Source organism: Bos taurus, chromosome X (assembly GCF_002263795.3).
Source record: "Bos taurus isolate L1 Dominette 01449 registration number 42190680 breed Hereford chromosome X, ARS-UCD2.0, whole genome shotgun sequence".
Lineage (NCBI taxonomy): Eukaryota > Metazoa > Chordata > Mammalia > Artiodactyla > Bovidae > Bos > Bos taurus.
This window is the reverse complement of record NC_037357.1, coordinates 98,235,632-98,379,810: the sequence shown is the minus strand read 5'-3', so window position 1 is coordinate 98,379,810 and position 144,179 is coordinate 98,235,632. Positions and strand designations below refer to the sequence as shown.

At 38.6% G+C, this 144,179-nt stretch overlaps 2 long non-coding RNA genes across 2 annotated transcripts; one reads left to right on the top strand and one right to left on the bottom strand.

The window, feature by feature from the left end:
* Positions 1 to 56,152: 56,152 nt before the first annotated feature.
* LOC132344330 (uncharacterized) lies at positions 56,153 to 131,586 on the bottom strand. The gene is made up of 3 exons (XR_009493586.1): positions 129,937 to 131,586; positions 61,682 to 61,750; positions 56,153 to 58,598 (listed from the first exon to the last, which is right to left on the bottom strand). It is a non-coding gene; the product is annotated as an uncharacterized lncRNA (long non-coding RNA).
* LOC112445108 (uncharacterized) lies at positions 58,740 to 79,939 on the top strand. The gene is made up of 5 exons (XR_009493585.1): positions 58,740 to 59,141; positions 70,361 to 70,434; positions 71,354 to 71,464; positions 72,931 to 72,972; positions 73,307 to 79,939. It is a non-coding gene; the product is annotated as an uncharacterized lncRNA (long non-coding RNA).
* Positions 131,587 to 144,179: the final 12,593 nt, after the last annotated feature.

Here is a 144,179-nt window from a genome sequence, read left to right as displayed (position 1 = left end):
AAAATAACAGAAAAGATCAATAAAACTAAGAGCTGGCTATTGAAAAGATAAACAAAACTGACAAATCTTTAGCTAGACTCACAAAAGAAAAAGAGAAAGCTCAGATAAATAAAATCAGAAACAAAAAAGCAAAAGTACAATGACTGCCACAGAGACACAAAAGATTATAAGAGAATATTATGAATATGCTAAAAATGGACAAATTAGAAGAAATGGATAAATTCTTAGATTCATAAATCTTCCAGGACTGAATCATGAAGAAATAGAAAGTCTGAATAGATGGAATTCTAAGGAGATTGAAACAATAACTAAAAACTTCCCAAGAAACAAGAGTTCAGGACCAGACAGCCTCACAGGTGAATTCTACCAAACATTAAGAGAAGATATAATACATATCCTTCTCAAACTTTTACAAAGAAATAAAGAGAAGGGAATGTTTTCTAGCATTTTATGAGGCTAACATTACCCTGATACCAAAATCAGAAAAGGACAACACAAAAAAAAATTATAGGGGAAAGTGATGAATATAAACACAATAATTCTCAACAATATATTAGCAAACTGAATACAACAATACATTAAAAGAACTATATACTATGATCAAGTTGGATTTATTGCAGGGGTGCAAGAATGTCTCAACTTCTGCAAATCAACTGACATAATACAACAAATTAACAAAAAAGAATTATTAAAATCATATGATCATCTCAGTAGATGCAGAAAAACTTTAAACAGAATTCAACATCCATTTATGATAAACAAAAACTCTCCAGAAAGTGGACATAAAGGGAGCATACCTCAACATAATAAAGGCCATATATGGCAAGCCCATAGCTAACATCATACTCAAAGATGAAAAACTGAAAGCATTTCCTCTAAGATCAGGAACAAGACAAGGATGCCCACTCTTGCCACTTTTTATACAATGGTATTGGAAGTCCTAGCCAGAGCAATCAGGACAGATGAGGAAATAAAAGTAATCCAAATTGGAAAGGAACAAGTAAAACTGTCACTGTTTGCAGATGACATGATACTATAAAATAGAAAATTCTAAAGATGCCACTAGAAAACTCCTAGAGTGCATCAATGAATTTAGTAAAGTTGCAGGATGAAAAATTAATATACAGAATTCTGCTTCATATCTATACAGGAACAGCATGCTATCAGAAAGAGAATTAAGAAAACAACTCCATTTACTATCACATTTAAAAGAATAAAATACCTTGGAATAAACCTACCTAAGGAGGTAAAAGACCTATTCTCAGAAAACTTTAAGACATTAATAAAATAAGTTGAAGACAATGCAAATAGATAGAAAGATATACTGTGTTCATGGAACTGGAAAAACTTATTATTGTTAAAATTATCATACTACACAAGATAGTCTAGAGATTCAATGCAATCTTTATCAAAATACCAAGGGCATCTTTCACATAACTAGAAACAATAATTTTAATATTTGTATGGAGACACAAAAAATCCTGAATAGCCAAAACAATCTTGAGAAAGAAAAGAACTGAAGGAACCATGCTCCCTGACTTCAGACTATATTACAAAGCTACAATCATCAAAACAGTGTATCACTGGCACAAAAACAGACACATAGATCAATGGAACAGAATAGAGAGCCCAGAAATAAACACAAAAGCTATGGTCAATTAATCTACAATGAAAGAAGCAAGAATATACAATGGAGAAAACACAGTCTCTTCAATAGTGGTGCTGGGGAAACTGAGCAGCCTCATGTACAAGAAAGCAATTAGAACATTTTCTCACATCACATACAAACAAATTCAAAATGGATTAAAGACCTAAATGTAAGACCAAACCTCATAAAACTCACAGAAGAAAATATAGACAAAACACTCTGACATAAATCATAGCAATAGTTTTTTGGATCTGTCCTTTAAAGCAAAGGAAATAAAAGTGAAAATAAATAAATAGGACTGAATTAATCTGAAAAGCTTTTGTACAGCAAAAGAAAGCATTAACAAAAACAAAAAGACAAGCTACTGAATGAGAGAAAATATTTGCTAATGATTGCGGCTCACAATAAACTGTGGAAAATTCTGAAAGAGATGGGAATACCAGACCACCTGACTTGCCTCTTGAGAAATTTGTATGCAGGTCAGGAAGCAACAGTTACAACTGGACATGGAACAACAGACTGGTTCCAAATAGGAAAAGGAGTATGTCAAGGCTGTATATTGTCACCCTGCTTATTTACCTTATATGCAGAGTACATCATGAGAAACGCTGGGCTGGAAGAAGAACAAATTGGAATCAAGATTGCCAGGAGAAATATCAATAACCTCAGATATGCAGATGACACCACCCATATGGCAGAAAGTGAAGAGGAACTAAAAAGCCTCTTGATGAAAGTGAAAGAGGAGAGTGAAAAAGTTGGCTTAAAGATCAACATTCAGAAAACTAAGATCATGGCATCTGGTCCCATCACTTCATGGCAAATAGATGGGGAAACAGTGGAAACAGTGGCTGACTTTATTTTCTGGGGCTCCAAAACCACTGCAGATGGTGATTGCAGCCATGAAATTAAAAGACGCTTACTTCTTGGAAGGAAAGTTATGACCAACCTAGATAGCATATGCAAAACCAGAGACATTACTTTGCCAACAAAGGTCGATCTAGTCAAGGCTATGGTTTTTCCAGTGGTCATGTATGGATGTTAGAGTTGGACTGTGAAGAAGGCTGAGCACTGAAGAATTGATGCTTTTGAACTGTGGTGTTGGAGAAGACTCTTGAGAGTCCCTTGGACTGCAAGAAGATCCAACCAGTTCATTCTAAAGGAGATAAGTCCTGGGTGTTCATTGGAAGGACTGATGCTGAAGCTGAAACTCAAATACTTTGGCCACCTGATGCAAAGAGTTGACTCATTGGAAAAGACCCTGATGCTGGGAGGGACTAGGGTCAGGAGAAGAAGGGGACGACAGAGGATGAGATGGCTGGATGGCATCACCGACTCCATGGACATGAGTTTGAGTGAACTCTGGGAGCTGGTGATGGACAGTGAGGCCTGGCATGCGACAATTCATGGGGTCACAAAGAGTTGGACATGACTGAGCGACTGAACTGAACTGAACTGAACTACCTATAAGGAGTTAATATCCAAAATATATAAACAACTCATACAATTCCATATTAAAAAACAATCTGAGTAAAGAATGAGCAGGAGATCAGAATAGACATTTTTCGAAAGAAGACATACAGATGGCCAACAGGCACATGAAAAGATGTTCAACATCATTAATCATCACAGAAATGCAAATTAAAATCACAATTAGATGTCACCTCACACCTGACAGAATGGCTGTCATCAGAAAGAACATGAATGACAATATTGGCAAGGATGTGGAGAAAAGGAACTCTTGTTCACTGTTTGTGGGACTGTAAACTGGTGCAGCCATCATGGAAAACAGTATGGAGGTTTCAAAAAACTAAAAATAGAACTACTACATGATCTGGCCATTCCATAGTATCTATCCATAAAAAAATGAAAACACTAATATGAAAAGATACATGCACACCAGTATTCATACCAGCATTATTTACAATGACAAAGGTATGAAGCAACCTAAATGTCCATCAACAGATGAATGGATAAGGAGGTAGTGTGTATACACACATGTAATGGTACACTGGTTTTCCAGATGGCTTAGTGGGAAAGAATCTGCCTGCAATGCAGAAGTTGCAGGAGACATGGGTTTGATCCCTGGGTTGGGAAGATCCTCTGGAGGAGGAAATGGCACCCAATCCAGTATTCCTGCCTGGAAAATTCCATGGACAGAGGAGCCTGGCTGGCTACAGTCCACAGAGTTGTAAAGAGTCAGATATGATTGAGCAACTGAGCATGCAAAATGGAATATTACTCAATGTAAAAAAGAATGAAGCTTTGCTATTTGCAGCAACATGGGTGGACTTGAAGGTTATTAAGTGAAATGTCGGACATAGAAAGACAACTACTGTATGCTGTCATTTACCTGTGGAATCTAAAAAATATAACAAACTAGTGAATATAACAAAGCAAAAACAGACCCACAGATACAGAGAACAAACTGGCAGTTACCAGTGGGGAGAGGGAAGGAAGGAGGGGCAAGATAGGGATAGGAGATTAAGAGGTACAAATTATTATTTATAAAAGAAGTAAGCTACAAGGATATATTGTACACCATGGGGAATATAGCCAATATTTTATAATAACCATAAATAGAGTATAACCTTTAAAAATGTAAATCAGTATTCTGTGTACTCATAAATTATATAATATACATCGAATATATCTCAATATTTTGAAAAGGCCTGGTACATAGAAGGTATGCCATAAATGTTTGCTGATTAACTGAATGAACTGATGAATGAGGTGTTCTGGCTGTGGATTCAACACATAAACATACCTTGGGAAATGAAGAATAAAAGAATTCTAGATTATAAGTGTTAGGAGATGAATTAGGGGAAGAAGGATGTGAAATGAAGTGTCAGAGATGGCAAAAAATGAGAAAATGAAGGAGAAATGGGTGCATTTAGTGGTTAATGGAGAAACTGGGTTTTAACATGTATTTCCCAGAGTGAAATTGGAATTATCTAATGTATTGGAAGATCCATCTAACTTTATTTAGTTAATTGAGTTTAATAAATAGTTATGTGTGAGGTTTTGAGTTAGTAAAGAGTTTCATTCAATGAGAATTTCATGTTAGATATCTCCTATTGTACCAAAAAAGGTCTTAAATGGCTTCAATCCACACAGTTGGAGGCTATTTATGCAGGCAATTTTATTCATGATCCTTTTGGGTACAGAATTAGAAAAACTAAATTGATTATTTCCTGAGGAAAAATTCCTGCTAAAGACATACTCAGAGTTTAAATACTAGAGATAGTGTTGGTTTGATTGGATCAATTGGTCAGTTAATCAGAAATAGCTCTTGTGTGGGCATGTGCTCTGTGAAATAAACATGAAATATCCCTGAAAGTGTGTTGTTCCACACTCTTTACAAAATAATAAAAATTCAGAAAGCTTTTCTACGAAATAATTATTTAAATTTATTCTATTTTAAAAAGTAAACATTATGCAGCATTTTGAATAAAATTTCTAAAGATACTGGTACATGATTTATTTCAAAAATAAATGTACATGTAATAAGATATTAATTAAATGGATCCTGATTATAACAACAAATTAAACTTAGGTTAAAAAGGCAAATGAGAAGAAAAAAATCTAGAACTAAGGGACTTACTTAAAGAAAACAAATAGGATTTATGCGTAACCAGTTTCCTATAGGAAGCCCAGACAAGACCAGAAAGTGCTTTGAGATATTTAGAATCAAGACAATGAAGGTATACTAAGATGTGATTCCTAAGTAATCAGAGTTCTTACTCATTCACCCTGAACTAAAAACATACCACCATAGTTTCTCACCACATGCTTCTTCTCTTTTTTTCAAATATTTTGAAGGATCGACACTTTTGAAAGCTTGATGATTTGCCTGCTTCCTCTTTTGATGCCTTCCACACCCATCTCTAGGGTCCCTGAAAACCTTCTTACCTGCTACCACATTCCTGAGTCCATTTCCCACCTTCTAGAACCAATCTTGCATCTAGAGAAAATATAAGAAGCCCAGTGTATGAGCAGTGCCTTCCCTGTGTGCCTGGCTTTGATACCCGGCTTCTTGCTTAATTGCCATTTATTTTTGCTCAAGTTCCAGAGCGGAGGTTCCTGTTTTGGTTCTTTCACTGAAATCTTGCTTGACTCCCCTTGTCCTGAAAAAATCACTCCCTTCTTAGCTTTCCATGGTATCTTTGAATCCTGATCTTATCTTATTGTTGGATCCTTATATCCGATGCCTCTTGCCTGCATTGTCCTCCATTTACTAACTGAATCCCATGATGCATGGCCTCCTCCTGGGTATTTATAGGTACTGTAAACTCTAATACATGTACCATAGTTGAATGGCAAAGAGGAGTATATACCTTAATATTTGGAGACAATCATTTCGGATGTTATTCTCAACTAAAGGTACACAATAGAATCACCTGGGGAACTTTTGGAAATATGAAGTTATTCATATTTCATATTCATAACCTAGGCTCAACCCACATTTAAGTTTAAATTATTTATATATGATTCTGATGCTACCCATAGAACAACAGGAGGCTATGCACTCCATCAAGGAGCTCCTTCCTTTCTGTTTGCTGAGATTAGATGTTACCTGATTCATGAATTGTTGAATAAAGCCAGTAAGATCTTTAAAATTTATTCAGTTGAATTTTTTTTCACAATGTTGATTTAGCATGTGATGTTTTAAATATTAAAAGAAGTAGGGAGAAAACATAAAATTGGCAAGGCTTTCAAAATTCTTCTGTCTTATGTGATTCATGCCTAAAACTAGCTTAATCAGCCATAGATGGAGTCCCTGGATATATGCTTATCTCTCCCTAGTTTAGATCAGTGGTTCTCAAACTTGAGTGGGGTTGAGAATAACCTGGAACAGTTGCTTAAATGTAGAAGTTACAATTTGGAAGGTCCATGGTCTATATGATTGAATAGTTATTCCAGGTGTTTCTGAGCAGGTGGAAGACATTTTGAGAAATGATGTGTTTGTATTAGACAAACACAGCCCTTACCTGGTAGCATTATCTGTGTGGCTAGGGGGCAGATATAATGTGTCTCATGGATTTTTATCTTTCACATCTTACCTAATTCAGGAAGAGAATCATCACATAACTCAATCACCGAGTTCGAGCTTTGTTTTGAAAATACTTGATTTCAAGAGTAAAATGAAGTTCTTTCTTTGAGACACCTTCTTTGTGGGGTATCTTCTGTGTGTTGAGGCAACCTGAAGGAACTGAAGCATTGGGACATTTGGTATTGAGGTGGGAACAGCCAGTGTACGACACCATATACTGATTATTCTTCAAGAGGAAGGAGGGAGGTGGGGTTGTTTATTGGTACAAAGTAACTGGATGCTGAGGAAGGCTGGCATTTGTGTTTGTGGGGGTTGAGACTACCTCAGACTTGGTAATTTCTCTGAGTCAGGTTCACTCTGTGGTGAAAGATGGTAGCTAACTCAACTTGTTTTCTTTTACCCACAGCTCCAGAACAAATGCCCCCAAATACAAACCCACCAAACAAATAAGGGGAGGAGACTATACAGTTCTGGTGGGTGAGGATTTGCTGGGCAGCTTGTTCTTTGCTCATGAGAAGGGAGGTGTGCACTCCAGTAACTGTGGGATGCAGCAGACTTCCTCTGTTGACACCCACAGGCTAGTAACATTTCTGTGAAAAAGAACATGATTTTGCATCTTATTCCCTTGGTGGAAATTTAGCAGACAGGAGGATTTTTTAAATCACCACATTTTTCAAGTCGGAGTTCAGCAAAGGGCCTAAGGGTTCATCTGTGACACTAGTCATTATTTGTGAGTGACAGTGGGGCACTCTTTGTGAAGGCAATGGGAGGTAACACAAAAGCAGCCCTGGGAGCTAAAGGCAGAGGGAAGGACAGGTGGAGGAAGCAGGGGGGTGTTGGGGAGAGGATGGAAGAGGAGAGGGCAATGCAGGGAGGCGCAGGGACTTCTTGTTCTCACTCTGATGTTCATAACACTGTGAGACTATTGTCCAGCAGATTGTGAATTTCAAAAGCACAGGACATTTTTATCCACAAACTCTTTGACTCAGAGTGAATTGCCTATTGAAAGGCAGAAAAAAACAATGTTCTCTCTTTTTATAATGAAGATTACAGGTCATATCCCACAGAGAGATTGTAGAGCACAGTTTGAGCTTTCTGTTTACTGCTCTATCAAGGCTTAGCAGGTATGCTTTTCCCAAAGGCCCCCACACAATCTGTGAACATGCCACATGGTGGTAATCAGAGTCTCTATTTCTTCCTCAATTATAAATGATAATAGCTAAAGTTTTCTTTGGTGAATAATTCTTTCTAGAAATGCCAAGAGCCAGTTTGTAGAGTAGTTTTAAAACGGTTCTCCCAAGATGTTCTTCTTAGCTGCAGAAATGGCAGGCATAGCAAAGGAAAGATGATCATGGGGTTCTCCTTTACTTTCATCCCAATAGCCACACAATGTCATGTGTATGTAATGGCCTTAGAGCAAATCAGTGAATTTTGAGGCCTTGACTTTTTTGTCAATACCTTGTTTCTAGGACCCTGAAGTTAGGCATTTGGAGAAACTATGGGGTCCTGTAGTCAGCTCAGCTATTAACCATCTGGGTGACCTTAGGTAAGTCACCTTATCTTCTCTAAGCCTTAATAGTCTCAATTGTCAGTGGGGCTATTACCTGTCCAATCTCATCTCAAATGGTGCTTGGGAGAGTCACATCAGAGGATGAATGTGCTACAACATTGTTAAGTTCTATACTTTCTTTTTAAGCCCTTATATCCAAAGGCATAAAAGTCAGGAGACGTGATTGGGGTAGAAAGTAACTCCTTTCACATGCCTTTTCAGACTTCTACAACCACTTGGGGTTGTTACATTGCTCTGATCACTGTTAAAACTGAGAGAGATCTAAATGTAAGACCAGAAACTATAAAACTCCTAGAGGAAAACATAGGCAGAACACACTCTGACATGAAGAATCACAGCAAAAAGAAACAAATGGGACCTAATTAAACTTAAAAGCTTTTGTGAAATGAAGGAAACTATAAGCAAGGTGAAAAGGCAGCCTTCAGAAAGGGAGAAAATAATAGCTAAGGAAGCAACTGACAAAGAATTAATCTCAAAAATATACAAGCAGCTCATGCAGCTCAATTCCAGAAAAATAAACAACCCAATCAAAAAATGGGCCAAAGAACTAAACAGACATTTCTCCAAAGAAGACATACAGATGGCTAACAAACACATGAAAAGATGCTCAACGTGACTCATTATCAGAGAAATGCAAATCAAAACCACAATGAGGTACCATCTCACCCCAGTCGGAATGGCTGCTATCAAAAAGTCTACAAACAATAAATGCTGGAGAGGGTGTGGAGAAAAGGGAACCCTCTTACACTGTTTGTGGGAATGCAAACTAGTACAGCCACTATGGAGAACAGTGTGGAGATTCCTTAAAAACCTGGAAATAGAACTGCCATACGACCCAGCAATCCCACTGTTGGGCAATACACACCGAGGAAACCATAATTGAAAGAGATACGTGTACCCCAATGATCATCACAGCACTGTTTAGCCTGGAAAATCCCATGGATGGAGGAGCCTGGTAGGCTGCAGTCCATGGGGTCGCTAAGAGTCAGACACGACTGAGCGACTTCACTTTCACTTTTCACTTTCATGCATTGGAGGAGGAAATGGCAACCCATTCCAGTGTTCTTGCCTGGAGAATCCCAGAGACGGGGAAGCCTAGTGGGCTGCCGTCTATGGAATCGCACAGAATCAGACACAACTGAAGCGACTTAGCAGCAGCAGCAGCAGGACATGGAACCAATCTAGATGTCCATTGGCAGATGAGTGAATAAGAGAGTTGTGGTACACATACACAATGGAATATTACTCAGCTATTAAAAAGAACTCATTTGAGTCAGTTCTAATGAGGTGGTTGAAACTTAGCCTATTATACAGAGTGAAGTAAGTCAGAAAGAAAAACATCAATACAATATCAGTTCAGTTCAATTCATTTCAGTCACTCAGTCGTGTCTGACTCTTTGCAACCCCATGGACCACAGCATGCCAGGCCTCCCTGTCCATCTCTAACTCCCGGAGTCCACTCAAACTCATGTCCATTGAGGTGGTGATACCATCCAACCTTTTCATCCTCTGTCATCCCCTTCTCCTCTCACCCTCAATCTTTCCCAGTATCAGGGTCTTTTCAAATGAGTCAACTCTTTGCATCAGGTGGCCAAAGTATTGGAGTTTCAGCTTCAACATCAGTCCTTCCAATGAATATTCAGGACAGATCTCATTTAGGATGGACTGGTTGGATCTCCTTGAAGTCCAAGGGACTCAAGAGTCTTCTCCAACAGCCGAGTTCAAAAGCATCAATTCTTCATTTCTCAGCTTTTTCTTTATAGTCCAACTCTCACATTCATGCATGATTACTGGAAAAACCATAGCCTTGACTAGACGGACCTTTGTTGGCAAAGAAATGTCTCTGCTTTTTAATATGCTGTCTAGGTTGGTCATTAGCCAAAGGCATAATACAGTATATTAATGCATATATATAGAATTTAGAAAGATAGTAATGACTACTCTATATACGAGACAGCAAAAGAGACACAGATATAAAGAACAGACTTTTGGACTCTGTGGAGAAGAGGGTGGGATGACTTGAGAGAATAGCATTGAAACATGTATATTACCATATGTGAAATAGATGACCAGTCCAAGTTCGATGCATGAAACAGGGCACTCAAAGCCAGTGCAGTGGGAAAACCCAGAGGGATGGGATGGGGAGGGAGGAGGGAGAGGTTTGGGATGTAGAGGGTGGGGACACATGTACACTCTTGACTGATTCATGTCAATGTATGGCAAAACCCACCACAATATTGTAAAGTAATTAGCCTACAATTAAAATAAATTAATTAATTAAAAAAAAAGAAAACTGAGATAGCCTAGGAGTTACTAAGCCAGAAAAGAATATTGCTGTCAAACACTTTCTATTTATAACTGAGGGCCCTGACACTATGTTCTCTTCAGATTGGCATGATTGGTTACAGACAGGCCAAGGCTATGTTGGGAACAGAGGGGTACAATACACACACATGTGAATATACACACAGAACTCCTGCCTCCAGAGGAGTAGGACACAGGATAGAAGATCAGGGGGAAAGGCCTGGAGGCAGAAGTCACTTTTAGCACTTGAGTGACCCATTTTCAGTTCATCTTGTGCTTCCCTCCCTTCTATCTGTGATCCAGGATTTCGAACACTGAATTTTTGTTCCCCCTGCTTAGTATTATAGAGCAACAGTGATCAAAGCTACTGCTGTCTCCTCCATTGCACACAAACTGGATAAATGTGCACTGATGTAATAGAGAAGGCAGTACTTTTTTCATTGGCCAGTCCATCATTTTTACCTTAAAGGTAAGTGCTAAAGGAACCATTTCTAAGATTAGCACACAATGCATTGCTGGGAGACAAGAATTGCTATCCTAAAAACCTAAGTATTCTTTAAATCAACAAGAAAAAGCAGTAAATAGATTTTTACCTTTCTTGTGGATACCATTCCTGTTCCTAAGATGACTTCATTAAGATATATTCAAGGGCAACCCTGGGCTTCCCTTGCGGCTCAACTGGTAAAAAATCTGCCTGCAATGCAGGAGACCTGGGTTCCATCCCTGGGTTGGGAGGATCCCCAGGAGAAGGGAAAAGCTACCCATTCTGGTATTATGGCCTGTACAATTCCATGGACTGTATAGTCCATGGGGTCTTAAAGAATCGGACATGACTAAGCATGCATGCAGCCAAAGGCAACCCTCAAGAATATGAAAGAGTTCGCAAGACCATGTACATCTGCATACAGCTAGGTGATTTTCAAGTTAGTATTTCATGATCATGCTTTTGGTTCTCTGCTTACACTTGATTCTCTTTGATTTCAAGTCATTGTGTGGAAAGAGCACTGGACTGGGAGTCAGGAGAACTCATTCTTCCCTATTTAAGTCATTTAATTTCCCTAAACCTGAGTTTCCTATCTTCCAAATGAGAGTCTTAGGCTGGATGTCTTCCAGTGTCCCATCCAACTTTAATGTTTTATGATTTTATGACTTAGAGAAGAATCAGATGAGATCAGATCAGTCGCTCAGTCGTGTCCGACTCTTTGCGACCCCATGAATCGCAGCATGCCAGGCCTCCCTGTCCATCACCAACTCCCAGAATTCACTCAGACTCATGTCCATTGAGTCAGTGATGCCATCCAGAAATCTCATCCTCTGTCCTCCCCTTCTCCTCTTGCCTCCAATCCCTCCCAGCATCAGAGCCTTTTCCAATGAGTCAGCTCTTCGCATGAGGTGGCCAAAGTACTGGAGTTTCAGCTTTAGCATTATTCCTTCCAAAGAAATCTCAGGGCTGATCTCCTTCAGAATGGACTGGTTGGATCTCCTGGCAGTCCAAGGGACTCTCAAGAGTCTTCTCCAGCACCAAAGTTCAAAAGCATCAATTCTTCGGCGCTCAGCCTTCTTCACAGTCCAACTCTCGCATCCATACATGACCACTGGAAAAACCATAGCCTTGACTAGACGGACCTTTGTTGGCAAAGTAATGTCTCTGCTTTTGAATATGCTATCTAGGTTGGTCATAACTTTCCTTCCAAGGAGTAAGCGTCTTTTAATTTCATGGCTGCAGTCACCATCTGCAGTGATTTTGGAGCCCAGAAAAATAAAGTCTGACACTGTTTCCACTGTTTGCCCATCTATTTCCCATGAAGTGATGGGACTGGATGCCATGATCTTTGTTTTCTGAATGTTGAGCTTTAAGCCAACTTTTTCATTCTCCACTTTCACCTTCATCAAAAGGCTTTTTAGTTCCTCTTCACTTTCTGCCATAAGGGTGGTGTCATCTGCATATCTGAGGTCATTGATATTTCTCCTGGCAATCTTGATTCCAGCTTGTGTTTCTTCCAGTCCAGTGTTAATCATGATGTACTCTGCATATAAGATAAATAAACAGGGTGACAATATACAGCCTTGATGTACTCCCTTTCCTATTTGGAACCAGTCTGTTGTTCCATGTCCAGTTCTAACTGTTGTTTCCTGACCTGCATACAAATTTCTCAAGAGGCAGATCAGGTGGTCTGGTATTCCCATCTCTTCCAGAATTTTCCACAGTTTATTGTGATCCACACAGTCAAAGGCTTTGGCATAGTCAATAAAGCAGAAATAGATGCTTTTCTGGAACTCTCTTGCTTTTTCCATGATCCAGCGGATGTTGGCAATTCGATCTCTGGTCCCTCTGCCTTTTCTAAAACCATCTTAAACATCAGGAAGTTCATGGATCACATATTACTGAAGCCTGGCTTGGAGAATGTTAAGCATTACCTTACTAGCATGTGAGATGAGTGCAATTGTGCAGTAGTTTGAGCATTCTTTGGCATTGCCTTTCTTTGGGATTGGAATGAAAACTGACCTTTTCCAGTCCTGTGGCCACTGCTGAGTTTTCCAGATTTGCTGGCATATTGAGTGCAGCACTTTCACAGCTTCATCTTTCAGGACCTGGAACAGCTCAACTGCAATTCCATCACTTCCACTAGCTTTGTTTGTAGTGATGCTTTCTAAGGCCCACTTGACTTCACATTCCAGGATGCCTGGCTCTAGGTCAGTGATCACACCATAGTGATTATCTGGGTCATGAAGATCTTTTTTGTATAGTTCTTCTGTGTATTCTTGCCATCTCTTCTTAGTATCTTCTGCTTCTGTTAGGTCCATGCCATTTCTGTCCTTTATCGAGCCCATCTTTGCATGAAATGTTCCCTTGGTATCTCTAATTTTCTTGAAGAGATCTCTAGTCTTTCCCATTCTGTTGTTTTCCTCTATTTCTTTGCATTGATCACTGAAGAAGGCTTTCTTATCTATTCTTGCTATTCTTTGGAACTCTGCATTCAGATGTTTATATCTTTCCTTTTCTCCTTTGCTTTTTGCTTCTCTTCTTTTCACAGCTATTTGTAGGCCTCCCCAGACGTCCATTTTGCTTTTTTGCATTTCTTTTCCATGGGGATGGTCTTGATCCCTGTCTCCTGTACAGTGTCACGAACCTCATTCCATAGCTCATCAGGCACTCTATCTATCAGATCTAGGCTCTTAAATCTATTTCTCACTTCCACTGTATAATCATAAGGGATTTTATTTAGGTCATACCTGAATGGTCTAGTGGTTTTCCCTACTTTCTTCAATTTAAGTCTGAATCTGGCAATAAGGAGTTCATGGTCTGAGCCACAGTCAGCTCCTGGTCTTGTTTTTGTTGACTGTATAGAGCTTCTCCATCTTTGGCTGCAAAGAATAGAATCAATCTGATTTCAGTGTTGACCATCTGGTGATGTCCATGTATAGAGTCTTCTCTTGTGTTGTTGGAAGAGGGTGTTTGTTATGACCAGTGCATTTTCTTGGCAAAACTCTATCAGTCTTTGCCCTGCTTCATTCCGTATTCCAAGGCCAAATTTGCCTGTTACTCCAGGTGTTTCTTGACTTCCTACTTTTGCATTCCAGTCCCCTATAATGAAAAGGACATCTTTTTTGGATGTTAGTTCTAAAAGGTCTTGTAGGTCTTCATAGAACCGTTCAACTTCAGCTTCTTCAGTGTTACTGGTTGGGGCATAGACTTGGATTACTGTGATATTGAATGGTTTGCCTTGGAAATGAACAGAGATCATTCTGTCGTTTTTGAGATTGCATCCAAGTACTGCATTTCGGACTCTTTTGTTGACCATGATGGCCACTCCATTTCTTCTGAGGGATTCCTGCCCGCAGTAGTAGATATAATGGTCATCTGAGTTAAATTCACCCATTCCAGTCCATTTCAGTTCACTGATTCCTAGAATGTCAACATTCACTCTTGCCATCTCTTGTTTGACCACTTCCAATTTGCCTTGATTCATGGACCTGACATTCCAGGTTCCTATGCAATACTGCGGTTTACAGCATCAGACCTTGCTTCTATCACCAGTCACATCCACAGCTGGGTATTCTTTTTGCTTTGGCTCCATCCCTTCATTCTTTCTGGAGTTATTTCTCCACTGATCTCTAGTAGCATATTGGGCACCTACTGACCTGGGGAGTTTCTCTTTCAGTATCCTATCGTTTTGCCTTTTCATACTGTTCATGGGGTTCTCAAGGCAAGAATACTGAAGTGGTTTGCCATTCCCTTCTCCAGTGGACCACATTCTGTCAGATCTCTCCACCATGACCCACCCATCTTGCGTTGCCCCACGGGCATGGCTTAGTTTCATTGAGTTAGACAAGGCTGTGGTCCTAGTGTGATTAGATTGACTAGTTTTCTATGAGTATAGTTTCAGTGTGTCTGCCCTCTGATGCCCTCTTGCAACACCTACCGTCTTACTTGTTTTTATCTTACCTTGGGCGTGGGGTATCTCTTCACGGCTGCTCCAGCAAAGCGCAGCCATTGCTCCTCACCTTGGACGAGGGGTATCTCCTCACCGCCGTCCTTCCTGACCTTGAACGTGGGATAGCTCCTCTAGGCCCTCCTGTGCCCGCGCTGCCACTGCATGGGGTTGGTCCTCCCCGCAGCTGCCCCTGGCCTCGGGCTTAGGGGGGTGGGGTAGCTCCTCCTGGCCACCACCCTTGACCTCGGATTCTGGGTATCTTCTCTCGGCCGCCCCCCTTACCTCGGATGTGGGGTAGCTCCTCTCGGCCGTTCCTGCGCTGTCGCAGTCTGTCACTCTCGGCCACTGCCCCTGACCTCGGACGTGGGGTAACTCCTGTTGGCCGCCGCCCTTCGGGCATGGGGTCCTCCTGGCTTCTGCCCCTGACTTCGGACGTGGGGTAGCTCCTCTCAGCAGCGCTTAGCGTCCCCGTCGCAGCCACCTACGCTTTTTTAGGTTAGCCTAAAGAAGCAAGAACTAGGAAGGAACTGAGTTCAGTCTCTTGGTCAGAAAGATCCTTTGGAAGAGAGCATGACAATCCACTCCAGTATTCTTGCCTAGAGCATCCTATGTACAGAGGTGCTTGGCAGGTTACTGTCCATAGGGTCACAAAGAGTCAGACAACTGAAGCAACTGAGCATGCATGCATGCATGGAATCTAGAAAGATGGCACAAATGAACCTGTTTGCAGGGCCAGAATAGAAATTCAGATGTAGAGAAAGGACATGTGGACACAGTGGGGCAAGGGGAAGGTAGAATGAACTGGGAGAGTAGGACTGGCATAAATACACTACTGTATGTAAAATAGATAGCTATGCTATGCTATGCTAAGTCACTTCAGTCGTGTCCGACTCTGTGTGACCCCATAGATGGCAGCCTACCAGGCTCCCCCGTCCCTGGGATTCTCCGGGCAAGAACACTGGAGTGGGTTGCCGTTTCCTAGCTAGCAGGAAGCTATTATATAACACAGGGAACCCACCCTGGTGTTCTCCGATGACCTAGATGGGTGGGATGGGGAGGTAGGAAGGAGGTTCCAGAGGGAGGGGATATATGTATACATATAGTTGATACACTTCATTGCACAGCAGAAACTAACACAACGTTGTAAAGCAGTTATACTCCAGTAATAATTTAAAGAAAACCTCCTGAGTTAATTCTTGTCAACTGATGGAATACTAAGTGTTGTCTAACAATGACTTCATGTAGGTACAAATGTCTGATAGGGTGGATGGAGAGACTATCAAAAATACTCTGGATTTTAGCAGTTTGGGACCTACCTCTCATAGGAAATAAAATAATTCTCTTCTTACTTTTGCTGTCTTCTGACCACTATTGTCAAAGGTGCATCTCCTGTGTCCTTTTTCAAGGATTAATCAAAGAAACAAAACTAGCTTCACTCTGGATTAGGCCTAGAATATAAAGTTCCATAGTTGAAATTGTGAATTGCTTTTACTGAGAGTTGACCAAGTACCTCTCCAAGAACTCACCTCCAATATTTCCAAGACCATCCCCTACATCCTTATCCACATTTCACAGGACCTTTATAAGGATCTTTGCGATTGCTCCCCTTTTGTTTGTCTCTGAATGGAGGAAGTGTTGGAGCACCATTGACTTCATTGTTCATGTCATTCCTCTGTTTTCCAGACAGATCCATAGGACAGTAATTTCTCAAGATAAAAAAATCTGATCAAATAAGCTTGGGAAGTACTGTGTCTTTTACCTATTCCAGGAGAGTCATCAATCACAGATACATATTAAGAGCACTAGAAAATTTTTAGCATAAATTGGCTTACCTTAGTTTAATTTAGAGCTTCCTAAGTTTGTTTAATATGGAAACTTTTAGAGGGCACTTTAAAAAAATTGGAACTGTAAAGGTTAGATTTTACTTAATCTCTGTTGTAAGAAATAGTTTAAAAGAAAAATCAAGCAATAATTTTGGAAATTTTTTATTTGGCATAATTGTAATGGAACTAGAAGGGCAGAGGAGGCAATAGTGAGAAAATAACTGTCAATTGAATTTGCAGATGGTCCTGAAAAAGAAGTGCTTTCAAATGCCAATGCATAGTCATACTTCTAAAGCAGAATATGATGGTTTTGTCAAGTTTTAAAAATCAGCAATTTATCAACAGATAAAAAGAACTTGCAAAGTGAGCATATTGCTGAGTCCAAGCTCTCTCGGCTCACCACACAACAGGCCAAAGAATTTGAGATGAGGTGTTGAGGCAAGGAATATGGTTTTATTCGGGAGATCTGGCTGACTGAGAAGATGGCAGACTAATGTCTCAAAATAACCATCTTATCAGGGTCTGGATAACAGGTTCTTTTATAGATCAGAGATGGGGGAGGTGAAGAAACAAAGCAGAAAGGCCATACATAAATCTTGCAAATATCTCCTAGAATGGCAAGCCTCTGGCAGGGAATGTGTTAATTTCTTCCTTCCTGCCATCTACTGGTGGACAAAGTTCTGAACAAAGGCACTTTAGAGTAACAGTCAGGCAGAGGGGCTGGATTCTCTGAAGCAGACCATTATGAATGATTACAATAACAAAAGCAACGAAGAGCGAATCCAATAAACAGTTTCAACATGGAATCAGAATTGGCTTTTCCCTGCAGCAAGCAGACGTCCAGCATGGTTCTAGATGTCCTGTGTACTGCATATCTCTATTTGCTCCTCCAGATATGTCTTTCACTCTTCCCTTGTCTCTGTCTCAGGAGACTCACATGTTTAGACCACATAGTCTTGCTTGTACTCTGATTTCTGTTAGATTTGTTCAATGGGAAGCATCAGTAGGAGATTGGAATGGTGACTTCAGTTATTTACTCTCACTATAAGCTTGTTTCAGACTTCCCTGTAGCCCAGACAGTAAAGAAACTGCCTGCAATGTAGGAGACCTGGGTTTGATCCCTGGGTAGGGAAGATCCTCTGGAGAAGGGAATATCAAGCCACTTCAGTATTCTTGCTTGGAGAATCCCATGGACAGAGGAGCCAGGTGGGCTACAGTCTGTGAGGTAACAAAGAGTCGGACACAACTGAGTAACACTACTACTACTACTACTACTAAAAGTTTGTTGAGGCTGGCTGTATCCCCTACCAAAATTCACAGCCCTCTCCACATAGCTTTTTCTGAGTCCAGGTTCTGCTAAACACATCTTCCCCTCATCCTCTCAGGCCTGGGATTGATAACAAAACTTCACTGTAACCTGCCCCTCATAATGTACTATCCATGTGAGATCCATAAACTCTAACTTCATCTTCGTAAAAGGTCCCTTTAATTAAAGTCTCCTTAAGTTACCCAATTTGAGTATGTCACCAATTTCTGCCAGAACTCTGATCAATATACTCTGAAAAATAGCTTTAAAATAAAATAATACCAGTGTATGAAACATCGGCCCTACCTTCAGGGAGCTTACAATCTTGTGCTATAAAGTTATTATAAGAGGAATATATTTTAGCACCCACAACATCCACTATATCAGCAGAGAGATATTATAGAGCAATGAGTTTTGTTTATTCTTTTTTTTGTTTGTTTACTTTAATAGCTTTACTGAGGCCTTATGGCTATGCAATTAAGTGCACTTATTTAAAATGAGGGCTTCCCTGGTAACCAAGCTGGTAAAGAATCTGCCTGCAATGCAGGAGACCCCAGTTTGATTCCTGGGTCAGGAAGATCCCCTGGAGAAGGGATAGGCTACTGACTCCAGTATTCTTGGGCTTCCCTGGTGGCTCAGATGGTAAAGAATCCGCCTGCAATGCGGGAGACCTGAGTTTGATCCCTGGGTTGGGAAGATCCCCTGGAGGAGGGCATAGCAACTCACTCCAGTATCCTTGCTTGGTGAATCCCCATAGACAGAGGAGCCGGGTGGGTTACAGTCCATGGGGTCACAAAGAGTTGGACATGACTGAGAGACTAAGTACAGCACAGCACATTTAAAATGCATCATTTGTTAAATTCCGACATATGTACACACCCATGACATGATGTGTGTGTGTGTGTGTGTGTATAGCATGCACAGGATATATATGGTATCACGTGTATGATTTTTTCTCTGTATGCATTTTGTCTTTTCATTCTCTTCAATAGTGTCTTTATCAGAGTGGGATTTTTAACTTTGATAATGTTCCAAACGTCAAATTTTTTTTCTTTTATGGATTGTTCATTTGGTGTCATATGTAAGACAACTTTCCCTAATCCAAGGTCATGATGGAGCCCTTATAAGTTTTTTTCTAGAAATTTTATAGTTTTAGGTTTTACATTTAGGTCTATGATCCACTTTGAATTAATTTTTATATGATATGAAATACAGGTTGAAGTTCTTTTTTGTTTTTGCATATGATATCCAATTATTCCAGCTTCATTTGTTGAAAAGATAATTCTTTCTCCACTGAATTGTTTTTGTACCCATGTGTGTGTGGGTCTGATTTTGGCAAGTGAAAGGACCTTGGTCCTTGTCTTATTTGAAGAAAGAATTCAGCAAGGAGACAAAGATTGAAAAGCAGACACAAAGTTTATTAGAAACACAGTAGATGTGGGAGAGCACACAAAGAAACAGTTTATTTAGGGCAGAGGTGAAAGTTACACACTTAGAGAAGAAGAGTGTGAGTTTCCTTGGGAGCAAGGAGCATATTATGGGGGCAGTTTAGGTTGTTAATATAGGGGTAATCTTCCAGAATTTAGATTAGGATGACTCCTCTTTTCCTTCCCCTAGGATTATGTCATCTATAATTCTTTATTTGGATTTATACCAGGCCCCATTTTGAATCTTTGCCATGAGCACCTAAGTGAAACCCATGGTGAGGAGTGTGTGTCAAATCTGCAATGTTAATATTATTATAATGAAATTACAATGTGATCAAGGCCATTAGAGGACCACTTGACACCCCTTCTGTGTTGAGCTGTGAAATCCTCTTGACCACAAAAATGGGGAGGCTGGGGTGGGATGCTTCATCTTTTACCCCATCATCAGCAACTTATGAATTTTTATTTGCAAGTGTTCCACAGTTTTCAGGGTCAGAGTTTGTTGCTCAGGTGCTACAAAGTTTCTGTTTTAGATGCCATTCCTTCTTGTGTCATGGCCTCCTTATGTGCAAAACAAGGAGGTGGATTTGCCTTCTGCTTAATACCTATGCATGAGGAGGCTATCCCTGGGCTCGAGCCTGTCTTTCCTGTCTCAGTTCTATTTCCTCTTCATTCTGTTCCTATTTGCATTACGAAGAAGCACAAGCTGGAATCAAGATTGCCGGGAGAAATATCAATAACCTCAGATATGCAGATGACACCACCTTTATGGCAGAAAGTGAAGAGGAACTCAAAAGCCTCTTGATTAAAGTGAAAGAGGAGAGTGAAAAAGTTGGCTTAAAGCTCAACATTCAGAAAACGAAGATCATGGCATCTGGTCCCATCACTTCATGGGAAATAGATGGGGAAACAGTGGAAACAGTATCAGACTTTATTTTTCTGGGCTCCAAAATCACTGCAGATGGTGACTGCAGCCATGAAATTAAGACACTTACTCCTTGGAAGGAAAGTTATGACCAACCTAGATAGCATATTGAAAAGCAGAGACATTACTTTGCCAACAAAGGTCCATCTAGTCAAGGCTATGGTTTTTCCAGTGGTCATGTATGGATGTGAGAGTTGGACTGTGAAGAAGGCTGAGCACCGAAGAATTGATGCTTTTGAACTGTGGTGTTGGAGAAGACTCTTGAGAGTCCCTTGGACTGCAAAGAGATCCAACCAGTCCATTCTGAAGGAGATCAGCCCTGGGATTTCATTGGAAGGAATGATGCTAAAGCTGAAACTCCAGTACTTTGGCCACCTCATGCGAAGAGTTGACTTATTGGAAAAGACTCTGATGCTGGGAGGGATTGGGGGCAGGAGGAGAAGGGGACGACAGAGGATGAGATGGCTGGATGGCATCACTGACTCGATGGACGTGAGTCTGAGTGAACTCTGGGAGTTGGTGATGGACAGGGAAGCCTGGCATGCTGCGATTCATGGGATCGCGAAGAGTCGGACACGACTGAGCGACTGAACTGAACTGAACTGACACATATACTACACTGTATTGATTACTGCAGCTTTATAATAAGTCTTGAAGTAAAATAGTACACATTTTCCAAGTTTTTTGTTCTCTTTGTAAACTTGTAGATTTTAGGTTCTTTTCATATCCACATGAAATTTAAAGTCAGATTGTCAATTTTTACAAAAAGGCTGCAGAAATTTACAGTGAGATTATATTGAATCTATGCTTTAAATAGGGAAGAATTGACATCTTAACAATATTTGGATTTCCAACCCATAAATTGACCAGCATTTGGTCCCTTTATTTAGGTCTTCTTTAATTTCTCTTATCAATATCTTATATTTTTTTATGAGTAGGTTTTTCACATCATTTGGTATATTTTTCCCAAAATATTTAATATTTTTAAGGCTGTTGTGAATGGTACTGTTTTTTATTTTAATTTTTGATTGCTTGTTCCTAGTATTGTATATCAAAGATACTTTGAATTCTGTATGTTGATCTTTTATTCTAGAATCTTGCTAAGTTCATCTACTAGGTTTAATAGACTTTTTGTAAGTTCCATAAGGTTTTCTACATATATCATCATGTTGCAAATAAAGATAGCTTTATTTCTTCTTTTCCTTTCCAATCTGGATGTTTTTATTTCTTTATCTTGCCTTTATTGTTGTGGCTAGAATATGCATTATACAGTTGAATAAAAGTGATGTAAATGGACATCCCTGTCTTGCTTCTAATCTTAAAGAGAAAGCATTAACTTTTTGACTAATAAGTACGGTGTTAGCTGTTATTTTTTTGTAGATGCTCTTCATCAGGTTGAGGAGTTTACCTTCTATTCCTAATTTGCTATTTTCTTTGATTTTTAAACATTAAGAATGGGTGTTATCTTGTGCCAAATATTTTTTCTAGGACTATTCAGGTGATCATATTCTTTTACTTTGTTAATATGATTAACTGCATTATTGCTTTTTAAAATGTTAAGCCAACTTTGCATTTCTTTGACAAACCCCATTTTGTTAATATATACCATCTATTTTTTGGATTTGATTTACTAAAATTTTGTTGTAAATTTTTGCATCTAGATTCATGAGAAATATTGTTTTGTAGTTTTCTTGTAATGACTGTCTGGTTTTGGTAACTGTATAACCAAACTGTTTAACAGTATAACTGTGGCCTTATAGAATAAGCTGGGAAGCATTACATTGTTATCAATTTTAAGAAAATGTTTGTCCGAAATTAGGATTATTTCATTTAATGTTTGGTGGAATTTACCAGTGAAACTGTCTGGGCCTGGAGTTTCCTATATGGGAAGCTTTTTAATTGTAATTTATTTAACAGATATAAGGATGGGAGAAAATAATAGCAAATGAAGCAACTGACAAAGAATTAATCTCAAAAATATACAAGCAGCTCCTGAAGCTTAATTCCAGAAAAATGAGCGACCCAATCAAAAAACGGGCTAAAGAACTAAGCTGACATTTCTCCAAAGAAGACATACAAATGGCTAACAAACACATGAAAAGATGCTCAACATCACTCATTATCAGAGAAATGCAAATCAAAACCACAATGAGGTACCATTTCACACCAGTCAGAATGGCTGCTGTCAAAAAGTCTACAAACAATAAATGCTGGAGAGGGTGTGGAGAAAAGGGAACCCTCTTACACTGTTGCTGGGAATGCAAACTAGTACAGCCACTATGGAGAACAGTGTGGAGATTACTTTAAAAACTGAAAATAGAACTGCCATATGACCCAGAAATCCCACTGCTGGCCAATACACACTGAGGAAACCAGAACTGAAAGAGACACATGTACCCCAATGTTCATTGCAGCACTGTTTAAAATAGCCAGGACATGGAAGCAACCTAGATGTCCATCAGCAGATGAATGGATAAGAAAGCAGTGGTACATATACACACTGGAATATTACTCAGCCATTAAAAAGAATACATTTGAATCAGTTCTAATGACGTAGATGAAACTGGAGCCTATTATACAGAGTGAAGTAAGCCAGAAAGAAAAACACCAATACAGTATATTAACGCATACATATGGAATTTAGAAAGATGGTAACGATGACCCTATATGCGAGACAGTGAAAGAGACACAGATATAAGGAACAGACTTTTGAACTCTGTGGGAGAAGGCGAGGGTGGGATAATTTGAGAAAATAGCACTGAAACATGTAAATTATCATATGTGAAATAGATCACCATTCCAGGTTTGATGCATGAGACAGGGTGCTCAGGGCTGATGCACTGGGATGACCCTGAGGGATGGGATGGGGAGGGATGTGGGAGGGGGGTTCAGGATGGGGAACACATGTACACCCATGGCAAATTCATGTCAATGTATGGCAAAACCACTACAATATTGCAATTAGCCTTCAATTAAAATAAATTTAAAAAAAGATATAGGGAAATTTACATTATTTCTTCTTGAGTGAGCCTTCATACTTTGTATCTTTTAAGTAGTTTTTCAATTTCATCCAAGTTGTTGAATATAATGAAATAAAATTATTATTATCTTTTTAATATCTGTAGAATATCTAGTGATATCTCCTCTTTCAGTGTGAATACTGGTAATTGTGCCTTCTCTCTCTTTTTTCTTAAACAGTTTGGCTAGAGTTTAATCAATTTTATTGATGTATTCAAGGAATTATGTTTTGGTTTCATTGATTTTTTTTCTATCATTTTTCTGTTTGCTTAATTTCCTTTCTGAGATATATATATATATATATATATATATATATATAATATATCTCCTCTAAAATATATATATACCTAAAACTCACAAGCCATGTGGCACAGTCAAATATATATATGTGGGTTGTGGATTTTAGTTCCTGGACCAGGGATGGAACCCAATTCCCCAGTCCTGAGAGTGTGGAGTCCACTGGATTCCCAGGGAATTCTCCCTCTCTGATATTTATTATTTAGTTTTTTCTGCTTAATTTTGACTTAATTTGTTCTTTTTTTCCAGTTGTTTACAGTAGACACTAGCATGACTGATTTAAGACCTTTCTTTCTTCTCTAATATTGGTGTTTAGTGCTATAAGCTTCCTCTAATTACTGCTGAATTGACATCTCACAGATTTTGATGTGTTGTGCTTTAATTTTTATTCAGTTCAAAATACTTTCTACTTTCTCTTTTAATTTCTCCTTTGACCTATGGGTTATCCAGATGTGTGTTATTCAGTTTCCAAAATTTTAGGGATTTTCCAGAGATTATTTCATTATTGATTTTAAAGGAAATTCCACTGCGGTCAGTGGACATACTTTTTACGACTTGAGTCATTTAAAATTTATTGCTTGTTTTATGGCCCAGACTATGGTCTATCTTAGTAAATATTCCATGTACAACCAAAAAGAATGTGTATTTTGCTAAATTAGATAAAGTAATCTATAAATGTAAATTAGGTCAAGATGACTGAAAGTACTGATCAAATATATTTCCTTGCTGACTTTCTATTCATTCTATCAGTTATTTGGGAGTATTTAAATCTCCAACTATGATTGTGGGTTTGCCTCTTCCTTTTTGCAATTCTATTAGTTTTTTATGTTTAACATATTTGGGTCTTTATAGCAATAATACAGTTGAGTATCACTTTTTTTATTCAGTCTGACAAACTGGTTTTTTATTGAGGTATTCTTGAGGTTTTACATGTTATCGAATCATTAATATGGTTAGATTTTATTTTATTATTTTTTTTTTTTAATTTGGCGCGCAGGCCTCTCCGCCGCACGTCCCCGCTCACCCGCGCGCCTGCAGCGCCCCACGCGCTACCACCCAATATGGTTAGATTTTAATCTGCCAACTTGTTTTCTATTTGTCCCATCTTAGTTTTGTTCCCTTGCTTCCTTTTTCTTTATCTTGTTTTGGATTGATTTTTTAAAATGATTTCATTTTATTTTCATTTTTGGCTTATTACTTATTAGTAGTTGCTTTAGGATTTAAGTTATTACATTCTGCCTTCAAATGACTTTATTCACTGCATACATATTATAAAGGCTTACAATAATGTGTTTTCATTTCTGCCCTCTTGGTCTTTGTGATATTGTTTTCATGTATTTTACTTATATATATAAGCTTCACACTCCTCTGTCATTATTTTGTTTAAATAGTCTTTTAGAAAAATGTAAATAATATTAAATATTGATCAGTTATTACTATTTCTTGTGTTATTTATTGTGTAGAACCATATTTCCATCTAGTGGCATTTTCTTTTTGCCTTAAGGACTTCCTTTAACATTTCTTGTAGTGAAAGTCTCCTGATGATGAATTCTGAATCTAAAAATTTCTTTATTGCAAAATTTTTTCAAAGATATTTTTAGCAGTTATAGAATTCCAGGCTGATAATTTTGTTTTCTTTAGTACTTTAAAGTGAAAGTGAAGTCGCTCAGTCGTGTCCAACTCTCTGCGACCCTATGGACTGTAGCCTACGAGTCTCCTCCATCCATGGGATTTTTCAGGCAAGAGTACTAGAGTGGGTTGCCATTTCTTTCTCCAGGGGATCTTCCTGACCCAGGGATCGAACCCGGGTCTCCCTCATTGTAGGCAGACGTTTTACCATCTGAGCCACCAGGGAAGTTCCAGTACTTTAAAAATATTACTCAATTTTCCTTACTTGCATTGTTTGCAACAGGAAATGTGTCATCATCTTTCTCTTTGTTCCTTTGTAGGTAATGTGCCTTTTTTCTCTGGCAGTTTTTAAGACTTTATTGCTAGTTTTGTGAAAGTTTATTATTATGTGCATTAGTATAGTTTTCTTCACACTGATGGTGTTAAGGTTTTTGCGGTTCTTAGACCTATGAGTTTATAATTTTCATCAAATTTGCAGAATTATTGGTTATTATTGCCTCAGATTTTAACCCCCTATATGCCTCTCTCCTTATACGAATCCAACTACATGTATAATAAACTGCTTTGAATTGTTCCACATATGATTCTGAGTTTATTTCCCCCCTTAATTTGATTTTTTCACTTTGGACAGTTTCTATTGCCATGTAAGTTCAGTTTCACCAATCTTTTTTTCTATTATATCTATTTTGTTATTATTCCCCTTGAATGTACTTTTCATCTCATTATAGCTGCCATATCCAGAAGCTTGTATCTTCCATATGCTTCTCTCTAGCTTTTTGGAAAAAACCCACTCCAATATTCTTGCCTGGGAAATCCCATGGACAGAGGAGCCCAGTAGGCTATAGTCCATGGGGTTGCAAAAGAGTTGGGCATGACTTAGCAACTAAACAACAACAACAGCACTATTGTTATAACTCTTTTAAATGCCCTTATCTGCTAACTCTAACATCTATGTCAGTTCTAGATTGGTTTTAATTGATTGATTTTTCTCTTCATTATAGGTCTTATTTTATGCTTATTTGCCTGCTTTGTAATATTTTTCATAGTTTATTGAGATACAATTAACTCACCATTCAATTCACCCATTTAAAGTGTTTACATCAGCAATGTTTTTAGACTGATAATTTTGATTGAATGTCAAATGTGATGAATTTTCACATTTTGGAGGTAGATAATTTTTATTCCTATATACATTATTGATACTTTTTTCCTATGATTCAGTTAAGTTAATGAAAAATAGAGCCTTTCAGGTCTTACTTTTAAGACTTTTTAGGCAGAAACAGAGTTGTATTCAGTTTAAGGCTAATTATTCCCTACTACTGATGCAATATATTTCTGTGTACCCTACCCAATACCTTGTGAATCATTAGGCTTTCCACTTTGACTCATTGTAACAGGCAAAATTCCCAGTTCTGTGTGAGCACCAGGTATTGTTTCCTGTAATCCTTTTAGACAGTTCTTTTGCCAGCAGTTTCCTGCATGAATTTGAAGACAATATCCATTTTCTTCAAAATCATTGAGTCATATATTTGTTTCTTTCAGGTAGGAAATTAATCTGGCCATTTTACTCCATTTTGGCCAGAAGCAGAAATGTGAAGTGGTTTTCAAACAACATTTTTCTGTAATTTTGGAATTTGTCATATATCACTTAAAAGATAGTATGATTTTAGGATACATGAAGCTTGTATCTACTCCAGAATATTTAACCTTGACCCAGTGTAGCACTGGGTTGAAAAATAAACTAAAAAAAAAAATCTAAAAAGCATAACTCAATTGCTTTTTAAATGAGCCAATCTGCAATGCTCTTTTTGGGTTACAAATGATTCTTTTAATCTATTTATCAGAAACTACCCTTCTCTTAACATTCACCTTCTACTGCAGCTGGTGCCTTTGAACCATCCTCAATGGTTTGCTTTTTTCTTGACAATGGAAATGTAGAAAACCAGAGGAGATGAGGGGCAGGTTTGGTATCCAGTGCCTTCAAAGTTCGGAGAAGGCAATGGCACCCCACTCCAGTACTCTTGCCTGGAAAATCCCATGGACAGAGGAGCCTGGTAGGCTGCAGTCCATGGGGTCGCTAAAAGTTGGACACGACTGAGCGACTTCACTTTCACTTTTCTCTTTCATGCATTGGAGAAGGAAATGGCAACTCACTCCAGTGTTGTTGCCTGTAGAATCCCAGGGACGGGGGAGCCTGGTGGGCTGCCGTCTATGGGGTCGCACAGAGTCGGACACGACTGAAGTGACTTAGCAGCAGCAGCAGCCTTCAACGTTACCTACTGAATTTCTTGCCTGGATAGTGGTATCCATTACTCAGACCCTGTGTCCCATCTAGAGCTATTCTAAACTGTGACCATTCTTTCTACCTAGCTTTGTATTTATTTCAAATCTACCAGGAATCTGAATGTTCTTCATCTTTAGCTTCCAGCCTTGTTCCAGCTGTCCCGAGTCCACTTCCTGATTGGTGTTTACATCCACTCAACTCAAGCACTAATGGAATAGGGCTAATTGCAATGCTCAATCTCTAGCATGCTTGTGGTTCTTTAAAAGAACCATGAATTGAATTCATTTGATCAATAACGAGTGTGGGAGGGGACATTATTGAGGCTAACTAAGTGATAGAATCAGGTCTCCATACTCTATATAGACACTGGATGCCATTTATTTGTCTTTTGTCTTGTAATATAAGGGTTTTTTTTCTTCTCCTGAATGTGTCCCTTGATTTAAAAATTTCCCCTTTTATGTTCATGGATCTTAAAATGTCTGCAAAATGGTATTTTCTGTTTTTGAGCTTCACTGGTAAAGCCTTGATGAATTATCAATCTCTGTTCAGTTCAGTTCAGTTCAGTTGCTCACTCATGTCTATCTTTTTGTGATTCCATGAACCCGCAGCACACCAGGCTTTCCTGTCCATCACCAACTCCCGGAGTCCACCCAAACCCATGTCCATTGAGTCAGGGATGCCATCCAACCATCTCATCCTCTGTCATCCCCTTCTCCTCCTGCCCTCATCTTTCCCAGCATCAGAGTCTTTTCCAATGAGTCAACTCTTTGCATCAGGTGGCCAAAGTATTGGAGTTTCGGCTTCAATATCAGTCCCTCCAATGAACACCCAGGACTGATCTCCTTTTAGGATGGACTGGTTGGATCTCCTTGCAGTCCAAGGGACTCTCAAGAGTCTTCTCCAACACCACAGTTCAAAAGCATCGATTCATTGGTGCTCAGCTTTCTTTATGGTCCAACTCTCACATCCATACAGGACTACTAGAAAAACCATAGCCTTGACTAGACAGATCTTTACTGGCGAAGTAATGTCTCTGCTTTTTAATATGCTGTCTAGGTTGGTCATAACTTTCCTTCCAAGGAGTAAGCGTCTTTTAATTTCATGGCTGCTGTCACCATCTGCAGTGATTTTGGACCCCAGAAAAATAAAGTCAGCCACTGTTTCCACTGTTTCTCCATCTATTTGCCATGAAGTGATGGGACTGGATGCCATGATCTTAGTTTTCTGAATGTTGAGCTTTAAGCCAACTTTTTCACTCTCCTCTTTCACTTTCATCAAGAGGCTCTTTAGTTCTTCACTTTCTGCCATAAAGGTGGTGTCATCTGCGTATGTGAGGTTATTGATATTTCTCCCGGCAATCTTGATTCCAGCTTGTGCTTCCTCCAGCCCAGAGTTTCTCATGATGTACTCTGCATATAAGTTAAATAAGCAGGGTGACAATATACAGCCTTGATGTACTCCTTTTCCTATTTGGAACCAGTCTGTTGTTCCATGTCCAGTTCTAATCTCTGTTAATGAGTCACAAAGAATGGTTTTGCTATTTTCTCCTTTAGTCCAGAGCTTGCCATGGGGGATAAGAAAGCTTTACTTCAATTGCGATATGAAGTGTAGACTAATTAGACTAAATTTAGCTTGTGTCATCTGGGATCCTAGCAGGTAACTGTATTCAACAAGATAGATCAAACAAAATACTTTGATGAAGGGACTACTTACAAAGGTTGGGCTTGGTCAAGAAATTCAACAAAGAATGTTGAGGCATTTAGAGACTAGTGTCAGTGGAAAACCATTATCACTCCTAGGACTGAGGGTCAATGGAAAAAAATCATGGAATGAGGCAGAGGGGGAAGCTTCCCAGCACTAGCAATAGTCTCATAGGGATACAACCATGTAAGAAATGTGGCACTAATGAACAGAGAAAGCAGGGGAATAAATAACTTTACTCCTCTTAGCACTTTTAAATCTTCCATGAGTGCTTCCTTTGTAATCGCCCACCCAGAAGTCTACTGGCAAGGAGGCTTGGATAATACAGTTCACAGGGCCCCCTTGGGATACATAACAGGGCATGAAAGGGCATAGAATGTACATGATAGGAATGCAAACAGAGGAAACCTGACCAAAAACCTTTGCCCTTTTCTGGATTCTAGTTGCTGCGTTAGATGATTACTTAATTGTTGTAGGTTACCAACTACAATAACTAAGACTAATAATCGAGCTAAGCTATCATTATGCTATTTTTTTTATTAGCCACAGAAATTAAAAAAGATTTTTAAGCACCAACTAAATTGTTTGGGATGATGTTTTTAAAATCATGTTGGCTATTTCAAAGTTTTAATGGCTTGTAGTATAAAAGATTTTTCCAATGCAGACTGTGAGACATGCATGTCTCTATTTTAAAAGGGCCAATAAGCTGGGGTGGTATGAGTCTACACTCACTGACCACTCCAATTTTGACTTCTTTTTTAATGCTCAAAAATAAACAACAAGATCCCTGAGTGCTCTTGTTGGCAGGGCTTTGTTTTTTAAAGTACTTCCTCAGAACACCACAGTTATTTGAAGGATGTGTCATACAGTCTGGCTTAAGAAAAAAAGAGACGGAGGACATTCAGTTGCCTTTTTAAATTTATTTATTCGATTTTAGAAGTAAATGCATGACAAAGGGAGCTTTGAGTCTATAAGCTGAGACCCTGTGCACAAGTCCTAAACTTTTAAGCTTTACATCTTCTCTGACTCTGGAGTGAGTGGTTGTCTGGACTGACATAGATTCACCAGCCACAGCCGGCAGTGTGTATACTACTTCAACATACTTGATCCCCAGGCCCAGTTGTAGGAATTTCTGAGCAAGTTAATACTTGTACTACTGCAGTTCAGGTTCACTCAACATGGATGGCTTGAACCACCACAATGTATCAGGTACTGTGCTTGATACTAGGGGATCAAAGATAAACAAGATGTGAAACCATAAGCAGATTCTTTCAATAGCATGTGGTGTGTGTGATATATGTATCTATACACCCCATATAGGTATGCAGTATTTAAGGCTTCCCTGATGGCTCAGAGGGTAAATAATCTGCCCACAATGAAGGAGCTGCAGGAGACACAGTTTCGATCCCTGGGTCAGGAAGATCCCCTGGAGGAGAGCATGGTAACCCATTCCAGTATTTTTGCCTGGAAAATTGCATGGACAGAGGAGCCTGGCAGGCTACAGTCCATGGGTTGAAAAGAGTTGGATACAACTGAAATGACTGAGCACACAAGGGTATTTAGCTCACCTGAGTCATAAGAAACCTTCCTGGTGACTAATAGATTATGTAAGGTTTCTGTATTTCACATCCAGTAGGGGAATGAAGATGGAAAGAGCAGTCATGGCAGGAAAAATGTCATAACTAAAGGTGCAGAGGCATGAATCAGGATGGTGAATGCTGGAAACTATACTAACCATGAGTAGCAAAGAAGGGAGCGATAGGGGATTAGGCTGAGGGAAGTCAGTAAGACAGTCGATGTCCTAAATAGGACACAAAAGCATGGACCACGAAGGATAAAATTGATAAACTGAACCACAACAATTGATAAATTAGGCTATTTTAAGAATTTCTTCTCATCAAAAGACATCAATAAGGGTGAATGGGCAAGCCACAGAGACTCAGATCTAGTTAATTACAAGGTTAATTACAAGTTAATTACAATAAAAATGGAAAAAAAAATTTGAATAAGAATTCACAAAGGTGGATAATCAAATGGTCATTAAGCACACTGTCAAAGATCGGTTGATTTTATTTATGAGTCTATTTATGGGCTCTCTATTCAGTTCCATTGATCTATTTGAATATTTTCTCACCAGTCCTCACTGTCTTGATTAAAGTTGGGTAGTGTCAGTTCTCCTTTTTCTTCAGTAATGAATTGGCTGTTCTGAGTCTTTTGCTTCTCCTCATTACCTTCAGAATAAGTTGGTAGATATCCACAAAATGATCTTGCTAGAATTTGATTGAGGTTGTACTGAATCAATAGGTCAAGTTGGGAAGAACTGACATCTGGACAATATTGGGTGTCAGATGATAAAGAATCCCCGTGCAATGCAGGAGACCTGGGTTCAATCCCTGGGTAGGAGATATCCCCTAGAGAAGGGAATGGTTTCTTGCTCCAGTATTCTTACCTGGAGAATTCCATGGACAGAGAAGCCTGGCAAGCTACAGTCCATGAGGTTGCGAAGAGTCAGACCCGACTGAACGACTAACACTTTCATTTTTCCCAATTATTAAGTTTTTCTTTGATTTAATTCATCAGAGTTTTGCAGCCTCACTCACATAGATCTTGTATGTATTTTGTTAGATTTGTACCTAAGTATTTATATCTTTTTTTGGTGCTAATATACATGATATTGTCTTTAATTTTAAATTCTAATTGTTCATTGCCTACACATAGGAAAGTGATTGACTTTTGTATATTTACCTTGCTGCTACCTTGCTATAATCTCTTATTAGTTCCAGGAATTTTTGTGTGTGTATTTAAAATTTTCTACATAGACAATAATGTCATCTGTGAACAAGGATGGTTTTATTTCTTCCTTCCCAGTGTGTATACCTTTTATGTCCTTTTCTTATTGCATTAGCTACAACTTCTAGTATGATATTGAAAAGAATGGCTTATAAGGGACATCTTTGCCTTGTTCTTATTTGTTATTTATATATCTTATGTATTTTATGTTCCTTTATTCCCCCATTACTCCCTTTTGGGTGTTAAATCAATATTTTCTAGTATAACATTTCATTCTCTTGTTTCAGTCTCTATATTTTTTATTTTCTTAGTAATTTCCCTGATCAAGACAACTATCACTTTAAAAAATCTAATTTGGAATAATGCCAACTTAATTTCAATAATGTACAAAAATTGCTCTAATATACCTCCATTTGCTCTTCCTTATTTGTGTAATTATTGACACACAAATTATATCTTTATGTTATGATCCCATCAACACAATTTTTAAATTATTGCTTTATGCAGTTGTCTTTCAAGTCAAATTAAGAAGAAATAGGAAAAACAAAAATACATTGATATTGTCTTTTGTATTTACCTATGCAATCACTCTTACCAGTGCTCTTTATTTCTTCTTGTCAATTTAAACTGATACCTAGTATTCTTTTTTTTTTTTTAATTTTTTACTGGAGTATAGTTGATTTACAATACAGGTATAAAGGAAAGTGTTTCAGTTTTATATATATATATATATATATATATATATATATATATATATATCCCCACTCTTTTTCAGATTCTTTCCCCATATAGGTTATTATGGAGTCTTAAATAGAGTTCCCTATGCTAAACAGTAGATCCTTATTAGTTATCTATTTTATATATAGTAGTGTGTATATTCCAATCTTTTCAATTTATCCCTCCACTCCCCATAAGTTTGTTTTCTACATCTGTAACTCTATTCTGTTTTGTTGATAAATTCATTTGTAGCCTCTTTTTTAGATTCTACACATAAGTGATATCATATGATATCATTATTTATCTTTCCCTGTCTGACTTACTTCACTCTGTATGACAATCTCTAGGTATATCCATGTTGCTGCATGATTTTGTTCTTTTTTATGACTCGGTAATATTCCATTGTATGTAGGTACCACATCTTCTTTATCCATACTTCTGTCGATGGACATTTAGGTTGCTTACAAATCCTGGCTATTATAAACAGTGCTGCAGTAAACATTGGGATGCATGTATTTTTTTTTTTTTAATTATGGGTGTCTTCAGATATATGCCCAGGAATAGGATTGCAGGATCATATGGTAGTTTTACTTTTAGTTTTTGAAGGAACCTCCTTACTGTTCTCCATAGTGACTGTACCAGTTTACATTCCCACCAACAGTGTAAGAAGATTCCCTTTTCTCCACACCCTCTCCAGCATTTATTGTTTGTAGATTTTGTGACAATGGGCCATTCTGACAAGTGTGAGGTGATATCTCACTGTAATTTTGATTTGCATTTCTCTAATAATTAGTGATGTTGAGCATCTTTTCATGTGCTTTTTAGCCATCTGTATGTCTTCTTTGGGGAAATGTCCATTTATATCTTCTGCCTATTCTTTGATTGGGTTTTTTTTTTTTAATTGAGCTAGCTGCATGGATTATTTGTATGGTTTGGAAATAAATCACTTTTTGTTTCAGTTTTTTTTTCTTTTTTAATTTATTTTAATTGGAGGCTAATTACTTTACAACATTGTGGTGGTTTTTGCCATACATTCACATGAATCAGCCATGGGTGTACATGTGTTCCCCATTGTGAAACCCCCTCCCACCTCCCTCCCCATCCCATCCCTCAGGGTCATCCCAGTGCACCAGCCCTGAGCACCCTGTCTCATGCATCAAACCTGGACTGGCGATCTATTTCACATATGATAATATACATGTTTCAGTGCTATTTTCTCAAATCATCCCACCCTCGCCTTCTGCCACAGAGTCCAAAAGTCTGTTCTTTACATCTGTGTTTCTTTCATTGTCTTGCATATAGGGTCATCGTTACCATCTTTCTAAATTCCATATATATATGCATTAATATACTGTATTGGTGTTTTTCTTTCTGGCTTACTTCACTCTGTATAATAGGCTCCAGTTTCATCCACCTCATTAGAACTGACTCAAATGTATTCTTTTTAATGGCTGAGTAATATTCCATTGTGTATATGTACCACAGCTTTCCTATCCATTCATCTGCCGATGGACATCTAGGTTGCCTCCATGTCCTGGCTATTGTAAACAGTGCTGTGATGAACACTGGGGTACATGTGTCTCTTTCAATTCTGGTTTCCTTTGTGTGTATGCCCAGCAGTGTGATTGCTGGGTCATATGGCAGCTCTTGGAGAAGGAAATGGCAACCCACTCCAGTACTCGTGCCTGGAAAATCCCATGGGTGGAGGAGCCTGGTAGGCTGCAGTCCATGGAGTTGCTAACAGTCTGACATGACTGAGCGACTTTACTTTCACTTTTCACTTTCATGCATTGGAGAAGGAAATTGCAACTCACTCCAGGGTTCTTTCCTGGAGAATCCCAGGGATGGGGGAGCCTGGTGGGCTGCCGTCTCTGGGGTCACACAGAGTCAGACACGACTGAAGCGACTTAGCAGCAGCAGCATGGCAGTTCTATTTCCAGTTTTTAAAGGAATCTTCACACTGTTCTCAATAGTAGCTGTACTAGTTTGCATTCCCACTAACAGTGTAAGAGGGTTCCTTTTTCTCCATACCCTCTCCAGCATTTATCGTTTGTAGACTTTTAGATAGCAGCCATTCTGACTGGTGTGAGATGGTACCTCATTGTGATTTTGATTTGCATTTCCTGTGGTCATGTATGGATGTGAGAGTTGGACTGTGAAGAAGGCTGAGCCCCAAAGAATTGATGCTTTTGAACTGTGGTGTTGGAGAAGACTCTTGAGAGTCCCTTGGACTGCAAGGAGATCCAACCAGCCCATTCTGAAGGAGATCAGCTCTGGGATTTCTTTGGAAGGAATGATGCTAAACCTGAAACTCCAGTACTTTGGCCACCTCATATGAACAGTTGACTCATTGGAAAAGACTATGATGCTGGGAAGGATTGGGGGCAAGAGGAGAAGGGGACGACAGAGGATGAGATGGCTGGATGGCATCACTGACTCGATGGACGTGAGTCTCAGTGAACTCCGGGAGTTGGTGGTGGACAGGGAGGCCTGGCGTGCTGCAATTCATGGGGTCACAAAGAGTCGGACACGACTGAGCGACTGATCTGATCTCATCTGATCTGAATAATGAGTGATGTTGAGCATCTTTTCATGTGTTTGTTAGCCATCTGTATGTCTTCTTTGGAGAAATGTCTGTTTAGTTCTTTGGCCCATTTTTTATTGAGTCGCTCATTTTTCTGGAATTGAGCTGCAGGAGTTGCTTGTATATTTTTGAGATTAATTCTTTGTCAGTTGCTTCATTTGCTATTATTTCTCCCATTCTGAAGGCTATCTTTTCACCTTGCATATAGTTTCCTTCATTGTGCAAAAGCTTTTAAGTTTAATTAGGTCCCATTTGTTTATTTTTTCTTTTATTTCCATTAGTCCAGGAGGTGGGTCATAGAGGATCCTGCTATGATTTATGTCAGAGAGTGTTTTGCCTATGTTTTCCGCTAGGAGTTTTATAGTTTCTGGTCTCACATTTAGATCTTTAATCCATTTTGAGTTTATTTTTGTGTTTGGTGTTAGAAAGTGTTCTAGCTTCATTCTTTTACAAGTGATTGACCAGTTTTCCCAGCACCACTTGTTAAAGAGATTGTCTTTTCTCCATTGTATATTCTTGCTTCCTTTGTCAAAGATAAGGTGTCCATAGGTTTGTGGGATAAATCCCTTTTTGGTTGCTTCATTTGTAAATATTTTCTCCCATTCTGAGGGCTACCTCTTTGTTTTGTTTATGATTTCTTTTGCTGTGCAAAAGCTTTTAAGTTTAACTAGGTCCCATTTGTTTATTTTTCTTTTTCTTTTCACTACTCTAGGAAGTGGATAAAAAAGATCTTACTGTGATTTTTGTTTACCCCTGTTTTCTTCTAAGAGATACCATGTTCTTGGATTGGAAGAATCAAATTGTGAAAATGACTATACTACCCAAAGCAATCTACAGACTGAATCCAATCCCTATCAATTTACCAACGGCATTTTCCAAAGAATTAGAACAAAAACTTTACAGTTTGTAAGGAAACACAAAAGACCATGAATACCCAAATGGAGCTGGAGGAATCAGGCTTCCTGACTTCAGATTCTATTATAAAGCTGCAGTCATAAAAACAGTATGGCACTGCCACAAAAACAGAAATATAGATCAATGGATCAGGATAGAAAGTCCAGAGATAAACCCATGCACCTATGGTCACCTAATCTATGACAAAGGAGGCAAGAATATACCATGGAGAAAAGATAGTTTCTTCAATAAGTGGTGTTGGGAAAACTGGACAGCTACATGTAAAAGAATTAAATTAGAACACTCCCTAACACCATACACAAAAATAAATTCAAAATGGATCAAAGACTTAAATGTAAGGTCAGATAGTCTAGTATCCTTTCATTTCAGCTGGAAGAGCTCCTTTAAGAAGCTTTTGTAGCTACTGTAGGGCAAGGTTGCTGGCATTTCTGTCAATTTTTGTTTGTTGCTAGTGTCATTTCTCCTTCATTTTTGAAAGATGATTTTGCTGGATCTAGAGTTCTTGGTTGGAAGTATTTTTCTTTGAGTACGTTGGGCATATTATCCTACTGCCTTCTGGCTTCCAGGGTTTCTGATAAGAAATTAGCAGTTAATCTTACTGAGGATCTTCTGTACATGACAAGTTGATTCTTTTGTGTTGCTTTCAAGACTCTCTTTGTATTTGTCTTTTGACTGTTTGATGACAAAGTATTCTAGGTGTGGATCTCTTTGGATTTATCTTACTTGAAGTTTGCTGAGCTTTATGGATGTGTGGGTTGTTTTTCTGTCAAATTGGTAAGTTTGGGGCCATTAATTTTTCTCCAAATAGTCTTTCTGCCCTTTCTCTTTTTGAGACTCCCAGTAATGTATCTCTGTACATTTGATGATCCTTCACATGTCCCTCAGACTCTGTCCATTTTTCTTCATTCTCTTTCCTTTCTGTTCCTTAGACTGGATAATACCAATTGATCTGCCCTCAAGTTCACTCATTTTCTTCTTCTGATAGTTCAAATCTGCCAAATTACCTTTAGCAAATTTTTCATTTTGGTAATTATAGTTTTGAACTCTGGTATTTCTCTTTGGTTCTTTTATTGTAATTTCTGTCTCTTTTATTTGTATTCTTTATTTGAAGAGACATTACTCTCATACTTTCCTTTTGCTCTATAGACATGGCTTCTTTTAGGTTTTTGAACATGTTTATAATAGCTGATTTAAAGCCTTTGTGAAGTTTAAGTCCAACATTTGGGCTTCCTCAGGGGTGGTTTCTATTGGCTGCTTTTTCCTCCTATGTCTGAGCCATGCTTTTCTGTTTCTTTATGTGTTTCATAATTTTTTTTTGTCAAAAACTAGACATTTTAAATACTATAATGTGGAAACTCTGAAAACTTCCCTCCCCAAAATTCATTGCTTTTTGCTTAGATCAATTCTATAAAGTCTATATTTTTTCCTGTGTACTGTGACTGAAATCTCTGCTCAGTTATCTTGCTAAATGCTAAGTTGCCTCAGTCGTGTCTGACTCTGCGTGACCCCATAGACGGCAGCCCACCAGGCTCCCATCCCTGGGATTCTCCAGGCAAGAACACTGGAGTGGGTTGCCATCTCCTTCTCCAGTGCATGAAAGTGAAAAGTGAAAGTGAAGTCGCTCAGTCGTGCCCGACTCTTAGCGACCCCATGGACTGCAGCCTACCAGGTTCCTCCATTCATGGGATTTTCCAGGCAAGAGTACTGGAGTGGGGTGCCATTGCCTTCTCCATAGTCAGCTAAGATTATGTGTTCAGGTATTTAAGGTTTTTAAATACTTATTTAATAAGTAAATAAATATTTATTTATTTACTTAAATAAATATTTAAGTAATATTTATAAGTAAATAAATATTTATTTATTTACTTAAATAAATATTTAAGGACAAAGATTTCCTTAAATACCTGAACACATAAGTCTTCAACTATTTGCCAAAGTGCTCTGTGTAGGTGTCAGAGCACAACTAGCATTTTAAAACTATGCCTCAGTCTCTACTTTTTGTTTTCATAGAGCCTCAAGGTCAACAAAGATGAGAAATTAGGACCTTCTCAGTTCTTTCTTGGGCATGTATTCAGCCCTGTATATGCATGTAGCTTTCTAGATTCCCAGATATACATCAGAGGTTTTCAAAGATACCTATTGATATCTAGTTTCTCACATTTTCTTTTTAAGTTATTGACTACACCCTTGTTTTCCCCAATTTATATCACTGCCTCAGGAAACTGTGCTGCTAACTAATTGCTCCTGATTGTTTTTGACAAACTTTCTAAAAATATAGAGAGAAAAAGGCAGAAGAAAGATTTGAAGAAATAATGGCCAAAAACTTACCAATCTGATTTATAAACATTAATATACACATCCATAAAGCTCAACACACTTAAACTGAGATAAACTCAAAGAGATCCACACCTGGACACATTGCTATCAGACAGTTGAAAGACAAATACAAAAAAAGCATCTTGAGAACAGCAAAAAAATAAGTAACCTATATATATGAGGGATTCTCAGTAAGAAACCCTGGAAGGTGATCCCTTGGGATGGTACAGAGTCCACCAAACTGGGTTCTCACTGGGTTTGAGTAAAACTAGTCTCAGAGGTGGAAGTGTTGATAACTGGATTCCTCATCCAAAGCCCAGTAACACCAGTCTCTACTCAATTGCCTCCACATGATGGGAAACTTATTGCTTACAAAACAGTCCATTTTGGTTATAGATCATTTTAACTACTACCTTTTTTCCCTAATAAAAGCTGTCTTTAAACCAATAGGAAGAGTAGCATGGAAACAAATACATTGCCATCTATAAAATAGATAGCTAGTGGAAATTTGTTGTGTGATACAGATAGCTCAGTCCAGTGCTCTGTGACAACTTGGAATGAGGGGTGGAAGGAGATAGGAGATTGGAAGGAGTTTCAAGAGAGAGGGGATATATGTATACCTGTGGCTGATTCATGTTAATATATGGCAGAAGCCAGCACAATATTGTAAAGCAATTATCTCCCCAATAAAAATTTTTTGAAAAAACTAAACCAAATAGAAGAGCCCATGTATCTCTCACTTGAATGTATTTTCCTTTAGTGCAAAAAGTGTTGGTAAATTAGAAAATAAAGGTCCTTACAAGAACCAGAGATTATTCCTTGTGCAATCTTCCATTTTCTCTTAGTTTTCTTCATTTACTAGATGATCTTTGTAGAAGAGACTCCTTTTTGAGAAAAAATACGAATGAGCTACTATACCTGATTTATGACAGAGTGTATAAATCAGTATAGGTCAGCTGCTGTAACAAACAATCTCAACAGACCAAATAAAAAAGGAAACCTGGAAGCCAGAAAGCTGTTGTTGTTTAGTCACTAAGTCATGTCTGACTCTTTTGTGACCCTATGGACTGTAGCCCACCAGGCTCCTCTGTCCAAGGGATTTTCCAGGCAAGAATACTGGAGTAGGTTGCTATTTCCTCTTCCAAGGGATCTGCCCAACCCAGGGATTGAACCTGCATCTCCTGCTTGGCAGGATGACTCTTTATCACTGAGCCACCAGGAAAGCCCCCAGAAAGCTGTAGGATAGCATATTTAAAGTAGTCAAAAGGAAAAAGAATGAGGCTTTTCCAGGGAGCTGCCAGCCAGGTTAAATAGTGATAGTTCTCTGGGAATGTATCTTTTGATAGGACTCCAAACCTGTTCTGTCCCTTCTAGTTGCTGATCAGATCAGATCAGATCAGTCACTCAGTCGTGTCCGACTCTTTGCAACCCCATGAATCGCAGCATGCCAAGCCTCCCTGTCCATCACCAACTCCCGGAGTTCACTGAGACTCACATCCATCGAGTCAGTGATGCCATCCAGCCATCTCATCCTCTGTCGTCCCCTTCTCCTCCTGCCCCCAATCCTTCCCAGCATCAGAGTGTGAGTCTATGTGCTTAGTCGTGTCCAACTCTTTCCAATCCCGTGGACTGTAGCTCACCAGGCTCCTCTGTACATAAAGATTCTCCAGGCAAGAATACTGGAGTGAGTTGCCATGCCCTCCTCCAGGGATCTTCCCAACCCAGGGACCGAACCCAGGTCTCCCACATTGCAGGCAGTTTCTTTACTGACTGAGTCACCAAGGAAGCCTCAAAATACTGGAATGGGTAGACTATCCTTCTCCAGGGGATCTTCCCAACCCAAGAATTGAACTGGGATCTCCTGCATTGCAGGCGTGTTCTTTATCAGCTGAGCTACCAGGGAAGCCCAGTGTTTTTCATAGCTACTGTGATTTTGAAGCTTTGGTTTTCAAAGACAGCTGCAAAGCTAGCGAGATGGAGATGGGTATAAGTCAAGTTAAAATACCATAAAGCTCACTGTTCTTACTGAGATTCAGACGTTTTTGGAAATAGATAGTCCTAAAATTGTTGCAAGCTGTGGGTTAATTTCCAAAATTCTGAAATAATTTATTTTGATATTATTTTTTGCCAGTATTCCATTTACTTTTATGGAGGAGCAGATTTTCAAAGGTCTTTACACTTTAGAAGCATTCTAGAGGTGCTTATTTAGGTGCAGATTTTAGGAGAAAGACCATGAGGTCAGTTTTGGGCTAAATGAATCAAATTTGCCATGAGGGGATACCCATGAGGAGATGTTCAATAGACAGTTAAATATATGCATCATTTAACAGATGCAATTGTTAATATTTCTTTTTGAACTTCAGTTGAAGAGGGTAAGTTATCATATTTTTCAGTTCATTGCATATTAACATCATTAGTTCATGTAAAGCCCCTCTCTTGTATGTATATTTGCATGTATACATGCATACATGTATATATGTGGTGGTAGTGGCTACAGATGATGGGGCTGCAAAGAGTCGGACATGGCTGAGTGACTAAGCACAGCAGAGCACAGTGGTTTTGTCACTAACTCATGTCCAACCCTTTTGACCCCATGGACTGTAGCCCACCAGGTTCCTCTGTCCATGGGATTTCCCAGGCAAGAATACTGGAGTGGGTTGCCCTTTCCTTCCCCAGAGGATCTTCCCAACTCAGCAATCAAACCTGGGTCTCCTGCATTACAGTCAGATTCTTTATCAACTGAGCAACTGGGGAAGCCCTGGTGAGAAGGGATAGGCTACCCACTCCACTATTCTTGGCTCAGATGGTAAAGAACCTGCCAACTTTTAAACTATACCAGGTGATCCCAATGTGCAGCCAGTCTTGAGAACCAGTGACATGTATCATTCTGTTCCTTTCTTTTTAAATCCAGCAGTATATTTTAAAGATATGTTCAAGTCTCTACATATGCATCTAGTTCAGAAATCAGCAAACATTTTCAACAAAGTGTCAGATATTCAATACTTTCAGCTTTGCAGGTCATATGGTCACTGCTGTAACCCAGCTCTGCTGTTGTAATGTGAAAACAGCCATTGATGATAGTAAATAAATGGACATGGCCATATTCCAATAAGATTTTAGCTACAAAAAAAAAAAAAACAAAACAAAAACACCAGGAGATGGACCACATTTGGCACATGGGCCATATTTTGCTAACCCCTGATATAGTCTTTTGCTTTTAACTACTGGGCATCTCCATAGAATATTTACTATGCGTTTCCTATCTTTTCTTCTAGCTAGAGACTAGTTTGCATATAACTGTCCATTACTGCAAGTAATATTGCAAAGAATATGTATATATCTATCTATGCATTTCCTTATGTCCCCATATAACAACATACATGGGAATTGCTAGACCATCTGGCATAAGTACAGTTACTTTGTTCATATACTTCTAGGTTTTTCCAAAATAACTGTATCAATCTACACTCCCATTTGGGCATAGGATTCCTACATCTGTACATCCACACCTACACTTGGCATTAAGTGTCGAAATTTTACCAGTTTAATAGTTAATTTTGCATTTCTCATTTTTATTTGCATGATTATCTCATTAATGTCTATCTCTCATAAAACACTATGCATGCTCCATGAGGGCAGAGACCTTATCTATTTTTGTTCACTATTCTATTTCCAGCACCTAGAATAAACCTCACATATTGTAGGTGTTCCATCGATATTTGTGAAACAAACAGATGGGTATTTGAGCACTTCTGTGATAGTTTTACAGAAATTCTCATTTCCTTATTGAAAAGTTTGAGTTGGTGACCTGAGGTGAGTAAAGGGAACCTGTTTAGAGTAGCTAGATTCTTGACCTCAAGAGGACTTACACTCTGGAAGAGAGGACAAAAGAGTAATTTATCCCACTTAGTCACAAAATATTTTGAACACTTATCAAACTATGTGGCAGACATTATGCACAATGGTGATCAATGCAGATAAAGTTCTGCCCGCAGGGAGCCCACAGTGTGATGGGAGATGTCAGCAGGTTGACAATTATTTAATTGTCATATGCTACTGAGGAAGTATCAGATACTTTGGAGGCTCTTAGTAAGTGTCTTCTAACCTAATCTAATGCTACTGAGGGAGGATAAATATGGTAATTATATAAGATGACTCCTTATAAATGCCCACAGAGTTTCCCTGGCAATGGGATGTTGAAGGAATTCAGGGATTCATAGGAGAGAACAGTAATATTCTAGTAGCAGTATACAAACAAGCTTGGATATGTCTTCAAGATGTTCTGCAAATAGTGGAGTGATTTAAAGGAATTTAAGATAATTATGCTTAAATCTCTCTTTCCCCACTTATTCTAGTTTAGACTGCTAGAGAGGAATTGCTGGACTCATTCCCTTTTGTTTTATTAGTTGTAAAATAAACAGATATCCGGGATCTCAGAAATGCAATGGGTGCCTTACTTCTTCAGCCAAAAGCTGATATAAATAATCTTCAGTAAACCATAACTGATTTCATGCAATTTTGAAGGTTTTAACTGCTTTAAGAGAAATTCTGGATTCCTGGGGAAAGTAGAGTTGAAATTTAATGGCTTGCATTTGCTTAATGAGCACTGCTTCTTCCCCACACCCTGAAGAGATTTAAAAGCTCCGTAAAAATCCACAATTTCCAAGCAATTACTTCAGCTATGCTTGTTTATTCTTCCTTCCCTTTCAACATCATTTATTTTCATGTCTCCCTCTCCATTATCTCCTTTTCCTTCCTTTAATAAGCTTAGCAAGTAAGGACTAGTAGATCTTTATTTTTTGCTTTATTTTACATTTGGAAGAAACCTGGGGGCATCTGGTCCATGCTTCACATTTAGAGACAAAACTGTGGTCCAGAAGGTTGGCCAACCTGTCCGTATTATGAGTTCATTCTCAGTGGGGGAGGTAGGCAGGAGTCAGGACAAATGTTAAAGAACAGTTCTAGATGAGGAAGATTCAGGAAAGCAAAGACTGGCACAGGAGATTAAAAGCAACAACCAAAAACACACAGATACCAGTATTCCATGAACTCGGTTTTCTCTTGCTTATGTTTGGTGACTGCCCTAGAATAGATCTTGCACTCTACTACATTCAGAACACTGTGATGGGTGTGGCTGAGCCCAGAAAACACTGAAGTCTTTACTGGTGTTAGGGTTATTCTCTGTTAACAGCCTCCTTTTCCCTGCCCCCATTCTATTCTCTACACTTCTCTGCCCTGCTTTGTGATCTGAGAAGAGACTCCCCATGGACTAAATCACTGGACTCTTTTATCCCTAAGCTCCAGTTGGGTTGAGTCAATGGAAGGCACAGGCATGAGATAGGAGGACAGAAGGAGAACACACAGAGGTATTCCTCCCGCACCCTCCCTTCTCCGACGGTGGCTGAGTTCTTTCATGACCACAGCTCCCACTCAGTGGCCCCTCCCTCCTCCATGTGCCAACTCCCTCAGGGTGCTCTTTCTTTCCCGTATTCTCCTCAACCATACAGATGGTAAAGGATTACTGCTGTGCTAATCTCTGGGTACCTCAACACCTTTTATTTGTTCTCATAGCCCAGTATGTGGTTACTTCATTAAAGTATCTTCATTTGAACCTTGTGAGTTAGATTTGATTTCTTGTTGGGATTCTGATTGATATGATGATTCCTCTAGGTCTATCTTGTAGTCCTTTTGTAAATAGTATTAGGTGTAGAATAGTATTGTGGAAATTTAGAGGAAGGATAACAAAGCCTCTGATCTCATAGCTTTATTGCAAAAATGAGAAACACACAAACACACACACAGGGACATAAGTCCCAAAATCCAATAAGCAAGAGCAATATCAACTCAGTATGTATAGAGACAGGTGCAAGATACACATAAGTAGGGAAGTGGGGGAGATAAACCTGTGTCTCTGAACCTCTGTTCCTACTAGAGTGTGCCTCACCAATGCCAATTCGTGCTGTGAACTCTCTCGTCTGGCAAGATGATCATAATGTGATGTTACCCCAGGGGAACCTACATTTGAGCTTGCCAGTCAGTGGGGAAAGGTCTTGTTGCTTTGTGTTTTATTTGATGAAGGTAATGCTTCCTTTTGGGAAAATCATTCAGTTCTAAGGTATTTTATGTTTCCTGTTTCTTTAAAGTCTGTCATTTCCTAAACAGTGTATATCTGTTTCCCTTTTTAATAGCCCAGAGGAAGTAAAAGCACATTCCACTTAGGAGAAGGAAAAATAGCAGTTTTAACCCTGTAAATATTTTGATGTTGTTTTCTTAAGCAAGGTAGTGAATCTCGTGCATGATGTGCAAATGCCTGTCTCTCTACAGAGTGCCTACTCATGGGCCCATGAGCTATGGGGTGAACATCTTTGTAGACTGAGACTACTTTCTCATCTAGGCTGTATACTGTGGGATGCATACCTTCAGCAACTTGAAGTCTGATGCATTTTCAGTCTTGTTTTACCCAATGTGCTAAACTGAAGCACAAAGGGCCTTTCATAAATCTACGCCCACTGGAGATTTTTTGGGTTAAAGAAAACTCTTTTCTGTAACTATGTTCTGGATAGACTCAGAAAAGCCCATTTTAATGGTACCCAGGGACATCTTGTTAGTAATATTTCAAGAAAGCTGGCAGGACAAAGGTAGAGGCATCAGAATTTTACCTCTTTTTAATTCTCTAAGTAAGATAAATGAGAAGAAACTTTGGGAGACCTGAAAGGTAGGACCTCTTGTTACTCTTGTTAAATTTAATTTAAATACATTTAATCTAACTGTACTTGAGAATTCATTCATTTAACAGAAATATATTAAGTACTTACTATGTGCTCACTAAGTAAAGTATAAACTACATTTAAAATAAAAAAGGAATGATTTTGGTTCTCAAGAAGTTTATAGCCTGATGGCTTATCTGTTTACTACCATTTAAAGGCAGCCCTGGAAGACAAATTAAATTTTCAGACTTATTTCTTAAGTTGTTCTACTTGTTTTACCACAAGTCATAAGTGGAATTGTATGCTTCGGTTTTATCTTCTTTAATCATTGCAACTACTCCGTGAGATCAATGAGGTTCGTATAATATCCCTCATTTTATAGGTAAAGTGAAAGAAAGAAACTCCGTGAGATCAATGAGGTTCGTATAATATCCCTCATTTTATAGGTAAAGTGAAAGAAAGAAAGTGAAGTCGCTCAGTCGTGTCCGACGCTTTGCGAATCCATGGGCTGTAGCCTACCAGGCTCCTCTGTCTATGGGATTTTCCAGGCAATAGTCCTGGAGTGGATTGCCATTTCCTTCTCCAGGGGATCTTTGCAACCCGGGGATCGAACCGGGGTCTCCCACATTGTAGACAGACGCTTTACCGTCTGAGCCACCAGGGGAAGTCATTTTATAGGTAAGGAAACTGAAACACTATATAAGTTAAGGGTTTACCCTGCAATCATACCTCTGGAGGAAGTAAGGCCCCAGACCTCACTCTGAGAAAGGCCTTTGCTTCCTCCACTTTACTACCCTCTGCCCCTGGCCTCTACTACGATTTTTTTTTTTTTTTTGCCTGTCTGATATTCCAGAAGATTTTAAGCTCCCGAAGGCTAAGTGTCATACACTTTTTTGAACTACTCAAAACATGGAACATAATGCTGAAGATATTGCTAATCCATATGGATTGGGTATATTGACTTAGCAAGATTTAAGTTAAAATTTGAAATGTGCTTAAAAGGTAAGATGTGCTGACAAGGTAATTCAAACTCACCTCTTCAGGACCTACATATTTATAAAAGGGTTGGCACTGACTTCTTTCTTTCCAAATGACAGTCTTCTGGATGAGTTTAATCTACTGTGGGTTAGGGTAATTCTGAGGGGATGAGACCATTACCTGGGAGACTTAATGGCTGAAGCTCTTACTCACACACTTCACTGGAAGTAAATGCATGAGTAATTTTCGCGTGGCTTAACCAGGGCCTGGATTTCACTTGGGAGATTATGATTTTAATTTAACATATCCTGCTGTACAGTGTGTGAAATATGCAGCCAGCAGTGATTGCTGTGAGATGAAAGCCCAGTTGTGTTTATTTTAAGAGACTTGCGGTTCTTTGCCAAAGCCAACATTCCTAGGGAATGAATAGCCTGAGTGAATCATTCAAAGTAGGTGAGAGGTCAGAAGCCTGAAGAAAAAATATCGAAAGCTGAAAGGTTTTCCTCAGTCAAATGATAAGTATTTGAAAGGGCATTTATAAAGCGAAGATATTACAGAAACAGGTATTTCTTTTTTAAGATTACTCTTGTGCAGGTAGATCCCAAAGACCTTTTCCTTGGCTCCAACTAATTAGTCCTGATGTTGTTCACTTTTCCTGGAAATCAGAGCAGAGAAATACTCTGGTTCCAGTCTCTGGCTCTGGACAATGGCCTCATTGGGGAACAGAACAGTAGTCATGTTCTTGAAGTCAATGTAGACACATTCTCTGTTAGGAACAGGGTGTTGTACTGCTCACATGGCATGACTTTGGTGAGTTTCTAACAAATCTTCATAATCATCTCTAGATTCGTTATGTACCAAGCATTATAAAATGTCAACAAGCGTGACATGAAAGGTTGAGGATATGAAACTTTTTTATTGAACGACTACTGTGTAGCAGTCCATCCTAAAGGAAATCAGTTCTGGGTGTTCATTGGAAGGACTCATGTTGAAGCTGAAACTCCACCTGATGCAGAGAGCTGACTCATTTGAAAACACCCTGATGCTGGGAAGGATTGAGGGCAGGAGGAGAAGGGGACGACAGAGGATGAGATGGTTGGATGGCATCACCAACTCAATGGACGTGAGTTTGGGTAAACTCCAGGAGTTGGTGCTGGACAGGGAGGCCTGGCATGCTGCAGTCCATGGGGTCACAAAGAGTTGGACACGACTGAGTGACTGAACTGAACTGAACTGTGTAGCAGGTAAGCTATTTAATCCTCACTCATCCAATCATACGGATTTCAAATTCCCATTTAATGGATGAGGAAAATGAAGTTTATAGAAGTGAAGTCACTCAGGTAGTGTTCAAGACAAGATTCAAAGTTGAGTAGGATGGAAAGAACCATTGGATTCTATTACCATCAGATATAGTAGCTGGAATAAAAAGCATACCCAGTTCATTCTCTGACAGTATGGAACGTAATGGCTATCTTTATATGAAAGGCAAACAACAAACAAACCAATGCATGCTACTCACTCTAGTATCAATAAGGAAGATACCCTCTGTAAGCCCAACCTTAGGAGAAACCAGAGGAGAACAAATCAGAAAAGTTACCAAAGCTGAACCTAATCCCTGTTCTGAGGAAACAAACAGGGGTCTGCATGTGAATAGAGACAGAAACTTGGACACCAGCAATAGGACAGGGATTGCAGAAATCTGTTCCAGTTATCCTTTGAGCTATCCCTTGAGATAAAGGGATGACATCTCCAGAGGCCTCAGTTTTCCATGCAGGGCATCTGGAAGGGAAACCCAACAGGTCATATCAGATTTTCCCTGAATTGTTTCATTTAGTAATTAGCCATCATCTTATGAAGCAAGAAGGGACTGGTTGAGATAGGATGGGAAAAAGTAGAATGGATCAGAGCACCTCCCTGAGACTGGGTCTAATAGAAAGTTCTGACACAGAACCACAACAGTTCAGTGAAAGCAGTTCCAACATGGAAGGCAGTTCCTGGGCAGCAAGAAGTTTCCCCTTGAACTGTGGGTTATAAAGCTCAAGGAGGGAGTCCTGAGAGGGGAGATGGAAGTTCCATTCACTAGAGCTCATCTGAAGGGGCAGCAGTGATGATGAGCAGCTGGAGAAGCATGTTTTATTTCTGTTTCTTTGACCAAGTGGGATTTCAGTTCCACGATCAGGGACTGAACTCGGCCCCGGCATCACTGCCAAGTCTTAACCACTGGACCAACAGGGAATTCCCATCATTCCATAAATGTTTAATTAACACTGGGCTAGGTTAGTTGTCAATTTCTACAAAATTAAAAGATGCCTGTTCCTTGAAAGAAAGCTGTGACACACCTAGACAGTGTATTAAAAAGCAGAGGCATCACTTTGCTAACCAAAGTCCATATTGTTGAAGCTTTGGTTTTTCCAGTAGTTGTGTATGAATGTGAGAGTTGGACCATAAAGAAAGCTGAGCGCCAAAGAACTGATTCTTTCAAACTGGTGCTAGAGAAGACTCTTGAGAGTCCCTTGGACAGCAAGGAGATCAAATCAGTTAATCCTAAAGGAAATCAACCTTGAATATTCATTGGAAGGACTGTTGCTGAAGCTGAAGCTCCAGTACTTTGCTCATCTGATGCAAAGAACTGACTCATTGGAAAAGACCCTGATGCTGGGAAATATTGAAGGCAAGAGAAGGGGACAACAGAGGATGAGATGGTTGCATAGCATCACCAACTCAATGGACATGAGTTTGAGCAAACTCTGAGGGATGGTGAAGACAGGGAAGCCTGGCATGCTGCAGTCCATGGGGTCTCAAAGAATCGGACACAACTTAGCAACTGAACAACAACTTTTCTTTGGGATAAAAAAAAAAAAAGGTGGATGCTTTAAATAACAAAACCTACACAAGAGTAAAAAGCATTTTTTTTTTTTTTGGCTGCACAGCTTGCAGGATCTTAGTTCCCTGACCAGGGATTGATCAAACCCAGCCCTGGCATCACTGCCAAGTCCTAACCACTGGACCACCAAGGAACTACCTGGAGAAGCATCTTTTGAAGGGCTCCCATCTATGCTTTCAGTTGAGTTTTAGGGATGACAGGGTGTGTGTATGGGTGGGGGCTAAAGTTTTCTTGTAAAGACTATTTTGTCTGAGTCTTTACTTTCCCTTCCATTACCTCCAAAGTGGGTATGTTGTTGTTGTTGTTCAGTTGCTAAGTTGTGTCCGACTCTTTGTGACCCCATGGACTGCAGCACACCAGGTTTCCCTGTCCTTCACCATCTCCTGGAGTTTGCTCAAACTCACGTCCATTGAGTCGATGATGCCATCCAATCATCTCGTCCTCTGTCATCCCCTTCTCCTCTTGCTTTCAATCTTTCCCAGCATCAGGGTCTTTTACAGTGAGTTGGCTCTTCAGATCAGGTGGCCAAAGTATTGGGATTTCAGCTTCAGCATCAGTCCTTCCAGTGAATATTCAGGGTGGATTTCCTTCAAGATTGACTGGCTTGATCTCCATGCTGTCCAAGTGACTCTCAAAAGTCTTCTCCAGCACCACAATTCAAAAGCATCAATTCTTCAACATTCAGCTTTCTTTATGGTCCAAGTTGGTATGTTGGGGAACTTATACTGGAAGAGGCTTTTGAGACTGCACTTTGTAGGAATATTCTTGGCAAGTTCTGACATAGACATGGCCTCAACTGATGATTCTCCAAGGAATCTGGGTGTTTCATCTGTTCCAGGTGACTTAACAGAGACCACTGTATGAAGGAGCAATGCATATGCATGTGTGGGAAGGGGGCTGGGAAACATTTAGGAGTGGTTTTCCTCTGGCCCCTCCTTGTCTTCCTTGTTTTCTTGTGTCCCTGCTAATTGCTCAGTTGTCCCTGTCTGGTGGTAGCATCCTTTGTGGTTTAGTTTTCTTTCACCCTTTCCTAAGCCCTAACTGATTGAAGACACTACCACAGTCATTTTCAACACACCCACTCTGCTACCTTTCCTGTCTGCCCTGGGCTTAGTCCCAAGGGGACTGATAAATGGGGCTTGTTACAGCTCCCAATTCAGAAGAGGGGACAGCCAGCCCCTGAGACAAAAGTTGAGCTGACAGTGGCTGATTTTGTACAGTTTGGAGAACAGGAGAGAGCAGGGCAGCTGTCTATGGTACATGGCCTGAAAGGAACAAATGAGAAGAGGCCACTGCCCAGTCTGTGAGGAGAAGAAAGGTGAGCATGGTGAAGCTGATTTTCTAGCCAACCCATGACCTACAGGGCTGCCTGTAATCAGCTTCCATGTCCACTCCTTCTTCTCAGAGAACATAGAAAGTGATGTATAGATATGAGCTGACCACACATGTCACTCTCAATTTGAGCATTTCTTTATTTAACAAACACACATAGCATTGACTACATTCCAGTCCCTATCTTGAGGGCTTTGCAAATATTAACTTAATACATTATAACCATAAGGAATAGGTACCAAGATTATCTTATTATTTTACAGATTAGGAAATAGAAACACAGGTTACTTAGCTTGCCCAAGGTCACACCCTTAGTAAGTTCAGTAAGTAAGATACACACTCCCACATACACCCTAGATTTGTGGGCCTTGCTATGCTAAGCTCTTTGCTAGCATGTTACTAAGGAAACGAATGAAATGCCTAGCGTTATATAATACCAAGTAAGAACTGTTTTTATTGTTGTTATTAGCTAGTGGTTTACACCTATAATACTTGCAAATTTGTAAAGAAACAGTTCCTGCTCTGAAAGTGTCAGTTCAAATCCTGGTTCTGCTACTTGTTAGCTGTGAGGTATTGGCCACATTCCTTAATCTCTCTATGCCTCCAATTCTTAATATTTAACGTGGGGATTATAATAGTCTTTAGCTCATTGGTTTGTTGTGATTAGTAAATAGGGTGATGTTTGTACAGCACTTAACAAAATGCCAGGCACAGTGTAAGTGTTCAGTAAATATTGTTGTTCACATTGCTACCTGTTGCCATTGAATTAAATTGCTTTTAATCCTTTGGAGTTTCTTTTCATTTTCCCAATTAGTCACTTAATTTCAAGGAGTTCCTGGTACTGCTGCATTGAATTTATTTATGAAAACGTTAGTATGTTTCAAGCCTCCATGTGAGTTATTCCATTTAATTTGAGGTTGATGAGACAGGTATAATCTCCATGTTAAGAGTATGGAAAATGAGGCCAGAGAGAAGGACTAGGTCAAATCTACATACATTCAACCAGTCCTGATGGGTTTTTTTTACATCTTTGTAGTCTTCTTTGAATGCTGTCTACACTTGCACAAAAGCACACACACACATACACACACTCCCTTTGCCTTGGGCTCCCTGATCCTGTGTCACCTAACCCAAATTCTTAAATCCCTTGCTATCTACATTAGCAAAGACTCATTTTCTCCACAATTCTTTTTTATGTATTTGTTTGTATTTTTGTCTATGCCGGGTCTTTGTTGCTGCACGGGGGCTTTCTCTAGTTGCAGCGAGTAGGGACTACTCTTCAGTGGGGTACACGGGCTTCTCACTGCAGAGGCTTCTCTTGTTGCAGAGCACGGGCGCTAGAGTGTGGGCTTCAGTGGTTGCAGCAGAAGGGTTCAATAGTTGTGGCTTAGTTGCTCCATGGCATGTGGGGTCTTCCTGGAACAGGGATCAAACCTGTGTCTCCTGCATTAGCAGGCGGATTCATAACCACTGGACCACCAAGGAATTCCTCCACTTGATTCTTAAGTCTATGAACAAGTAAGCTTCTGCAGACTGCTTCTTCCTTTCCTGTTTACTCCTCTATTTCCTTAAACTTTTCACTTGCATATGGGCTTCCCAGGTGGCATAGTGGTAAAGAATCCGTCTCCCAATGCAGGAGACTCAGACAGGCAGGTTCAGTCCCTGGGTCTGGAAGATCGTCTGGAGGAGGAAATGGCAACCCACTTCAGTATTCCTAAAATTCCATGGACAGAGGAGCCTGGTGGGCTACAGTCCAGGGGGTCTCAAAGAATCAGACATGACTGAGCCACTGAACACACATGCACACGACAGCTATATAGTTATTATCTGGAGAGGAGGCACTATAAGGATTCCACCATATAACAAGTCTAATGTAATTGCCCTCTGCCCTCTGCCCTCTGTCTAGCTCTTGATCTCTCATGCTGTCCCTTTCTCCACTTTCTGACCAGGACCTTACCCCAAATACAAATCTCCTTCTACCCCTAGCCTCAAGTAACTATTGTTTCTTTAGATCTGGCTTCGTGTTTGCTGACCTGCTAAACAAATTCTTATAGGGCTCTGAGGTGACAATGATTTGGGGTTTGTTTGTTGCCTCCTTCATATTAATCAGAACTTCTTAGAAGCAAAACCCTAACCTGAAAGATTGAAGCTTATGATGAGATTTCAGGCATTGGTATGCAGACCATTTTGTATGTTTGTTAGAACAGCAAGGAGAGATAAGAAAGCCTTCCTCAGTGATCAGTGCAAAGAAATAGAGGAAAACAATAGAATGGGAAAGACTAGAGATCTCTTCAAGAAAATTAGAGATCCAAGGGAACATTTCATGCAAAGACGGGCTCAATAAAGGACAGAAATGGTATGGACCTAACAGAAGCAGAAGATATTAAGAAGAGATGGCAAGAATACACAGAAGAACTGTACAAAAAAGATCTTCATGACCCAGACATCCTGGAATGTGAAGTCAAGTGGGCCTTAGAAAGCATCACTGTGAACAAAGCTAGTGGAGGTGATGGAATTCCAGTTGAGCTATTTCAAATCCTGAAAGATGCTGCTGCGAAAGTGCTGCACTCAATATGCCAGCAAATTTGGAAAACTCAGCAGTGGACACAGGACTGGAAAAGGTCAGTTTTCATTCCAATCCCTAAGAAAGGAAATGCCAAAGAATGCTCAAACTACCATACAATTGCACTCATCTCACACGCCAGTAAAGTAATGCTCAAAATTCTCCAAGCCAGGCTTCAACAATACGTGAACTGTGAACTTCCAGATGGTCAAGCTGGTTTTAGAAAAGGCAGAGGAACCAGAGATCAAATTGCCAACATCCTCTGGATCATGGAAAAAGCAAGAGAGTTCCAGAAAAACATCTATTTCTGCTTTATTGACTATGCCAAAGCCTTTGACTGTGTGGATCACAAGAAACTGTGGAAAATTCTGAATGAGATGGGAATATCAGACCACCTGACCTGCCTCTTGATAAACCTGTATGCAGGTCAGGAAGCAACACTTAGAACTGGACATGGAACAACAGACTGGTTCCAAATAGGAAAAGGAGTATGTCAAGGCTGTATATTGTCACCCTGTTTATTTAACTTCTATGCAGAGTACATCATGAGAAACTCTGGGCTGGAGGAAGCACAAGCTGGAATCAAGATTGCCGGGAGAAATATCAATAACCTCAGATATACAGATGACACCACCCTTATGGCAGAAAGTGAAGAAGAACTAAAGAGCTTCTTGATGAAAATGAAAGAGGAGAGTGAAAAAGTTGCCTTAAAGCTCAACATTCAGACAACAAATAAGATCATGGCATCTAGTCCCATCACTTCATGGCAAATAGATGGGGAAACAGTGGAAACAGTGGCAGACTATTTTTTGGGGGCTCCAGAATCACTGCAGATGGTTGACTGCAGCCATGAAATAAAAAGATGCTTACTTCTTGGAAGAAAAGTCATGACCAACCTAGAGAGCATATTCAAAAGCAGAGACGTTACTTTGCCAACAAAGGTCCATCTAGTCAAGGGTATGGTTTTTCCAGTGGTCATGTATGGATGTGAGAGTTGGACTATAAAGAAAGCTGAGCACGGAAGAATTGATATTTTTAAACTGTGGTGTTGGAGAAGACTCTTGAGAGTCCCTTGGACAGCAACAAGGTCTAACCAGTCCATCCTAAAGGAGATCAGTCCTGAATGTTCATTGGAAGGACTGATGTTGAAGCTGAAACTCCAATACTTTGGCCACCTGATGCGAAGAGCTGACTTATTTGAAAAGACCTTGATGCTGGGAAAGATTGAAGGCAGGAGGAAAAGGGGACAACAGAGGATGAGATGGTTGGATGGCATCACTGACTCAATGGACGTGAGTTTGAGTGGACTCCGGGAGTTGATGATGAAAGGGGAGGGGCCTCGCGTTCTGCAGTCCAAGGGGCTGCAAAGAGTTGGACACGACTGAACGACTGAACTGAACTTGTTTGTTTAGTCACAAAGTCGTGTCGATTCTTTGTGACCCCACAGACTATAGCTTGCCATGCTCCTCTGTCCATGGGATTTCCCAGGCAAGAATACTGGACTGGGTTGCCATTTCCTTCTCCAGTGCAGATCATGATAGCTCTAAAATTCCACTATCCAGAATGCTCATTCTTTTGCCCCTCCCCACATAAGACCAACCCGGAATTCTTATGTAAAGACATAAGCTCTTTTGATGAAAATCCTGGAGAAGCAGTGAAGTGTGGTGGTTCAGATTAAGGCTCAGGAGGGCAGAAATGCATCACACTTTCATTTATGTTTTCCAACCCATCCTGTCCTGGTATGTGTGAACACACACACACACACACACACACACACACACACACACAGTGTTCTCTTACCTTTCTGCTTCATCAGACTTGACCCAGCAGTTAGCAAAGGGGACTTCTTAGCACAGTGGGAGGAAAATCTCCTGGTGAAGCTCCCTGGCAATGAAAAACATTTGATTATAGCCACACAACCCCATGACTCATTTGCCACTGAAGGGACATCTGATAAGACATAATTGTGCTTTAAAGTTTCTTCTAACCCTAAGATTCTGTGAATTTTACTGCCTCCCACCTTCCTTCAGCAACTGGCCCTCCTGGGTGATGTGGCAATGGAATGTGGGATGTAGATGCTACCAGCTATCACTCCTTCCCTTCAGTACTTTCTGTGAGGAAGTCCAGGACGAAGAGCCACCTCAGCAGTGTGTGTGTCCATGCCTGCTAAGTTGCTTCAGTCATGTCTGACTCTTTGTGACCCTGTGGACTGTAGCCCACCAGGCTCTTCTGTCCATGGGATTCTCCAAACAAGAATACTGAAGTGGGTTGCCATGTCCTCCTCCAAGGGATCTTCTCGATCCAGGGATTGAAACTGTGTCCTGAGTCTGTTACGTCTCCTGCACTGGCAGGCAGGTGCTTTACCACTAGTGCCACCTGGGAAGCCCCTTGGAGTAGCAAGGAGTATTCTTTGTATATGCAAACCTTGATTTGAAAAGATATCTCCATGATATGATGATTGTCATTTTTCTGGGTGACAGGTGGAAAGGTACACCCAGGACTCAGTAGTGACCTTTCTGTTTGATGAAATCGATGAACATCATGCATTCTCCTGGAACGGTAACTTAATATTTGTTTCATTAAGACTGGGAGAGGTGGCACATGGTGGGGGAGGGAGGAATATCAGCCATAAACAGCAGGGGGTGATCTGTCCAAAAGTCAGGGAAGAGAAATATCTACATACATACAGTGGACAGGAAGACTGCCCCAGAAGACATCAGAAACATTCAATTATACATCAGACCCTTGTCAGAAGACTTTTGGGTCTTTGCTTTCTGCACCATGCAACAAAACCTTTCCTGTACCCATGTATGTGCATGCTAAATTACTTCGGTCGTGTCTGACTCTGCGACCCTATGGACTGTAGCCTACCAGGCTCCTCTGTCCATGGGATTCTCCAGGCAAGAATACTGGAGTGGGTTGCCATGCCCTCCTCCAGGGGATCTTCCTAACCCAGGAATCAAACCTGCATCTCTTACATCTCCTGCATTAGCAGGCAGGTTCTGTTGCATGGGAAGCCCATGCATGGGACACAGGACAATAGAACCTGTGTCCACAAACAGGATATAAAGCCAGATACAGGGCTCCAAAGGAGAAGCAATGAGAAATAGTAACAGAAAGAACTAACTTGGCAGACTACAGAGATGAGAATTTTAGGTCTAGCCTACTTCTAACCTGCTGTTTAACCTTGGGCTAGTCTCAATCTTTTCTTTCTTCATCTGAAGAATTATAATGTGATTTCTATTTTGTAAAGATCCTGTGAGAGCTAGATGAGTGTCAGATGAGTCCTACGGAAGCAGAGCCTGAGATGAGGATACCGTGCTTGTGATTTATTAACAAGTAAACCCAGCGAGACCAGTAAGGCAGTGGGGAAGCAAGAGAAGGATGGAAGAAAACTAAGCAAGGCAGAGCCCAGTCTTGGCTCGGCTGCGGGGAGCTCTGGAAAGTAAATTATACCCAAGAGTTGATGCAACTTGAAGGGAGTTGGGCTTTCCTGTTCCAGCCAGTCTTTTGTCAAGGGCCTTGGGTTAGAGGACGGCAGCAAAGTAAACTCCTAGGCATTTCCTGTTCTCTGTGTCTGAAGGGTGGCTTCAAGTTTAGTAAGGGCAGTTAGAAACCAAAGGACAGTGAGGCTGGGAGAGGCATTCGTAGGAAAAGTAGAAGGAATAAGAGGACTCCTGGGCAAAAAAAATGACAGTATCTGCTAAAATGGGAAAATAGCTCATTGGCCAGGGATTCATCAGGGATTACCCAAAGAATAAGGATCTGCTCTCAACCAAGAATGGAATACCAGCTCATCTGATGTTCAGTTATGTGCAAGTGATCTAATACTGAAAGCCAGGACCAGCAAAGGAACATTTAGCGGATGTTGTGTAAGGGAAACACCATTCCTCTCCTCCATTAGACACTCTGTACTCAGTCCTTACACAGGACAGAGAACAGAAATAGATTATATTCGGTTAGGCCCTATTAGAATCACTTTCACTGTGTTAATGCTTGTAAATCCCACCAACCAAAGACCTCCAGGAACAAACTAGTCATTGCTGAGCTCGTTGGAGCAAAAAAGAACATGTACCAGAAGAACTGCGGGATGTCTTGGAAAGGGGGGGGGCAGGGACCTCTGAATAAATTTGGGTTTACTCCAAGTGATTTCCAAGAGAAATCAGGGAAGAAAGGGTCATTCTAGATTGAGCATTTTCAACAGCAGGGACGATTCACCGTTTTGGCATCTCAATGGATTTCATACAAGACAAAAAGAACTCTAGAAATGATCCCTGAAAATATAGTTTTCATATAGGATAAACGAGGCTGGAATTGTCACTTGGCAAAGAACAGCAGTCACTCGTGTTAGTCAGAGAAGAAGGATGTTTAGTCACTTTTTGTGATTACCCAGTGTTTTTATCTTATCTTGTTCCAAATACAATCATGGGGTGACCTCGTCCCAGCTCTGTTTATAGGAGTTGAGACCTGGCTGCCAGCAGGTCCGTTTCTCACTTTCTCTGCTTGTCAGCAGGATGTATTTCATTTTCTCAATGGCACACCCTTTTTTTTTTCCTCACAAAATTTAAAAGAAACAAGCCTACTATGTCTGCTCCTGCAGCAGCAGTACAAATTGTAAGGAGCATACCAGCCCTTGTACCACCTGGGATATGCCACAAAATCCCCATGGGAATTTCATTCAGAATTGAATGCCAAGAAAAATGATTCTGCTTGAGACGTGATAGTCTTTCTTCATCATGATAGTAAGCTCTAGGCGATCATTCATCATACTTTTTTTTTTTTTTTGTATTTGGATTTTAGTCCTATTTTTTTTTAATTTTATTTTATTTTTAAACTTTAAAATATTGTATTAGTTTTGCCAAATATCAAAATGAATCCGCCACAGGTATACATGTGTTCCCCATCCTGAACCCTCCTCCCTCCCCATACCATCCCTCTAGCTTTTTGGTCGCTCAGAGCCAAATTTGAAACTCCTGTAGACATTGACCTTTAGGTCTAGCACATTTGCATTCACTTTTCTCCCGAATCTGCACTTTCTATTTTCATTTTTACTAGTTTTTCCCCTGATATCGTGAGTTTCTTCAGATAAAGGTGGAGAAGAAATGAAGTCCCACTTTGAGCCATGTTGCACAGCTTGAGGCTAACACAAAATTAGATCTTGCATCAGTTCCCGGTTATCTTATGGGTGTAAGCTGTCTCTTACAATTTAAGAGGAGAGCACCTATCTTTTCCTTTTTCAATTTCCTTCCTCCCCATAACACAGTATGCAGAAATGGTAGATAGATGCTACCTGGAAACTCTTTGTCTTTGATGGGATTCTTGCAGTCAGACAGTAGAGGTCACCATGGAGCTGTGTATGATGGAGCTTACAGACTTGGAAACAGCCCAGTGGGTCTGAAATGATAGGAGACTTAATCGTTCGATTCAGATATGTATTCTTTGTGCTCTGGTCCTTCAACAGACAGAATTTTGCCATGGTTGCCTTCAGTGTCACTTTGGTAATATAATTGTTTAGAGGAGAGAAGGTGGCTTTTATATATTGTTTACCAAAAAGAATTCCATTTTAAGCACTAAGGAACTCTGAAAAAAAAATGGTTACAAAATGTGTTTACTTAAATATTGTGAAATGAGGATGGAAATTCGCAGTTCAGAGTATTTGTCATCTGCTCATGACTAGCAGATGGCTGCCTCCTCCTCCTCCTCCTTTGCAAGCCGAGTGACTCACATCTTACAGGGTGTGCAAATTGAAATTTCGAAACTCTCCACAGAGTAGAGGTGGCAGTGCCATAACTCGACGCAGGAGAAGTGTGCCAGCCAGATGACTTTGCCAGCCAGCATGCTGCCAAAGACTTAACAAAATGTCTCTCTCATTGGAAAGAAAAGTGTTTGCCTGTCTCTCCGCACATGTTCAATGCAGCATTTCTGAAAGGATATAAGGTATGCTTCAGGCTGTGGGTGAGCCTGTCTGTTTTGCAAGGGAGTGCGTAGTCTACCATCCCAGAGTGAGGTAGTAATTGCTCCTACCAAGGTGAATCATACAAGATGGACTCACCTGTTTTGGCTTGTCAGCTCTAGGATGGTGGCAAGTCTGCCTCCAGCCATCAACAGAACAAAGTCTGAGCGATTATCACATGCTCCAATAAATGGAAGGTTAAATACAGTTTAGAAAGATACAAGTCATCTAAGTTCAAAGATTTTTTTTTCCCTCTTTTGTTTAATTAAGAGGAACTCTGGGTCTGCTATGCTTAACCAAAAAATGAGGGCTGTATTTTAGGTAATTATATTTGTTTTAAAAAAAATGGAGTCCTGCCAACTAGATGAACTAACAGCAAAACTGACTTTTAGTTACAGATCCCACTTCCCTTCATGCAGTAGCTAGTTACCAAACAGCCCCCTACCCAGCCCCGCTGCAATGAACTGCAGATGTCAATACTCTGGTATTCACATCTTTGTGTAGCCCCTTCCTTTCGAAGTCAGAGAGAGCCTTGTAGCTCCCACTGTGTCTCCTAGAATATCGGCTCTAGGAGAAGACAACTGTCACATAAGAAGTCTGACTACCCTGAGATTGCTTTACTTTGAGGAAGCTCAAGCTGTCACTTGAAGAACCTGTGTAGAGAGAGGAAAATGCCTGGTAAGCCCCTAGCTATTTCAGGCTTCTCAGCTGATAAGCCAGACATGTGACTAAAGAAGCCATGCTGGACATCCAGTTGAGGGGAGCCTTCAGATGACTGACTGCAACTGACTGCAACCACCTGGGAGAGCCCAACATCACCTAAATAAGCTCAGTCAACCCACAGGGCCATGAGAGATAATAATACATTTTTTAAAGCTACTGTTTTGCTGTTGTTTGTTAAGCAGCAATAGATATTACCCAAACACTTTATATTGAAAGAGTTAAATATGAAATTCTTGCAATTGCACTGACCTGGCTCTCTTTTTTTTCTCACCCAAGATAGTGTTTATGAGGAAGCCTCATAATCTCTATTTTTTTAAAATTTTCTTTTATTATGTTTTGTTAGTTTCAGGTGTACAGCAATGTGATTCAGTTACATAGGTTGTTGCAAGCACTTTTGATAAGATCTGATCCTCCAATATTTTCTAAGGGAACTTAGACACTAGTAATGTGATGAACATACAAGTGAAGACAGAAACAGAATGCCCTTAAGGGCTATATTACTTGGGGACATATTCTATTGAACTAAGAAGTAGGAGAAAACTTGCAAGTCATTCAGTACAACAGTAGAATTGTCATTCCTGGGGCTCTTATTCTTTGTTCATTATTGAGTACCAAGGAAAGTTATGACCAACCTGCTGCTGCTGCTGCTAAGTCGCTTCAGTCGTGTCCGACTCTGTGCGACCCCAGAGACAGCAGCCCACCAGGCTCCCCCATCCCTGGGATTCTCCAGGCAAGAACACTGGAGTGGGTTGCCATTTCCTTCTCCAATGCATGAAAATGAAAAGTGAAAGCAAAGTCGCTCAGTCATGTCCTACTCTTCGAGAACCCATGGATTGCAGCCCACCAGACTCCTTCATCCATAGAATTTTCCAGGCAAGAGTACTGGAGTGGGGTGCCATCGCCTTCTCCGATGACCAACCTAGATATCATTTTAAAAAGCAGAGACATTACTTTGCCAACAAAGGTCCATCTAGTCCAGGCTATGGTTTTTCCAGTAGTCATGTATAGATGTGAGAGTTGGACTGTGAAGAAAGCTGAGCACCAAAGAATTCATGCTTTTGAACTGTGGTGTTGGAGAAGACTCTTTAGAGTCCCTTGGACTGCAAGGAGATCCAACCAGTCCATTCTAAAGGAGATCAGATCTGGGTGTTCTTTTTAAGGAATGATGCTAAAGCTGAAACTCCAGTACTTTGGCCACCTCATGCGAAGAGTTGACTCTGATGCTGGGAGGGAGAAGGGGACGGCAGAGGATGAGATGGCTGGATGGCATCACCAACTCGATGGATGTGAGTCTGAGTGAACTCCGGGAGTTGGTGATGGACAGGGAGGCCTGGCATGCTGCGATTCATGGGGTCACAAAGAGTCGGACACGACTAAGCGACTGAACTGAACTGAGACACCTAAAACGTGTAAATAACTGGAGATGGATGAAAATGTCATGACAAGTTATTTAGAATAATGAAGAGAAGATGTTATCAAAGGAGATTAAAGGCTGTAAATTAGGAGAGCTTAACTGAACAATGGTTAAGGAATGGCAACATACAAGAATGTCAGTGCCAAAGAGAAAAGCCTATCTTAGTCATTTGTAGCTCTGGGTTAGAGCCAGTGAGGGAGGAGAAGAAAGAGGGACAGGGAGCAATGGAGTCGAGAGAGAGAAACAGGCTCAGGATTTAAAGTAGGACTTTTAGGTGAAAGTCTTTCCAGTCAACCACAACCAATGAAATTTAAGCAGAAAAATTTTAGTATAGCAGAAAAAAAAGTACCAGCATGCCTGTCCGGAGGTATTTGTTCAGCTACTTACAGTATAAACTTGGCGAGTCTCTTGTCCTCTCTGGGTCTCAGGAAGGCATGTTGTAACTTATAAAAGACTCTACAAAGGCAAAGTATTATATCAATTATAATAAAATGAGAAGTAGTACTTTATCATGCAATCTAAGTTCCTTTTCAACTATAAAAAACGTATGGTTCTATACTGTAGAAACAGGAAACAGTTGTAGAATTTAAAAACTAGATAATTAGGCTTATAGACTGGAGATATGGATAAAAAGCTTTGGTTGAGATTTCGTGTAGTATTTAAAGGAAAGCCAATATGTGGCAGATGCTAATAAAAATATTTGTGGGTTGACTGAATGAGCTATTCCTTGGACACCAAGGACAAAAATGGCTGAAAAAGCAGACACACCAAATATAAGTCTGTCTTTATCTCTTATTTTATGAATTTTTCTCACTTGGTTCTATTGCTTGGCAACACTGATATCAAAATTTCTAAGGAATATTTAGTATTGCTTCTCTATTCTCAAGATAAATAGGGAAGCAGGTATTTTTCCCAACTAATGTTAACTCAGTAATTTATAATTATTTTTATTTTTACATTTTTATTAAGGAAAATCACAAGCACATAGAGTAAATAGACTAGCCATCACCCAGATTCAGCAATTATCAACATTCTACAATTCTAGTTTTATTTATACCTCCATCATTTCTTACTCCCACTGGATTATATGTGGTTATTTGGGGCTTCCCACATGGCACTAGTGGTAAAAGAACCCTCCTGCCAATGCAGGAGACCCAAGAGACCTGGCTTCGATCCCTGGGTCCGGAAGATCCCCTGGAGGAGGAAATGGCAACCCACTCCAGTGTTCTTGCCTGGAAAATTCCATGGATAGGAGCCTGGTAGGCTACAGTCCATGGGGTCACAAAGAGTCAGACATTACTGAGCACACAGTCCCATCCATTTTTAAAATAGATTTCCCTCCATCTAATAAAACAAAATTTAGCATTCCATTTATCTTAGCCTAGTGTACTCATTTATGGGTGTTTTAATTTCCCATATTTTTAGTATATTGGTGAGTTGCAAAGAACTTCCCTAGGGTGCCATTTCTTCTGACTCTGGATTAAGTAGAATTGCACCCATTTTAGAAAAGCTTTCTGTGGATAAGTCCCCTTGTATTGTAAAGAGGATTTTCAGAGCTGTCCTATTTAAAAAGGGATCCATATCACTCAGATGTCTTGGTTACACCATTAAAACTCACTATAGCTGGTTAAGCAGAAAACGTATCTAACAACTTTGAGAAGTCTCTTTAGACCCTCTGAGAGATTAGAGACCCAGGCTTGAAGATATATGGGCAACACTCAAATGTCACTTCAGAATGGGAATCCAGAAAGGGATCCACCATTGCTGCCACTGGGCACAGACCTCACAGATTTCCCCACTGATCATGGACAATGAATGTTGAACTGCTGTTATTATTGTTCCTGAAAGCCATTGCCTCTGCCATCATCTTCAGAGAGTGGTCTCAACCCTGCCCACTTCCTCATATGTGTCTCTTTTAAACTGAAATCTCATTAAGTACACTTCATTGGTTTGAGTGTATTCATTGGCTGAGGTGTTTATACCCTAGTTTCCAGAAAGGCTGAAAGAGTGACTTTTGGAATTCTAGATCGGGAAAACCAGATGCATGAGGTGGGCTGATCCCCAAATTTAGGTATTCAAAAGATCTGACTGGCCACAAATTATGACATGTGTTTATTAAAGGAACTTTAAATTGAATGGTCTTTGAAGGAATTCCTAGACTATGAAAGGGATAATACCGTTGATGGACCTACATGTTAGAAACAATTTGTTCATTTCTTCTTGGGAAGGGGGAAATCATTATTCTTTTAACTTAAAAAAGAAAAGCCATATGCGCTGTTTTCTCTAGCTTTAATATCTTCTATCTTCTGGATTCTCTCCAAAATCTTCAAACCTCTTTCGTTTTAGAGGTCCCCAGTGTTCTGACTTGGAGAATCCCAGGGACAGGGGAGCATGGTGGTCTGTCATCTCTGGGGTCGCACAGAGTCAGACATGACTGAAGCAACTTAGCAGCAGCAGCAGTATTTCCTTCTGTTCTAAGCTTCCCCTACTCTACCACCTTAGAATTTTTCTAAAATACTTCTTATTCTAAGCCATTCTCTGACACTATATTTTCTTTGCTCTGCAATTTTCTCTCATTTAAAAAAAGTTTTCTACAGCATATATGCTTCCCTTTATAAGGAAGAATGTGTCTCAAGAGCTATAAAAAGACAATGTTAACTGATATACACTAACTCACTCCCCAGGAATTTCACAATTACAGGCATGTTGGGATACTTTTTCTAAGTGAATGTAGTAAGCCATCTATTTTCTACTGAAAAAAAAAGAAAGTAAAAAAGACAAATTAAGGAGGTAAGATATTTGCTCTTATAGACTTAGAAGATACTGTAAAACATCTATAATTCATATCAAACATCTTTTGTTTGACCTACATCTTCCATTACCTCCCTTTCTGTTACTTGCTGGAAGATCATACTCACTCTTTCAAATGGAATTTGGATAATAATTTTCCTTTCAAAAGACAAAAGAGCTTTACATTAGGTAAAGAAATACTGAAATGTGTTTATTATACATTATCCAAAATAAATATACCAAAGGTCACTTTTGAAAATGATTTTATGTGTAAAATAACTTATGCTAGCCTTCCCTGAGGGATATAAACTATAAAGCTAGCACAAAAACATTTCTCTCCAGTTAATTTTCTTCTGTGTGTCACTAAAATACCAAACTCAGCTACTTACATAATAACCACAAATAGAGTCACTTTAAATGTTTGAAACATTCAAGTTGTCCCCTCTTCCTTTAAGAAATATAATTTAATAGGCAATTCAGTGAAAATATACTACCCAAATGTTTGATGGCTTGAACTGAAATCAGCCATCAGGCAAAGCCTGTTTTATATTTAGATTTTTTGAGGGGTCAGGTTGGATTCTCTTTTTTTGTTGTTTTGCATCATAGAATGCAAATGAAACATTTAAGAGATAGAGGCCAAACTAAATGTCAATGTGAAATATGAAATAAGGTCAACTTTATTCTGATTAATCAACTCCTGGACTTGACTAAAACACAGAGTTTCATGATAGAAAGGGTTTGATTATTTTGCAGTCTTTGTTACTAGTTTAAAGGAAAAAAGTATTAAAATATTATTTATTTCCTTCCATAAAAAATGGTAAATGCTTACTCTGGAACAAACAAAAAAAATAAGATTTACAACCTCCAATAAACACTGACAGAGGTATGAAAGAGAAAAAGCAATTTAAAATTTAAAATAAGCAGTTTGTATTAATTTTCTATTTCTGTAAAACAAATGACCAGAGATTCAGAAACTTAACACAATAGGCATTTATTATCTTAAAGCTTCCATAAGTCAGGATCCTGGTCACCACTTATCTGGGCTCTCTGCTCAGGGTCTCACAAGGCCTACAATCAAGGTGTCAGCTAGGCAGTATTGTCATCATAGGCTTGACTGGGGAAGGATATCCTTTCAGGTTCCCTTAGGTTGTTGGAAGCAGTAATTTCCTTGAATGTAGAACTCACGGCAGCTTTCTTTTTCAAGGTCATTAGGAGAGTGGAGAGCTAGTTTGCTCAGAGGCTTCCGTATAAATTGGAAGGTAATCACAGGAGAGCTAACTCATTATCTTTGCAATATGCTGTGGGTTAGAAGCAAGTCACCAGTTCTGCCTGCTACTCAAGGGGAGGAGTGAGAACATGGGGGCCATAAGAACAACATAATACGGGGTAGAATTCCATTTCTACCACATCAGAAGCACAATTGAAACAAACACCAATGAACCCCAGGGCAGACGGTTTACCAGAGAGAATGCCCTTTGATTAACATACTTGTTGGTATTTATAACTATAAGATTAATAACCACAAGATTCCCGGGTATTTCAAGGATTTAAAGGTAACCTGTTGAAAGACTCTTGACTATGCAAAACCTAGCAGAGTACCCTGCCCTGCTGTGGCCTTGGCCAATTTTCAGCTCAGGCCACAGATGAGCTTCAGGAGTCCACCCTGTCCACAGTGTGTAGGATCACATATAAGTATACTGAGCACAGACAATCGTGTTTGTGACACTACTGATGAATTACTCCTACTCAGATCAATAGGTATTAAGACCCTTGAGGGACCTACAGAGTCTGTTCAGCCACTGCAAGCAGAGTCTTCCTTGAATGTCAGCAGTGAGTTTAGTCATCTCATGAGGAGAATCAAGCAGAAGTGAGGTTAAGCACTCTTCAGGTGAGAGAAAAATAATATGGTGAGTAGTAAAATAAGGAAATGAAGGGCTGCACTTCCCCCTTTTGAAAGCTTACTTCGGCTCCAAGTCTTCAGTTCAAAGGCTGTGTAGCCTGTATGCATTCTCTTTAGCACATGTTCATTTACAAAACCAGGATTATGGAGCAAAACTAATGTGGGAACTGAGGATAATATACACTTTAGATATTTTCCACATTGTGGAAAGAAGAAATAAACTATACTCTTGTGTTAGTTTGGATTCTCTGAGAAGCAGATGCTGAAATAAAGTTAGGAGGGCAAAAGGTTTATTGGGAAGAAACACCCTCGAGGAAACAGGATTTGGAAAGGAATGCTGCATCTGCCACAATTCCATATGGCCTATGGAGGTCACAGATTTGACCTTTAGTTAAAAAAAAAATCAAGAAAGTTTCTGGTTTTGTGGGATTCGGGCCCTGTTTACAACAAGGAGGACTATTTCACAGAACCTCAGGGGTTTAAGCAAATTCTCAGAGGTTGTCCATTTCAACTCTTCATCTTTAGACAGGAATGCAGTGAATCATTCTGATGGTAAGGGGTGGCGGGGGGACTTTCCCATCTCTGAGAAGGTCCAGGTAGGTGGTTTTAGAAATCTCTTGTTTGGCTAGTTCATTAAGAGGTTGCAGACATTTGAAAATTTCTAAGTGAATCCTCCAGGTCTACTCCAGGTTAGGAGCAAGGCAGTATTTTCTTGTGGTTCCTTTTCTTTTGCTAGTCCCTCATAGGTTGGGACTTAGGTATCCTCTACTATTATCCTCTTCTTATTGTAAACAGTTTCCCAAAGAGAACTCATCCACTGCCATGGTTTCAATTTTTATCTGTAGAGTTGTCGTTCTCAACTAGGGGCTATTTTGCCTCACAGGGGACTTCTGGCACTGTCTGAAGACGTTTTGGTTGCTATGATTGGGGAAGTGCTACTGGTATTTAGAGGACATAGACAATGGATGCTATTAAATATCCTACAGTCCGCACAACAAAGAATCGTACCGCACAGATTTCCAACAGTGCCAAGGTTGAGAACCCCTGCTGTATAGAGATGATTCCAACTCCAGATCTCCTACCCAGGTTTCACTTGCAAGCTCTACATGGCAAGATGAAGAATTTTTGACTGATTTTCTAAATAAAGTTAAAAGCAAGACCACCAGATAAAGAGATGCAGGGGAGCAGAGCTGACCCACAGGAACAGTCACAGTGCCCACCTAGGGTGCACAGTATTTTAGGTGCCCTCGAAAACATTTTAACTTCTTTTGAAATCAGGAGGAAGCAAATGAATATGACAACAATGAATATATAGTAATGGATTAACCTATACCAACTCAGTGGTAAAGCATAATTTTTAGGGTTTTTTGGAGGAAGAGATTCATGAAGGCAAAAGTGTCTAGGCCATGAAAATCATAATACAGTCCTTTCAGGGAGGAGAAGGAGGCATAGGAAATGTGGAGAGTGGGTAGAGTGTGAAACATTATTGTGGGCAGTGGGAAAGCAGCTTTAGGGGGAAAAAATGTATGAGTTTTGGTAAGACTACTGGGTGTTATTAAGTGCCCACTTGCAGTTGGTATTCATCAATTTATAGGCATACTGATTTGTCTAGTGCTGGAATTCTCTAGCCAAGCTCAGCTGCATGGACACAGCAGAAAGCAGGCAAATGTTTGGGATGTTCTAGCGCTGGCCATTTGGAGTAAAGGAGATCAGAGACTTTGCAAGAGAATTTATAGAATAATGAAGTGAGGGAGTGAAACTGGACAAAGAGTGAAGTAATAACAGAATGGACACTTTGGATTGAGATTAAAAAGTCAATGAATTAGAGACTCCACTCAGAATGAAAAAACTAACACATGTGTTCTGATTTGTGAGATTTGGGGAAGATAGCATGTGTCCAAATATCTACTCTGGTATATGACAAAAGCTAGAAAATTTGACAACATAGATTTTGTTACTCTAGGAGTTGCTAGAGTCATTTTGTCAATTTGTCAAACTTGCCAATTTCTCAAGTTCTCTGTTAAAATGCAGACATTATTGAGAAAGGGAAAAAAATTATACTCTTAGTTAGCACCTCAGCTTATAACTAGTTATAATTGAGACCAATAGGGAATAGAACCTTGAATGTGGAACTAGGAAGCACACCAAGTCAAATAAAGATCTATTTGCCAAAAATCAGTTCAGCTTGTAGAGTGGCCAACATGACAAATTGCCAGTTGCAGTAGTATTGATTCACCAAAAAATGATTTCTGTTTATTAGTATAAAATTTGTAGCAATCTATGTCGAATGAGACAGTTCACCAACCACTGAAGATTTTCTAAAGCTTAATTTCAGTTAATGTAGTTTAGCTTGGGTTTCACTTTTAATTTGCTGCAGCCACAGGGATTTTACCATAGAATTATCAATCTCAGTTGAAGCTCATTTTCTTGGGTGATTCACATTTCAGAAATTGAGCACTTTTCATCTGCTTTTTGGGAGACAGTTATCCAAGGCTCTCTCAGGTTTCTGTACATCTTGTAAGCAAGATAAGCATCTTGTAAGCAAGACAAGACTGTCTTTGTTCTGATTTGTCTTTTCAAGGATATTTGTATAGTGAACAGTGTCTCCCTCCTAAGCAAAGGACAAGGATGTTTACTTTCCATTTCAAAAGATTCGGGTTCCCTAAGCTCAGAATTCTTCTCTTGTAATACAGCTCTGTGTGGGTGTGTGGGGGGATATCATCTGGCCATCTACCCATCACTTTTGGGAATTGGGGCTCAGGGAACCTGCACCAATGTGCTGATAATCTAGCTTCTGCTGTTTCTTTGAGTAATAAATTTCACTTCACTTCTGACCTAGGAGTCTCCTGTCTTATGTTGGCACCCATGGAACTGTGTCAGACTGAGTTTTTAGATAAGTGGAGTGAAATCTGAGACACTTTGCAGTTCTTGACACTGCCCAAAACTCGTGCAAAATATTCATTTTTATCAAGTCTGTTTAACAAGTCTGAATTAAAATAATTGCAAAATACTATGAGCTGAATTAAAAATACATTGGATGAGCAAATCCTTCTACCTTGGTTCTGAAATCCTTGGTATTTGAGATATGAGCAACACTTGTAATTTGAAATACACAAGTAATTCTCAGTTTAAAAGGTCATATATCCAAAGTATTGAAAAATCTAGAATTCATTGAACTTTACCTATCCATGATGAAAGGCAGGCACAAAACATCTGCAGAAAAACTAGATTCAGTGAAATCTTTATGCTGGTAAGCTAAACTGCACAAAAATCTCCAAAAGCTGCTACAAACATCCCAGCCAATTTGGACTGCTATAAATGTAAATGGTTAAATGAATCAGTTTTTAAAATAATTTGATAAATTTAGCAAATTTTTCATTCATTGAGTTGGCCTAGGGGAAAGGGAGGGGTCAGAAGACTTGGGGAGGTGTGGGAGGCACCAAGGCAGGTGTCCCCAACCGCATGGTTTAAACAAGAACACTAGCCTGTGGCCAAGGGAATCTTCATAGGTAGATAAGAACTAATATTATTTGGCCTTTCTCCACAGAAGTTGGTACGAGATAATTGCTCCATCAGACTGAAACAATCACATCTAATAAAAGCTCTAGTGATTAAGAGCTGATGTTTTAGTGACCTAGGTTCAAGATGTGGCTTTTACAATTTTACCTAATCACTTAGAACCTCAATTTCTACATCTTAAAAGTAGATATAATCGTTAACATTTGTTTCTCAAGGATATTGTGAGAATTAATTGAAATATGCATTTAAATTGCTTAGCATGAGATCCACCATATAGGAAGTGCTTAATAGTCATAGTGTGAGATATTAGTAAAAATTAATTTTTTATATTGGAATTTCAAAGCATTTTTATCAAATATACTTATTTCCTTGCTTACTTTTGTGTTTTAGTAACTTTTTCTTTAAACATTTAAGGGGGAAAGGCACAAAGATATAGCACTTTCTAAAGAGCATATTGGGTGAGATGGATGTATTTTAGAGAATCCAGATACTGCATCCCACTTTAGATTTTGGCAGAACAGCAAACGAATTTTGCAAAGACTCTGTCCTTTAATTATTACACAACTATGTATTAAAAGGAATTTAATCCATGTGGTATTTTTGATCAATTTGCAATTAATTAATAAAACTATGGTGTTGTAAAAAGTATTTGATGTTCAAGCAGTTATTTACCTCCTACTTTCTTTATAAGTTACCCTTTCCTTTTGGAGGTTTACTTTTGGAAGTTGGGTGACATGGCAATTAATGTTCACCTAAGATAAGTCTACTGTACTTTGAATACTTAGTGCTGCAGAGTCAGGTAAATACCATGACTCAGTATCCCTAGAGGTAGAATTATTGTCTTTATTGTCAAACAGACAACTTTTGAAGAGAGATTACCTTAAGCGGAATCCTGCTACCTTCTCCTAGATGGAAATTGGTGAAAACTGGGGTAAGTCTGGGTACTACTACTATTTCAATGACTAGTGTTACTGGCTACAATTTATTGAGCACCTACTATGTGATAAACACCTAATTTACATTTACTTATGATTTAATTCTTGTAACAGCCCTATAATGTAAACATTACTACATTTTTGCTGATGAGGAGACAGGCTTAGAGTTTAAGGAACTTGGTCAGGATTATTCAGCTTATAAGTGACAGAGCAAGATGCCACTGAACCCTTAGTCCATCATTTGCTGCTTCATTTGGGCCTGAAAAAACTTTGATCTGAGATTAACAGTGTTCTGGATATATCCCAGGAGTGGTCTGAGTTAAACAAGCATGAACCAGAGTGGGGTAGGGACTGGTCCCACTCAGGTGGGAAGGGGAAAGAAAGCAAGATATTGAAAGAAGAAGGTGTGTTGTAAGATACTAAGGAAATTAACTATGTGGGTTGATGTGCAGGGCCCAGATTTAAGATTTGTGTCTGATGATTGATCAGCTATATATGTGAGTGTGATGTTCTGAATGGGTCCAAAATTTATTATAGGAGTGGTTAACTGTAACTCCATTAACAGAGAAAAGATGGTGGAGGAGCAGCAATTCATAGTAGTGGCAGCTTTCTGACCATAATGCAATTAATTTAGGAATCATTTTCAGGAAGATAACTACACATAATCTTTTAAAAAATTGTTTGGAAACTAACAAATATAGTTCACAGTAACTATTGGTCAATAAAGAAATCATAATGAAAATTAGAAAATATTTAAAACTGAATAATAACTGAAATTTTGCACATCAAAACTTAGATGCCAATAGAACTTTATTTAAAAACCAGAAAAAACTTAGATGCACATAAAGCTATATGTAAAGTAACATTTGGGGCTTCCCCAGTGGCTCAGCAGTAAAGAATCTGCTTTCAATGCAGGAGATGCAGGAGACACAGGTTCAATCCCTGGATTGGGAAGACCTCTGGCAGAAGGCACGGCAACCCACTCCAGCATTCTTGCCTAGAGAATCCCATGGACAGAGGAACATGGTGGGCTATAGTTTAAAGGATCACAAAGAGTCAGACATGACTAAAGTGACTGAGCACGTACTCATGCAAAGTAACATTTAGACCTTTAAATGCATATGTTAAAAAAGAAGCCTGAAACTGATCTCAGTAAAATAAAAATAAATTGTAAAATGGGAAAAATTAAAAACAAGAAAAAAATGAATGAAGTAGAAAAAATACAGAAATCAACAAAATGAAAAAAGGCTCCTTTGAAAAGACAAATAAAATATATAGACCTCTGATAAGACTGTGTAAGAAATCAAGGAGATAAGGAACAAATAATCAATCCTATGAACATATGAGATATTTACTTCAATGTATGAAGCAAACATTGGTAGAACTGAAGGGCTAAACAGACAAAACCACAGTTATAGCTAGAAACTTCAAACGTCCTCTCTTAACAACTATAAAACAACTAGATGAAAATCAGCAAGGATATAGAACTCAATCATACCACTGACCAACAGAATCTAATTCACATTTATAGAATATTTCATCCCAAAACAGTAAAACACACATTATTTTCAACTGCCTATGAAATATTCCTCAACAAAAACCATATTCCAACTCATAAAACAAGCCTCAACAAAATTTTAAGTTGAAATTATACAGTGTATTTTCTCTGATCATAATGGAATCACACTAAAAATCAATAATAGAAAGATATCAGGAAAATCTCCAAACACTTTGAAATTAAACAAAACACTTTCTAATAACTCATGGGTTAAAGAGGAAATCTGTATACCTGTGGTGGATTCATTTAGATATTTGGCAAAACTAATACAATATTGTAAAGTTTAAAAATAAAATAAAACTAAAAAAAAAGAAAATATGACATCAAAATATGTATGATGCAACTAAAGTAGTGCTGAGAGGGAAATTTATAGCATTAATGCTTGCATTAGAAAGGAAGAAAAGTCTCAAATCAGTAAGTCTGTACCTCAAGAAACTAGAAAAAGAAGAGCAAAATAAAGCAAAACAAGTGGAAGAAAGAAAATAATACAGATAGCAGAACTCAATGAAATGAAAAACAAGAAAACAAATGAGAAAATCAATGAAACAAAAAGATGTTTCTTTGAAAGATCAATAAAACTGACAAACACTAAGAGATACAAAAATAAAGAGAGAGAAGACTCAATCACCAAAAATAGAAATAAAATTGGATATCACCTGCAGTCATTAATAAGGATAAGAGACTATTACAAACAACTTCATACACATAAATTCAACAACTTAGATGAAATAGACCAATTTCTCAAAAACCATAAATGATCCAAATTCAGCCAATGTGAAATGGATCATCTGAGTGGCTCTACAACAATTAAAGAAGTTGAATTTATAATTTGAAAATTTCCTCTCAAAGAAATCTCTTGGTTCAAATGTTTCCACTAAAGAACTTTACCCAACAATTAAATAATTAACACCAATTTTTACATAATCTCTTCCAGAAAATAGAAGAGGAAGAAATGCCTTGTAATACATTTAATGTGGTGAGTATTACCCTGATATTAAAACCATACAAATCAATTCAAAAAGAAACTATGGACCCTTATCTCTCATGAACTTAAGCACAAAAATTCTCAAGAAAGTATTTTTAAATTGAATCCAGAAATATCTAAAAAGAATTGCTACATCATAGCTATGTTAATGTTCTATTGCTGCTGCAACAAATTACTGCAAATGTAATTGTTTAAGCAACATATATTACTTTATAGTTCTGTAGGTTAGAAATCCAACATGGATCTCACTGAGCTAAAACCAAGGCATTGGTTGTGTTACTTTTTGGAAACTTTAAGAGACATGCTGTTTCCCTGTCTTTTTCAGTTTTCAAGTGCTACCAACATTCCCTGGGACATGACCCCTCCCTTCATCTTCAAGGCCAGCAATATTGCATCTCTCTAAGCATTCTTGGTAGTCAAATCTTCTGATCACAGCTGGGAAAAGTTCTCTTCTTCGTTTAAGAATTCAGGTGACTAGATTGGGCACACACTATCAATGATGATCTTATCTCACAGTCCTTAACCTTAATCTCATCTGCACAGTCAGTCCCGTCTGCCATATAAGTAGCATATTTATGGTTTCATGAAGATTAGATTGAGGGCATCTTTGGGGCCAGTATTCTGCCTACCTTAGCTCCCAAGTAGGACTTATTTCATGTATGGCAATCATTGTAATCCACTATATCAACAGGCCAAAGAAGAAAAATCACATGATCATATCAGGAAGGGTGTTGGACAAAATTCAATACCCATTCATGATTTTTAAAAAAGAAATCTTAGTGTTGCAGTCCATTCTGGCTGCTATAACAAAATACTAGAGACTGGGTGGCTTATAAGCAACATTTCTGGAGGCTAGGAAGTCCAAGATCAAGGCACCAGTATAATCGGAGGAGGGGGGCTCTCATGCTGGTTCATAGCTGGTGTTTTCACATAGTAGAAGGGATGAGGGTTCTCTGAGGTGTCTCGTTTAGAAAGCACTATTTCCATTCAAGAGAGCTCTACCTCATGATTGAACCACCTCCCAAAGGCCCACATCCTAATAGCATCATCTTTGGGGATTAGGATTTTAACTAAGAATTTTGGAAAGACACAAATCATTTAGATCACAACACTTAGCAGACTAGAACTAAGTGGGAATGCCCTTGAGGTGCTAAGGAGCATCTATAGAACACAGGTAATCTCATACTAAAGAGTGAAAGGTTGAATAATATATCCTTAAGATCAGGAACCAGATAAGGGTGCCCATTCTCATCGCTTATATTTGATACAGTATTGGATGTCTTAGGCAGTACAATACAGCAAGAAAGGGATATAATAAAAAGATTCATATTCAGAACATGTAACTCCTGCAAATGAATAAAAATCAAACCACCGAGAAAATGTTTATTATTTTCTTTACAAGAGAGCAAATACAAATGGCCAAATAACATAAGAAAAGGAGCTTATCATTAGTGATCAGGGAAAACCATAATGGAATACCAATGCAGAAACTCTATAGCTGCAAAATTTATGAAGTCTGACAACATCAAGCATTGGTGAGGTTGTGCTAAAATAGAAAATTTCATACACTGGTTATGGGAGTGTAAATTTGTGTAATCACTTTGCCAAAGTGTTTGGCATTCTCTAATAAGGTTGAAAATATATACTTTAATCTCAGACACTTGTATACCAGGTTATATGTTCAAGAGTAGTCATGCAGTTTTTGTAATAGCACAATTTGAAAAAAAATTGATTTATCAATGTAAAGGATTTTTGTAGGATGTTCATACAATGGAATCTTATTAAGTAATTTCAAAATCAACAAAGTATGCAAAATTACATATTTCTTCTTATATGCTGAGAGAAAGAAATTTTACAAAATAATTCACAATACAGTAATTCAATTTTATGAGATTCAAACAGGACCTGGATAGTGCTTTACAATTATTTGTCAAACTGTATACATTTTAATGGAATTTTCTATATGTATGTTTTATTTCACAGTACTTAAAAATAATACAATAAATTAAAATTTACAATTTCACAATAATAAAATATATTCAAAGAATACCTATATACATCCAAGTCAAAAGGTTTTAAAAATATTGGAGTAACCCAAAGCAGAACAAAAACTAGTAAAGATAAAAGCAAAAATCAGGTGACATCTTCAAGATGGTAGCGTAGGAGACCCCAAACTTCATCCGCCCATCAAGATCAGTAATTAGCTATCCATGAACAAAAACCAAACAACAAAAAGCAGCTCTGCGAGTGCTCTGAAGTCTACTAAAATCTACTTCAGCAATGGAGTGGAACCAAAAAATGTGAAAATAACCACACAAAAAGGGAAGGAAGACAGCTGCATTTTGCCTGCATCATCCCATCTCACAGCCCACTGGCACTGTTCAGCACCCAGAGGAAATTCCCAGCTAAAAAGAGTTCTCCCAGGGGAAGAAGAGTGGCGTGAACGAGCAGCTTTCCGAGCCCATCAGTGCACTGCACAGTTTCCACTTCAGTTTCAACCATCCCAGAGACTGACAAAGCAGAGATGCACAAAGACGGCAAGGAACAAGAACTAAAAGCAAGGACTACCGGTCGTAGTCACAGTGGGAGCAATTGTGGCTCCCAGTGACCTGCTCTGTAGACAAACCCAGGAGCTTTTGCCACCGAAAAAAAACTAAGGGTCAGCACAGCTGCAACAGATCCCCTGCTGATTACACTCACTTTGCCCCATGGCTTTTTGCATTCCCTGATGCCCCCTGCCTGAGTCCCACCCCTCCCTCCTCCTTCCTCCTGCTCCCTGCATCTTCCAGAGTCCAGGAACTCTGCAACTGTACTAGAGAAAGACACCAGTCTTGACCCTTGGGGCTGACCCACACTACTATGCACTTACTCGAGGCTAGACCCTCCGCTGTACACCACCTGCCTCCACGTCTGATACCCTTCCCTGGCCTCCACTTCTGTGCTACACACCTAGAGGGAGACTCACAGCCGTGGGAGAGCATGCCAACAGCCAGGGTCCCTGCTGCAGCTTGAGGACTGGGATCAGGCCCTATCTTTTACCACGGACGTGCAACACTGTGTTACCTGTAGCTAGTCCCTCCACCCATGCACCTGCATGCCTTTGGCACAAACCCCATCAGCAGCCTCCACTGCTGTACACCTTTAGCAAGACCCAGAAGCCATAGTAGTGCACACCAACAACCAGGACCCCTGCAGCTTCCAGTGCTGCCTGCCCTGGTACTCATTACTACCTTTGTGTTTGAAACTGACCCTTCGCACTCACAGGCACCTACAGCTGGCACCTTCAGCCAAGCATGTGCATACCACCAGCTCTAGCTATTTCCACTGCCTGTCCTGGTCCCTAGTTGCTGAACCTGGAGGCACTGATAAGGACTCCAGCAGCCCTTAAAGGCTCTATGGATCCCTTGCAGGGCTTTCCAAGTGAAAGTGAAAGTCACTCAGTCGTGTCCAACTCTGTGAGCTCATGGTCTGTAGCCTGCCAGGCTCCTCTGTCCATGGAACTCTACAGGCAAGAATACTGGAGTGGGTTGCCATTCCCTTCTTCATGGAATCTTCCTAACCCAGGGATTGAACCCCGGTCTCCCGCATTGCTGGCAGATTCTTTACCATCTGAGCCACTAGGGAAGCCCAAGAATACTGGAAGTGGGTAGCCTATCCCTTCTCCAGGGGAACTTCCTGACCCAGGAATCAAACCAGGGTCTCCTACATTGCAGGCAGATTCTTTACCAGCTGAGCTATCAGGGAAGTTGTTGATGCAGTGGACTCTAAAAGTCTGAGCTGATGAGCCCTCACATTCCCCCAGACCCAATGCTACCTCATGCCCCTGTACTTGGGCCCAGTATCGCTAGACCTGGGATCACAGCATGCTCCAGCATGCCCTACCTTCAGGTGACAGTCTTCCTGCTGTGAAATCAGTCTAGAAAGTCTGGAGAAAATGACTGCTTCTTTAAATGTTCAGACACCTCCACCAAGCTATGGGGATCACAGAGAATCAGGGAAACATGACTACCAAGGGAACATAGTAAACTTCCAGTAACTGATCTCAAACAATGGAGATCCAGGAATTTCCTGACAAAATATTCAAAATAACTTTGCTAAAGATGCTCAGAGACCTGCAAGAGAACACAGATAAACCCAAATTACCTCAATCTGTTGGAAACTAAAGAGACCAAATGTGATAGTTAATTATATGTGTCAGCTTGGCTGGACTATGGTGCTCAGATATTTGGTCAAACATTATTCTCGATGTTCCTGTGAAAGTATTTTTTGGATGAACTTAATGTTTAAACCAGTGGACTTTGAGTAAAGCAGATTACTCTCCATAATTGGGCATCATCCAGTCAGTTGAGACCTTAATAGAACAAAGACTGACTTCTCCCTAGCAAGGAGGAATTCTGCAAGCAGACTTCGTTTGGCCTCCAACTATGACTCTTCCCTGAGTCTCCAGCCTGCCAGCCTACCTTGTTAGTCGCTGAATTATTAATTTCCAACAGACTTGAGTTAGTTTGGGTTTATCTGTGTTCTCTTGTAGCTCTCTGAGCATCTTTAGAGTGTATTGAATACACAGCCTCCCAGGGTGTCTACTGTTAAAGTGAGGACATTGATTGGGAAGGAATTCCTGAAAATTGGAATGAGGGTATATAGGATGTCTTGACAAGGCTGGAGACACTGGACCCCTAAATTTAAATGAGCTTTCTTTACCAAAGGAAGTAGCCTTTCCATCTCCAGCTAAGGAGATTAACTTTGCATTGTCTAAGGAACTGTAATGGCCTTTACTGAAGTACTTGCCTCACAAGACACTGCTGAGTCTTTTCAGTAGTCTCTTCCCAAACGCTTCTTTATTTCTTGACCTATAATTAGACTCAAGTTACAGGCAGCTCCTAACGATAAGGTCTTCAAAAAAATAAAGGGTGTATATGACAAACCCACAACTAGCATCATACTAAACGGTGAAAACTTGAAAGCTTTTCTTCTATGGTTGGGAACAAGAATGCCCACTCTTACCACTTATAGTCAATGTAGTACTGAAAGCCTTGGCCAGAGCAATTACACAAGAAAAAAAGGCTTCCAAATCAGAAAGAAAGAAGTTAAATTTGTAGATGACATAATCTTATAGAGAGAAAACACTAAAAACCCATTAGAACTAATAAATGAATTCAGTAATTCAGTTTCTGGATACAAAGTCAACATATAAAGATCATTCATGTTTCTATACACTGCTGCTGCTGCTGCTAAGTCACTTCAGTCATGTCCAACTCTGTGCGACCCCAGAGATGGCAGCCTACTAGGCTCTTCTGTCCCTGGGATTCGTGATCTCCAGGCAAGAGTACTGGAGTGGGGTGCCATTGCCTTCTCCGTTCTATACACTAACAATGATCTATTTGAAAAAGAAATTAAGAAAACACCTTCATTTACAGTTTCACTGAAAATAGTAAAATACTTGGGAATAAATTGAATGAGGTGAAAGATCTCTATACTGAAAACTAAAACTTTGATGAAAGAAATTGAGGAAGGCACAAAGAAATGGAAATATATCCCATGTTTATGAATTAGAAAGTTGATATTGTTAAAATAGCTACACTACCCAAAGTAATCTACAGATTCAATGCAATCTCTGTGAAAGTTCCAATGCTATTTTCCACAGAAATAGAAAAAAAATAAAAGTCCTAAAATTCATATGGAACCACAAAAGACCTTCAATAGCCAAAGCAATCATGAGAAAGAACAAAATTGGAGGCATCACACTTTTGATTTTGGATTATATTACAAAGCAATAGTAGCCAAAACAGTATGTGTGGTACTTGTACAAAAATAGACACAGAGACCAATGGCATAGACTAGCAAACCCAGAAATAAACCAACACATATATGGTCAACTAATCTTTGACAAAGGTGCCAAAACATACAATGTGGAAAAGACAGCCTCTTCAATAAATGGTATTGAAACACACCCAAAATGGAATATTCAGTTCAGTTCAGTTGCTCAGTCGTGTCCGACTCTTTGTGACCCCATAAATCGCAGCACGCCAGGCCTCACTGGAAAAACTGGATATTCACTATGAAAGAATGAAATTGAATCCTTATATTATACTATATGCAAAATCTATTTGAAATGTATTGAAGACTTAAACATAAGACTTGAAACTATAAGACTCCTACAGAAAACATAGACAAAGAGCCTTTTGACACTGGTCTTGGCAATTATTTTTGGGACATAACACCAAAAGCACAAGCAACAAAAGCAAAAATAAACAAGTAAGACTATATCAAACTAAAAAGCTTTTGCACAGCAAAATAGACAATCAACAGAGTGAAAAGGCAACTTATGTAAAAGGGAGAAAATATTTGCAAACCATATATCTACTAAGGGATTAGTATCCAAAATATATGAGGAACTCATACAACTCAAGAACAAAAAAAGAAAAAAACAAACTGATTTTAAAATAGGCAAAGGATTTATCTCTGGGCTTTCTATTTTGTTCCATTAAGCCCACAGATAAATCCACGCACATATGGACACCTTATCTTTGACAAAGGAGGCAAGAATATACAATGGATTAAAGACAATCTCTTTAACAAGTGGTGCTGGGAAAACTGGTCAACCACTTGTAAAAGAATGAAACTAGAACACTTTCTAACACCATACACAAAAATAAACTCAAAATGGATTAAAGATCTAAACATAAGACCAGAAACTATAAAACTCCTAGAGGAGAACATAGGCAAAACACTCTCCGACATACATCACAGCAGGATCCTCTATGACCCACCTCCCAGAATAGTGGAAATAAAAGCAAAAATAAACAAATGGGACCTAATTAACCTTAAAAGCTTCTGCACATCAAAGGAAACTATCAGCAAGGTGAAAAGACAGCCTTCAGAATGGGAGAAAATAATAGCAAATGAAGCAACTGACAAACAACTAATCTTAAAAATATACAAGCAACTCCTACAGCTCAACTCCAGAAAAATAAATGACCCAATCAAAAAATGGGCCAAAGAACTAAATAGACATTTCTCCAAAGAAGACATACAGATGGCTAACAAACACATGAAAAGATGCTCAACATCACTCATTATCAGAGAAATGCAAATCAAGACCACTATGAGGTACCATTTCACACCAGTCAGAATGGCTGCGATCCAAAAGTCTACAAATAATAAATGTTGGAGAGGGTGTGGAGAAAAGGGAACCCTCTTACACTGTTGGTGGGAATGCAAACTAATACAGCCACTATGGAGAACAGAGTGGAGATTCCTTAAAAAACTGGAAATAGAACTGCCTTATGATCTAGCAATCCCACTGCTGGGCATACACACTGAGGAAACCAGAAGGGAAAGAGACACGTGTACCCCAATGTTCATTGCAGCACTGTTTATAATAGCCAGGACATGGAAGCAACCTAGATGTCCATCAGCAGATGAATGGATAAGAAAGCTGTGGTACATATACACAATGGAGTATTACTCAGCCATTAAAAAGAATTCATTTGAATCAGTTCTAATGAGGTGGATGAAACTGGAGCCTATTATACAGAGTGAAGTAAACCAGAAGGAAAAACACCAATACAGTATACTAACGCATATATATGGAATTTAGAAAGATGGTAACAATAACCCTGTGTACGAGACAGCAAAAGAGACACTGATGTATGGAACAATCTTATGGACTCTGTGGGAGAGGGAGAGGGTGGGAAGATTTGGGAGAATGGCATTGAAACATGTAAAATATCATGTATGAAATGAGAAACCAGTCCAGGTTCAATGCAGGATACTGGATGCTTGGGGCTAGTGCACTGGGACGACCCAGAGGGATGGTATGGGGAGGCAGGAGGGAGGAGGGTTCAGGATGGGGAGCACATGTATACCTGTGATGGATTCATTTTGATATTTGGCAAAACTAATACAATTATGTAAAGTTTAAAAATAAAATAAAATTATATAAAAAAAAAATAGGCAAAGGAACCAGAAGACATTTTTCCAAAGTAGATATACAAATGACCAACGAATATACGAAAGGGTGCTCAGCATCACCAATCATCAGGGAAGTACAAATCAAAATCACAATGAAATATTACCTTACACCTATCACAATGACCATTATCAAACAGGCAAGAGATAAGTGTTGACATGGATGTGGAGAAAAGGGAACATTTATATACTGTAAGAATGTAAACTGGCACAGCCATTGCATGAAACAGTACAGAAGTTTTTCAAAAAATCAATAATAGAACTATCGTATCATCCAGCAGTTCCACTTCTTGGTGTATATCCAAAAGAATGGAAATTAGGATCTCACGAGACATCTGCACTCCTGTGTTCACTGTAACATAATTCACAATAGCCAAGATATGAAACAACCTGTATCCATCAATGGATGAATGGATGAAAACTATATGGCATGTATATACATACACACAAACACACCCAAAATGAAATATTCAGTTCAGTTCAGTCGCTCACTCGTGTCCAACTCTTTGCGACCCATGAATCGCAGCACGCCAGGCCTCCCTGTCCATCACCAACTCCCGGAGTTTACTCAGACTCACGTCCATCGAGTCAGTGATGCCATCCAGCCATCTCATCCTCTGTCGTCCCCTTCTCCTCCTGCCCCCAATCCCTCCCAGCATCAGAGTCTTTTCCAATGAGTCAACTCTTTGCATGAGGTAGCCAAAGTACTGGAGTTTCAGCTTCAGCATCATTCCTTCCAAAGAAATCCCAGGGCTGATCTGCTTCAGAATGGACTGGTTGGATCTCCTTGCAGTCCAAGGGACTCTCAAGAGTCTTCTCCAACACCACAGTTCAAAAGCATCAATTCTTCGGTGCTCAGCCTTCTTCACAGTCCAACTCTCACATCCATACATGACCACTGGAAAAACCATACCTTTGACTAGACAGACCTTTGTTGGCAGAGTAATGTCTCTGCTCTTCAATATGCTATCTAGGTTGGTCATAACTTTCCTTCCAAGGAGTAAGCGTTTTTTAATTTCGTGGCTGCAGTCACCATCTGCAGTGATTTTGGAGCAAAAAAAAAAAAAAAAAAAAAAAATACAGTCTGACACTTTCCACTGTTTCCCCATCTATTTCCCCATCTATTTCCCATGAAGTGATGGGACCAGATGCCATGATCTTTGTTTTCTGAATGTTGAGCTTTAAGCCAACTTTTTCACTCTCCTCTTTCACTTTCATCAAGAGGCTTTTTAGTTCCTCTTCACTTTCTGCCATAAGGGTGCTATCATCTGCATATCTGAGGTTATTGATATTTCTCCCAGCAATCTTGATTCCAGCTTGTGCTTCTTCCAGCCCAGCTTTTCTCATGATGTACTCTGCATAGAAGTTAAATAAGCAGGGTGACAGTATACAGCCTTGACGTACTCCTTTTCCTATTTGGAACCAGTCTGTTGTTCCATGTCCAGTTCTAACTGTTGCTTCCTGACCTGCATATTATCTAACCATAAAAAAGAAAGAGACCTCAAAACTTTTGTGACAGCGTAAATGAACTTTGTGGGCATTATGTTACATGAAATGTCAGAGACAGACAAGTACTGTAAGATCTCACATGTGAAATCTAAAAAAACCTAACTCATAGAACCAGAGTATAGAATGGTGTTTGCCAACAACTGAGGGGAGGTGGGGTGGGGAAATGGAGATATTGGTCAAAGGGTAAGAACTCCAAGTTATAAAAGTCATAAATTCTGGGGATCTAATGTATATTATGGTAACTATAGTTAACAATACTGTATCGTATACTTAAAATCTGTGGAGAATAAATCTTAAACATTCTTTCTGTAACAACAGCAGCAACAGAATAGTAATCATGTGAGGTGAAGAATGTGTTAACTATCCTTATTGTGGTAAACATTTTGCAATATATAAGTGTATGAAATCTTCATACGGTGCACCTGAAACTTGCACAGTGTTATATGTCAATTGTATCTCCATAAAGCTGGAAAATGTATATCTGTGTTCAAATTTTCACTTTTTATAAGGATACCAATCATGTTGGGTTAGGGACTCATCCTAGTTTAATGTGACCTCATTTTACCTAATTATATCTTCAGCAACACTATTTCCAAAAAAGATCATACTCTGAGGTATTAGGGGTTAGGATTTCAACACATGGGTTTTGGGGAACACAATCCAATTCTTAATCATATGTATCAAATGTACATATAAGCATTGTTTATGGATATGTAGGTAGGTAGTGAATGTCTGGAACATCACAAAAATGTTATATGCCAATTCTAGGATAGTAACTATCTCTAGAGAGTAAGGGAGATAGGAGGAAAGGTTTAGTGATGAAACTTGAACAGTATCCTTAACTTCATCTTAACAAAAAGTTCCATAAAAAATAATAAAAATTAAAAAAATTCTATAGTCAGTATGGCAAAATAACTTTTAAATCTAAGTTCTGAGTGTTGGGTATATAGATGTATGTTGTATGGTTTTCTGAACTCTTCTGAGTATTTGATAGCTTGTGTCTATGTAAGTTATTATTCCTTTATTCATTCCCTACAAAGATGCTACAATGGAACTGACTCATTAAGTCTAACAACACAGACAGCCTTTCCTCCAACAATTAGAGTATGTCACTGTTCTTTTTTTTTTATGATCAAAAGAGGTAGTTATATATACTACCTGTTATATATATCTTTAAAGGTATGATCATATTCAGTGGGCTAATGCTTCCATCATGAAAGGTAAGCAGTATCTGAGACAGGCAGAGAGAAGAAAATTTCTAACCCTGCCTACCATGCCTACTTCATGGCTTATTCTTTTTGACTGGAATGGGGGTAAAAAATTGCAAAATTTTCCAAATATTTCTTTCTCCCTCCTGTCCTTTATCTGTCCCTCTCTGTTTTACTCCTGGCTTGTGGGTTTCAGTTCATTTAAATCCCATTTGTGAATTTGTTTTCTACCCAATACTAACTGCATATATTTGCAGAAATTAAGAAGAGATGTGAATCAAAGGACCTCAAAGTCTAACCCTGCTTCACCAAAAGCAAACTGCTTGTTTCTAGGTAAATATCTCAATGTTTATTTTTTTCATTCAGAAAATCAAAGATTTGGATTAGACAGTCCCAGATCTAAATGCATTTAGGAGAACAAAGGTGATTGATGGAGCAGGACATACACATTTCATGTAACTTGTGAAAATGTAAAAATTTCAAAATATGGGTGTGTTTTCAATTATGTAATCAATTAGGTAGTTGATGTGGTTAACTTTTTCTCAGAGGAATACAATCACCTGTCTGTTCTGGCAATGTGTCCACAAAATCTATGGTAATCTGATTCAATTATGTAGCTCCCAACATGACATGATCCACATATTGAGACTCTTAAAAGTCACTCTTGACAGTGATAAAACTCACCTCCTAGGAAGGAAAAATAATTTTTTTTATAATCCTGTACCTCTCATCCACAAGCCTTGACTGTGTTTTTTCTCTGAGTTGAACTTGATGCAATGTTGGCCTCTTAACCAAACTCTACAAGAAAGCCAATCATACTAAATATTTCCTAGGTTTTATGCTGGTAAAGAATCCGCCTGCAATGCAGGAGACCTGGGTTCAATCCCTGGCTTGGGAAGATCCCCTGGAGAAAGGAACAGGTACCCACTCCAGTATTCTGGCCTGGAGAATTCCATGGACTGTATAGTCCATGGGGTGGCAAAGAGTCAGACACTGAGCAACTTTCACTTTCTCTTTCACTTTCATGAAAGATTTTGTGGGGCCTCAGGGAGAAATCAGTTTGGACAATATACAATATCTCATGTGAATACTTTCAAACTGAACCACGCCCCCTCTAAGTCTCTTTGAGGTTCCAGCCATTGGCTCTTTCTCCTTTCCCAAACTTTGCTCTAAGCAGTGCTTGGTTAACTCCTTTTCCTTGGAGGACTCTGGTCCTTGGAGACTCTCTCCTCCTTCTCCATATTCTCATCCAACTATCTTCTCAACAAAGCTGGTCTGTACCTTCAAAGAAATTCTTCTAGACATTAACATCAACTTTTCTACCTCTAGGCATTTGCAAGCAAAGTTTCCTTGCCTGTTGAAGACTGTATTTAATGTAGAAGCAGACTTTTTGACTCTATGATTCTAATTATGTACAAAACCTTTGACTCATGTCTGCAGGAATTATGCCCCAATACAGCACATTCAGCAGACCTTCCAGTTTATTTCCCAGGCACAAAAGTTGTTAGCTGACACCAAAGTTTCCTTGGATCCAGCCTCTAATTCCATCAGAACCTGATCTATTCAGAAGGCCAGCTTACCTACTCCATCCAAACTGGACTGGGAAAAAATCTGCTTAATCAGAAGGAAAAATATATTAAGTGGTTAACACTGTGCAAGTATAATTTTCTCAGATGATTAGATACTTTTTATTTTGAAATGAATAAATAAAAGGGAAAGAGGGGCAGAATAATAATGGTACAGGTTTTACCTTTAAAATTTTTGAATAAAATTAGCATAATTTCCCTTTTATTAAGCTACAGTAGATAGAAAGCACATTATAGACACTGTAGGTGGAGATGTGGGTGGACACATAAGAGGGGTAATGAGGGAGCATTGAAAATACAGCTGAAATAATGAGCATGTCATATGAAGAACAGCAGCAAGGATCAGGTTGGAGGAGGGAAGGATGCCTGCTTTGATTACAGACAAAGGGGATGGAGAATAGAAAATAAGAGGGAACCATTCAGCTGAGCTGAGAAACTGGGGCAGCCTGGACCAATGGAGCTGGATATAGATGGGAAAAGAACAGGGGACACTTCACCATTGACTTGGGTTTAAAAATGATAACCTTGTGCTTAAAGGGAAGGAAATTATCCCTGATAGAAACAGAAATTACACAACTCAGCTACGTATTTTGCTTCCATCCAATTTGGAGTGACCCTGTTAGAATATAGGGCATTGGGTTTGATGGCCATTCTGTCCAGCCCACTCAAAGTATGAACAATACAACCCTCAGCACACACCCTTACTGACCCATTCATTTTGCAAATGAGGAAATAATGGCCCAATGTAGTTATGCAAAAGAAGTGATTTTTTTCATCTTAGAGCTTTGAGAAGCAGACAACAAAATCTCCATGCATGATTTCTACAGAAAGGGCTCTGCTGCTGGACGTATACAGCAGAAACTGAATCCAGATATTATTAGCCAGATTGAGGTAATTGATCTAGATTCTAGGTGGATATTTACAAACTAGTAGATGAATATGAATTTGGGATTTCTTCATCTGATCTGTTGGAGAAGGAAATGGAAACCCAATCCAGTGTTCTTGCCTTGAGAATCCCAGCGATGGGGGAGCCTGGTGGACTGTCATCTCCGGGGTCACACAGAGTCGGACACAACTGAAGCGACTTAGCAACAGCAGCAGCAGCATCTGATCTGTGCCAGGCTTAGTATTTAGATGGTACCATTGTTTCAGCTACTAATCTGGAAAGCCCAGGAGCTTTCTGTATAATATTTTTCTTTCTCAAAACCTATGCAGTTAGGTGGCAAAGTCTCACATCCAAAATGGATGCTGGGATGTCATACTTTCAGCCAGCTCTCTCTGCATCTCCCAGGCAGTGGGCCTACTCTCTAACCTTTCTCCTTTCTCAGAATCTCCCTTCCACTCTCCTCTCAGACTTCTTTACATCTCATCCACACCTCCTTTATTCCTTCCCATATTCCCTACTCTTTTCTTTTCAGTGTGATTGCCCTTGATGGCTATTGAGAGGAACTTTGATTTCTCAGCAAATATGAAGCCCAAATTTTCATTAATTTTAAAAAGCTGAATCTCCTTTACTCAAGGAAAAGAATCATTCTTCTCCAAAAACAATTAATTGTTTGGCATCCCACTAGAGATTTTTCTTCCAGGGAAGAGGGACCTTCTATACATGTTAGAATTAACAGTCCTAAAGCAGCCAAATAAATACATAATTATCTATTTTTAATTTTATCACTTATGCTTTTGCTATTGTATCTAAGAATCCACTGTGCAAATCCATAGTCATAAATAGTAATTCTTATATTTTCTTCCAAGATTTTTATGGTTTTAACTCTCATATTGAGGTCTTTCATTCATTTCCAGCTAACTTTTGTATGGTGTGTAAGACCAAGGGTCCAGCTTAATTCTTCTTCATGTGGATATCCAGTTATCCCAGTATCATCTGTTAAAGAGATAATTATGTTTCCTTTGAATGATCTTGAAACCCTTGCTGAAAATCAATTGGCCATAAATGTATGGCTTTTTTCCTGAACTCTCAATTCTACTCCATTAGTCTATACATATCACTCTGTTTTGATTACTATAGCTTTGTGTTAAGGTTTGAAATTGGGAATTGTGTGTCTTCCCAGTTTTTCTTTTTTTAGATAATTTTGGCTCTTTGGGGCTCCTTACAATGTCATGTGAACTTGGAAACTGGCCTTTTGATTTATAAAAAAATAAATCATTAGAATTTTGGTAGAGATTGTATAAAAAAAACAGATTTTAAGATAAAGCATAAAAAAAATAAGATAAAGCATGAGTTTGATTTTGAGCACAGTGAGTTTGGGGTACTTGTGGGAAATTCAAGATACTTATCTATAAGGAATCAGATATATGTTTTAGAGCTTCAGAGAGAGGCATGAATAGAGATGCATATTTGCGATATGAGTATGTATGAAGATGATAGCTGAAGCCATGGCTATTGATGAGATCTTTTGGGAAGAATATATAGTAGGAGAAGAGAGGAAAATCTTTGGATTCACTAATATTAAGAAAGTGTAAAGGAAGAAGAGTCTGTGAAAATAATTTTATTGAAGAGGATAGTAGAGAAAGTAAGTGAACAAGAAAAAAGTGTTATCATAGAAACCAAGGGAGGAGACAGATTTAATACAAGCAGTGTCTCAAGTTGCAGAGAACTTATGACATAAGTCTGAAAAGCGGTAAATTGACTTGACAGTCATGAGGCCAGGTGACCTCAGCCAGGTCAGTCTGTGTGGACCGTGGAGGCTGAAATCTGGCTAGTGTGGGTTAATGCATATACAGGAAGAGAGAAAGAGGGGGCTGTGTTAGTTTGGAATATTGTTTTTTTAGTATTTTTACTGTGAAAAGAAGGAGAAAGATAGGGCTAGTGATGATAAGAGGATGATATAATATTAAAGGAAGATTTTGAGGCCACAGTAAAGTACCTTGAAGAGGGAGATGTTGAAAATAGAGGAAAAAAAGGGAGTAGTGATTGGGATGAGATCTTGCATCTGTAGGAGATGAGGGGGATATGGAAGAAGTTGCCTTGAACAGGAGGAAGAACAGCTTCCACAGCCTACTCTTCTTTAAAAGGAATGATCAAACCAGAAGATAAGTGCAAATAAAAATGACTCATAGGTATGGGGGGGATTATGAAAATTCAATATCTGATAGCCTTGATATTATAGGTGAAATAGGAGGTAAGTTCATCTGTGCTAAAGAGATGAGGTACTTGAGGTTAGTGGGGCATCCATTCAGAGAAATTGGAACAGAAGCTAGTAAAAGACAAAGTAACAATAAGGGGTGCTGAGGGTCTAGGAGATGTTGGATACCCTAAATATGTGGTGGTCTTAATTCATTCAAGGCTGTGATGTTTAGCACCAACATTCAGCAGCCTAGATGTGGGAGCAGCAAAGAAAGATCGCAAGATTGATCTAAAGTTGAAGACTATAAGACGAATGTGGTAGAAAGACAATGGGCTTGGTTTTGAGTGCAAGAGTACAGTGCTTGAGTGCAGTGGAGTCAAGACTGGATGCGTAAGAAAGTGAAGCCTAGCAGGGTTAAAGGACTAGAAATAAAATGACTTTGAGGTCTCTGTGAGTAGGGTTAAAGAACTGAAGTAAGGGAAAGAAAAGACAAGGAGGACAGAAAGATAAGATCCAGAATGGTACATTAGAATATAAGAGTTCAGAGGTAAAGCTGGATTGGGTATGGACATCAGAATTGCATCACTGAAGTAGTGACGGGTAAAGACTGCTGGTGTTTAGGATGTTTTAAAAAAACAACGATGAGGCTGGGAGGCTGGAGGGTGTCACATGGATATAGAAACTATCCAGCATGAAGATGGGACATAACCAGGAGAAAACAGCAAGCTGGTGTCCAGGCCCTTAATGAATAAAGGGAAATAGGTGAAAGTTTCAAAAAGCGTTAGAAAGGAAGTATATACAGCTGATACAAACCTTAACAAAGGAAGGTTTCTTGCCTCAGGATGGAAGAGTAATTATCTGCCACTTGTATTTGGATGCTAGGAGATAGAATCAAGTCACAGCCTGTGATATATGAATATAGAAGAATCAGCCTTCTTCATGGAATAAGTTTAAGAAGAGGTGTTGTGCTCTGAGGATAACCAGGAGATACTGCTCTGTGAAGTGGTTGAGAAAATAAAGTAGGTTATTTATAATAGAATAAGAGTCTCTGAGGAAATGGTTAGAGGGAAATAAACAGTGTAAGAAACATCCAAATGCAATGAGAATAATGAATGATAATAATAATGTATCGTCAGGTACAATGCCAAGGGCTTTATGTTTTTATTTTATTTAATAATTGTACTAATTCTGCAATGTAAGTAAATATCTCTCTTTTTCATATGAATAAATTTGAGATTGAGGGCACTTAGAAACTACATTTGATCTTAGCCAAAAGGCTGAGAAGTGATGAAGGCACTTAGAAACTATTCTGGGGAACACATGTATACCTGTGGCGGATTCATTTTGATATTTGGCAAAACTAATACAATTATGTAAAGTTTAAAAATAAAATAAAATTAAAAAAAAATAAAAAGTGACTGAGCTGGTTTTCCAAGATTTGACTTCAAATCTTGGTCTCTCAACCACTAAACAGAATTTGAATGAGAGGATATAAGAGAAGAAGGTTCTAGAAGAGTTCTCATCTTGGGAAGGGGCTTCCAATGGTAGAATAGGAGATCTCATGGGTCCAACTAACTGAAAATGTAGGCATGTGTTTATAGGGTCTTTCAGATGGTGGAGGTCTCCAGTCACGGTCAGCTGTCTGCAGAGTTTCATTTTATTTGATTTTTTAAAATATTTTTTGGCCTCGCTGCACCATTTTGGGGATCTTAGTTCCCCAGCCAGGGATGGAACCCAGGCCCCCATCATTGGAAACTCAGAGTCCTAACAACTGGACAGCCTGTTTTCAGAGTTTAAGATGGAGTTTGGGCAGCGGGTATTCTATGCCTTCAAAGAAAGAATGAGAGAGTGTGGTAGTAGAGTGATCAGGCTTAGGGGGACATCCATTCCTTTGGTTGGAGGAGCAGATTCATGGCTTTTTATGTATGGTCCTAATTCTTATAATGTTTCATGGACTCCTGGGGAGAAATATGAAGACAGGCTTTTGTTGGGAAAAACTTTTTATTGGGAAGGAGACTTCAGAATTGCTTATCTAATAATCAATAAGATGTTGGAAATTTCCTTCTGATCCAAGTGTTTCTACAAAGCCAAGACTTCAGTGTAAACAGAGATAATTAATCATGTATCGGCTATCTGAGCTGCAGGAGTATAGCAATAACAGGACGCAGAGACAAGAAGTGACTTTTTCTTTGGGCTTTTTCTCTCATTCCCTCCCACCACTAGCGGTGCTCCTCCCACAGCCTTCTGCTTTTTAGGTTTTGCAAAGCTGTTGTGAAAGCTTCATCAGTACTCACTCAAATCATTTCAGGTCTTTCTTTCTGTTTCTATGCACTCCTCTGCTGGTTTTGGTGTGCTTTGCCTCCAAAGGTTTCATCTCAAACTCCTCTGATGGTAGCTGTCTTTGCCTGGAACATAATTTATTTAGCTAGTGTCTAATGGATATAGGAATATGAAAACTCAGCCTCCTTGCCTCATGTCAGGACAACTTGGAGGGGTAATTTACATGGAAGCTCCCTGAGGGATCAGGCTGAATCTGTCCTCCATGAGATCTTGCCTGAAGTTGCATCTAGTTTGGGTCTTTCCCTTCTCTGTCCTGCTTCCCTCACTTCTTTTCTAGTTTCTTCTGTGAGCACTTTTAAAATAAATCACATGTATATGAAGCCTTAACTTAGAGTCTGCTTCTGGGAAACTCAAGACAGAGAATCAGACAATTATTAAAGGGACGTTTAAAATGTAATTTAACATATAAACAAAAATACATAAAAAACAACTTAAATACTAAAATAAAGTATAGGTGAATTACTTCATAATATAGACTTGGGAAAAACTTTTCTAACTATGACTTAAAATCAAGAAGCAATGAAAAGACTGATAAATTCTACTACATAAAAATAAAATTGTCTTGAAAAAAGCTTCATAAGTTAAAAGATGACAAAGTAAATGGAGAATATTTGCATCTTATATCACAGAAGAATGGCTAATCTTCCTGATGCATAAAGATCCATTAAAAATCGAAAGGACAGCAAGGATGCACACTCTTGCCACTTCTATTCAACATAGTTTTGGAAGTCCTAGCCATATCAATTAGTCAAGAAAAAGAAATAAAAGCATCCAAATCAGAAATGAAGAAAAAAATTGCCTCTGCTGGTAGATGGTGTGATCTTATACACAGAATACTCTAGAGACTCCATAAAAACTGTTACATCTAGTAAATGAATTCAGTAAAGTTGCAGGATACAAAATCAACACACAAAAATCAGTTGGGTTTTCATATACCAACAATGAACTATCTGAGAAAGAAATTAGAAAACCATCCATTTACAATAGGATCAAAAAGAATAAAGTACTTAGAAATAAACTTAACTGAGGAAGTAAAAGACCTATATATTAAAAACTACAAAACATTGATAAAAGCAATTAAGAAACAAACAAATGGAAAGATGGCTCATGTTCATAGAATGAAAGAATTGGCATTGTTAAATTGTCTGTATGACCCAAAGTTACCTACAGATCTAATGCAATCCCTATCAAAAGTCCAATGGCATTTTTTACAAAAAAAAAAAAAAAAAAAACAATTCTAGAATTCATATGGAACCACAAAAGACCATGAATAGCCAAATCAATCTTGAGCAAGAAGAACAAAGATGGAGGCATCAGGCTCCCTGATTTCAAAATATATTACAAAGCTATAGCAACCAAAACAGAATGTATGATTATGGCATAAAGACAGTCATATCAATTAATGGAAAAGAATAAAGAGCCAGAAATAAATCCACACATATACATTCAACTGATTTTTGACAAGGGCACCAAGAATACACAATGGAGAAATGATATTCTCTTCCACAAATGGTGCTGAGAAAACTGAATAACCACATGCAAAAGAATAAGATTGATCCTTTATCTTACACCATACACAAAAATCAACTCAAAATGAATTAAAGGTTTAAATATAAAATTCAAAACTGTAAAACTCCTGGAATAAAACATAGGTAGAAAGCTTCATGACATTGGTCTTGACAGTGATTGCATGAGTATGACACCAAAAGCACAGGCAAAATAAATAAAAATAATGAACAAATGAGATTACATTAAGTGAAAAACCTTCACAGCAAGGGAAACGTTTAATTAATAGAGTGAAAAGCCAACCTACATAAAGGGAGAAAATATTTACAAACCATATATCTAATAAGGAGTGAAAGTCACTCAGTCATGTCCGACTCTTTGTGGCCCCATGGACTATACAGTCCATGGAATTCTCCAGGACAGAATACTGGAGTGGGTAGCCTTTCCCTTCTTCAAGGGATCTTCCCAACCCAGGGATCAAATACAGGTCTCCCATATTGCAGGTGGGTTCTTTATCCAGCTGAGCCACAAGGGAAGCCCATGACTGAAGTGGGTAGTCTATCCCTTCTCCAGCAGATATTCCCAATCCAAGCATGCAACTGGAGTCTCCTGCATTGCAGGCAGATTCTTTACCAACTGAGCTATCAGGGAAGCCCAATAAGGAGTTAACATCCAAAATATATAAGGTACTTCAACTCAATTATAAAAAAGTGAGTAACACAAGTGAAAAAAATGGCCTAAGGACAATTTCCCAATGAAGACATACAAATGGCCAATAGGTATATGAAAAAATGCTCGGCATCACTAATAATCAGGGGAATGTAAATCAAAACCACAATAAGATATCATCTCACAACTGTCAGGATGGCTATTATCAAAAAACAAAAGACAACAAATGTTGGCAAGTGTGTGGAGAAATTGGAACCCTTGCACACTGTTGGTGGGAATGCAAAATAGTGTAGCCTCTTTGGAAAACAGTATGGAGGTTCCCCCAAAAATTAAAAATAGAACTATCGTAAGATTCAGCAATCTCATTTCTGGGTATTTATCCAAAGGAAATGAAATTAGGATCTCAAAGAGATATTAGCACTCCTATGTTTATTGAAGCATTGTTTACAGTAGCCGAGATGTGGACAAACTTAAATGTCAATCAACAGATGAATGGATTTTTAAAAATATGGTCTGTACATACAATAGAATACTATTCAGCCTTTAAAAAGAAGGAAATTTTGCAGTATGCAACAACACAAATGAACCTTGAGGACATTGTGCTAAACAAAATAGACCAGGCACAGAAAGACAAATACTGCATGATTCCACTTATCTGAGTTAGCTAAAATAGCCAAATCCATAAGATCAAAGGGGTTGTGGAAAGGGAGAAATGACTTACTAGTCAATCGGCATAGTATTTCAGTTAAGATAAATAAGCTCTAAAGATCTGCTGTACAACATCATACCTAAGTCAAGAATAATATAATGTACACTTCAAAATCTGTTAAAAGGTTAGATCTTCTGTAAATGCTCTTATCACAATAAAATAGACATTAAAATATAAATATGTATTTTTAAATTGAGAAAAAAGTACCAAAATCCCAATAGAAAAATGAGAAAAATGACAGAGAAACTGCAGGAAAAGAAAGTGAGATGATCCTTGCTGCTGCTAAGTCACTTCAGTTGTGTCTGACTCTGTGTGACCCCATAGACGGCAGCCCACCAGGCTCCCTTGTCCCTGGGATTCTCCAGGCAAAAACACTGGAGTGGGTTGCTGTTTCTTTCTCCAATGCATGAAAGTGAAAAGTGAAAGTGAAGTCGCTCAGTCGTGTCTGACTCTTAGCGGCCCCATGGACTGCAGCCTACCAGGCTCCCCCGTCCATGGGGTTTTCCAGGCAAGAGTACTGGAGTGGGGTGCCATTGCCTTCTCCAGAGATGACCCTTAAACACATGGAAATATGCTTAAAATCAATCAGAATAGGAATACAAATTACTACTATATTCAAACATATTTTAGGTTTATTAAACTGGCAAAAGTGAAATACTTGACAAAACACCCTGTTCAAGGCTTTGCAGAAGCATATGCTCTCTTCATTGATGGTGGACAATACAAATCGCACAAGCCCTTTTGTGGGGAACTTGGCAATATCTCATGAAATTAAATATGTGCATACTATTTTACTAAGCAGTACTGAAGATATACTTCTGCAACTCTAAATTATATATATATACATATATGTTGATTGGTCACATATTATTTGTAACAACAAAGGCTGAAAACAATGCATGTCTTGTTAATGTGGACTAGTTGAATAACCTAGCCACATGATGGATACTATACAGTGATAAAGAAAGAATTTAGGACAAACCCTATGAATTGTTATGGAGTAATTTCTAAGAGGTATCAAGTTAAAAAAAATCAAGATATAAAACAGTCTATATGGTCTGCTACATTTTGTGTATGAAGGAAGAGAGATCTGCTGTACAGCACCATACCTACAGTCAACAATATTATAATATACACTTTAAAGTCTGTTAAGAGGTGTACATTAACAGGTATGCATATGTACATCCCACACATACATGCACATGTATAAAACAGTGTGTTTGTATACACACACATTATTTACATTGTATATATTGTAGTATATATACACAATATAAAAGATATATATAAACAATATGTAACTATTAATATATATACTTGTTTTTTGCAAAAAAACATAGGATGGACCATCAGAAAGTAATAAAAATTACTATTATGGAGGTATAAATAAATGGGAGAAAGGTATCAAGATGGGATGGAGACTTCTCTGAGGATACCTTTCTATGTAGTTCTCACTTTTGAAATATGTATTAATATTCTGCATATTCAAAAATAAAATTACATCAAAAAAGGAGAAAAAGAAAATCCTGATATTGACCATAAGAAACAGATGAGCTTTGCTATAAACCACATTGATAGTATTACCAGAGAAATCAAGAATTACAAATTATTTGAAGTGCCTTTGAACACATTTCTCTGACTCCAATAAGCTATATATTTAGCAGCATACATTATAAAGATGAAAAGAACTGCAAAGAAATTTTTTTAACTTTACTTAGTTGGTATACTGTTAATACTGTCAGTGTCATTTGAATACAGTTTAGAATAATGTAATTTGACAATTTGATCACAAATTATAAAATTGCTATATTTTATTTTAACAGAAACTTTAAAAAAATGTAAAAGATCATAGTGATATTCAAAGAGAGAAGGGGAGGGACAGAGAGAGGAAGGGAGGGAGAGAGGAAGGGAAGAAAGCTCTTCTATGCAGAAGAATATCAGCTAATAAAGTGCAGAAGAAAGGATATAATTAACAAGTCAACATTTTGAATGTTCTTTAATAATAATTGATTCAAGCAAAGATCATCAATATATGCTAAAATGTCAATAAGTGAAAATTTCCTAGGGAACAAGATACCTTCACAATGCCAAAGTATTCATCATAGATTTCTTATTAATTACGAAAAGAAAAATGTGATTTAACAATGGGAAGACCCAGCAGTAAACCACCTTAACTAAGTGATCAAACTTAGCATAACCCATAGAGGGCCGACCTGACAGTATCTGCCCCTTTGTGTGATGTAATATGAAGTACACAGCATTATGAATTCTTATGACTTCTTGTCAAATCTGTTGAACTTGATTCTAACCAATCCTTATCCTAACTTACAGTCTACACGGAAAATAGTGGACGGAGGAACAAATTAAATGAACTTAAGAGGAAATGATCACTCAAATCCAAAATGCAGAATAGGACAGTTGTCCTGGAAGTGAAAATGTTAGTTGTTCAGTCATATCCAACTCTTTGCGACCCTATGGACTGTAACCAGCCAGCCTCCTCTATCTATGGAATTCTCCAGGCAAGAACACTAGAGTGGGTTGCCATTCCCTCTTCCAGGGAGTCTTCCAGACTCAGGGATCAAACCCATGTCTCTTAAGTCTCCTGCATTGGCGGGTGTGTTCTTTACCACAAGTGCCACTTGCATTTCTCTAATAATAAGTGATGTTGAGCACAAGCTACTTGAGTGTCCCCGCAGCATGGAAACTAACTTGCCCTAGAATGAATGATCTAAGAAAGAAAGTGAGCACAGAAAGACTTAGTGTCTGAAGTTACACAGAGGTATTTTTGTTTTATTCTATACATTAGAAATGAGTCACTAAGTGCAGCTCACACTTATGGGGAGGGTAATTAGGCTCTGCCTCTTAAAACCAGCAGTATCAAAGAATTTGTAGATAAACTTTAAAACAACTAAAAATATGGATGGAATACTAAAAGATATGTTAAAATTATTGTTAATTTTCTTAGGTTTGATACTTTAGAAATTTGTCATTTTAAGGAGATATGTGCAGAATTTAGGGTTGAAGTGTCATAATGTCAAGTAAAAGAAAAAGATGAAGCAAATATGGAAAACTATTTGCATTTATTGAGTCTGGAAGGAGAGTATATGGATGTTCATTGAATCATTCTCTCAAGATCTTTCTATGTTTAAAATTTTTACAATAAAAAATGGGCACTAAGTATTACAAAGCATTGTGCCTAACATGTACTAGATTTGGGAGTGGCAGGCAAGACTGATGACCCATACAAGTTAGGCAGCAGGCACAGACTCACAAGTGCCAAAACAGAGGTAGTGAGTAGAAGGGAAAGAGTTAGGATATAGGTTGAGAGGTTGGATGCAGGAGGAGAAAGGGGAAGAGTGAAGCAAAGTGTGAGGAGGTATGAAATTACAGAGGGAGTATAGAAATAGTCATCCCTAATTTTAAAAATTGGGCCCCCATTGTAATGGCCACTTTAAAAAAAGTGTTACTGGAGTATAGTTGATTTAAAATGTTGTGTTAGTTTCAAGTGAACAGCAAAGTGATTCAGTTATACATATATATATATTCATTCTTTTTCAAATTCTTTACCCATATCAGTTATTACAGAATGTTGAGTAGAGTTTCCTGTGCTATACAGTAAGTCCTTGTTGGCTATCTATTTCATATATAGTACTGTGTGTATGTTAATCTCAAGGTCCTAATTTTCCTTCCCCTCCCCATGTTTCCCTTTTGGTAATCACAAGTTTGTTTTAGAAGTCTGTGATTCTGTTTTTGTTTTATAAATAAGTTCATTTCTATGATTTTTAAAAATTAGATTTCACATATGAATGTTATCATATGATATTTGTCTTTGTCTGACTTTACTTAATATGATAATCTCTAGGTCTATCCATGTAGCTGCAAATGGCATGATTTTGTTCTCTTTATATGGCTTAGTAATATTCCATTGTTTATGTGGCCCACATCTTCTTTATCCATTTCTCTGTTGATAAAAATTTAGGTTGGGTCCATGTGATGGCCACTTAAAAATATCTCAATTTGTTGAAACTTTGATGAGGAGCAAACTATTTACATAGCTTCAAAGCATCTCTCCATAAATGTCATATTCATTCCAATGGGAAAAATAGCGACTTTATAGTTGACAAACCTGGAGGACACCAGCTTTGCCAAATGATCAAAGTTTAACATGACCAAAATTAAGATAAACATTGTCACATGCCTCCTGATGTACATGAGGTATTAGAAATGGTACTATTTATTTAGAAATAAATAGTATTGCTGCCAAAAATTGACATGAATCCAATCATAAGTAAAAATCAGACAAACCCAAATTGAGGAACTTCTACAAAATAACTGGCTTGCGCTCCGCATGGTAATTTAAAAAACGTTAAGGAGCTGTTCTAATTGAAGGAGATGGGGAAGACATGGCAACCAAATGCAATGCATGATTCTGAATCGCATACTGGATTAGGAAAAAATTAAATAGCTATAAAGATCATTATTGAAACAACTGTGAATTTGAAGTATGGAGTACATAACAGCATTGCATCAATGTTAAATTTCCCGATTTTGATTGTTGTACTTTCCCGATTTTGACTGTGGTTAATTGAGAGAACGTCCTTGATCTTAGGAAATGTACATCAAGTATCTGGTAAAGATACTTGATGTTGCCAATTTACTTTCATTGAGAGTTTTTAGTTCAAGAAATTATGCACATACTCACAGAAAGAGGGGAAAAATGACAGGTAGGGCAAAATGTGAACAATTGGTGAATCTGTGTAAAGGATGTAGGAGAGATAGTCACATTATTCTTGCAATTTGAAATTAAGTCAAGTGAAAATTTAACAAAAAAAAGTTACCCCCCCCCAACCAAATCCACCTTTTCAGTATGTGCAACATTTCAGAGCAGACCAGATGAAAGTGCCGCTCTCTGTGCTCAAATACTAACCCGAGGATAGGATTCAGGGTGATTAGAAGACAAAAAGGTCCAGTCCCGAATAACAAATCAATCTTTCTTTTTTTTTTTTAATTTTATTTTATTTTTAAACTTTACAATATTGTAATAGTTTTGCCAAATATCGAAATGAATCCGCCACAGGTATACCTGTGTTCCCCATCTTGAACCCTCCCCCTCCTCCCTCCCCATACCCTCCCTCTGGGTCATCCCAGTGCACCAGCCCCAAGCATCCAGTATCGTGCGTCGAGCCTGGACTGGCAACTCGTTTCATACATGATATTATATGCATTTCAATGCCATTCTCCCATATCTCCCCACCCTCTCCCTCTCCCACAGAGTCCATAAGACTGATCTATACATCAACCTTTCAATGACACATGGTTTGCAAAATCCAAGTGTCATCTAGTTTTGGTCATTAAAAATCACAGGTATTTTAACTGTGCAAAGCGAATGGATGGTGTTCTAGATGCATAATAATAAATGCTAAGACCAGGCAAGAAGTCACAGCCCAGCTTGGGTTGATTGGTCCTCAGAGAGAGGTCTAGTATCTACACACAGAAAGGTTAGTCCCCAATGCAGAGGGAGGGGCCGAAGAACAAGTAAGGCAGCAGCAGGAGCGTTCTCCTGAATAAAGGGGACCAAAGGTGCCAGGAGGCCGCAGCCCCTCTCTCTTGGGCCAGAACCATCAGGCCTTTGCAGCCACCTCATTAACACATCATTACGAAGAGTCCATTCTACGTGAGTGTTTCCCAGAAAAATGAATTATTTCTGTCCCTTTAAAATTCATAAATGCTGCCCAGAAAGGCCCAGGTTTCCTGTAATGTCTATTAAAAATTCCAGATAGGTCCAATCCCCACTATTTCCACTAAGAGAAATAAAATAGTAACACTAAATTACGCTGGTTCTTTCTTAGATGATGTACCCAGTGGACAGAAGGTGTAATATTGGATTGAATCTGCAGTCTCTCAGCATCATTACTAAAATACCTGATAGTCTCTTAAAAACTGTAATATGTTTCTTTCTCTTAAAACTGAAATTCAGGAAAACCATTTCAATTATTAGAGCTTGTTTTTTTTTCTTTTAAATGTTAAAACTAAAAGAGTTTACTATAATAGGGAATGTTTGATGAGGTTGGCTTTGATTCCCGAACTATTGTTTCTTTAAGGCCATAAAGCTACTTTTATTTCAGAGTTATCTTATATTTCATAGGAAGGAAGGAAATTAATATTTATTGGCTGCCTACTATGTGCTAGGCATTGCAGTATTTCATTTCATCCAGAGTTTAGCTCATTCCATACTCAGAGGGAAAATAAAACAGTAAAGCAATTGTTTTTATTAGAGAGGAATAATGTCAGTACCATTTTGTGAATACAAATTCTGGATCTATACATGCCAACATATTTTCACACATATTCTGTGGCATCTAAGTATTCATATTCCCCTGAGTTATTTTTGTCAGTAAGAATTTCTTACTGCAACGATTTTTCCATTCTTCATTTTCTAATGGTTTCTTCTTTTTATAGACTAGAATACTTACCATATTATATCAGTGAGGCAGATTATGTCATATTTTCTCCTGTTTTCACTTAAAGACAATGTAAAAGCATTACAGAAAGTTTGGCAAAATGATGGGAGGGGCATCCAAAAATCTTACCATCCTGTAACAATAATGCTTTACAATTCTGTGTATTGCCTTCAAGCCTTTGTTCATAGTTACACTTTTTTTTACAGTGTTGAAATAAAAGTGGTATGTGCCACTGAGGGCTTTTTACTCACCTGAATATCTTATGATAAAGTCAAATTTTCAATAATTACAATTCTTAGTGCCTGAGATATCCAATCAAGTGGCCACACCATAATTTCTCTGTGTGCCTCTACCATTAAAGCTATATTCTTCCCTATTTTTCAACCTTATGTAACTTGTATCAAAAATATCCTTACCTGTAAAGCATTTACTGTCTTTTCAGATTGTTTCCTTAAGATAAAATCCTATGACATATGAGCACTTTTATGGCAAATGACTTCTCTAGTCAAATTGCTTTCTGAAAGTACTGTAATCAAGTGACCTTCCCTCATCAAGTGTGTTCCGGAGCTCCCACATTCTCCTCAGCACTTGTTCAGTACTTGATTATTTCAATCCTAGTGCTCTGGGGCTCATTTAGTAGATAAATCATCATGTCATTTAGTTTCCTATGTTATCTTCTATTCAACATTTTTTTTAAACTTAAAAGGTTTATTTCTTTTTAGTGCAGCTGTAGGTTCTCAGCAAAATGAAGAGAAAAATTTTCCATGTACCCTCTGCCCCCACACACGCATAGCCTCTGCCATTATCAACATCTTCCCACAGATTGTAGACTTGCTACAACTGATAAACCTACAGTGAGATACCATCACCCCGAATCCATAGTTTACATTAAGATCTTCTCTTGGTGTTGCCCATTTGTTTGGACAAATGTATAATGACATCTATCCACCATTAGAGTATCATACAGAGAACTTTCACTGCCCTAAAAGTCCTTTGTGCTCTGCCTATTCATCCCTCACCCTTCTTAATCCTGGGCAACCACTGATCTTACTATTTCCATAGCTTTGCCTTTTCCAGAATGTCATATAGTCGCAGTCATATACTGATGCTGTGAAAGTGTTGGTCGCTCAGTCGTATCCAACTCTTTGCAAACCCATGGACTGTAGTCTGCCAGGCTCCTCTGTCCATGGAATTCTCCAGGCAACAGTACTGAAGTGGGTACCATTCCCTTCTCCAGGAGATCTTCCGAACCTAGGGATCAAACCCAGGTCTCCCACATTGCAGCTGGATTCTTTATTGCCTGAGCCACCAGGGAAGCCCCAGAATGTCATATAGTTGCAATCATACTGTATGTAGCCTGTTCAGTTTGGCTTCTTTCACTTATTAATAGGCATTTACTACTCCACTATGTCTTTTCATGGCTTGATCACTCATTTCTTTTTAGCACTAATATCCCATTGCCTGGATGAACCAGTTTATTTATCCATTCACCTACTGAAGGACATCTTGGTTGCTTCCAAGTCTGGGCAATTATGAACGAGGCTACTATAAACATCCTCATGCAGGGTTTTGTGTAGACATTCTATTTGATTTTTATCTGCATATCTTCAAGTGTAATCAAGATGAAACAATTTACCTTATGTGTATTTACTAAAGTAGTTTGTTTTTGTGCAAATTTTCTTTTTCCTTTTTCTGTCTTTTTTATTGATATCTTCATGCTTTGTATTTTGACCAATTTCTACTTTTTGTTTTAAAGCTAAATATCCCTGAAAATTATTACCTAAAACATTCTCCTCAATATGTGGCTTGTTATTTGTCAAAATGATGATCTTGATGTTTATCTGGTTGAATCTATTTTTTCTTTTGTGCTTTCTCCTAACGCTTTAAAGTTTTTAAAGTCATCTCTCCACCAGATACTTAAAAATATTCAACTTTATGCTTTTACTTAACTTGTTAATATATTCATAATTTTTTGCTGAATTCTGTGAAATTCTTCTAAGCTTATCTTTTATGTTATCTATAATCATATCTACTTCTAGATTTTCCATTCTATTCTGCTGATCAGTGTCTGCTCTTCCTCTACTACCACATTTCTTTATAGTATTGTTGCTTATAAATAAGCATTTTTATTGTCTGTAATAGGGGCTGCATTAGCTTGGGCTGCTATGACAAAATGTGACAAATGGAGTGGATTAAATAGACACTTCTCATGGTTCTAGAGGCTGGGAAGTGTACTATTAAACTCAGTACCCAGTGAGGGTTCTCTTCTTGACTTAGAGATGTTTGCCATCTTGCTGTGTCCTCACATGGTAAAGACAGTGTGAGCTCTCTCGTGTCTTTTCTTATAAGGACACTAATCCTATCAGATCAGAGCCTCACCCTTGTGAACTCATTTAACCTTAATTACCTCCTTACTCTAAATATAGTCATCTTGAGGGGGACACAAACAGCAACATATAAATTTGTGCAGGACACAATTCATCCATACCAGGGTGAAATATCCCAGTAAGCATCCAGCCTAAGTATGTTCTTGACCCTATAATTCCTGACCACTGCAAGTCATTATAGCCAGCGATGACCCCAACAGCTACTTTTCTGATCATCATCCTAGATTCTCATCCTTAGGTCTTACATTACTGCTCTAACTTCTGGCACTATGCCACAACTCCCATGATTTGATTTTGAATCTCAGCAACCCTGCATGGTTCTAGCTTTCCAATTCATTCTTCCTTAGAGCTTCCTGTGGCCTCAAATGGAAATCTTCACTGAGTTGTCATCAGGTCAGCCCCGAGCTCCCTACGTATCTAGAGTTTCTTCTCAAAATGATGAGACACATAATGGTTTCACAATTCAATTTCCAGTTACGCATTGACTCATAATACAGGCCTCTGTGATAACTTTATCTCTACTAAGAGTGGTTTAGGTCAATATAATGAGTGTGTATTTCAGGCTTCTTAAATTAGAACCTTAGGATGGGGCTTCCCATAAGTAATAGGTCACTAAAATTAGTACTATCTGCATGTAATATTCTTCTGCCACATGTTCCCAATACTGTTCTTTTACTCTAGTTGCTCTTCCACATCCTTTTTGGGGAGGCTGGTATTCTTCTCAGTGTTACACTTCCATATCTGGGTGGACACACATGGGATGGCCTACTAACTGATCATGTCACCATGGTGACAAAGACTGTTTCCTTAACCGTCAGACTGTTCCTTAAAGGCCTACGGAAAATCTGGATCGCTTTTTTTTGGAATGAAGGGCTTCAATAAAAATTCATTCACTTCCAGAAAATGTAACTTGGTCTTTCATTTCTCATTATAAGGAATCTCTTAAAATAGTAGTTGAGACTGAATATTTGGCCAGGGACTGTCTTAATTTGTTCCTCTAGCCTCAGCACTTAATGCAGTACCTGATACATAATAGATGCATAACAAATATTTATGGAAGGCAAGGAAAAAGAGGTAAATTTAAAACTGGGAGCTGAGATCAACTTTTGATTTTATTGTTGAAGTAATTTGTTGGCTTCATGAATGTATGACTCCTTCAATTTAGATACAATAAGATGCTGCTCACAGGAATAAAATTCTGAGCCCCAGGATCGTTCTTCCAGTGATTTGGCCAGAAGTGTGCTTCACAGCAGATGAGTCTATTAGATATCTCTGCCTAAAACTTAAAAGAGGGTGAGTGAAAGTCGCTCAGTTGTGTCTGACTCTTTTCGACCCCATGGACTATACAGTCCATGGAATTCTCCAGGACAGAATACTGGAGTGGATAGCCTTTCCCTTCTCCAAGGGATCTTCCCAACCCAGGGATCGAACCCAGGTCTCCCACACTGCAGGAAGATTCTTTATCAGCTGAGCCACCAGGGAAGCCCCAAATAGGGTAGGGGGATTTTATTCATTCTTCCATTCTACATGTATCTAATGTAGTTCCAAAGATAAGAAGAAGCAATATGCCCGCATAAGACAGGAACACAAGCTATGGTCGTTTAAAGAAAAGTAACACTGAAATTGTGGAGAAGACAATGGCACCCCACTCCAGTACTCTTGCCTAGAAAACCCCATGGATGGAGGAGCCTGGTAGGCTGCAGTCCATGGGGTCGCTAAGAGTCAGACACAGCTGAGCGACTTCACTTTCACTTTTCACTTTCCTACATTGGAGAAGGAAATGGCAACCCACTCCAGTGTTCTTGCCTGGAGAATCCCAGGGATGGGGGAGCCTGGTGGGCTGCCGTCTATGGGGTCACACAGAGTCGGAAGCAGCAGCAACACTGAAATTGATGTTGTGCTTGTATTTTTAAAGGTAGAATGATCTTAAATATCATGAAAACCGTGATGATTTGTGATAAGAAATTTGCTCTTATCTCCTAACTCCCAAAATTGGATCTTAAAAGTCATAGGATTAGTATTTCCACCAACTTAAAAAAAAAAACAAAACCACCATCTAGTCATTCTGATACCTCACTTAGAAATTGTAATTTATGGAGTGGGGATTCAGGAGGGAATTTAATGTCAATTCTTATCAAATTTGTACTGTGTGAAATTTCTGTTTTACAAGTCTCTCTTATCTGGAACAGCTTTCCTGTATCATTCTACCTCATTGCTTCCCATTTTAAAATTAATCTTTTGTTTTGTGTCTGTACTTTGTATTAGTAATTTCTCTTGTCTTCTGTTATTATTTTAAGTCTGTGTGGTTTTAGGGACAGTCTACTTGAAAGGTATATTAAGAAAAAGTTTTATGGCCAGAGCAGTACACTCCTGGAGCAAAGCAGCCTGTGCCACCTAACCGACAGACTGTAGAACATTTTCAGCATTTTGTTTGGGACTCTTAAGAATTCTTAAGAATGTTGTCCTAAGGACTTGGCATCACTTGACATCAGCTTGAGCAAATTCTGGGAGGCTGTAACGGACAGGGAAGCTTGGTATGCTGCTGTCCATGGGGTTGCAAAGAGTTGGACATGACTGAGCGACTGAACAACAACAAAAGATTTGGTGTGGTCCTTACTCTGAGAGGATAGAGACTCCTAAAAAGAACAAACAGACATTCGTGGAATTTCATGCATACAAAGATATGACGATGCTGCAGTCTAATCTTGAGGATTTCAAGGTACCAAAGAGAGGCCATGCACAAACACAACACTTCTCTAACTTTAACGTGCACATAAATTACCTGGGGTTTGTGTTAAATACAGATTCTAATCCAGTAGATCTGAAGTGAGGCTGCACTTCAGATTCTGCATGTCTAATCTGCTTTCAGGTGATGCTTTTGCTGATGATCCATGGATCACATTCTAGGGGAAGGCGCTCTGTAAATACAGTACCTAATGAGGCTATTTTATGACTTTTTAATTTATATCCTCTTTGTTTCAAGAAAAAAAAATCATTGCCATTTATAAAGCTACAAGCAATAAAACAAGATTGAAAAAATAAAATAAAGGAAGAAATTGAAGTGAAGGGGGAAAAAGTAGGAAAAGAAAAAAGCATAAGTCTGGGAGGATCAGTTGACATAAGAAATGCAAATCTTTGTGCCTTGAACAATTGCTAGAGAGAAAATATTTCTGTGCTTTTAAATAACCAAATGAAATGAAAAATGACCTGTTACAAGTCTTACAGTGTTTGTGAGATTAAACCTTCCTAGGGCTCAGCAGAAGCAACTAGCACTGAGCACCAGGGGCATCATTTCCTGTGGGTAACCATGCAAGAGGCTCAAAGTGAAGTAGTAAGCAATATCCTTTTACATGTTCTAAGAGGAAATAGGATGCTAAACTTGTAGTTTTAATTTTTTTAATGATGTATGCATCTGTGTAGGCCAATGGCATAGTGCCCATGTGTAGATTTATGACTCTCTGATGCTCTGGCTTGTATCAAGGATAAGATTTAGGATCTCTAGGATGAAAGGACAGCATATCCTTCAGTATGGATTATTTATATAGATAAAAATCATAAATACGTATGAAGCTCAGGAGAAATTTCTGTAACAAGATGCATAATATGGAACTATTTTGTTCAAAGCTGAGGACAAGTCCTCCACTAAGCACAGCCCTCAAGATTTGCTAAGATGTAGATCAACTGGTCCTTCAATTATCCACCCTATCACACATCTCCAGAATACATATGAGAAAGCTGGATAGTCGCTAGTGTGATTGTTGAAGGGAATTTACAGAGAAGAAGAGAAAGGTGGCATTTTCTCCCCACCGCTACCCTTGTGGGGAAGGATAGGAGTTTCCTCCTGCCCAGTCAATTTTGGAGTCTCAAGAGAAGCATTTGATGAGGGACTGCTTCCTAAAAAGGGAGCCATAGACTCTCACAGACTTGCCTAATGCTGTTTTTAGAGTTTTCTACATAGTAGAGTGTGGCAACCCACTCCAGTGTTCTTGCCTGGAAAATCCCATAGATGGAGGGGCCTGGTAGGCTACAGTCCATGGGGTTGCAAAGAGTCAGACACGACTGAGCAACTTCACTCACTCAGAGTGCTAGTAAATGTTTAACAACCTGCCTCCGGAAAGGGGATGAGGGTGGGGGAAGCCCTGATTTGTATCATTTGCTGAATTCTGTACTGTAAATATTTCCATCATGGCCAATTTCAGGCTACAAGCCACAACTGAAGTTGTAAAGAGATGTGTACAATCAGCTTGCAGCTCTGAATACCACTGAATTTAGGTAAATTCCATGTTTCTACAATAATGGCCTCCAATCTATGCCTTTTTGTAGATTCCTTCAACATCAGCTCTGGGCTTGATCATGTGACTTACTTTCAGTTATGGGAAATCAAATGAGACACAAGCAGAGACTTAGAAAGTCCCTGTGCTTTGTCTCTTCTCTTCTTGGAATGCTTCATCTCATAAAGAAGCCTGGGATTGCCTACTGGAGGATGAGGGATCACTTGGATATATGTGGCCCAGCCAATACCCAACACCAACTGCCAGACATGTGAGTAAAATCATCTTAGACCATCTAGTTCCAGTCAATGAACAATATAAAGTTCTTACCTTCATAGAACTTACATTCTAGTATTGGGGAAAGATATTAATAAACTAGGCAAATACATAATAAAGTATCAATGAGAAGTGCTCAGATGAAAACAAGCATTTGCTTTCTGATAACACTTCACTGAGTAAGAGTATCACCTCATTACTCCGGGTGAGGGTGATAGTCCAGGGTTTCCACTGAACTTCCATTGATCCCCAGGTGGAAGTGACTCCTTGTTCCTTGGTGAGGGCAAGTGTGCACGGGTGCTCAGTTGCTCAGTCCCATCTGATTCTTTGTGACCCTATGGACTATAGCCCGCCATGCTTCTCCCTTCATGGGATTCTCTAGGCAAGAACACTGGAGTGGGTTGCCATTTCCTCCTCCAGGGAATCTTCCTGACCCAGGGATTGAACTCCTATCTCCTGTGTCTCCTTTACTGCAGGCAGATTGTTTAACACTCGAGCCATCGAGGAAGCCCTCAGTGAGAGCAAGGAGACAAAACTGCAGATGAGGAGAGGATAGCAGAGGAGCAAAGGAAGGTAGAGATGCTACATTTCATCAGGCCCTAACACTTCCCAAGCAATCTTGAGACAACTTAAATATTCAACATAAGGAAGGTAGATGGTGACATATTCATAAAATGGAATGCTATCCATCAATGGCCACAAATAAATGATAGCTGTATGTATCAATATAGATGAATCCCAAGAACATAATGTGCCAAATAAAAAGCAAGTCACAGAAGAAGATATATACTGTGTCTCTAATTATATAAAGCTTGAAAACAGGCAAAACTAGACAAAGTATGTTTTAGGGATACCTAAGTGGGTATAAATGAAAAACTATAAAGAACAATAAGGGAATGATTAACAAAATTGAAGACAATAGTTGATTCTGAAAGAAAGAATGGAATATGACTGGTGAGAGGTATACAGAAGCCTTCCAAACTATAAGTAATGTTCCAGTTCAGCAGAACCATGTGGGGAATTTGGTAAAAACAAAAACAAAACAAAACCGGAAAACCTGAGTTCTATGCTACTTCTAGGAGCTTGGCCTCTGTGTTCTCTCTATTAGATTTCCAGAGAATTCTGATAGATACCAAGGTTTGAGAACCAAGGTTAACTCTTCAGATAGGTACTGTGTAAACAGAAATTTATTTTGTAATTATCATTTAAGTATATATATACATTAGGTATTTTCTTTTACATGTAAAATGTACTTCATTAAACTTTTTATGTAGTTCCTTTAATGGCCTTGTCTATACTTCTTAGGCATGAAAACCTCCGGTAGCCCAAACCTCTTGACCATAACTGGACAGAACTCAATATACTTTATGTGACAGTCTCCACAAGTCAGATTGTCCAGTCTAGTTTGAGTCAAAACTCCAAACTTGATTTAGCATTAAACTGTATTTCTCTCCCAGTTTAAGCCTGCTTCTGACAAGATATCTGCAATAGAAAAAGTGAGGTGTGATTGATATGGTTGACTTCTTTTTTTCTGCTTAAGTTCCCCTCCACTAACTGCTACACTCAAACCCACCACCATCATCAGTACTATAGTGATTCATCTACCTTTTTTCACTTAAGCTTTCTCTACAACTCATTCTCCACACAGCAGCCTCAATAATATTTGTTTTAATATTTTAATTTAAACTAATTTTTGGCTTATAGAAAAGTTACAGAAATAGTATGAGTGTTCCTTTTTTTTACCCATCATCCAACTTTCCCTAATATACTGTTTTATATAACTGTAGTACCCTTATTAAAACCAAGAAATTCACTCCAATACAATACTATTAACTAAACTCCACCTGTTATTCCAATTTTAGTAGTTTCCCCACTGTCCTTTTTCTCTTCCAGGATCTTATTTCCAGCATCACATTGCATTTAGTTGATGTTTCTGCTTTATCTCTTCCATCTATAAAAACTTCTTCACCCTTTCCTTATCTTTCATGATCTTGATACTTTTGAAAATCAGTTATTTTGCTAAATGTCTCCTGATTTAGTTTTTTCTGATGCTTTTCTACTGATTCGAATAGGGCATTTTGGTATGCCTTTATTTTAAAACTTCCAAAGTCTCCAGTACACTAAGGAAAAAAACAAACAAACAAACTTGTACCAAGTCTGGTGTCATCTGACCCTTAATGTTTGTTCTTGATTCACCTTAAGTCACTCTGATCTGGCCACAGTGGCTATTGTGTTTTGAATTCTGCAGTAAGTAAACTCTGATAGAATCTAATGAACAAGATGTTTATTATGGAGCACCCTTAAGACCAACTCCTGTGAAAGGAAGGGAAGAAGGGGGAGCGGGCATGTGGAGAAACTGAGCTGCTATGTGACAGACTGGACTGATCCTACATGGAGCCCTGGGGCTAGAAATGGTCTTTGGGGTTGTCCTCCTTTGAAATGAGATAGCCAAGCCTTATACTCTCCACATGCATTGATCACTCCGGATATGATCCATCTTGGAAAAGACATGACCTTATTGGCAGGGCACCTGAAGGTGCCAACATTGAAAGTTGTTTGCCCTTAGCCCTTCCAGCAGCTGGGACAGTAAGTACTTCAATGAAGGGGAAACTTGGTGGAACAAGATAGTGTTACATCACATTGTCTTTAAGTTTAAGGTCTTTTTCTCTTTAGAAATTTTTATGTACTTGTCCTTCTAGCTGTTATGCATCCCATTGGTTGTCTGCATAGATGATTCATCCTCTTCCTTCAGAAATCAGCTAAAACATCAGTGCCACAGTGAGACCTTCCTGGCCTCCTTCTTCTTGCTTTGTGATTTATAGAAACATGCTTGTTTATTAACTTACTATCTTCCAATGAGGCTGAGAGCTCCGTTAAGGCAGGAGGCACATAAATTTGATTCAACTGTTTACCACCACTTAACATAGAGCCTAGCCCATAACAAAGCTTCAATAAATTGTTTTAAAATGAATGGATAACAAGATGAATGGATGAAATAAGATATACTAAATCTGGGTTTTCTCAGACAGAGCTTCAGAGTATGGTAAATAGTCACAGAGAACCAGGAAATGATATAGGGCATGTGGTGTGGTACAATCTCCTTAAATAAAGAGCTCAGGGAGTGGAAAACATAGTGAGAGACTCAGAAGTCAAGGAAAGTCAATATGTTGTTGAAGATATGTTTTAGTCTGCTCAAGCTGTCATGAAAAAAACACCATGGATTGAGAAGCTTGAACAACATAAATTTATTTTCTTACAGTTCTGGAGGTTGGAAATCCAACATCAAAGTGCCAGAATGTTCAAGTTCTGGTAAGGGGCCTCTAATTGATATGTAGATGGGCTGTCTTCTTGCTTGACTTGCTAGTTTGTCCTCTCATGGCAGAGAAAGAGGACAAGCTCTCTGGTGTCTCTTCTTTAAGGGCACTAATCCTATCATGAGGGTCCCAGCCTCATGACCCTACCTAATGATCTTCCAATGATCCTATCTCCAAATACTATTACATTGAGAGGGAGGGCTTCAACATATGAATTTTTGGAGGACACAATTCAGCCCATAGCAAGATGCAATTCATTTTGCATTGTTGGTTTAAAAGACTATTAACTTACATATTTTTGCATTAAGTGTATCTAAGAGACTCAACTTACTAACTTATTATCCAACTCTAAAGCATATAGTTAGTGCTTAAGGTATAACATCACCACATATTAAGTTTGAAATATTAAAGATATACTTCTTAGGACAACATGTGCTGTTGGTAATTGACTATGAGTAATATACTAACCTTTGAGAGTGCCAATTTTTAAATGTTCAGGTACATTAGAGTCTCTTGAGGATCTGGTTAAAATGTAGATTCCTGTGTTCCATAGCAGGTACTTCTGCCACTTCTGCTATAGCTGGTACTTCTGCCATTTTAACCAGAATCCCCAGGTGATTTTGCTATAGATGAGTAAGGATTACATCTTGAAGAATAACTGGCTGGTTAAGTCAGAAATAACTTGGTCCCTCAAAATGAATTCAAGTTTCTGCTGCCTCCTTCCTTGGCATGACTGCAATGGTAGCATTGTGACTGTGTAAGTTTCTTAAACAATAGAGAAAAAGGAAAGTTATTCCTGATGGCCAACAGAGCACTGCTTCCACTACAAAATCATGTGCACACACACACAGAGAAAGACAGAAACAGAAAAAGACAAAGAAAGAGAGAATTAGGCACCAGAATCTGATTGGGGTTGGGGGAGAGTTTGTAGGCAGCTCTGGGAAAGCTAGAAGATGGGTGTTGCCTAACACAGCACTGTCACTGAGTGAATAAACATAATGACTTAAAAAAATTTTAATCTTTGTTAATTAATACTTTTGGAGTAACTTTAAGTTCACAGCAAAACTGAAGTGAAGGCCTATGATACAGAGTGAAGTAAGCCAGAAAGAAAAACACCAATACAGTATAGGAGGAGAAGGGGACGACAGAGGATGAGATGGCTGGATGGCATCACTGACTCGATGGACATGAGTCTGAGTGAACTCCGGGAGTTGGTGATGGACAGGGAGGCCTGGCGTGCTGCGATTCATGGGGTCGCAAAGAGTCAGACACAACTGAACGACTGAACTGAACTAAACTGAACTGAATGCATATACATGGAATTTAGAAAGATGGTAACTATAACCCTGTATGCGAGACAGTAAAAGAGACACAGATGTAGAGAACAGTCTTTTGAACTCTGTTGGAGAGGGAGAGGGTGGGATGATTTGGGAGAATGGCATTGAAACATGTATAATATCATATATGAAACAAATCGCCAGTCCAGGTTCGATGCATGATACAGGATGCTTGGGGCTGGTGCACTGGGATGACCCAGAGGGATGGTATGGGGAGGGAAGTGGGAAGGGGGTTCAGGATGGGGGACGTGTGTACACCCGTGGCTGATTCATTTTGATGTATGGCAAAACAAATACAATATTGTAAAGTAATTAGCCTCTAATTAAAATAAATAAATTTTTATTAAAGAAATAAACTGAAGTGAAGGTATAGAGATTTCCCATATATACTTTGCCCACTTCCCACATGAATAGCCTCCCCACCAATTATCAACATCCCCCACCCGAGGGGTACATTTGTTACCACTGATGAACCTACATTGAACATCAGAATCACCCAAAGTGCATGGTTTCCATTACGGTGTTACACATTTGGACAAATCTACAATGACATCTCTCCATCATTATAGTATCATGCAAACTATTTTCACTGCTCTAGAAATGTTCTCTGCTTCTCCTAATCATTCCTTTCCCACCCCAAAGCCTGGCAACCACTGATATTTTTACTGTCTCCATAATTTTATCATTTCCAGAATGTCATATAGTTGGAATCATACAGTATGTAGACTTTCAGATTGACTTCTTTCAATTAGTAACATGCATTTAAGGTTCCTATATGTTTTTTTAATGGATTGATAGCTCATTACATTTTAGTGCCAAATAATGTTCCATTGTCTGAATGTGTCATAATTTATTTATCCAGTTGCCTACAAAAGGACATCTTGGTTGCACTGAACCTATGACCACATTGGGAATAACTGACACCTTGGCAACATTGAGTTTTCCTATTCATGAATAGTTTCCTCTGAATATACATGAACTTTCTCTCTATTGCTTAAGCACTTCCTTTTATTTAGTTCTTTGATTTTGTTCATCAGAGTTTTGTAGTCTTCCTTATATAGATCCTGTACATATTTCGTTAAATTTACACCTAAGTATTTCATTTTTGAGCATGTCCATATAAGTACTCTTGCCTGGAAGATCCCATGGATGGAGGAGCCCGGTAGGCTGCAGTCCATGCGATAGTGAAGATTCGGACACGACTGAGCAACTTCACTTTCACTTTTCACTTTCATGCATTGGACAAGGAAATGGCAACCCACTCCAGTGTTCTTGCCTGGAGAATCCCAGGGACGGGGGAACCTGGTGGGCTGCCATCTATGGGGTCACACAGAGTCGGACACGACTGAAGTGACTTAGCAGCAGCAACAGTTGCAGCAGTATTATAAATGGTATTGTGTTTTTAATTTCACTTGCTGATTTCTGGCATGCAAGAAAGTTGCAGGCTTTTGTGTATTAACTTTGCATCCTGCAAGCTGGCTATAATTGCTCTTCCAAAGTTTTTTTTGTTGATTCTTTAGAACTTTCTACTTAGACAATCATGTCATTTGTGAACAAAGAAAGTTTTATTTTTCCTTCCCAATTTATATATATTTTGTTTCCCTTTCTTGTCTTATTGCATTAAGTAGAATTTTCAATATGATGTTGGAAAGGAGTGGAGGGGAGAGATATCCTTGCCTTGTACCTGATCTTACTGGAAAGCTTCTAGTTTTTCACCATTAAGTATGATGTTAGCTCTACTCATTATTAGTTTGAAAAACTTACCTTCTATTCATAGTTTACTGGGTTTTCATCATGCATTGTTGTCGAATTGTGTCAAATGCTTTTCCTGAATCAATTAATGTGACTATGATTTTCATTTTTAATCTGTTAATCTGATAGATTACACTAATTGATTTTTGAATGTTGAAGCAGTCTTGTATACTTGGCATGAGTCCCACTTGATCATGGGGAATACATTTTTTATACATTGTTGGATTTTATTTGCTAATATTTATTGAGGATTTTTGCATCTATGATCATAAAAGATATTGGTCTACAGTTTTCTTTTCTTGTAATTTTTTTTCTGGTTTTGGCATTGGTAGGGCATTTCTGGTTGGGCAATGGTAGCCTCATAGAATGAGTTAGGAAGTAACACTTCAGTTTCATTTTCTGAAAGAGATTGTAGAGGATTGCCATAATTTCTTTCCTAAATGTTTGGCAAAATTCATCATTGAATCCATCTATAGATCTGGTACTTTCTGATTTGGAAGGTTATTAATTACTGATTAAATTTCCTTGATGGCCTATCAGATTGTATATATCTTCTTGTGCGAGGTTTGGTTAATTATGTCTTTCAGGGAATTAGTCCATGTCATCTAGGTTATCAAGTTTATGGGCATAGAATTGTTCATACTATTCTTTTATCAAGCTTTCAATGTTGATAGAATCTGTAATAATGTCCCTTCTTTCATTTCTGATATTAATAATTTGTGTCTGCTTTTTTTCCTTAACCTGGCTAGACACTTACTGATTTTATCTTTTCAAAGAACCAAGTTTTGGTTTCCTTGATTTTTCTAATTGAGTTCGTGCTTTCATTTTCACTGATTTCTGTGCTAAATCATATTATTTCTTTTCTTCTGCTTACTTTGGATTTAATTTGCTCTGTTTTTCTAGTTTCCTAAGGTAGAAACTTGTTTTTTTCTTTTCTAATATATGCATTCAATGCATTTATTAGAAAAGATGCACTGCTTTTGCCACATCCCACAAATTTTGACAAATTGTGCCTTCATTTTCATTTAGTTAAAAATATTTTTTACTTCTCTTGAGACTTCTTTTGACCCGTGTGATTTAGAAGTATATTTTTAATCTTCACATATCTGGGGATAACAGCTTTTTAAAAAATAAATAAATGAAGGAAGACAGTTAAAGGCTTTTTCTTAATCTGATGTAGCCCAGCCCAGCACCACTGAGGCTCTCAAAATAAATGGGAGTTTAAGAATATTATTTTTATCTCCCTGCTGGACTTCTATGTTTAATAGGACTCACTTCTTTCCATACCCAAGAGCATTAATGGAATGCAGGGCAAGATTAGTTAACTTGAGGATGGAATTTAATTACCATAAATTTTAAAAGAACCACCACATTTGCTATGTGCAATGTGGAAAACTGGAACAAGTGAAATCCAGTTTGACTTCCATTATGATTAACACCATAGAAAAGATTATATTTCCTATTATTATTATCACTCAAGTGTTAATACACATATTTTAAAATCCACTCTAATCTGGTAATGGAACTGACCATGGAAAGTTGAATTACTTATTTTCTTGCTTTATCCATTTTATTGACTGAAAAGTTGCATTCATTTAATTAAAGGTTAATATTTAGTGCTGAAATAGCATGATGAATCATTTATAGAAATGGAAGGGAGAGATTAAAAATTAAACCAATCACTTTGTGTTAATCACTTAACTATTTTTAAATCTCATTTTAATGGAAGAGTAAGTTAACCTTCTATCCCCTGCCCCCTAGCTATGATTTCACTGTAGGTTGAAAGCTAATAAATAAGTAGTTTCCAGGTTTTCTTTTGTGATGAGAGAACCTTTAAAAAAAAAAAGAAAAGAAACTATTGCTTAAAACATCTTTCTCTTGTGTGAGAAACAAATAAAATTGAATCTGATGATTATACTGTGTTTGCAACAATTGTTTGTCAAGCCTGGGACTTTTTAGAAACAAGTATACAATTATTCATCTAATCTAAACTTTACATTTTTCTGTTTTCAGGTCAAACTCCCAAGAGTTTGAGGTCAGATTTTGATGGAGCACCCAGATGTCCTCAGCTGTCATGGAGAATACTTAACATATTTGCTTGCATATTTCCCCCATTATATTGGCAGATACTTAGTTATTAACAAAGAAGAAAGAGGTGGGTTAAGGAGTTAACCTAGCAATCACTGTAGTCTGAGGCCAAAACCATCCTTGACATGATCCAAAGCTTTTAGCTTTATTGTATTCTTTCAGAAAGAAGACATTGTCTCACATGTGACTAGTAAAATAATAAAAATAAGGATAAGAAGAACTAATGCCTATTGGGCACCTGATACCCAACTACACAAATGTGTGTGCACATGCATGCACACCCATACACCATACTCCGCCTCTTCTCTCTACCATAGTTGTCATCACCCCCTCACATAACCATTCACCTCCCTCCTGGTGAAAATCTTTCAGAGGGGCTTAGTGAAGCCTGCAGAAGTCTTTGGGATGCACTGGTTTGGTGTGAAATGCATTCACAGGTATGGAAATGTGGCTTTAACTAAGAGTTCTTCAGCTTGGACCAAATGTTTGCAGCATTATGTAAGGCACTGTTTGTACTTCAAAAAGAAGGATCAGCAAGGGAAGGAATGGTGCAAAATTATTTTCTTTGAGTTGTAGGGGAAATTTTTCTTTGTTCATAATAGCCCTATGAATAGAACAAATGTGGAAATATTGCCAGGACTGAAAAATCCCAGCCTATAGTAACTGCCAATCTTAGTGAACTTCCAGAGGATGAAGTACTGCTGTTTGACCCCAGCAAAAATTAGGAGGAAAAAAAACTTCCCTTACCCGTCATTATTTGGGAAAACACATGTGTTAAGCCCTCTGTGAGCAAGAGCTTCATGGGAAGTTAACACACAAATGGAGACAAAAAAGAGGTAACAACAGAGTTTTGTTTTCTATTATCTTTGGAATTTTCTCAAGTTTAACAAATGCTGAACATCCCAGAGGAATAAACTCTAAGGCTAGGGAAAGATGGATACCAACAAGACATACCTTTTTCGTCTTTGCCAGGTTAAGGCAATACAAATAGCTCCTTCTGTTTCAAATGACCATGGATGCTGTCAACTAAAAATATAGTCACAACCCAAAAGTAGAGGGTTACTTTATTTGGTGGGAATGTTTAGGACTCCAAGCCTGGGAGACAGGATCTCAGTAGCTCTGAGAAAACTGCTCCAAGGAGGCAGGAGGGGGACTCAGGCTATATACAAATTTGCAACAAAGGGAGCAGGCAGTCTGAACATCAAAGATCAGATATCAAGTTAAAGAATTTAGCCTTCTTTGTATGGAAAGACGCAAGCCTCTGGGCTCACTGAATTCATTCCTTTCATATGCATCTCAGCTATCTGGGGTCAAATCTTGTTTCTTTTTTCACCTTGCCTCTTGCATTCCCCCAGCTCTTCAGCAATCACCCATCAGGGGTGGCAGCATCCGCTGGATCACAGTTTTAGGAGCTCTCATTCATGTTTGGAGACCAGAAATCAATGATGGCTGTGACAGTTCTTGTTTATTGATATGGCAGGAGACATTTTCATTTCACAGTGCTCTGAATAGACAGACTCACAAGCAATGTGTAACTAGAGCTGATTGTGTCAATGTGCCTGGGTAAAGCATTTTCATCAAGCCCTGAGCTGTGTTCCATGGTGCTATTGAATTAAGGTGCCCAATTACTTTGGGCAATCAATTTAACGTGCAGCCAAACAATGGTTTTATTTTTTTTTTAGCTGAATTCGTTGATTATGTTACTGGATTGACTAAACTAACTGGCCACATTAGGACCAGAGGGGAAATGTTACATGCTCACCTAGAAGAAACTGTGGAAAAAAATTATTTCCTCACAATTGAGAAAAATCATCACTTTTTTATTATGAGAAATCTATACTGTTTGGGTTTCTTTAAAACGATTACTTTTTTAAACTACCCACTTTCATGCTCAGCATCAGGCAAAGTATAGGTAGTATAAAAACTGGACAAACCATTGCAGTTTCCGACCTCATGAAATTTACAGCTTAGATGACATGAGAGATTTGAATAAATAATTAGGCAAATAAAGAAATATGTACAATGACATTTGTGCTTTATACTTTAAAAAATGGAAAAAGCAATGCAAAATAACTTAAAATTTTTCCTTTTTCCTTCCTCCTTTCTGTTCTTCCTTTCCTTATTCCTTCCTACTTCCCCTTCTCTCTCTTTTTTCTTGTTGCTTGACTAGAGAATGTGTAGGTTGAAGGAGATTGCAATATGTAAATATGAGGTAAATCTAACAGACATCATGAAAAGTTTCCTCAAGTTAAAAAAAAAGCTTGGGAAGAAGAAAAAATAGCAGGTGTAAGAAAGGGAGTGGAGCAAGGAAGGAAAAATACCAAAGATCCTATGAATTTCATTTAAAATATACACTAATGGAAATGAATGTCTTAGGTTGGTAAGCTTAGGAAAGTAAATCCAGAGGAAGGAAATAATTTAAGAAAGATTTTTTTTTCACTTTTCTATAAGTAAGAAGTTTTGTTTTATTATGTTTCTAAGCTGTTCTCACAAAGTTTTTCTATTGATAGAATTTTGGATGAAGTAATTAAATACTGGCTCAGAGGTATGAAATGTAATGTTCATGGTCACACATTGGGACAGAACTGTGTTGGACCTTTAGATCTCCTAATGCCTAAATTGGGGTTCTTTCTACTATATCACACCAATTCTAAGAAAGCTTTCCAGTGCAATGCATCACTATTTTTAAAGGGCAGCTTGGTTTACATATAATCAAATTGTCTACAGTGTGGCTCCTGGTTACGTGCAATCACAGTTGTGTCCTCTAACCAGCCCATCTTGTGGATGAGATTGGGAAAAATAACTGGGCAAGTGCAACTCTGTTCCTTCCTCCTTCTGGTATCTGCCTGTAGAAAACTGAGTTTCCATGGGAGAGGCTTGTGACAGGCAGACATTTCTCCTAAATGCCTTGATAAAGTATCAAGAAGCCTAGTCTGCATATGCTCAGTTGCTCAGTCATGTCTGACTGTTTGTGACCCCATTGACTGTAGCCCACCAGGCTCCTCTGTCCATGGGATTGTACAGGCAAGAATACAGGAGTGAGTTGCCATTTCCTCCTCCAGGGGATCTTCCCCACTCAAGGATTGAACTGGTGTCTCCTGCAGCTCCTGCATTGGCAGGTGGATGCTTAACCAGAGCCACTGGGAGTCACCTATTTAAGCTTCATTCTTCAAACAGCTTTAACAATAACAAAGCTGATAGTTTTATCTCATCTGTTGAGTCCTACAAGCTCAAATACTAGTAGAAGTCATCAGTAAATCTATCTGTGATTGGGCTTTCCTTTGTGGGAAGTTTGTAAATTATTAATTTAATCTTTTTAAATGTTTGCCTCTATTCAAATTTTCTATTTCTTCTTGAATCATTGTTGGTAGGTAGTGTCTTTCTAGGAATTTTCCATTTCATCTATGTTGTCTAATTTCTTGGTATAGTATTTCTTTATAATTCTTTTTTATTTCTGTAAGGTTGGTAGCAACGTTCTCTCTTTCATACCACCTTTAGTAATTTGAATCTCTCTTTTTACCTTGGTTAGTCAAGTTTGCCCATTTTGTTGATTGTTTTAAAGAGTCTGTGTTTAGTCTTGCTGATTTTCTCTACTTTGTACTCTCTTTTTCATGCAAGTCAGCTCTGATCTTTATTATTACCTTCCTTCTGCTTTCTTTGGGTTTAGTTTCCTCTTCTTTTTCTAGGTCCCTAAGGTAGAAGGTTAAGTTATTGATCTGAGATCCTTCTTTTTTTAAAATATAGATGTTGGAGCTATACATTTCTTTCTATCCATGGCTTTAGCTATATCTCAATTTCATTTACAATTGCAACAAAGAGAATAAAATTTCTAAGAATAAATTTAACCAAGGAGATAAAACACCAGTACTTAGAAAACTATAACATGCATATGAAAAAAATTGAAGGGAACACAAATAAATGGAAATATATACTGTGCTCATGGATTGGGATAATTAATATTGCTAAAATGTCCATACTATCCAAAACAATATGCAGATTCAATGCAAACCCTATCAAATACCAATAGCATTTTTCACAAAAGTGGACAAAAAATCCTGAATGACCAAATAAGCTGTGAGAAAAAAGAACAAAACTGAGGCATCATGCACCCTAACTTCAAATTATACTACAAAGCTATAGTAATCAAAACAGTATGGTATTGGGACAAAAAATAAACACATAGATTAATGGAACAGAAGAGAGCCCAGAAATAAACCTGTGCACATATAGTCAATTAATATATAGTGAAGGTGCAAGAATACACAATAGGGAAAAACAGTCTACTCAATAAATGGTGTTGGAAAAGTTGAACAGCTACATACAAAATAATACAACTGGACCATTCTCTTACACCATATACAAAAGTAAACTTAAAATGGATTAAAGACTTGAATGTAAGACCTGAAACCATAAAATTCCTAGAAGAAAGTGCACGCTGTCAGTTCTGTTTTGTATGTCTCCTCATGCAAAGACAACAAAAGCAAAAATAAACAAGTGAGATTACATAAAAGTATTGATAAAAAGCTTTTGTACAACAAAGAAAACCAAAAACAAAAGGCAATCTACTGAGTGGGAGAAGATATCTACAAATCGTGTATCCAACAAAGAGTTAATATCCACTATTTATAAAGGACTCATACAACTTTATATTATGAAAATGAAAAATCTGATTAAAAAAATGTACAGAGGACCTAAATAGATATCTTTCCAAAGAAGACATATAGATGGTCAATGAGCACATACAGAAAGACTCAACATCATTAATCATTAGGGAAATACAAATCAAACTACAATGAGATATAACCTCATACCTGTGTCAGAATGGCTATTATCCAAAAGATAAAAAATAATGTGTTGGTAAGGGTGTGTAGAAAAAAGTACTCTTGTACACTGTTGGTGGGAATGTAAATTGGTACAGACACTGTGGAAAATGATATGGAAATTCCTAAAAAGTTAAAAGTAGAACTGTTATATGATCTAGCAATTTCATTTCTGAATATTTACCCAAAGAAAAGAAAACCGCTAATTCAAAAAGATATACATACCCCAATTTTCATTGCAGCAGCATTAGTCAAGATATGGAAGCAATCTCAGTGTCTACTGATAGATGAATGGATAAATAATATGTGTTTTATATATATATATAATATTATATATACATATATACACACAATGGAATATTAATCATGAAAAATGAAGTTTTATCTTTTGTGACTACGTGAATGGACCTAAAGGGTGTTATGCCAAGTGAAATAAGACAGACATAGAAAGAGAAATGCCATGTTATTTTACTTACATGTTAAATCTGAACAACAAAACAAAGGAACAAACAAAAGAAAACGAAAACACATTCACAGATACAGAGAAGAAACTGCTGGTTGTCAGAGAGGAGGTTAGGGGGATAGGTAAAATTAGAAAGGAGATTAAGAAGAACAAAGTTTCAGTTATAAAATAAATAAGTCATGTGTATGTGTAATATACAGAGTAGGCCATATAGTTAATAATATTGTAATATCTTAAATGGTGACAGATCATCTCATAATACATGTAAATGTTGAATCACCATGTTATATGCTTGAAACTAATGTAGAATGTTATGTCAATTAAAAATAAATACATAGAGACACAGATGTATAGAACAGTCTTTTGGACTCTGTGGGAGAAGGAGAGGGTGGGATGATTTGGGAGAATGGCATTGAAACATGTATAATATCATATGTGAAATGAATCGCCAGTCCAGGTTCGATGCATGATACAAGATGCTTGGGGCTGGTGCACTGGGGTAACCCAGAGGGATGGTATGGGGAGGGAGGTGGGAGGGGGGTTCAGGATGGGGAACACATGTATACCCATGGCAGATTCATGTTGATGTATAGCAAAACCAATACAATATTGTAAAATAATTAGCCTACAATTAAAATAAATAAATTTATATTAAAAAAATAAAATAAATACATAAAGTGGTGCAGCCCCTTTGGGATATAGTTTTGTTGTTTCTCAAATAATTAAATATATAGTTACCATATGACCCAGAAGTTTTACTCTGAGGTATATCCTGAAGAGAATTGAAAGCCTATGTCCTCATAAAAGCTTGAATATGAATGTTCATAGCAGCACTATTCATAGAGCCAAAAATAGAAAAACCTGAATATCTATCAACTGAAGAATAGATAAACAAAATGTAGCATACCCATTTTATTGTTATTGTTTAGTTGCTAAGTCATGTCTGACTCTTTTGCAATCCCATGCACTGTAGCCCACCAGGTCCTCTGTCCGTGAGATTTTCCAAGCAAGAATACTGGAATGGGTCATCATTTCCTTCTCCAGGGGATCTTCCCAACCCAGGGCTCGAACCCACATGTCCTGCATTGGTAGGCAGATTCTTAACCACTGAGCCACCTGGGAAGCTGGCATACCCACACAATGTAATATTATTTAGCCACGGAAAGGAATAAACTACTGAAATACGCTGCAACATGAATGAACCTTGAAACATACTAAGTCAAAGAAGCCAGATGTAAAATGCCACATATACCACATAATTCCATACCATCATTAAAAGCACTGAATTGCATGCTTTAAAATGTTGAACTTTATGGTATGTGAATTAGATCCCAATAAAACTATTATTTTTTAAAACATGAATAAGGTAACTTCACAACTTTTAAGAAAGTGCCCCAAGGACAAACTTCTGTCACCCACCTGGGAAGAGATGATTTTCTGAATATCAGGGGAATGCCAGAACCCACTGAGCCAACTGCATGTCCATCAGGACTCCTGGCATATACACAGTAGACACTCAGAATTTCTTGTTGAACTAAATTGGTTTCTACCAAATTCTCTCAGCGTGTCTATGGGAAAGTCAATTAGTCCCCTGCTGGATCACTCTGATACCTATCCTGTCTACCTGGATGATTACTACCTCAGAAAAAAATATTTTTTCACTAACTGTCCTCAGTTCACTCTCTCAGTTGTGTCCGACTCTTTGCAACCCAATGAACCACAGCACGCCAGGCCTCCCTGTCCATCACCAACTCCCGGAGTTTACAGACACTCATGTCCATTGAGTTGGTGATGTTGTCTAACCATCTCCTCCTCTGCTCTGTCGTCCCCTTCTTCTTCTGCCTTCAATCTTTCCCAACATCAGAGTCTTTTCAAATGAGTCAGCTCTTCACATCAGGTGGCCAAAGTATTGGAGTTTCAGCTTCAACATCAGTCCTTCCAATGAACACCCAGGACTGATTTCATTTAGGATGGGCTGGTAGGATCTCCTTGCTGTCCAAGGGACTCTCAAGAGTCTTCTCCAACACCACAGTTCAAAAGCATCAATTCTTCTGTGCTCAGCTTTCTTTATAGTCCAACTCTTACACCCATACATGACTACTGGAAAAACCATAGCCTTGACTAGATGGACCTTAGTTGACAAAGTAATGTCTCTGCTTTTTTTTTTTTTTTAATTCAATTTTAATTAAAAAAAAATTATACATGTGTTCCCATCCTGAACCCTCCTCCCTCCTCCCTCCCCATACCATCCCTCTGGGTCGTCCCAGTGCACTAGCCCCAAGCATCCAGCATCGTGCATTGAACCTGGACTGGCATCTCGTTTCATACATGACATTTCACATGTTTCAATGCCATTCTCCCAAATCTTCCCACCCTCTCCCTCTCCCACAGAGTCCATAAGCCTGTTCTATACATCAGTGTCTCTTTTGCTGTCTCTGTCTAGGTTGGTCATAGCTTTTCTTCCAAGGAGCAAGTGTCTTTTAATTTCATGGCTGCTGTCACCATCTGCAGTGATTTTGGAGCCCCCCAAAATAAAGTCTATCACTGTTTCCACTGCTTCCCCATCTATTTGCCATGAAGTGATGGGACCAGATGCTATGATCTTAGTTTTCTGAATGTTGAGCTTTAAGCCAACTTTTCACTCTCCTCTTTCACTTTCATCAAGAGGCTCTTTAGTTCTTCTTCACTTTCTGCCATAAGTGTGGTGTCATCTGCATATCTGAGGTTATTGATATTTCTCCTGGCAATCTTGATTCCAGCTTGTGCTTTATCCAGCCCAGCGTTTCTCATGATGTACTCTGCATATAAGTTAAATAAGCAGGGTGACAATATACACCCTTGACTGTCCTAGTGGACATGAATCTGATTTGTTCTACCTCCAATCAAGCTCCATTTATAACCATGCACAGCAAATATCTTTTTAACTACCTGTCCAGTGAACTCAGATGTATGGAGAGGCAATATTGTCTTATATAAGACCATGAGAGTCCAAAGCCCTCACTGTTTCCAGCTTAGATAAATAGTAAAACATGGCTTCCTCTTTCTCATCGTCCCTCTTTCCAACATCACACTGCAGAAAGAGTCATTTTTTTTAAAAAAATGTAAATTGGATCCTGCCTCTTCCTTTCTCCGTTGCTAACACAAATTAAATGCTTAATGTCAAGTACATTTCTAAGCCGTTTATGTTTACTGACTCATTAAATCTTCCCAACAATAAATATTATTCTTATTTTATAGATGAGCAGGGTAAGGCACAGAAAGGTTAAGCTGCTTATCCAAGATAATACATCCTTGAAGAGGTTGGGGTGAGAAATGAGCCTAGACAACGTGTCTCCGGAGCCCTTGACTTCAGCATGACACCATCTCCCTCTCAATGGCTATTCATTCCACTGAAAGTAGAATCTTTACCATGGTTTTCAAGGCCTGCATGATGAGGCCCCTGCTTTTCCCATCTCTTAATACCACCCAGTACCTGGGATCATCATGCTGCCATCACACTGGCCTACTAGTTAATTAATTCCTTGTATGTGCTAAGCTTTTCCCACCTTGCACCTTTGTACTTTCAGTTTTCTCTGTAATGCATTTCCTCTCCTCTCCTTCCCTCACATGTCTCGTTGTTTAAATGTTATCATATCAGGAATCTTCCCTTACCATTGTCTCTTGAGAAATACCCCCTCTTCAGCTCTCTGTCTTCAAACCATCCTTTGCAACCTCCTAATTTTGTTCAGATCACTTTTCTCAGAGTGTTTACCAGATTGTGAACTGCCTCCCTTGCTGGACTGTGGTATCTTAAAGACAGGAACTATTTGGCTGGTTCATCTGGCACCTAGCTCTCTATCTGTCACAATGTCAGCACTTAATCAAAATTGGCTTAATGAAGATGAAGAGGACTTAATCCATACCTTTGTTATAAGTCTTAATGACTTATATTGCCTTTGTTTTGAACCCCTTAAATCCAGACTCTATTTTGTTCATTTTTGTGCACTTCATATCTTGTATTCAATATGCTTTAATATATATTGAAAAAGAGAATGAAAAAGGAGTGAGTCATTAAGGATGGGATTTGTTAAGTAAGGCTTCATAGAAGAGGTATACTTAAATGACTTATTCTTAATTTACCAAAAACACTTTTTCAGACATAAAAGACCCACATTTTTAGGGCTCCTTATGAAGCAAACAGTTCTTGCTAAACAACATATCAATCATTCAAATGTAACTGAGAAAATACCATATGGGTACTTTTATTGCAAAAAGCCATGGGCTTAAGTTATATGTGAACCTACAGAAAAGGATAATTTTGCCAAATATTTAAATAGTGACAAGGTGTTAATGCTGGTTTCCAAAGCCCCAAAGTGGCAGACTAAATCTACACACACCTTCTGAACTTGATCAAGAGCCAGCTGACTTAATTTTCAACAATTGTAGCTGCTGGAAATCAATTCTTTTTCAATTCGAATGAGTGATCAGGAAGACAGAGATGAATTAAATAGGTTATTGTGTAGGCTGTTCATTTCACTCATGGTTAATTAACCTATATCTCATTATTCTTATAATACAGTGCTTAGAGATAAATACCTCTGAAGTCAGAGTTCAGGATTAGAAGCCCAGCTCTATCATTTACCTGCTGTGTGACTTCAGATAAATTATTGTCTCAGCTTTGGTTTCCTGGCTTGTAAAAATGGTGCTAATGATAATACCTGCTTCAGTGAATTTAAAATGCTTCACATAGTGCTCGGGACACAGAAATTCTTTAGTAAGTGTTGCATGTTAGCAGTAGTATTTTGAGTCATGTAGTGAAGGAAACAATCAGCTATCAAGAGATTTGAATTTTAGTATCAGTTCTGCGTAAAGCGTCTGCCTGCATGCAGGAGACCTGGGTTCAATTCCTTGGTCGGGAAGATCCCTGGAGAAGGAAATGGCAACCAACTCTGGTACTCTTGCCTGGAAAATCCCATGGACAGAGAAGCCTGGTAGGCTACAGTCCATGGGGTCTCAAAAGAGTCGGACACGACTTCACTTACACTTTCACTGCCACTGCCACTAATTAGTTACAGGACTTTGGGCAAATTCTTTGGTTTGGTCACTTTCCTCTTTGATAACATGAGGGTGTTTACATGATTATTTGTTTCAAGTATCCAACTAAAACAATAGTGTCTTAAAAACAATAATTCATTATTCTTGTAATTAATTCTTTGGGTTGACTGGCAGCAACTGGGAGGTTCTTTTGCTCTATGTAGCATAGCTGAAGTTACTCAAGTAGTTGCATTCATCTGGGGGTTTGGCTAAGTCAGTAACATGGAAAGTGGGCTTTCAACCTCCAGAGTCTCTCTCCTTGAGTCCTTTCCTCATTCCATAGCCTAGTTCAAGTGTCTTTACAACAATGTTTTCAAGCTGGAGTGTTCCAAAAGGACAAATCCCAATGTGAAGGCTTTATCAAGCCCCTGTGTCATCCTGCTTACCGATGTTCCATTGGCCAAAGCCAGTCAGATGGCCAAATCCAAGCTAGTTTTTAAGAGACCTACACAATGGCATGAATACTAGGAGGTGTGCTTCATTGGAGTCCACCCATGTAACTGTCTACCCCACAATGACTCCAGATTTTCTTCAGAGTCAGCATACTCCAATTTAATTATCCAGCATTTAGTAACCAAATTTCTTTCTACGATTCTTTCCATTTTGTAATTTTGCTTCTCAATAACCTATTGTTTCTGTATTATGGAGCCATCATAGGTTGAGTTCTCCTGTATTTAAAAAAAGCTGTAAACAAGTGTCCCAGTTTTATTTTTATTGCTGTAGTTTTCCCTATCTGTTGATGTGACCCCTAATTTCCCTAGGTCCAATATACTTTAAAATGTTACTTTTCAATCACTTAACTGCTACATATGATTACCCATCCATAGAAATGTAAGCACCTTTTCTTAAGCCTCCTTTAGTCCATTCTCTTCCCCACCTCTATTCTCCTTCTCTAGAGTCCTGAGAGGTTCTTACATAATGTTTTGCAGCTCTAGCTGTTCAATGTTTATGCAGGTCTAATATTGCTCTTTTGAGGAGCTTTCCCCTTACATCCTACTGGGAACAAAACAGAGGCGGCTCTCTTCACATATAATGTTCAAGGGCGGCTCTTGCATCACATGTTTCAGCAAACAGTGATCCTATGCCTCTTGATGCTAGGAGAATTCCTAAGCTTCTATCCATCTGGATGCCTTCTAGAGGATGTGTGGGTTCAGGAAAACCCTCGTCTCTCCAGCTGACAGTCCCATGTGCATTAATGTCATTGCACCCACTATGCTCTTTGTAACCTACCCACATTTCAAAAGGTGTACATCAAACCACTGTTCATAAGAACAAGCTGTTTTACACTATCCCATTGCTCACATAAGGACTTTATGCAAGGGATGGGTTTTTCATATCAAAATGCCCCATTTTAGTCTCTGGGAGAGTCATTTCAAGTTAAAGTGGAAACCTAGCAACTATCTGGTTAATGGGATCAATTTAGGCAGCAGGAGGTCTGGCTGAGTTACAGAATTTAGCATTTAGCAACAATGAAGAGTTTGGAGTTAGGCATTCCATAAGGTCAAAAAAGGCTTGTGAAAAGGCATTTCAGGAAGCTCAACAGTCACTTCCCTGGGATTCTTCTTACAAATCAACAGAACAAAAATCCCACAGATCTTATCTGATAATTACTACTAACTATGTCGTAATATTTTCCTAATATTATCCAACTTGTCTGTCATTCATAAAACACAGAATAGAACTAGGGCGGTTCTTTCAAAAAAGCATCATGCCAAGAAGTTAACTAATATCTCAACTTGTCACAGCTTCAAGAGAGCACATAGAGTGCACTGATGAAATTTTTTGAAGCTATGCATTTTGTAAAACAATATGGATCCATTAATGATATAGCAGCCCTGAATACAAACCATCTGACTTGTGTGCTCCTTTCTGAAGACAGATTAAAAATATATTCTCGTCATTAATTTGCTCACTTTTAATTTAATGTAAATATATCTGAGGTTAGCATGTGTTTTGCAAAGAATTCAATGACCAGTAAAAATTAAATGTTCCAAAAAGTCTCACCTCTATGTAAATGATACAAGAATCATTTATAGGATTGTTGCTTACCTGTATTAATATATTTTAATAAAGTCATTTTGAAAAAACATTTTAATGAGAGGGACACTAGAAAGAATAAGTTAAATACATCAGAATATAAAATATATTCCTGTTGTATCTGTTTCTAACAGTACTGCTTAATGGAACAACTTTCAGTTTAAAAAGACTAAGATTTTGTGTATGCACAGAAAATATCTGGGAGAATCTACAAGAAAATATTAACTGTGTTTGACTCTGGAAAAAGAAACAAGGGGTGGCATGGAAATTTACTTCACAGTTTATGTACTCATCATAGTGGATTTTATAACATTGTCATGCATTACTGTATCATAGAAAATGAGTCGATAAAGACAAACCTAAATTTTAAAAAATTTTATTAACCTTGACCCCAGGTCAGAAGCAGAATTTAATAGGGATCTAATTTATAGAATTCTTAGAATTTGAGTTGGAGAATTTTGAAATCATCTGTCCCATTACATCATCTGTTTCTAAACCAGTACTGAGTTTATTCAGTTTGCCTAACACTAAATACAACTACATTCCAATAGAGCTAAAGAATGTGTGTAGCCCTTAGAATTCACCTTAATGGAATTTGACCTACAGTTGAATGTGCGTGGTGTAGGTTTCAGCTTTAGCCTTTAGTGTCGTTAAGTGTTGAGATCATTCCTTGAAGGTATGGATAGGATGGGTAGGATAGGTGTTTGCTTACTAGGGTGACCCTGAGGGCACTAGAAAAGTTCTTTCCCATCTTCTTCCTAATTTCCAAATAAAATCCAGTACAGATTCAGATTTCTGAATGAAAACACTGACATTTACTGAAATGCACATGTCCTTGTGAGAAGTAAGCAATGAAATATAACCATAAAGAAGAACTGATTCTACTGATTCTTTCCTGAAAGTTGGGAAAAAAGCAGGTGGGGAAGGGAGAAGAAAAACTGGGGTACCATAGAGACAAAAGAGAATGCCAAAAAAAAGTTTGGCCTGCTTCACTCTTCTGCCTACCAGTCATATTGCTGTGTAATAAGCTTTAGAAAATGGCTTTTAATGATAACTCGAGACTTCCTAAAACTTAGCAACACTAGCAAACTTAGCTTGAAAACCATATAGTGACTACTGAGTATCATAGTCAAGTGGTAAAGAGAAATACTGAACAACTGGAAGGAAAGCTACGAAGAAGTTCAGGATGCTATGGGAAAGCACGTGTGTGTATGTGTGTGCGTGTGCATGTATGTGTATACAGACACATGAACACACAAAGTCTCCTTATTAACCACTATTTATCATTTAGGACTTCAGGGATTGAGCCCCTGACTCCTGGTGGTGGTGGTGGTTTAGTCGCTAAGTCCTGTCTGACTCTTGCCACCCAATGAACTGTAACCTGCCAGGCTCCTCTGTTCATGGAATTCTCCAGGTAAGAATACTGGAATGGGTAGCCATAACCTTCTCCAGGGGATCTTCCGGACCCAGGGGTCAAACACACATCTCCTGCACTGTAGGCAAATTCTTTACAGACTAAGCCACCAGCTCCTGGTGGCTCCTTAAGGAAGCCACCAGCTTCTTTAAATACCATGGCATACTGACTGAATACGCATCTCTCTGTCTTTTCAGCACTGTACTGTAATTACTGTTTTTCTTCTCTTCTTCACTAAACTATAAGAATCTCTGGGCAGTGGCGATGTCCTCCATCAGAATCTCCTCCTACACCATGCTTGGAATATAGCAGGTGTGTGATACATTTTTGTTGAATAAATGAAGGAAGGAAATGAAGCAGCATAACTGCATTTTAACACAAGAATAAAAAACATCTCTCTAAATGGAACACAAATTTCTAAAGAATTATGGATGCATCTCTCTCCCAACAATGATTCTTATGAGCTCTCCATGGCTGTGGCTTAGGTGTAAGTCTATCAGATAGCATTGACAGCACTCTACTTCGCTGTTGTCCAGGAAAAAAGAATTCTAAGTGATACTTATTAAAGAACTCTTGGATTTTTGCATGAGTATTAAGATTTGGAGTTTATGGGGAAGGATGGTTAGGCAATGAACTGAAAATAATAGAAGAAAAGAATAAAAAGGAATGGAAAAGACCAACCTGGGTGGTGAAAACCAGGGTGAGAACCGAGAGAACTGGCAGAATCTCTAGGGAAATCTTGTGTTAGCTTGGCTCTTCCCACTTCAAGTCTACACACGTCTCTGGAACTCCCTGAAGCCTTTTGTGGGGAAAAACCCCACCTACGGGTTCTGGATGAAACGTTCCTCCAGACCTCCAGAAATGAGTCCTCCCCTGGTCTTCCAATTACTCATTTCCTGGAAAAGTCATAGCTGGTCTATCCTGACCTTCAGAGCCTGAAGGAGTGCAGATTCATCTTCCAAATTCAAGAAGAATTTACAAAAATCACTCAGAAAAGCCTCAAAAGCCAATCTCTCTTCTGCTTTATCTATCAAAAACTCTATGAACATTTTTACTGATTCTTTCTTTGGCTGGTTCTGGATGAATCAGCAGGAAAACAGTGACTTCACTGTCAAGTTGAAATTTAAATCTGCAAAGGATGTTATTTCTAGTTTTGAAACACTGGACTCAGAACTTGAATGTAAAGTAATGATACACCCTTTCTGGCCTTATATAAAGTCATCCTTATAACCTATAGCTTGGCATGATCTCTAGTTTTAGTGGTGCTGTTATTAGCTATATTTCTTTATTTGCCACAACAACTCTAGTCTTGTTTTCCACCTTGGCATTGGTAACAGTAGCTTACCTTTCAAGGTAAATGTTTTTATATTACTCTTACCTGTGTATGATTACCTGGCAAGCAGAAAAGCTAGTCTTACGAATTTGCCATCCATGATTTCCTCTTCCCTTATGCCAAGCTCTTGGAATTTTGACATGTTAATTGGGCAAGTTTCTTCTCTCCAATTCAGTAATGTCTTTCCAGACTGAGTTTGAGTATGGCCTATGGATTTGAGTTCTAGATTTCAGAAAGCAGAAAACTTGTTCATGATCCCTCTCTAAAATAGCTTCCATCAATCCAAAGAAGCAGATAATCCCCTTCTACACAAAAGGCAGCATGTTTTGCAATGCTGTGTTGCAGAAATACCTATGTGAGCTTGTGAGAAAATTTGACCTAAGTACTTCAGCATCTGTACACAAGTGAGCTTGCAGTTCACTCCAGTCTGGTCCTTCCATCAGAGAATGACACAGACACCATGATATAAATAAAGTCCATGGGTCATGAATGGGTCTTAATCATCAACTGTGGCAAAGAAAGTTCTACTTCTTGCAACCATTATATTTCATCTTTCATACAATGCTTTAAATGTTATAGATGCTCATATATATGTATACACACATACACATATATGTAGTAGACCTACCAATTCCTTTAAAAGGAAGAGAATTAAGGGGTATGTAACAAAGAGATATAATTTATATATGTAACATACATGTATGTCTGCCTGCACCCTAAGTTGCTTCTGCTGCTGCTGCTGCTAAGTCACTTCAGTCATGTCCGACTCTGTGCGACCCCATAGACAGCAGCCCACCAGGCTCCCCCGTCCCTGAGATTCTCCAGGCAAGAACACTGGAGTGGGTTGCCATTTCCTTCTCCAATTCATGAAAGTGAAAAGTGAAAGTGAAGTCGCTCAGTCGTGTCCAACTCCTAGAGACCTCATGGACTGCAGCCCACCAAGCTCCTCCATCCGTGGGATTTGCCAGGCAAGAGTACTGGAGTGGGTTGCCATTGCCTTCTCCCTAAGTTGCTTTTGTTGTTTTAGCCCTAAGTTGCTTTAGTCCCCAATTCTTTGCGACCCTATAGACTGTAGCCTGCCAGGCTCCTCTGTCCATGAGATTGTCCAGGCAAGAATACTGAAGTGGTTGCCATTTCCTTCTCAGGGGATCTTCCCATCCAGGGATTGAACTTGCATCTCCTGCATTGGCATGAGGATTCTTTACCACTGAGCCACCAGGGTAGCCAGATTTATGCTTGAGGGGCCATTGAAGCAGTGAACCAAGTAACTCATTTACCACCACAAGTAGAATGATCCATGGATTTTGGGAGGCTACACTGGGTGGACACTAAAACTTTTATTCCATTTATACCCTGCCAAGACTCTTGGGATGATGAAATTTTTATTAACAGAATGTTCTCATTAAGAAGGGAAAAGGCAGTGATTTATCAAGACAGCAATGTAGTTTTTCCTGACTTCAGTCCCTCTCATAAGAAGATCAAGTAGTAACTCTTCATAGACAATACATCATTGTGAAAATCCTAGAGTCCAGAGGTGAGGCTAAAGCATCCCCTTAGACCAAAGAGACTGAGAAAGACTCATTAGAAGGGTAGGGGGAGCGGCTATACTCTGACCATATAGCCACTTCCCCAGACTAGCACAGTGCCGTACCAAGAGGGCCCTCCTGGGCGTTGGTTTCTCTAGTGAGTAAAAGAGAGCCCAAGATGGACATCCAGGTCCATTAGCATTGTGGAGTCATTCTCAAGAGTACCACTAGGGGAAATTTGCAGGGTTTGAACACTGAGGATCAGATAGAAATGGAGAAGAGAAGTGGGGCTTATAGTAAAGTTGAAGTAAAGTAAAGTCGCTCAGTCGTATCCGACTCTTCACAACCCCATGGACTGTAGCCTACCAGGATCCTCTGTCCATTGGATTTTCCAGGCAAAAGTACTGGAGTGGGTTGCCATTTTATTCTCCAGGGAATCTTTCCAACCCACAGTTCGAACCCAGCTCTCCAGCATTGCAGGCAGACGCTTTACCATCTGAGTCACCAGGGAAGCCAGGCTTATAGCAACCAATATTCAGATCTTGGCAAACCACATTCACCCTCCCAGCTGTGCTCAAGTAGAGATTCCAGCCAGTAACCCCAAGTTGGTGCCCCTGTATGGCCATGAAATACAATGGTCAGTTCTGCCTGTTTTAGGTCATCAGTCAGCAAGCTATACCAGCTATGGAGCTTATTCTATGGCTGTATGCAAGTAGGAAACCAAATTTGAATCTGTCTGCTGCTGAATATAGCTCCAAATCCTGCCCAACCAGAGAACCCAGGTGGTCTCATAACCAATGCTATAGTCACATTTGCAGCAGCACTCAATCAGTAAGTTCAATCACTGGCTCTACTCATCTGCAGAGCCAAGTCAATGGCCCCTTCTGGGCAGGGACCTGATGGGAAGTTCTTTCTGATTTGGATCACCAGCCAATGGGCTGAATGGGCTGTAGAGCATACACTATATAGTGACACAGGCAGAGAAGCAAATCTGAAGCCCTGCCCAACTGCTCAGTATAGCCTGTGGTCTCACCCAACCAGAAAGCCAGACCAGAGAACTGGGCAGCTGCAGAGCCCATCTGACAGCCACACTTGGGCATGAATAAAGCCAGCAGTCCTGCCCAACAGTGAAGTATAGCCTCTGACCTTAAATAATCAGGGAGCCTTAATAGAGATGCTAGACAGCCTCAGAACCCAGCCTACAGTACCACCCAGCCATAGAGCCCAGCCTACAGTCTTTCTCACAGCAGAGCCCATTTTATGGCCTTGATGGATTGCTGAATGCAGTCCACAGCCTCAGTCAGGCAAGGAGCTCAGCCAGTGATCCTGTCCAACCACAGAGCATAGCTTGCAGTTCCTCCCAACTTGGACAGTGACTCCACCCAATGATGGAGCAAAGTCTCTAGCCCTGCCGAACTGTAGGATACAACTGCAGGTCCCTCCTGACCAAAGAACCCAGCCAGTGACCTTGATCACCAACAGAGCAGATCCAGTGGCCTAACTGATCATGAAAACCAGCCTATGGCCCACCTAACTTCAGGGCACAACCTGCTTCCCTGTCCAATCACAGAGCATACCTTATCCAACTAAAAAGTCCTGCCTGTAGCCCTGCCTAAATGGAGTTCAGCTAGCAGGACCATACAGTCAGGTGTCATACAACCTGAGATTCATTGCCACAAGATATGATTGCAGAACCAAGCCTGTAGCCCTAGCCAATCAAGGAACCCAACCATGGGAACCACTCTGCCAGGGAACACAGCCAGTTACCTTGTCTATCAGGAGGTGATTGCAGAGCCCAGTTAGTGGCCCTACCTAAGGATTGAACACAGTCAAAAACTCTGACCAGTCAAGGAGCCTAGTGGCCCTGTTGGAATGTGGAGCAGGCTCACCAAACTGCAGAGCCCAACAAACAACATTATCCCTGACCTCAAAGAACAAGCAGTGGCCTGACTCAATGAGAGACCCCGAAAGCAAGAATTGCCTGCCCAGGGATCCTACCAGCTGACTCATCCAGAACTCCAAGCTGAGATGTTTGGTGAATGACTATCCCTGTGAAGAGAATCTGTAAAGTCTGAAAGAGGAGACCACTTATGCAAATGCGTGCACAGAGATACAAGGAATCACGGATTATAAAATATCAGGTAACTATGACAACACCAAAGGAATCTAACAAAGCTCCAATAACTCATTGTAAAGAAATGGAGATCTATGAGCTATCTAACAAAGGATTCAGAATAATCTTCTCAAAAGAGCTCAGTGAACTACAAGAATACACAGACAACTACAAAAAACAGCAGAACTGCAGCAGAACTGACCAAGCAGAAGAACCCATGAACTAGAATATAGTCATATGAAATTATCCAGTCAGAGGAACAAAAAGAAAAAAGAATGAAAAAAAGTGAAGAAAGCCTGCAAGACTTATGAATACACACACACACACACACACACACACATTATAGGAATCCCAGAAGAAGAGAAAGAGAAAGGAACAGAAAGTCTATGTAAATAAATCATGGCTGGGGATGAGGGGAGTGGCCAAGATGCTGAGCTCACCTCCTACAGGCACATCAAGCTTACAAGTACTTGCAGAGAAACTGTCCATAAAGGTAACCTGAAGCCTAGCATAAAAGATCTTCTACAGTTAAAAAAAAAGTAGGAATCACAACTAGTGGATAGGAGGGGCAAAAATGCAGTATAATCAAGACCCATATCCCCAAGTAGGTAACTCACAAATAGAAGGATAATTACAACTGCAGATGCTCTCTGCAAGGAACCAGGGCTCTGAGCCCCACATCAAGTTACCTAGCCTAGGGGTCCTGCACCAGGAAGATAAGCTCCCAGAATGTTTGGCTTTGAAGGTCAGCAGGGCTTACTTTCAGAAGACCCAGAGGGTATGGGAAATATAGGGCCCACACAAAATCTCACATGCTTTGGGTAGAAACAGTAATTTGAAAGAGGCCTGGGGCAGACCCACTTGTTGATCTCAGAGAGCCTCCAGGAAAGGCAGGAAGCAATTGAAATTTACCCTGGTGACATAGATGCTGACAACAGACATTTTGGGGAGCTCATACCACCATGTAAGCACCAGTTTGTAATCCTCCCTCTAGCGTATTAATGCCAGAACCTACCCTGGCCCACCAAGCAGTCAACACCAGTCCTGGGATGCCCCAGGCCAGACAGCTAGTTGGACAGGAACATGGCCCCTCGCACTAGGACCCCCTGAAACTCTGGCTGCCCTGGGACTGGCTTTGCCTACTAGAGGGTCCAAGAATTGGCCCTACCCAGCAGTGGGCTGGCATTCCTTCCAGGATCTCCTCAGCACAGACCCCTTTACCTTCCAGCTGGCAACAACTCCAGGACCCTAGGGCCCTGCAGCCAGAGACTCTAGGACCTGGTTCTTCCCACCAACTCATCAGCACTAGCCCCAGGTACTCGTGGGTCTTGACACCATCCACCAACAGGCTAACACCAGCTCTAAGGCCCCTAGCTCCATAGCTAGAGTCCTCAGGACATGTTGCCTCCCATCAGTGGGCTGGCACTAGCCACAGGACCAAGCCTCATCCACAGCTGGGTGGGCACCAGCCTCAGGATGCCCTGGGCCCCAGCCTCACCCATCAGTGAGCCGAAACCAGAATAAGGACTTCCCTGGCTGTGCAGTCAGCCACATCCCAGCCCCACCCACAAGTGGCCAGCAGTCTCCATACAAGGCAGGGCCTGAAAACCAACCAGACTGGGGGCCAGTCCCACCCACCACTGAACCCATAGTAGTCAATCCACCATAACAAAAGTACCCCTACAGCTCACACAGAGGGCACTCCTAGGGCATATAGCTCTACTGACCAGAGGGGAGTGCACTGCTGAGCCCCACAGGACATTTCCTCTATAAGGCCACTTCTCCAAGACTGGGAAACATAACCAATTTACAAAATATATAGGAATAAAAACAGAAAACTAGTCAAAATGAGGTGACAGAGAAATATGTTTCAAATGAAGAAACAAGATAAAAAACAAAAAAAGAACTAAATGAAATGGAGACAAGCAATCTACCCAATAAAGAGTTAAAAGTAATAATCACAAAGATGCTCAAAGAACTCAGGAGAAGTTCAGAAGATTAGAGTAAGAAGTTAGATGTTTTTAACAAAAAGTTAGAAAACATAAGGAAGAAACAAACAGAACTGAAGAATACAATAGCTGAGATTAAAAAAAAAAATACACCAGAGGAATCAATGGTAGATTAGATGAGACAGAAATGGACCAACAGACTGGGAGACATAGCAGCAGAAACCACTGAAGCTGAACAGATAAAAAGAATTTTAAACATGAGGACTGTTTAAGAAAACTCTGGGACAACATCAAGCATCCTAACATTTGCAATATAGGGGTTCAAAATAAGAAGGGAGAGAGAACATTTTATAAGGCATAATAGCTGAAAATTTTTCCTAACCTAGCAAAGAAAACAGATATCCAGGTCCAGTTTGTACAGAGAGTCCCAAACAGGATCAATACATAGAGGACCACACCATGACACAGTGTAATCAAAAGGACAAAAATTAAAGATGGAGAAAACATTAAAAGCAGCAAGGGAAAAACAACAAGTTATGTACAAAGGAAACCCATAAAGCTATGAGCTTATTTTCAGCAGAAATTCTGCAGACCAGAAGGAAGTGCAAGATATATTTAAAGTGATGAAAAGGAAAAATCTAAAACCAAGAATACTCTACCTGGTGAGGCTCTCATTCAGATTTGAAGGAGAGAACAAAATTTTAGAGACAATCAAAAGAAGAAACCATGAAATCCACTTTACACGAAATGTTAAAGATAGTTCTATAAGCAGAAAAGTAAAGGCCATGACTAGAAATAGGAAAACTATGGTAGGAAAAATCACATTGGTAAAGTAAAATATGCAGTAAAGGTAGTAGCCCAACCACTCATAAAGTAGTTGGAAAGTTAAAAGATCAAAGTAGTAAAATCATCCATATCCACAATAAGTAGTTCACCTCTTGTACACCTTAACATAATACAGGCCATATATGATAAGCCCCCAGTGAATATCATACTCAACGTTGAAAAACTGATGGCATTTCCTCTAAGATAAGGAAAAAGACATGATGCCCAATCTCATCACTTTTATTCAACATAGTATTGAAAGTTCTAGCTACAGCATTCAGAGAAGAAAAAGAAATAAAAGAAGTCCAAAGAGGGGAGGGAGAGGTAAAAATGTCTGTTTGCAGATGACATGGTCCTGTACACAGACAATCCTAAAGATGCAACCAAAAAGCTACTAGATGATGGTCATTCTGACTGGCGTGAGGTGATACCTCATTGTAGTTTTGATTTGCATTTCTCTAGCAATGAGTGATGTTGAGCCATCTATTCATGTGTTTATTGCCCACCTGTATGTCTTCTTTGGAGAAATGTCTGTTTAGGTCTTCTGCCCATTTTTTGATTGGGTTGTTTGTATTTCTGATATTGAGCTCCATGAACTGCTTATATATTTTGGAGATTAACCCTTTCTTGGTTGCTTCATTTGCAATTATTTTCTCCCATTCTGAGGGTTGTCTTTTCATCTTGTCAGAATGGCCATCATCAAAAATATCTACAAACAATAAATGCTGGAGAGGATGTGGAGAAAAGGGAACCCTCTTGCACTGTTGGTGGAAATGTAAATTGATACAGCTACTAAGGAGAACAGTACAGAGATTTCTTTAAAAACTCGAAATAAAACTACCATATGACTCAGCAATCCCACTACTGGGCACATACCCTGAAAAACCACAATTCTATAAGACACATGTACCCCAATGTTCATTGCAACATTATTTACAATAGCCAAGACATGGAAGTAACCTAGATGTCCATCAACAGATGAATGGAGAAAAAAGTTGTGGCACATATGTAAAATGGAATACTATTCAGCCATAAAAAGAATGAATTTGAGTCAGTTGTAGTGAGGTGGATGAACTTAGAGCTTGCTATACAGAATAAAGTAAGTACAGAAAGAGAAAACCCAATATAATATGTTAACACATATATATGGAATCTAGAAAAATGGTACTGATTAATGTATTTGCAGGGAAGGAATGGAGACATAGACATAGAGAAGAGACTTGTGGACACAGCAAGGGAAGGAGAGAGTGGGACAAATTAAGAAAGTAGCATTGATATATATACACTACCATGTGTAAGATAGCTAGCTAGTGTGAAGCTGCTGTATAACACAGGGAGCCCAGGCTGGCACACTGTGACAACCTAGAGGGGTGGAATGGGATTGGGGCGTGGGAAGCAGGCTCTAGAGGGAAAGGGTGCATATATAGTTATGATCAACTCACGATTTTGTACAGCAGAAACCAAAACAAAATTGTAAAGCAATTATCCTCCAATTAGGGATTCCCTGGTGGCTCAGACTGAAAAGCATCTGCCTGCAATGCAGGAGACCCAGGTTCGAACCCTGGGTCTGGAAGATCTCCTGGAGAAGGAAATGGCAACCCACTCCAGTACTCTTGCCTAGGAAATTCCATGGATGGAGGAGCCTGGTGGGCTACAGTCCATGGGGTCACAAAGAGTCGGACATGACTGAGTGACTTCACTCACTCACTCTATCCTCCAATTAAAAATAAATAAAAAATGAACTAAACTAGAAAAAAATTTATCAACAAATTCAGTAAACTTGCAGAATACAAAATTAATATACAGAAAATCTGTTGGATTTCTATACACTAACAATGAACTATCAGAAAGAAAATTAAGAAAATAATCCTATTTATAACTGCATCAAAAAGAATAGAACACCTAAGAATAAATCCAAGGAGGTTAAAAATCTATATCCAGGAAACTGTAAGACATTGATGAAAGAAAATGAAGATGACACAAACATATGGAAAGAAATACCATGCTCATGGACCAAAAGAATTAATATTGTTAAAATGACCATACTACCCAAGGCAATCAAGAGATTCAACGCAATCTTTATCAAATACCAACTGCATTTTTCACAGAACTAGAACAAATAATTGTAAAATTTGTGTGGATACACAAAATATTCTGAATAGCTAAAATAATTTTGAGAACAAAGAAGAAAACAACGTATCACACTCTCTGATTTAAAACTATACTACAAAGCTACTGTAATCAAAACAGTATGGTACAGGCACAAAAACAAATACATAGATTAATGGAACTGAATAGAGAGCCCAGATATAAACCCACACTTATATGGGGTTAATTAAATATGACAAAAGAGGCAAGAATATAAAACAGGAAAAGTACAACCTCTTCAGTAAGTGGGAAAACTGGACAGCTACATACAGGACAATCAAACTAGACTACTTTATCACACCATATACAAAAATAAACTTAAAATGGATTATAGATGTAAACATAAGACTTTAAATCATAGTACTCCTGTAATGAAACATAGGAAGTATGCCCTTTGACATAGGTCTCAGCAATATTTTTTGGATATGTCTCCACAACTGAGTGACTTCACTTTCACTTTTCACTTTCATGCACTGGAGAAGGAAATGGCAACCCACTCCAGTGTTCTTGCCTGGAGAATCCCAGGGACAGTGGAGCCTGGTGGGCTGCCGTCTATGGGGTCACACAGAGTCGGACACAACTGAAGTGACTTAGCCTCAGACAAAGGAAACAAAAGTGAAAACAGACAAATGTTTCTTTTACATCAGACTAAAAAGCTTTTGCACAATGAAAAGAATGATCAACAAAAGGAAAGTTTGCCTACTTTATGGGGAAAGATATTGCAAATGATATTGACAAAGAGTTAATATTCAAAATATACAAGAACTCATACAACTCAACATCAAAAAATAAATAGCCTGATTAAAAAATGGACAGAGGACCTGAATAGACATTTTTTTCAAAAAAGACATATACATGACCAACAAGCACATTAAAAGCTCAACATCATTAATCATCGGGGAAATGCAAATCAAAATCACAGTGAAATATAATCTCATGCCTGTCAAAATGGCTATTTTCAAAAAAAACAACAAACAACAAATCCTGGCAAGGTTATGGAGTGAAAGGAACCATCATGTAATGTTGGTGGCAATATAAATTGGTGCAGCTACTATGAAAAAACGATATGGACTTTCCTCAAAAAAGTAAAATTGGAGCTACCATATGGTCCAGCAATTCTACTTCTAGGTATTTCTCTCAGGAAAATGAAAACACTAATTCAAAATAGATATATGCACTCCTATGTTCACTGAGCATTATTTATAATAGCTAAGATATGGAAGCATCCTAAGTGATTATTGACAGGTATATGGATCAAGAAGATGCGTGTATATGTATGTGTGTATATATATATATATATACACACACATCTATACATGTATACATTATATATACATATAAATAAAATGGAATACTACTCAGCCGTAAAAAAGAATGAAATCTTGCCATTTGCAACAACATAGTTGGAGCCAAAGGGTATTATGCTAAGTGAAATAAGTCAGAGAAAGACAAGTACTGTATGATTTCACTCATATGTGGAATCTTAAAAACAAAACAAAGGAATAATCATAACTTAACAGAAACAGTGATAGATACAGAGAACAAATTGGTGGTTGCTAGAGAGGACAGGGAAAAGAGAAATAAATGATAGAGTTAAAGATGTACAAAGTTTCTATTACAAAATAAATGAGCTATAGGTATAAAATGAACATTGTGTAATATAGTCAATAATTATGTAGTATCTTTGTGTGGTAACAGATTACAACTGGACTTATGGTGATCATTTTGAAATCTATAGAAATAACAAATCTTAGTGTTGTGTAAAAGAAACTAACATAATGTTATAGGTAAATTATATTTCAAAAACAAAGAGAAACAAACAAACTCCTAGAAAAATATCAGATTGTGGCTATCAGAAGCAGAGGTTGGGGCAGGGGAAATTAGATGAAGGTAGTCAAAAAGTACAAACTTACAGTTATAAGATAAATAAGTACTAGAAACATTAACAGTGCTGTATGTTATAAATGAAAGTTGTTTAAGAGAATAAATCCTAAGAGTTTTCATTTCAAAAGAAAATATATTTTTTCTATTTTTAAACATTGTATCTATATGAGATGAAGGATGCTCACTAAACCTCCTGTGATAATCATTTCATGATGTATGTAAGTTGAATCATTGTGTTGTATACCTTAAACTTATATAGTGCTGTATGTCAACTGTATCTCAACAATACTGAGGGAAAAACTCTAAAGTAATTATGGCAGATATGGGCTGTGGATATAAAGCTTTATTTATTCATTTTTTGAATAATAATTTTTTATTTATTCATTTTTTATTGCTTTATTTGTATTTTTAACTTTTTACAGTAGAACCAATTCCCTACACTCTCTCAAATACACAAACAGAAAAAGAAATAATGGCTGAAAACTTCCCAAATATGGTGACAGAAATGTGTATTCAGATTCATGAGCCCAAAAAAATTCCAAATAGATCACACCTGAAAAAAAGCACATTATGATTAAATTCAAAAGTCAAAAACAAGAAGAGAATTTTGAAAGCAGCAAAAGAAAAGTAACTTATCTCAAACAAAGAAACCCCCATGAATTACAGCATAATTCTCCACTGAAATTTTGCAGGCCAAGAGACAGAGTTACAATATACTCCAAATGTTGACAGAAGGAAAACTATTAAGAATATTACTATAACTGGCAAAACTGTCCTGTACTAATGAAGGATAAAGATTTTCCTGAACAAACAAAAGCCAAGGGAGTTCACCACCACTAGAACTGCCTTATAAGAAATGCCAAATTTCTTGAAGAAATGAATTCTTCAAGTATCAGGAGAAATAAAATGATACTAATTAACATCACAAAAAATAGGAATGTGTAAAATTCACTGGTAATGGCAAATATATAGTCAGATTCTCTAAAAGTATAATAGTGGTATATAATTCACTTATGACTCTAAAAGTAAAAAAATAAATGTATTAAAAATACCCACAACTACAATAATTTGCTATTGATACATAAAATTGAAGAGAGATAAATTATAATATCAATAACTTAAACTGTAAGAAGTGATAAGTAAAAGTATAAAGTTTCTGGATGCTATTAAAGTTGTTTTTTAATTTAAAATACAATAATTGTTGTGGAATTTACTACCTTATTCTCATCAATGGATAGATGATTCAGACATGGATATATTATATGTAAGCTTAATGGTAACCCAAAGAATAATAGGTACAGAATAGGTACCTATAATAGGTACAGAAAAGATTATGATAAAGGACTCAAAGTGTACCACTACAAAAAGTCATCAAACTGCAAAGGAAAACAGTAAGAAGGTAAGCAAGGAATAATGGATCTACAAAACAGTCAGAAAAAAAAATTTTTAATGGCAAATAAGTCCTTACCTATCAATAATTAAATATAAATAGATTAAATTCTACATTCAAAAGACATAGAATGGCTGAATGAATTAAAAAACAAGATCCGATGATAAGCTGCTTATAAGAAACTCACTTCAGCTTTAAGAATACATACAGACTGAGAATGAAGGGAGGGAAAAGATATTTCAAGCAAATAGGAACCAAAAGAAACCAGGAGTAGCTATATTTGCACCAAAAAGTTGAAAGTGTTCAAAAGAGAAAAAGAAGGTCATCACATAATGATAAAGGAGTTAATCCATAGAGAGTATTTGGAGCACCTAAACATACATAAGGGGCTTCCCTAATAGCTCAGTTGGTAAAGAATCTACCTGCAACACAGACCCAGCTTCAATCCCTGGGTTGGAAAGATCCCCTGGAGAAGGAAATGGCAACCCACTCCGGTATTCTTGCCTGGAGAATCCCATGGACAGAGGAGCCTGGCAGGCTACAATCCATGGGGTGTTAAGAGTCAGACATGACTTAGCAACTAAACCACCACCAAACATACAAAGCTAATAATAACAGAACTAAAAGATAAACAGAAATACAGTAATGGTTTAGGACTTTAATATCCCACTCTTATCATCAATGGGTCAATTATCTAGAGAAAATATTAATGAGTAAACAGTGGATTTGAACACGACAGACTAAACAACCTAAAAGACATATACAACACATTCTAATGAACAGCAGTATAATACATTCTTCACAAGCACCCATGAAATATGTTCTAGGATATATCATATGTTAGGCCACAAATTAAGTCTCAACAAATTCAAGAAGATTGAAATCATACTATGTATCATGTCCAACCATGTGCTATGAAACTAGAAATCAATAACAGAAGGAAAGCTGAAAAAAATCACAAATATATGGAAACTAAAAATCACACACCTAAATAACCAATGGATCAAAGAATAATTAAAATAGAAATAAAAGGTATCTTTAGACAAACGACAAACAAAAATGAAAACACAACATACCAAAACATGGGAGGCAAAACAGCAGTTATAAGAAGGAATTTTGTAGAAATAAAAATACCAATAAAAAGAGAAAAACCCTAAATAAACAACCTGACTTTACATCCAAGGAACCATAGAAAGAAGAACAAACTAAGCCCAAATTTGCAGAAGAAAGGATATAATAAAGAGTATAGCAGAAATAAATGAAATGGAGAATAAGACAACAGAAAAGATGAACAAAACCAAGATTTGGTTCTTTGAAAAGATAACCCCAATTAACAAATCTTTAGCTAGACTAACCAAGACACACAGAGACTCAAATAAATAAAATTATAAATGAAAGAGGAGACAATAGAACTTATTGAAATAAAAAGGATCATAAGAGACTATTATGAAAACTTAAACATCAACAAATTGGGTAATTTAGAAGAAATGGATACATACCCAGAAACATGCAACCCACTGAGATTGAATCATGAAGAAATAGAAAATATGAACAGATCAGTAATGAGTAAGGGGTTTGCACCAGTTAAAAAACTTATTAACAAAGGAAAGCCTATGTCAAATAATTTCACTGGTTAATTCTGTAAAACATAAGGATGAATTGATACCAATTCTTTTCAAATTCTTCCCAAAAAATGAAGAGGATGGAAAACTCCCAAACACACTTATAAGGCCAGAATTACCCTAACAGCAAAGGC